General features: G+C 41.7%; 1 protein-coding gene and 1 long non-coding RNA gene across 2 annotated transcripts in view; one reads left to right on the top strand and one right to left on the bottom strand.

The window, feature by feature from the left end:
* Nucleotides 1-16,590: 16,590 nt before the first annotated feature.
* Nucleotides 16,591-91,816, bottom strand: LOC124586124 (F-box/LRR-repeat protein fbxl-1-like). Its single transcript, XM_047131411.1, has 6 exons — nucleotides 90,618-91,816; nucleotides 63,899-64,206; nucleotides 50,116-50,301; nucleotides 31,673-31,852; nucleotides 21,463-21,693; nucleotides 16,591-16,892 (listed from the first exon to the last, which is right to left on the bottom strand). The coding sequence occupies exons 1-6, from the start codon at nucleotides 90,744-90,746 to the stop codon at nucleotides 16,718-16,720; spliced, it is 1,209 nt and encodes a 402-aa protein (XP_046987367.1). The 5' UTR covers nucleotides 90,747-91,816; the 3' UTR covers nucleotides 16,591-16,717.
* A 48,163-nt stretch (nucleotides 91,817-139,979) lies between these two features.
* Nucleotides 139,980-144,179, top strand: part of LOC124586122 — a 16,611-nt gene continuing 12,411 nt past the window's right edge. Inside the window, exon 1 of the long non-coding RNA XR_006975041.1 lies at nucleotides 139,980-140,117. This is a non-coding gene — a long non-coding RNA (uncharacterized LOC124586122). The remainder of the gene's footprint in view (nucleotides 140,118-144,179) is intronic.

The raw sequence follows: 144,179 nt of genomic DNA on the forward strand, positions 1-144,179 counted from the left end.
TGAGAGGTTTTACAGTAAATGGGCAGTGGTGCATTGGAAACAAGCTACTGGCCTCCCAGCAGAGTTTCCTTTGGTGAATGTAGCCACGTAAGTCATTTGATAAGAATTCGGGATGAAGGCTGCAGTTTTGAAAATCTATACAATTTCTGTGTCGTCCGTCAATGTGAGGGTGTGAAGGATACAGTAAACGGGAGTGGCAAAACAGAAACAAGCAACTGGCAACCCAGGAGAGGTTTCATGCAGTGATTATAGAAGCGTTAGTCGCTCGGAGAGAAGTCGGCATGGTGCCTGTAGTTTTCAATCGAGACAGAAATTCGGTGTCGCATTGTCAATGTGATGGTGAGAGGTTTTACAGTAAATGGGCAGTGGTGCATTGGAAACAAGCTACTGGCCTCCCAGCAGAGTTTCCTTTTGGTGAATGTAGCCACGTAAGTCATTTGATAAGAATTCAGGATTAAGGCTGCAGTTTTGAAAATCGATACAATTTCTGTGTCGACCGTCAATGTGACGGTGTGAAGGATACAGTAAACGGGAGTGGAAAAACAGAAACAAGCAACTGGCACCCCAGGAGAGGTTCCATGCAGTGATTATAGAAGCGTTAGTCGCTCGGAGAGAAGTCGGCATGGTGCCTGTAGTTTTCAATCGAGACAGATATTAGGTGTCGCATTGTCAATGTGATGGTGAGAGGTTTTACAGTAAATGGGCAGTGGTGCATTGGAAACAAGCTACTGGCCTCCCAGCAGAGTTTCCTTTTGGTGAATGTAGCCACGTAAGTAATTTGATAAGAATTCGGGATTAAGGCTGCAGTTTTGAAAATCGATACAATTTCTGTGTCGTCCGTCAATGTGAGGGTGTGAAGGATACAGTAAACGGGAGTGGCAAAACAGACACAAGCAACTGCCATTCCAGGAGAGGTTCTATGCAGTGATTATAGAAGCGTTAGTCGCTCGGAGAGAAGTCGGCATGGTGCCTGTAGTTTTCAATCGAGACAGAAATTCGGTGTCGCATTGTCAATGTGATGGTGAGAGGTTATACAGTAAATGGGCAGTGGTGCATTGGAAACAAGCTACTGGCCTCCCAGCAGAGTTTCCTTTTGGTGAATGTAGCCACGTAAGTAATCTACATCTACATCTACATCTATACTCCGCGAGCCACCTTACGGTGTGTGGCGGAGGGTACTTATTGTACCACTATCTGATCCCCCCTTCCCTGTTCCATTCACGAATTGTGCGTGGAAAGAACGACTGCTTGTAAGTATCCGTATTTGCTCTAATTTCTCGGATCTTTTCGTTGTGATCATTACGCGAGATATATGTGGGCGGTAGTAATATGTTGCCCATCTCTTCCCGGAATGTGCTCTCTCGTAATTTCGATAATAAACCTCTCCGTATTGCGTAACGCCTTTCTTGAAGTGTCCGCCACTGGAGCTTGTTCAGCATCTCCGTAACGCTCTCGCGCTGACTAAATGTCCCTATGACGAATCGCGCTGCTTTTCGCTGGATCATGTCTATCTCTTCTATTAATCCAACCTGGTAAGGGTCCCATACTGATGAGCAATACTCAAGAATCGGACGAACAAGCGTTTTGTAAGCTACTTCTTTCGTCGATGAGTCACATTTTCTTAGAATTCTTCCTATGAATCTCAACCTGGCGCCTGCTTTTCCCACTATTTGTTTTATGTGATCATTCCACTTCAGATCGCTCCGGATAGTAACTCCTAAGTATTTTACGGTCGTTACCGCTTCCAATGATTTACCACCTATGGCATAATCGTAATTTGATAAGAATTCGGGATTAAGGCTGCAGTTTTGAAAATCGATACAATTTCTGTGTCGTCCGTCAATGTGAGGGTGTGAAGGATACAGTAAACGGGAGTGGCAAAACAGAAACAAGCAACTGCCATTCCAGGAGAGGTTCTATGCAGTGATTATAGAAGCGTTAGTCGCTCGGAGAGAAGTCGGCATGGTGCCTGTAGTTTTCAATCGAGACAGAAATTCGGTGTCGCATTGTCAATGTGATGGTGAGAGGTTTTACAGTAAATGGGCAGTGGTGCATTGGAAACAAGCTACTGGCCTCCCAGAAGAGTTTCCTTTTGGTGAATGTAGCCACGAAAGTCATTTGATAAGAATTCGGGATGAAGGCTGCAGTTTTGAAAATCGATACAATTTCTGTGTCGTCCGTCAATTTGAGGGTGTGAAGGATACAGTAAACGGGACTTGCCAAACAGAAACAAGCAACTGGCACCCCAGGAGAAGTTCCATGCAGTGATTATAGAAGCGTTAGTCGCTCGGAGAGAAATCGGCATGGTGCCTGTAGTTTTCAATCGAGACAGAAATTCGGTGTCGCATTGTCAATGTGATGGTGAGAGGTTATACAGTAAATGGGCAGTGGTGCATCGGAAACAAGCTACTGGGCTCCCAGGAGAGGTTTCATTTGGTGAATGTAGCCACGTAACTCATTTGATGAGAATTCGGGATGAAGGCTGCAGTTTTGAAAATCGATACAATTTCTGTGTCGTCCGTCAATGTGAGGGTGTGAAGGATACAGTAAACGGGAGTGGAAAAACAGAAACAAGCAACTGGCACCCCAGGAGAGGTTCCATGCAGTGATTATAGAAGCGTTAGTCGCTCGGAGAGAAGTCGGCATGGTGCCTGTAGTTTTCAATCGAGACAGAAATTCGGTGTCGCATTGTCAATTTGATGGTATGAGGTTTTACAGTAAATGGGCAGTGGGGCATCGGAAACAAGCTACTGGCCTCCCAGGAGAGGTTCTATTTGGTGAATGAAGCCACGTGAGTCATTTGATAAGACTTCAGGATGAAGGCTGCAGTTTTGAAAATCGATACAATTTCTGTGTCGTCCGTCAATGTGAGGGTGCGAAGGATACAGTAAACGGGAGTGGCAAAACAGAAACAAGCAACTGGCACCCCAGGAGAGGTTCCATGCGGTTATTATAGAAGCGTTAGTCGCGCGGAGGGACGTCGGCATGGTGCCTGTAGTTTTCAATCGAGACAGAAATTCGGTGCCGCATTGTCAATGTGATGGTGAGAGGTTATACAGTAAATGGGCAGTGGTGCATCGGAAACAAGCTACTGGGCTCCCAGGAGAGGTTTCATTTGGTGAATGTAGCCACGTAACTCATTTGATGAGAATTCGGGATGAAGGCTGCAGTTTTGAAAATCGATACAATTTCTGTGTCGTCCGTCAATGTGAGGGTGTGAAGGATACAGTAAACGGGAGTGGCAAAACAGAAACAAGCAACTGGCACCCCAGGAGAGGTTTCATGCAGTGATTATAGAAGCGTTAGTCGCTCGGAGAGAAATCGGCATGGTGCCTGTAGTTTTCAATCGAGACAGAAATTCGGTGCCGCATTGTCAATGTGATGGTGAGAGGTTTTACAGTAAATGGGCAGTGGTACATCGGAAACAACCTACTGGCCTCCCAGCAGAGTTTCCTTTTTTTTGTAAATGTAGCCACGTAAGCCATTTGATAAGAATTCGGGATGAAGGCTGCAGTTTTGAAAATCGATACAATTTCTGTGTCGTCCGTCAATGTGAGGGTGTGAAGGATACAGTAAACGGGAGTGGCAAAACAGAAACAAGCAACTGGCACCCCAGGAGAGGTTCCATGCAGTGATTATAGAAGCGTTAGTCGCTCGGAGAGAAGTCGGCATGGTGCCTGTAGTTTTCAATCGAGACAGAAATTCGGTGTCGCATTGTCAATGTGATGGTGAGAGGTTTTACAGTAAATGGGCAGTGGAGCATCGATAAAAAGCTACTATCCTCCCAGGATAAGTTCCTTGTGGTGAACGTGGTGGCATTAGTCGCTCCGAGAGAAGCCGGCATGGAGCCTGTAGTATTCAATCGCGACGCTATTTCTGTGTTGCATCGTCAATGTGATACTCCGAGGGTTACAGTAAATGGACAGTGGTGCACCAGAAACAAACCGCTGGGCTCCCAGGAGAGGTTCCTTTTGTTGACCGTAGTAACGTAAGTCACATGAAGATAAGTCGTCATCAAGCCTGTAGTATTCATCGCGACGCAATTTCTGTGTCGCATCGTCAATGTGAGGGTCACAGTAAACAGACAGTAGGGCATTTGAAACAACCTACTGGTCTCCCAGGAAAGGTCCCATGCAGTGACTGTGGCCGTGTTAGACGCTCGGAGAGAAGTCAGCGTGGAGTCTGTAGTATTCAATCGTGATGGCATATCTGCGTCACATTGTCAATATGAGGGTGCGAGGGTTACAATAAACGGGCAGTGGTGCATCAGAAACAGATTATTCGCTTCACTTGAAGAGAAGTCAGGATGGAACCTGCAGTACTCAATCGCATTGCAGTTTCTGCGTCGCATCATCAATATGAGGGTGCGTGGGTAACAGTAAATGGGCAGTGGTGCACCGGAGACAAGCTACTGACTCGGAAGGGAGATTCCATGCGGTGACCGTAGCCGTATTAGTCACTTGGACAGAAGTCGGCATGGAGCCTGTAGCATTCATTTGTGACAGAAATTCTGTGTTGCATCATCGATGTGAAGGTGCGAGGGTAACAACAAATGGGAAGTTGAGCATAGGAAAAAGGCTGCTGGCCTCCCATGAGAGATTCCATGTGCTGAAGGTATCCACGTTAGTAGCTTGGAGAGCAGTCGACATGGAGCCCGTAGTATTCAAACGAGACGCAATTTCTGTGACGCATCGTCAGTGTGCCGGTGTGAAGGGTTAATGTGCATGATCTGTGGTCTGTCGGAAACAAGCTACTGGACTCCGAAGAGAGGTTTCAAGCGGTGAACGTAGCTGCCTTAGTTGCTTGGAGAGAAGTCAACATTGTTCCTGTAGTAATGAAACGCGATTCTTCTCCTTACACGAGGCATCACAACAACATTTCACCAGGCAACGCCGGCCAGCTGCTGTTTGTGTATGAGAAATCGGTTGGAAACTTTCCTCATGTCAGCACATTGTAGGTGTCGCCACCGGCGCCAACTTGTGTGAATGCTCTGAAAAGCTAATCATTTACATATCACAGCATCTTCTTCCTGTCGCTTAAATTTCGCGTCTGTAGCACGTCATCTTCGTGGTGTAGCAATTTTAATGGCCAGTACTGTAGTTCGCGCACGAGAAATTTGCTTTGTGCAGGACCCTGGATTCTTGTTTTGACAAATTTTAAAAGGATAGTATGATCTCCTTCACATCATAGTCCAAAGGTGGTAGGTACATTATTTATAAATTCATTTGATGTTGACTTAGTGCCATCAAAGGCCTGAGGGATCAACTGTAACGCATCGCTTATTGAAATACTGCTCTCAGTATCGGCAGAGTTAGGGGTCGTCATGACTCGCTGTGTTTGTGATGCGAAGTGCTGAGTAGAGGCAAGCTGGCGCTGCTCCATTGTGGCACGTGCAGATGCTGCCCTTGGAGCCGAGTTGCTACCACCTGTCCAGAGCTGCGCTATCTCGGGCCGGGCGTGGTGTCGTGTAGCCCGCTGCCGCTGGAGCCGCTGGAGTCGCCTGCTGACGCCCAGGCGGTCCTCCCAGGACCGTGATACGGATTTAGGGCAGTGGTTGCCGGAAGGGCCTACCACTTTAAGCAGATTGAAGGTTACGTTGGACTTCAGGGATGGGATCATTCTGGCAGAGTTTACAGGTGGAGGAGTCAGGTAACTGGCAGAGACCTTCCACCTTCTATTAACTGTGATTCATAACAGTGGTGGAAGAACCTTTGTCTGCAGATCTACATCTACATCTACATTTATAGACTGCAAGCCACCCAACGGTGTGTGGCGGAGGGCACTTTACGTGCCACTGTCATTACCTCCCTTTCCTGTTCCCGTCGCGTATGGTTCGCGGGAAGAACGACTGCCGGAAAGCCTCCGTGCACGCTCGACTCTCTCTAATTTTACATTCGTGATCTCCTCGGGAGGTATAAGCAGGGGGGAAGCAATATATTCGATACCTCATCCAGAAACGCACCCTCTCGAAACCTGGACAGCAAGCTACATCGCGATGCAGAGCGCCTCTCTTGCAGTGTCTGGCACTCGAGTTTGCTAAACGTCTCCGTAACGCTATCACGCTTACCAAATAACCCCGTGACGAAACGCGCCGCTCTTCTTCGGATCTTCTCTATCTCCTCTGTCAACCCGACCTGGTACGGATCCCACACTGATGAGCAATACTCAAGCATAGGTCGAACGAGTGTTTTGTAAGCCACCTCCTTTGTTGATAGACTACATTTTCTAAGGACTCTCCCAATGAATCTCAACCTGGCACCCGGCTTCCAACAATTAATTTCATATGATCATTCCACTTCAAATCGTTCCGCACGCATACTCCCAGATATTTTACAGAAGTAACTGCTACCAGTGTTTGTTCCGCTATCACATAATCATACAATAAAGGATCCTTCTTTCTATGTATTCGCAATACATTACATTTGTCTATGTTAAGGGTCAGTTGGCACTCCCTGCACCAAGTGCCTATCCGCTGCAGATCTTCCTGCATTTCGCAGGAATTTCCTAATGCTGCAACTTCTCTGTATACTACAGCATCATCCGCGAAAAGCCGCATGGAACTTCCGACACTATCTACTAGGTCATATATATATTGTGAAAGCAATGGTCCCAAAACACTCCCCTCTGGCACGCCAGAGGTTACTTTAACGTCTGTAGACGTCTGTCCATTGAGAACAACATCCTGTGTTCTGTTTGCTAAAAGCTCTTCAATCCAGCCACACAGCTGGTCTGATATTCCGTAGGCTCTTACTTCGTTTATCAGGCGACAGTGCGGAACTGTATCGAACGCCTTCCGGAAGTCAAGGAAAATGGCATCTACCTGGGAGCCTGTATCTAATATTTCTGGGTCTCATGAACAAATAAAGCGTGTTGGGTCCCACACGATCGCTGTTTCCGGAATCCATGTTGATTCCTACAGAGTAGATTCTGGGGTTCCAGAAATGACATGATACGCGAGCAAAAAACATGTTCTAAAATTCTACAACAGATCGTTGTCAGAGATATAGGTCTATAGTTTTGCGCATCTGCCGACGACCCTTCTTGAAGACTGGGACTACCTGTGCTCTTTTCCAATCATTTGGAACCTTCCGTTCCTCTAGAGACTTGCGGTACACGGCTGTTAGAAGGGGGGCAAGTTCTTTCGCGTACTCTGTGTAGAATCGAATTGGTATCCCGTCAGGTTCAGTGGACTTTCCTCTCTTGAGTGATTTCAGTTGCTTTTCTATTCCTTGGACACTTATTTCGATGTCAGCCATTTTTTCGTTTGTGCGAGGATTTAGAGAAGGAACTGTAGTGCGGTCTTCCTCTGTGAAACAGCTTTGGAAAAAGGTGTTTAGTATTTCAGCTTTACGCGTGTCTTCCTCTGTTTCAATGCCATTATCGTCCCAGAGGGTCTGGATATGCTGTTTCGATCCACTTACTGATTTAACGTAAGACCAGAACTTCCTAGGATTTTCTGTCAAGTTGGTCATTCTTCGAATTCACTGAACGCTTCACGCATAGCCCTCCTTTCGCTAACTTTGACATCGTTTAGCTTCTGTTTGTGTGAGAGGTTTTGGCTGCATTTAAACTTACAGTGAAACCCTCTTTGCTTTCGCAGTAGTTTCCTAACTTTGTTGTTGAACCACGGTGGGTTTTTCCCGTTCCTCACAGTTTTACTCGGCACGATGATTAGGTCAGGATTTGTTTTGAGGCTGTGTACGGCTGTACTTGCTGTCGTGTCCTGACACAGTTGGCAGAGGAAGGAAAGGGGTTGCTGGTCAGTCTGCGCTCCCGAGCAGTACACAGCAGAAGGCAGAAGGACAACTCACAGTGAAGGCATTTGAATGCTTCCATCTATCTGAGCCGGCACTGGTGCAGGCGTTTACTAGAAGAGCAGGCGGTGAGACTCGGTAGGGAACTCGTTGTGGAGACTCTCGGACAAACAGGGGTTTGAAATAGTTGTTTATTGCAGAGAGGACTAACTAATACACTGGAGGCTAGGGTTAGAAAAAGCACGAATAACATTGTTACAACAGAAGCCAGTGCACAAGTCCCAGGAGTGGATGCTAACCACAGTAGCAAACACTAGCACCATCTTAAGGCAACAACTTACTTGCGAAACAAAACATACTGAATGTGACACTGTTCACTGAGGCACTCCAAGTGAGAGAGAGCAGACTTACGCGGAGCTGGACCGAGGCTGGAGTCGACGGACGCGGATTCGGCGCCCAGATCGTCTGACTGAGAACTCCGCCAAGATGCGGAATCTAGGAGTTTTACAGAGTCGCGTGGGGGCACTGTTTTTCCCACTTAAAGCCACCCAGCCAAACCCGCAGGTCTCTTGCAGGCGCCTGCCAATCGCGGTTTAGTTAGGTCCCCTCTACTGCTCCTCAGGCAGGGATGATAATGCAGTTGCACTAAGTCCGTATTTGGTATCAACATTGTTCAGCTGAAAGCTAAACGTAACTGCTCTGCCAAATAAGACTTGCAACATTATCGTCACACGTCATTTAGCCCCACCCTTCGGGCTCCCCGGAGTGGGGACTGCTGGGTCAACAGCTTTTTGGCGTTGTCGCTCTCTTCCTAAGCCTTGTGAGCCCACTGACGCTGCTGGCCTCAGGGCTGGTATCAATCTGGCTTTATACACTATTACATGCCCGTAGGTTACAAAGCTCTACGGTGGCAACCTAGCACACCGTTTAGACGACATATGAAGTTACGTGTGAATTCCCCGAAGAGTAACTAGCGCCCTGGGGCCGTCTGCATTTTCGCAAGGCTTTACCCTTACGGTTTACTTCCTGTAGTAACAGCATCTCTCCCAGTTTTGTCTGCCCCCAGCATCGTCTCTGCTTCCGCACCTTGGTGGGCCTGTCCTCCTTTCTCACAGCTTCAATATAACACTGCAGTAGCAAGGAAAAATCTATATACACTACTGGCCATTAAAATTGCTGCACCACGAAGATGACGTGCTACAGACGCGAAATTTAACCGACAGGAAGAAGATGCTGTTATATGCAAATGATTAGCTTTTCAGAGCATTCACACAAGGTTGGCGCCGGTGGCGACACCTACAACGTGCTGACATGAGGAAAGTTTCCGACCGATTTCTCATACACAAACAGCAGTTGGCCGGCGTTTCCTGGTGAAACGTTGTTGTGATGCCTCGTGTAAGGAGGAGGAATGCGTACCATCACGTTTCCGACTTTGATAAAAGTCGGATTGGAGCCAATCGCGATTGCGGTTTATCGCATCGCGACATTGCTGCTCGCGTTGGTCCACATCCAATGACTGTTAGCTCAATATAGAAGCGCCTGCGATGCTGTACTCAACGACGAACGTGGGTGCACGAATGGCAAAACGTCATTTTTTCGGATGAATCCGGGTTCTGTTTACAGCATCATGATGGTCGCATCCGTGTTTGGCGACATAGCGGAGAAAGCACATTGGAAACGTGTATTCGTCATCGCCATACTGGCGTATCACCTGGCGTGATGGTATGGGGTGCCATTGGTTACACGTCTCGGTCACCTCTTGTTCACATTGACGGTACTTTGAACAGTGAACGTTACGTTTCAGATGTGTTACGACCCGTGGCTCTACCCTTCATTCGATCCCTGCGAAACCCTACATTTCAGCAGGATAATGCACTACCGCATGTTGCAGGACCTGTACGAGACTTTCTGGATACAGAAAATGTTCGACTTCTGCCCTGGCCAGCACATTCTCCAGATCTCTCACCAATTGAAAACGTCTGGTCAATGGTGGCCAAGCAACTGGCTCGTCACAATACGCTAGTCACTACTCTCGATGAACTGTGGTATTGTGTTGAAGCTGCATAGGTAGCTGTACCTGTACACGCCATCCAAGCTCTGTTTGACTCAATGCCAAGGCGTATCGAGGCCGTTACTAAGGCTAGACGTGGTTGTTCTGGGTACTGATTTCTCAGGATCTATGCACCCAACTTGCGTGAAAATGTAATCACATGTCAGTTGTCAGTTGTAGTATAATATATTTGTCCAATCAGTACCCGTTTATCATCTGCATTTCTTCTTGGTGTAGCAATTTTAATGGCCCGTAGTGTATTACATTGCTTCTGCTGAAAGGCTGGTGTTCTGAGGAAGGGACAGGTCAAGCTGGAGGTAAGGAATTCCTGGATCGTGACTAGTGGCTGGTTAGGTGGAGGGTGAGGATCATGGTTGGACAGTGCTATGAACTAGGAGAGACAGGGATCAGTGTTGGGATTACGTTGGCTCTGGTTGGAGATACTGGTGGCAAAAGACGTGTTTCCATTTCATGAATCAGGAGAAGGAGAGTAGGTCTTTGACACATCATCAAGGTCAAGCTCGGGTGTCGGGCGGAAGGTGAGGCCTCTACCTACGACCGAAACTTCTGTGGGGCTGAGGGTTTTGGAGGAAAGGTTAACAACAGTGTTAGGGGAATGTTCTGGCTCTGGATTTGGTGCAGTGTTACCAGGGAGTTTTTGGGATGTGGCAAGTTGAAAAGATCAGCTAGGCAGGGTTTGGAGCGCTGTGGGGAGGATAGGGACTGGATACTGGTTCACTGAGGTGGCAGTAGCATGTCAGCAGGTTGGATGACTTATGAAAGCGGTGCTCATAATGCCGTTCCAGGTGCTGGACAGTGTGGATTAGATTAGATTAGATTAGATTAATACTAGTTCCATGGATCATGAATACGATATTTCGTAATGATGTGGAACGAGTCGAATTTTCCAATGCATGACATAATTAGGTTAATTTAACAACATACTTAAGTTAATATAACAACTTTATTTTTTGTGTTTTTTTGTTTTTCTTTATTTTTTATTTTTATTTTTTATTTTATTTTTTATTTTTTTAATATTTTTGTTTTTTTTTCCTTAATTTATATCTAAAAATTCCTCTATGGAGTAGAAGGAGTTGTCATTCAGAAATTCTTTTAATTTCTTCTTAAATACTTGTTGGTTATCTGTCAGACTTTTGATACTATTTGGTAAGTGACCAAAGACTTTAGTGCCAGTATAATTCACCCCTTTCTGTGCCAAAGTTAGATTTAATCTTGAATAGTGAAGATCGTCCTTTCTCCTAGTATTGTAGTTATGCACACTGCTATTACTTTTGAATTGGGTTTGGTTGTTAATAACAAATTTCATAAGAGAGTATATATACTGAGAAACTACTGTGAATATCCCTAGATCCTTAAATAAATGTCTGCAGGAAGATCTTGGGTGGACTCCAGCTATTATTCTGATTACACGCTTTTGTGCAATAAATACTTTATTCCTCAGTGATGAATTACCCCAAAATATTATGCCATATGAAAGCAATGAGTGAAAATAGGCGTAGTAAGCTAATTTACTAAGATGTTTATCACCAAAATTTGCAATGACCCTTATTGCATAAGTAGCTGAACTCAAACGTTTCAGCAGATCATCAATGTGTTTCTTCCAATTTAATCTCTCATCAATGGACATACCTAAAAATTTGGAATATTCTACCTTAGCTATATGCTTCTGATTAAGGTCTATATTTATTAATGGCGTCATACCATTCACTGTACGGAACTGTATGTACTGTGTCTTATCAAAATTCAGAGAGAGTCCGTTTACAAGGAACCACTTAGTAATTTTCTGAAAGACAGTATTGGCTATTTCATCAGTTAATTCTTGTTTCTCAGGTGTGATTACTATACTTGTATCATCAGCGAAGAGAACTAACTTTGCCTCTTCATGAATATAGAATGGCAAGTCATTAATATATAATAAGAACAACAAAGGACCCAAGACTGACCCTTGTGGAACCCCATTCTTGATAGTCCCCCAGTTTGAGGAATGTGCTGATCTTTGCATGTTACGAGAACTACTTATTTCAACTTTCTGCACTCTTCCAGTTAGGTACGAATTAAACCATTTGTGCACTGTCCCACTCATGCCACAATACTTGAGCTTGTCTAGCAGAATTTCATGATTTACACAATCAAAAGCCTTTGAGAGATCACAAAAAATCCCAATGGGTGGTGTTCGGTTATTCAGATCATTCAAAATTTGACTGGTCAAAGCATATATGGCATTTTCTGTTGAAAAACCTTTCTGGAAACCAAACTGACATTTTGTTAGTACTTCATTTTTACAGATATGTGAAGCTACTCTTGAATACATTACTTTCTCAAAAATTTTGGATAAAGCTGTTAGAAGGGAGATTGGACGGTAATTGTTGACATCAGATCTATCCCCCTTTTTATGCAAAGGTATAACAATAGCATATTTCAGTCTATCAGGGAAAATGCCCTGTTCCAGAGAGCTATTACACAGGTGGCTGAGAATCTTACTTATCTGTTGAGAACAAGCTTTTAGTATTTTGCTGGAAATGCCATCAATTCCATGTGAGTTTTTGCTTTTAAGCAAGTTTATTATTTTCCTAATTTCAGAGGGAGAAGTGGGTGAGATTTCAATTGTATCAAATTGCATAGGTATGGCCTCTTCCATTAACAGCCTAGCATCTTCTAATGAACACCTGGATCCTACTATATCTACAACATTTAGAAAATGATTATTAAAAATATTTTCAACTTCTAACTTTTTGTTCATAAAGTTTTCATTCAATTTGATGGTAATACTGTCTTCCTCTGCTCTTGGTTGACCTGTTTCTCTTTTAATAATATTCCAAATTGTTTTAATTTTATTATCAGAGTTGCTTATTTCAGACATGATACACATATTCCTGGATTTTTTAATAACTTTTCTTAATATAACACAGTAGTTTTTATAATTTTTGATAGTTTCTGGGTCACTACTCTTTCTTGCTGTCAGATACATTTCCCTTTTCCGGTTACAAGATATTTTTATACCCTTAGTAAGCCATGGTTTGTTACAAGGTTTCTTACGAGTATATTTAACTATTTTCTTGGGGAAGCAGTTTTCAAATGCATTTACAAAAATGTCATGAAATAAATTATATTTTAAATTGGCATCAGGTTCACGGTACACCTCATCCCAGTCTAGCTGCTGTAGGCTTTCCCTGAAATTTGCAATTGTTAAATTGTTGACTGAACGTACTACTTTGGAGGACTGTTTAGTATTGCTGAATGGAGCTATGTCATGTATTGTAACTAGCTGTGCACCATGATCGGAAAGACCATTCTCAACAGGCTGAGCATTTATCTGGTTAAACTTATCTTGGTCTATAAAGAAGTTATCTATCAGTGAGCCGCTATCCTTTACCACCCGAGTAGGAAAATCAATAACGGGTGTCAAATTGAAAGAACCGAGTAGTACTTCAAGGTCATTTTTCTTATTACCCTCTTTCAGAGAATCTACATTGGGGATTCAGTTTCAGAGACACGATGTATACAGCTTGTCTTGGAGGGTTGCTGAGGTAGTTCTGGCATGCCTGTGCCGTACAGATGTGTATTTGCAGTACCAGTTTAGTGAGGACCAGGGACCAGCGGAACCTGAGAAGATGCTCATTATGAAAGCAGGGGTGGGATCCAGAGAAAGGAATTTTTGCAGTTAGACCATTGTATGGGTGGGGTGTGTACTGTGGTTTAGGCAGCGTTTAAGAAACAGGATGTGGGACTGGGTTTTAGCCAGGGAAAGGGATACTCTTCTCAACTGGTGCAGAAAGATGGAGCGGGTACATTGTGGTAGGGACACTGTAGGTAAAACGGGAAGGACACGGAAATGGGCAAATGAAGGAGTTAGATTGTCGTGAGGGGAGCTCAATAACAGAAAAGAGGAGTAAAAAAATACGACACGCAAAAACATGCACAGATACGTTAAAAATGTACAGAAACACGCGAAAAAAGGAACTGACGAGGAACGGGATATGCGTGCGTAAGGGAAAAGTGGGGGACGGGGGATCGGTTAGACTGAGGATCAAAGTTCGTGTGGCACAGGTAGGTGTGGAGAATAAAATGTAAAAATAAGTGAGGATGAGGGATAAAATGGGATCAATAGGAATAATTATCATTTGCAGTGGGAAGAACTTGGAGCATCAGATGCTGCACCGACACCCCGTGCAGTCACGAAGCCACATTTTTAGTGGAAGAAATCGTTCGTACAGAGTTGCTCGGAAGTGTGTGCAGTTTGAAAGGCGGTGAATAAACACTGGAAAGAAGAGAGAAAATGTACAGAGAGAAGAATAATACTATAGAGAATAGTAACAAAGGAAAACATTGCAGAGTTGTGCGATTGTAGAAAACCCGTTAGGGAAAAATCAAACAATGGAAACTCCAGGTTCGAATTTCAACAGTATAAGGAAAAGATAGATCTACTAACTGTAAAGATGACACATTGGCTTGCTGACAGGCACAATGAAAAGATGCTTACACATTTAGCTTCCAGTCAAAGCCTTCAGAAAGTGAAACACACACACATTCACTCACACGAGCAACCACACCACACACACACACACACGACCACCATCTCTGACAGGTGGGACTGGGATGTCGCTGTAATGTGGGATGGAAACAACAATCTCTAGAGGAGGGGGGGTGGGGGACAGCAGCAAATGGGTGGGGGGGGGGGGGGGAGAGAGAGAGGAACGCTGACTGGCGGACTGTGTAGGACCAGACTGCCGAAAGGCGCAGTGTCAGCAGGTTGTGGGGTTGGGAGGTGAGGGGAAAAGGACAGGAGTGGGGAAGGGGGAAGACGGGGGGACGCATTGGCAGAGTGTGGCACACAAAGAGGGTGAGCGGGCGAGAACGGGAAGGAGGTGATGGGACAGAGGGTGCGAAAACTGTCGGACGGAGGGTGTGGGGACTGTAGGTTGACGGGAATGGAGAAACCGAAATGATGCTATTTGAAGCTAAATCGTTAAAAGGTAACATACGATGATTAGGATGTCATAGAAGCAAAACGTATGACGTTTTTACACCTTAAATCTCCAAAAATATCTAAACTGGAAGGCACACATTGACTACTTAACAGCTTAGTATTTTCAATTTGTATTTTGGCAGGTGCGAGAAACACAGACTAGAAAGGTAGTCTATAACTTCTACTTTGAGTCAGTTATTCATTATGGCATAATCTTATGGGGAAATTCAACAAATGAGACTCCTAGTATTACAGAATAAAATACTTAGGAACATAAATGTTACCAAACAACAGGTGTCCTGTCAACTATTGTTAAAAGATTTCAATACACTATCTGTACCCTCCCTTTACATATATGAGGTGATGTTATTCTTATATAAAAGTCAGCATACAGTAAACTCTGTTTCGTCCACAACTAAAATACTCACCACAGAGAGAATTTTAAACTCTTGAAACACTACTGAAAACTTTTTACCCAAACACCAGGGTAGAAGGGACTTAAAATTTACAATAAAATAAAAGGCAGTAATGTATTTAACATGGAGTTTGGTTCATTTAAAAGATTAGTTTTTACCATTCTAGTGGAAAAGTGTTATTAGTCTATTGACGAATTCAATGGGGACAGTTTCAGAGTTTTAAGATGGTAACTATGCATTTTATTTTTGTATACTGGAAACTGCAGTATGCATTTGTGTAGCAGTATCTCAGTAGTATACATAAAATAATGTAAACTATTGCATTTCTCTTTAAAAATGTTTCTTATTTTAAATCCTGACATGTCTCCCACAAATTGTGTATTACGAGACAAATAAGAATGACGACAAGGCGCGACGGTGAGTGCGTGTTTCCACCTGCTGTGGAGGGTCGCTTATGCTTTAGACTCACAGCTTTGCAGGTCTGTCAGCAAGCAAAATCGAGAATGGTGACCACAAGATATTTATAATGTGTAAGTTGGCACACACATCAGCAGGGTGACAGATCATTCATGGAGTGGATCACCAAACCCACACTTGTGCCACTCCACAATGTGTGCTGAAACCACAACAAATGAAATAAAATGACAAAAATTGTTTTCCTAATGAGCCCTCCAATTGTGATGTTGTTAATGTTTATGTTTTATAACTTCTAATTATATGTAAATCGTGAAATATAGATTAGAAATACTGAACAACGGAATGGCAGTGAAGTGTGACTTCTGGTGACACTGACTGTGCAGCAATGTGTTTCAGAACCTCTAGAATATGAAAACTGGTCAGATCTGACAGTTGAGCTCTGGATCAGTGCAACATGGAAAGCATGTAATGTATGTATGACTGACACTTTATTAACAACATTATGAGAAGGAAAGTTGCTACTCAACATATAGCGGAAATGCTGAGTCCGTCCTGGATTTTCCATTATTTGACACTTTATTAATTTATTTCCATTTCGTCCCAAATAAAAATCGTTGTGTCCTTTCGTTAGTGTATTACTATCTGCAGGTGACATCAAAATAGTGCACATATGAAATAACTGAAAAGTGTGAAACAGGCATCTGAAAGACATTCAGGACACATGGAGGTAGGATTGCCTGCCCATTCAGATTTAAAGGACAATTTCATCAACACAAGGATATGGCAATAAAAGGTATGAATATGACATTCACTATGGTGCCAAAAATTCCCATTTGTGTAATGATAATTGTGACAATGAGCTTCAATATAGAGGGAAATAAAATCAGTTTCAGTGGCTGACATAATGAATTCTTTTGTGAAATAAAATTTTTTTAAACACGAAAAATTGCATTTTTATTTCGGCCAACACTTTCTTGGCTCTTATACAATAATTTCATAAATCCATATTTTGTCTTTTACTTGCTTTTCAAACAGTTCACTCATCCAGGGGCTCCAATGTTACATTCTGCAGTCTGAAAACCAAAATTATTTCTCAGTACCCTATGTCGGTGTCATCATCATCATCCGTTTCGTAATCTGTTAGGAAGTCATTCTCTGTCCATCGGAAAGTATTAATTATCCTGAGCCGAGGCATTTGACTCTGCATCTCAGCAAAAACATTTTTGTAGAAAACCTCATCCTCTTCCTCATACGTCACATGTAGTTCTCTGGAAGAAGAAAGAGAAAAGTAACTGCAACATTTGTATTTCTGTATTTTATTACACCCTATTTCTTGTAATACTACAAACCATAAACATTGATGAACTGTGTCATAAATGAAGTGCAAAGGAAATTTATCAGAATTTTTAAACTTAGGAGATACAAATTCTAGTTAATACCTATCTTCATATTAAACAGGTTTTAACTGTGGAAATATGTGGGTAGCATATGGTGTTTTGACTGATATCTCAATAAAGGACTTGGAGAAATGAAGAACCTACAAAAACAGTGAAAACTGGTCTCAACATGCAGCTGAGGTAAGTACTAAATGATTTCTATTGTGTTTTTCATTCTAATTATTTCTCGAATACATCAAATCCAATGAAATTTGGAATAATGCACTATTTTGCGACTGATGATTTTAAAGAAAGTGTTTTTTTCCTCTGTGCCTTAAATACCTGAGGACCATCCTACAAGATATTTTCAAAATTTTTCCTTTTTTCCAGTCAGTCTTCTGACTGGTTCAATACAACCCACCACAAAGTCCTCCCGTGAGCCAATCTCTTGATTTCAGTTGCATCTTGTGTCCTCAATTATTTGTTGGATGTATTACACTCTCCTTCTACACTTTTTACTCCTCACAAGTCCTCCTAGTACCACGGAAGTCATTGCTCAATGTCCTAACACATATCCTATCATCCTGTTTCTCTCCTATCATCCTATCCCTCTTCTTGTCAGTGTTCTCCACACTGATTCTGCACATAACCCATCTCTCATTTCTTATAACAGCCCACCTAACTTTCAACACTCTTCTATCAATTTTCTTCTCTTCTCTTCCAGTTTTCTCATAGTCTGTGCCTCGCTTTCATACAATGCTGTACTCCAAACGTACATTCTCAGAAATTTCTTCTTCTAATTAAGGTTGATGTTTGATACCAGCAGACTTCTCCTGGCCAGAAATGCCCTCTATGCCTGTGCTAATTTGCTTTATACGTATTGTTTGGTTATAATTAAAGTTCAGCCACTTACACAGGTCCAGTGTGGGCTGAATTATCATATGGCAGTGAATCTTGGTAGGTATGCTAATGTGTTAATGCAGGACCAATTTATGCTGGAAAAACAATTACTTCCAACTACAGCCACTACGAGAAAATCTGGCACAGTACACCGTTTGTACGACATCCACACTATCGTTCGACAAGCTGTAACGTGAGTGAACCGTAGTGATAATTGAGGAGAAAGACTGTGTGCTGTTAGTGAAACAGTTTCATGTGAACGGCAGCAATTCCAATGCTGCACTGACAGAGGGGCCGGATGTCATTAAATGCTTTAAAGAAAATGACGATGAAATTCAAAAACGTGGGTGGGCTTGGTGTGGCACCTGGAAGAGGAATGCATCCTACCGCAGTGGAACTTATTGACACAGTTATTATTGCTGCAACTCAGTATGCAGCACGTGTCCCGGCTAATGCTAGTGTTTGTGCCCTTCCACGAGAATTGTCCATCCTGTGGTCAATGGTGTGGACAGTTTTTGTGTGGTGTCACCGCCAGACACCACACTTGCTAGGTGGTAGCCTTTAAATCGGCCACGGTCCGTTAGTATACGTCGGGCCCGCGTGTCGCCACTGTCAGTGATTGCAGACCGAGCGCCGCCACACGGCAGGTCTAGTCTAGAGAGACTCCCTAGCACTCGCCGCAGTTGTACAGCCGACTCTGCTAGCGATGGTTCACTTACTACAGACACTCTCATCTGCAGAGACAACAGTTTAGCATAGCCTTCAGCTACGTCATTTGCTACGACCTAGCAAGGCGCCATATTCAGTTACTGTAACTAATTACTTCAAGAACAAATAATATTGTGAATCATGTACCGTCAAGAGCGACGTTCATCATCAATGGATTAAAGTTAAGTATGAAAGTAATTACGTCCGCTTTCTGAATTCTCATTCCCTGTCATGTTCCAGACCTCACGTCAGCATAGTCCTTCCCTCCTCACGCCAGCCTGCGTGAGCTAAAACGCGTGCATTTAGACTGGTGCCCCTACAAGATCCGGACGGTGCAGCAACCAAATCGTCATATCTGCAGCAACGTACTGAATTAGCTCTTCAGTTTTCGGACAGATAGAAGTCGATGACATGCGACCAGGCAATTTTCTATGGAGTGAAGAGGCACATTCTACACTACAGGGTACAGTAAATACACAGAACTGCCAAATTTAAGGGTACTGTTAAACTGCATGTTGTGCACCAAGAACCACTGCAGTTGCTGTATATGACTGCTTGGTGTGGAGTCACAAGCATCTTTATTCTTGGTCCGTTCTCTGAAGAGGATACATCCGTAGAGCCTGTCGGGGGTGGGGGGGGGGGGGGGGGGGCCCTCTGTGATGCCTTTACGTTATGGAGACCTCCCTGTACAGCACGTGATTCCTGCTTTGGAAGAGCACAACTGTGTGGAAACCATTCTTTTCATGTAAGATGGGCCAACATTGCACGTCACTCACCCAGTGAAAGATCTGCTTAGTGCAACCTTCCTTAAAACATATTATATCGAGAGGTTTTCAGATGCATTGCCTGCAAGATGACCTGATCTGAATTCATATGACTCTCGACTCTGGGAATACCTAAAAGAATACCTTTACCAGAGGCACATTAGGTCTCTACCTGATCTGAAGGCCAGTACGCAGGAACACATGGCTTAAATTCCACCGGAACTACTGTGAGCAAGTGTTGATCACATCGTTTTACAGAAGTAGCATCTCATTCGACATCTCCAGTGCTCGTACAGAATGAATTAACCCTTTAGTGACCAAATTATTTCCGGAAGTTGTAGATTTTTTATGAACACTTTATTGGGCTAAGAAACCGTTCATAAAATCATAGTTTAAATCTTGAAATGAGAGTTTAGCCTATGAGTGTAAAAAAATTAGTGGGAACTATTGGAACTGTGGAGTAACTTGACTTGCTAATTTAAAACAAATGTATTTCCTTTATTTTTTAGTACAAAAACATGTTAAACATTACATTTATATTTGTATTAGTTCATACTGTCCTTTGAGTTCACTAAGGTGATGTACTATGGAACTTAGAGAAGCATGGTGCTACATACAAAGGTACACGACAGTTGCTACTCATTACTTTTGTTCGCTTTTCTTTGTTCTTGGTGCTACATTGGCGGCATCTTCTGTTTGTTGTACCTTTTGTAGGGAAATGAGTTCCAACTTTCTCCAGACGAACTTCATCTGGTACTCCAGACACACCTCTTATTGGTGTTTGACCTTCCTCTTCTCTTACGACTTGAGAAGCCAGAGATAAGCTGCCTTGCCAAGTGCAATCTAAATGTTAGCTGCTCTGCTTTTGTCTTCTGTAGCTTCCACATAACGTAGGAACTGACAACTGCCAAATGCACAAGAAAGGAAAACAGTTTGTGCCACCACTTCCACGAACGACGGCCTACAGCATACCGTTGACGCAGCTGATCAAATCTATCGACTCCTCCCATTATTTTATTATACTCTGCCACAGCCAATGGGCAGAATACTTCAGTTCTGCTTCCACTAACTTACCTTGTAATATTTATGTAATTTTCAGTCAAATGCAGCAAATATCCACGAATACTATCTCCCTCATAAATACAAAAATAGATAAATACAACACAAGTCACTTCACACGCAAAAGGAAAGCACACTATCCAAAAAACGCTGTAGCGGTCGAAACAGTGGCTCGTTTTCACACGGGAACTGCGCTTCTGCAATGATTGACTCACAAGGTAGAAAAACAACAGCTTTAGCCTAACTGTTGACAATCTATACATAGTTAGCACACTCTAACAGAGATGGTAGCATAAGTTAGAAGTGGGAACACGGATTACCACTGAACTTACAGAGAAAACAAATAAGTGGGAACTATTTGCATTCGCAGCACCAGATTCGCACCTGGTCGCCAAAATTGAAACTAATTTTTCTCCAGCGTAAAACTGTTCTGTGTTAACGCATTAGAATACAAATCGAGTTTCGCTTCCATATGATAATTACAGCCCACACTGGACCTCTGCGAGTATCTGCACTTTAATTACAGCCATTTGGTATGTCATCATTGCTTCATGCATCGTGTGTTACTTTATTTCAAATGTATCAGAACTGCATCACTTCTTCATGGACACCAGTTTTGATGTTAAATCCATAACTAATCTGATATAGCTAATGCTCATTAATTTCATCTTTCCTGGTTTCTTTCTCAATCTGTAGTGTGTTCTCATTAGACTGTTCCTTCCATTCAACAGGTTCTGAAATTCTTCCTCCCTTTCGCAAGCCAATAGGAGTATCATCAGTGAATGATATTATTAATATCCATTCTCCCTGAATTTTAATCCACTCTTCCATCTTTCTTTTATTTCTTTCACTGCTTCTTTGATATATAAACTGGAAAGTTGGGATTGAAAGTTTACATCCCTGCCTTACACTCTCTCTAATACTAGCACTCCGTTCCCAGTCTCGTGGAAGTCATCGAGGTCATACGGTAGAAACGCAAAGTCATCGGAACCGGGCTCGGACGGTGAACAGAAGCAGCAGGAGCAACCTACCTGAGGTTCACGAGCCTCACAGAAAATTCTTCAAATGGCACAGCTCTGATGTGGCCGCTGTACAGGATATCGAGGCAGCGCAGTTGCTTCAAGTCCAGGACGTGCCGTAGGCTCGGCTGCAGGTCTGTCAGGTCGTCAATGTACTGGAGCAGCAGCGTGCGGAGGGCCGGCAGCTGCGCCACGTGCGCCACGGCAGATCCACCCAGCCCACTGCATCCGGAAAGATCCAGTCTAGAAGAACAAACAGAAAAATAATGTAACACTTTAAGATGTTGGTGACAACATGAAATTTGCTGTGTAATACACAGTACGACAAAAAAGAAAGGCAATGAATTATCCAAATGGGACAGAAATCAGTACATGTACAGACAAACAAATGGTTACATGTTGTATACATAGTTCCGTGTAGTCAGCGCGTACACAACTTTCCCACTAGAGCGCGCCCCGTTAAGCACAACAGCGCAGGCGCAGCGCTCGTCCGTCTCCGCACTACGAGATGGCGCTGCCTTAGAGACGGACCAAATTCTGCTTCCGCCGATCTGCGTATTAATATGAAACGCAGCCAATGAGATTGCTGCTAACGTAGAACCTTTTCTCCTCGCGGATCACACTCGCGCAGTGATACCTGAACGCGCGAGGTATTATAACGAGTGTACAGACCTCCAATTAGTCAGTCTGCATTAGTCTGTACCAGTCTATAGTCAAGTTTCAGTGTGCGCCTAATAAGATTATCATATTCCTGTACATAGCCACGAAGATAAATGTATAGACACTTTGTCAAGTATCAGAGATATGTGAGAATAAGATTAACGTACCAAGACCAAAGGAACTTCAGATTGTCAATTGTAAATAGCATCCAGAATCAAGTTACGTAATGTTTATGCTTGTTATCATTTTAATAAATGTGTGCGAAAATTAATCAAGTTCTGTTTGAAGTCGGTCACCGTCAACCTGCTACTCTAAGCGTGCAAGTGGCATATCTACCGTCCGACCTAACGTAGAAGATAAACACGCCACAATAAGACCACGAGACATATTGCTGACACTCGCCTACTTCGTTAGATCGACAAGTCAAATAATCTGATGGTGTGTGTACCGAATGTCTTACAGTACGCACATCACATTACAATTTCAGAAAAAACTGGACGATTCATTCAGGAGAGAGAGCTCCACAAATTGAGCAAATCAATAGCGCATTGGTCCATCTCTGGCACCTGTGCAAGCTTGGCACTGATGACAGAGTTGTCGAGTGTCCTCCTGAGGAATATCGGGCCAAATTCTGTCCTATTGATCCATCAGATCGTCATAATTCTGAGACTGTTGGAGGACCCTACCCATAACGCTCCAAATGCTCTCAATTGGGAAGACATCCGGCAAACTTTTTGACCGCGGTAGGGTTTGCGAAGCACCAAGAAAAGCAGTAGAAACTCTCGCCCTGTGGAGGCAGGCATTATCTTGCCGAAACGTAAGCCAAGGACAGCTCGCCACGAACGGCGACAAAACGGGGCGTTGAGTAGCATCGACTTACTGTCGTGCCGCAAGTGTTCCGAGGACGACAACCGAAGAAGTGCTGAAAACAAATGGCACCTCAAACCGTCACTTCCGGTTGTCGCACCGTATGGCGGGTGACAGACACGTTGATATCCCTCTGCTATCCGGGGTACCTCCAGACGCGTCTTCAGTCTGGAATAAAATTGTCTTCAGTGATGAGCTCTGCTTGAAATTGAGCCACAGTGACCAGCAAAGACCTGCCTGGGGACACCCCGGAATGTAGTGGGGTACCAACCGACAGCAAAACAACCGGAACTGATAGTCTGGAGTGCCACTTGTTTTCGTAGCAGGTCACTTTCGGTTGTTATCCTCGGAAAACTTGTGGCATAGCAGTAAGTCGACACTATTTGGTTGCCATCCACAGCACCCTTACAGCACAGTGATACGTCAACGATATTCTACGCCCCTTTTGATTGCCCTTCCTGCTCTTACATTTCAGCAAGATAATGCCCGCCCGCACACTGCGGGAGTTGCTATTGCTCGTCTTCACGCTCGCCAAACTCTACCTCGGCCAGCGAGGTTGCCGGATCTCTCCCCAACTGAGAGCATTTGGAGCATTACAGGCAGGGCTTTAATGATGTCAGGATTTCGATGACAGAATTGGGCACCCAATATCCGTCAGGACGACATCCGACAACTCTGTCGTTCGAAGCCGAGCCGAATAACTGCTTGCGTACAGGCCAGAGGTAGACCGACGCGTAGTCGAATTGCTCAATTTCTGAAGCTCTTTCTCTCGAATAAATCATCCAACTTTTCTGAAATTTTAATGATTTGTTTGTCTGTGCACGTACATCACATCTGCCAGTTTCCATCCCTCTGGACAATTCCTTCGTGGTGTGACGTTTTCTTGACTTAGAGCGGCATTTACACGTGAGTAATTTCCTGTGCACACTAAGTGCAGCAGCTGTTGCAAGTACATGCACGGGAACAGACTTTCACTCAGCTCTGTCCCGTGGCACAATCTTCTGGGCCTTTGCAGCTAAGGGGAAAAAGTACAGGGTCTTCATTAATGAGTGGTGCATTTTCATATATTTATTGATTTATATGGGCACATTTTACATCATAATTTTACATCACTACATGACTACGGAGAGCACAGGCTCGCTGTGTCGTTGGGACCGGAACACGGGTCCGGGAACTGCGACGGACGAGCCCGGACGCGGTCGGGGTCGGGGTAGTATCTGGAGCTCAGCGGGAACGTGACACGCACACCGACAGTGGCCCCAATGCCCGATGCGACGACAGTGGGCCCGGGAGCTGTGACGGGCAGTCGGCCGACGAGACGGGAGGAGACGTCTGGCGAACTGAAGACGAGATCACAGCCAGTGAAGTGGCCTGCCGGGGACAGTGTGTTAATAGCAGATGGCAGGCAGGGTGCAAGCTGGCCGTGTCGTGTGGTGTGACGTCATTACGGTGCGGCACGGGCATTCGAAATGGACGCGGCGGCCAGCTCGCGTGACGCAGTCTGCCGGCTGCCGGAGTGCCCGTTTGGAGCACGGTCTCGGGGGCTGCCCGGCCAGGTCGGGGACGGGACGAGGTGGGTGTGGCTGCTCACTGGCAGCTGGCGGTACCCGTGCAGCGTTGACGGCTAGGGGAGTGGGCTCTGCCTAACAGGTCGCACGGGGAGTGTCGTCCGTGGACAAATCCTCCACTGAAACTTCCTAGCAGATTAAAACTGTGTGCCGGACCGAGACTCGAAGTGATAGGAAGTTTCATATCAGCGCACACTCCGCTGCAGAGTGAAAATCTCATTCTGGGAACATCCTCCAGGCTGTGGCTGAGCCATGTCTCCGCAATATCCTTTCTTTCAGGAGTGCTAGTTCTGCAAGTTTCGCAGGAGAGCTTCTGTAAAGTTTGGAAGGTAGGAGACGAGATACTGGCAGAAGTAAAGCTGTGAGGACGGGGCGTGAATTGTGCTTGGGTAGCTCAGGGGTAGAGCACTTGCCCACGAAAGGCAAAGGTCCCGAGTTCGAATCTCGGTGCGGCACACAGTTTTAATCTGCTAGGAAGTTTCATATCAGCGCACACTCCGCTGCAGAGTGAAAATCTCATTCTGGGAACATCCTCCTGGCTGTGGCTAAGCCATGTCTCCGCAATATCCTTTCTTTCAGGAGTGCTAATTCTGCAAGTTTCGCAGGAGAGCTTCTGTAAAGTTTGGAAGGTAGGAGACGAGATATTGGCAGAAGTAAAGCTGTGAGGACGGGGCGTGAATTGTGCTTGGGTAGCTCAGGGGTAGAGCACTTGCCCACGAAAGGCAAAGGTCCCGAGTTCGAATCTCGGTGCGGCACACAGTTTTAATCTGCTAGGAAGTTTCATATCAGCGCACACTCCGCTGCAGAGTGAAAATCTCATTCTGGGAACATCCTCCAGGCTGTGGCTGAGCCATGTCTCCGCAATATCCTTTCTTTCAGGAGTGCTAGTTCTGCAAGTTTCGCAGGAGAGCTTCTGTAAAGTTTGGAAGGTAGGAGACGAGATACTGGCAGAAGTAAAGCTGTGAGGACGGGGCGTGAATTGTGCTTGGGTAGCTCAGGGGTAGAGCACTTGCCCACGAAAGGCAAAGGTCCCGAGTTCGAATCTCGGTGCGGCACACAGTTTTAATCTGCTAGGAAGTTTCATATCAGCGCACACTCCGCTGCAGAGTGAAAATCTCATTCTGGGAACATCCTCCAGGCTGTGGCTGAGCCATGTCTCCGCAATATCCTTTCTTTCAGGAGTGCTAGTTCTGCAAGTTTCGCAGGAGAGCTTCTGTAAAGTTTGGAAGGTAGGAGACGAGATACTGGCAGAAGTAAAGCTGTGAGGACGGGGCGTGAATTGTGCTTGGGTAGCTCAGGGGTAGAGCACTTGCCCACGAAAGGCAAAGGTCCCGAGTTCGAATCTCGGTGCGGCACACAGTTTTAATCTGCTAGGAAGTTTCATATCAGCGCACACTCCGCTGCAGAGTGAAAATCTCATTCTGGGAACATCCTCCAGGCTGTGGCTGAGCCATGTCTCCGCAATATCCTTTCTTTCAGGAGTGCTAGTTCTGCAAGTTTCGCAGGAGAGCTTCTGTAAAGTTTGGAAGGTAGGAGACGAGATACTGGCAGAAGTAAAGCTGTGAGGACGGGGCGTGAATTGTGCTTGGGTAGCTCAGGGGTAGAGCACTTGCCCACGAAAGGCAAAGGTCCCGAGTTCGAATCTCGGTGCGGCACACAGTTTTAATCTGCTAGGAAGTTTCATATCAGCGCACACTCCGCTGCAGAGTGAAAATCTCATTCTGGGAACATCCTCCAGGCTGTGGCTGAGCCATGTCTCCGCAATATCCTTTCTTTCAGGAGTGCTAGTTCTGCAAGTTTCGCAGGAGAGCTTCTGTAAAGTTTGGAAGGTAGGAGACGAGATACTGGCAGAAGTAAAGCTGTGAGGACGGGGCGTGAATTGTGCTTGGGTAGCTCAGGGGTAGAGCACTTGCCCACGAAAGGCAAAGGTCCCGAGTTCGAATCTCGGTGCGGCACACAGTTTTAATCTGCTAGGAAGTTTCATATCAGCGCACACTCCGCTGCAGAGTGAAAATCTCATTCTGGGAACATCCTCCTGGCTGTGGCTAAGCCATGTCTCCGCAATATCCTTTCTTTCAGGAGTGCTAATTCTGCAAGTTTCGCAGGAGAGCTTCTGTAAAGTTTGGAAGGTAGGAGACGAGATCCTGGCAGAAGTAAAGCTGTGAGGACGGGGCGTGAATTGTGCTTGGGTAGCTCAGGGGTAGAGCACTTGCCCACGAAAGGCAAAGGTCCCGAGTTCGAATCTCGGTGCGGCACACAGTTTTAATCTGCTAGGAAGTTTCATATCAGCGCACACTCCGCTGCAGAGTGAAAATCTCATTCTGGGAACATCCTCCTGGCTGTGGCTAAGCCATGTCTCCGCAATATCCTTTCTTTCAGGAGTGCTAGTTCTACAAGTTTCGCAGGAGAGCTTCTGTAAAGTTTGGAAGGTAGGAGACGAGATACTGGCAGAAGTAAAGCTGTGAGGACGGGGCGTGAGTCGTGCTTGGGTAGCTCAGGGGTAGAGCACTTGCCCAAGAAACGCAAAGGTCCCGAGTTCGAATCTCGGTGCGGCACACAGTTTTAATCTGCTAGGAAGTTTCATATCAGCGCACACTCCACTGCAGAGTGAAAATCGCATTCAAGTCCTCCACTGGTTTGAAGAACTGAACGAGAATCGGAGTAGTTGAGGTGAAAGCTGTCTCAATTCTGTCCACGGAGACTTTAGTCGGCTCGCCATTACATTTGAGCTGCAAAATGTTCTCGTCACGGTGATCGTGCGGTGCACTCTATGGCAGCGTAAGTGGTGGCCGTGCCACGTCTACGCATAATACCGGGTCAAAAGTATTTAATGCGACAAACTCCTGGAGGTTGTAGGGGACGTCAAAACAAATATTTTCCCCTAATGTCATTTTTACCTATGAGGATTATTTAAACTGGTGGAGGCTGTATTATGCTCGTCAGTTGTTAGACGCCGTATTGCGATCTTGAGATGTTAGAGGGTTTATTACGCTCTTCAGTTGTGGGCAACTGCTGTCCACCAGTGTAGTAGTGCATTGTCTCTGTTTACTAGTAGAGCGATACACCTGGAGTGAGTACACTGACACGGTTTGTGCGTACTACGTAGCGCACCACAACGGACGAGCTGCACAGCGGGTTTAGCAACAGCAATATCCTAATCGCCGTATCCCGCATCATACGACCTTTGCTGCTGTGTACCAACGTCTGCGTGAGACCGGGTCATTTAGCACATTACCTGGACAGGGACGCCGTCGCACGGTAAGAACACTGCAGTTTGAGGAAGCTGTCTTGTAGCATGTGGAGCCGGGTGCTTCAGTCAGCACTCGTGCAATTGCACGTGACATTGGGACTAATCAGACGAATGTAAGAACAGTCCTTCGAGAGCAATTGTTACGTCCATTTCACTTATAGCGTGTCCACAACCTGGAACCAGTTGATTATCCACCCAGAGCACAGTTTTCGCAGTGGTACCTGGAACAGTGTGAAATGCATCCTACATTTCCATCCTCTGTGTTGTTTAGCGATGAAGCAACGTTCGGGCGTGATGGAGTCTTCAACATGCACAATTCGCATGTTTGGAGTGAGGATGACCTACATGCCACAGTTACTAGCGCTCATCAAGTGCGGTTCTTCGTTAATGTGTGGGTCGGTGTTGTTGGGGACTGTTTAATTGGGCCGTATCTGCTACCTAGGCCATTAAATGGCAGGCACTATTACAGTTTTCTCGCCAGAGCATTGCCAGAATTGCTGGAAGACGTCCCGCTCCCTACAAGACAACGCACGTGGTGCCAACATGACGGGCCGCCGGCACATTTCAGTCTTCGTGTGCGTCGATTCCTGGACCGACGGTTCCCAGAAACGTGGATTGGCAGAGGTGGTCCTGTACCGTGGCCGGCTCGATCCCCAGATATGTCCCCTCTGGACTTTTTTGTGTGGGGAGAGATGCGCAACCTTGTTTACGCACCTCCTGTTGCATCAGAAGAGGATCTGGTTGCCCGGATAGTAGCAGCAGGAGCAAGAACAATTCAGGATACTGCTGGGGTTTTGCCCGTGTCAGACATAACATGATCCGACGGTGTAACCTTTGTTTACGTGGGTCAATGGAGGCATTTCTGAAAATCTACTGTAATTGAAATTGGGTTGTGTTAATGTGTTGTCTCTTGGTCATAAAAAAATGGAAAAGTGTTTCTTGGTTTAATTAATTTGCCGCCAGAGAAATCTTCCTCTACCGGTTTAAATACTCCTCATAGGAAAAAATGACATTAGGGAAAAATATTTGTTTTGATGTCCCCTACAACCTCCCAGAGTTTGTCGGTATAAATATTTTTCACCCTGTATAATGTGGAACAGTGTAAATCGGCTCGAGCAAATACCCACCGGTACTGTGCCGTGTCGGCGCGTGCAGTCGGAGGTCGGCTGTACGACTGCGCAGATGTTCTGCCGGTGTCGGGCACCGAGGCAGCGTGTGACGGTAGTACCTCCTCCACTAATTCACCGGGAATGGCGAGCGAGTGAGCACAGGCGAGGTGTACAGGTGGAATACCGATGTCGTCCTTGGGATTATTCGCAGGCCGAGAAGTACGAGCCGAAGTGCGTCCGTCCGGGTGATGCCGTGACACGTCAGGGATGCTTCCGGTATACAGTGGAGCCGTTCCGGGTGGCTACGCACACGTCACGTGCACGACGACGAGTCCGCAACTGTGTCGGACTGCCGTCGCGTGCCGCCCAATGTGCAAACTACGTCTCATCTCACTGGCTCAAATGGCTCTGAGCACTATGGGACTTAACTTCTGTGGTCATCAGTCCCCTAGAACTTAGAACTACTTAAACCTAACTAACCTAAGGACACCACACACATCCATGCCCGAGGCAGGATTCGAACCTGCGACCGTAGCAGTCCCGCGGTTCCGGACTGCGCGCCTAGAACCGCTAGACCACCGCGGCCGGCTCATCTCACTGGCACCGTTTGATTCGTGGACACGACAGGACGAAGCAAACAGTCGGCACTCGTTCAAATCCGTCAAGGTGTCAGTGGGGGGCCACGCATTGTACTCGATCCGCGTGGTCCGTGGCTGACAGAATCGGAAATAGGCGTAACTGCCCACGAGGCGTGGAGATCTAGCTCACACTGGCTTTTGCTTCGCTGGGTGCTCCACCGTCGTCACAGGTTGGCCCGGCCATTAAATCTCCTCCCACAGGTAAACGCTGACGTGCTGCTACCCACGTGATTCTCTGGGATGCCTGCCACAAGTTTGGCATAAGCTACGTTTAATATTTTTTGTGGGATCTGAAATTTAAAAACCTCTCTCACACCGGCCCGATTGAGCTTCACAGATCAGGATAGTAAAAAACACGCGAATATTTAGGGAATTTTCATTCACAAAGCAGGCTTATCACATTCACACAGTTCAATGCTGTCCTATCCTGATTAAATTGAGCTTAACTTAAATTCCATAAGGCAGTGAAGCAATTTCGAAGTCTCGGTGCGACGAAAATTGTCAGTCGATCTTCTGAAAACATTTGTAATAATTATTAACTTTCGGTGACCACACGGGGAAGACCGGAGATGTGCTGGTAAGACCGTGTTAGCCCATTTATTTGAAGTAACTGGATATCTTGAGCATACAGAACGGCAGGTTCGTCCAGTGTAAATCAGACGTTCCCCACTGATCCCGTGCAGCACAGCGTAGTAAGCAGACACTGTCAATAATAATCAGTTAAATAATACGCGAACACACTTACTTTAGTTTAGTTCATGTCTTAAATTCCTTCTCATGCAGAATCTCATCAAGATGGCGACTAGCTCAACAATACATACATATACATCTTCGTTCTTTCACGGCTAATCGGCAAGATCTCCTTCATTCTTTTCATAAGAGAAAACATAGATAGCAGAGAAGGTATTCCATGGAGTAAATGCACGCTCCAAGGAATAATAGGGCTTGAAACTACTTTGCATTGATAAAAGATAAGAAGAGATATTTCGAGATATGTACTGAGTTACATATTTTTATAATATATAATATTCTTTTCATAAGAGAAAACATAGATAGCAGAGAAGGTATTCCATGGAGTAAATGCACGCTCCAAGGAATAATAGGGCTTGAAACTACTTTGCATTGATAAAAGATAAGAAGAGATATTTCGAGATATGTACTGAGTTATATATTTTTATAATATTTCTGAAAATATCGCGTAGAGACCGCCGCAAGAGACATTACATACGGTAGTGCTCAGGTGATCATTAGTGACAACGTCGGATTTCAAACAGAGTCCACAAAGTGGGTACCCCATCTTCTCACCACAGACGACAAATTTCATCATCTTGAGGCGTACAAACAGCTACTGGTACGCTACCAAATTGAAGGGGAACATTTTGTGCACCGGATTTTGATCTGTGATGAAACGTGGGTACACTGTTACGCACGGGAATCGAGAAAAGCAGCCCAAAATGGCACAAAAAAGACCAATCTACACCCACTGACGACTCTACACCCACGGAGTGCCTAAAATTGTCTCTGTGTGGGGAAGGTTATTGCGACAGTCTTTTCTTATATTAAGGAAGTTCTCATCAGTTTTGTCCAAGAATGCTGTACTGTGAGCGCCGTATACTACTGCCATTTTTTGCATAGATCGGAAAGCGAATATCGTCAGAAAATACCAAATCTGGGGCGTGACTAGGCCGCGTGACAGTGCTCGGCCCCACACGGCAGCCCGGACTCGACAAAAAGTTCGGGAGCTGTCGTGTGCCACACTAGGACATCCTCCCTACACTCCGCACTTATTGTCCTGTCATTTTCATTTGTTTGGACCACTAAAAGAAGCAGTCGGACGACACAGATCTAACAACAATTGCGCTGTCAAAGTGTTTGTGTGAACCCTGCTGTTACAGCCACATTCATTTTGTGAAAACGGGGTTGAGAAAACTACCTATCCCCTGGGAAAAATGTATTTCCCATTCAGAAGACTATACACAGATTAAATAACTTGTGTGTATGAGTTTTTCTGAAGTGAACTTTTCTGAAGTGAACTTATAAACAAAAAATTCAAATTAATATTTGAATTTCCTTTGTACGTGAGCATAAAACATGTTCAAAAACTGCGCAACAGCGACGTCAGGTACTTACATCTGTAAGTGTTTAAGACGGTGGATCTCGGCAAGTGCTCCGTCTGTGAGACTCGTCGCAAAAGTCAGGCTCAGGTGGCGCAGTGACGGGCACCCCCGAGAAATGGTGACCACCGCGTCACCCGGGAGGTCGGTGGCGTGCGGCAGGTCCAACTTCTGCAGCAGTGGTAGGCAGCCGGGCCTGCAGTTGTTCAAAACAACACCTGTTGTGAATGTAAATCTAAGCCGCACAGGTGAAATATTAGTCAGACCCTCAAAAGAGTACCGTATTTACTCGAATCTAGCAAGGGGAAGGCCTCAGACACGGCCAACCGATTCGGCTCAAATTTGGCAGGTCGCTTGTGTACAACCCAAAACGAAGGAATCTAAGATATTTTGGGTCAACACCCCCTCGTTTTTGAGAAAATCACCCCTAAAGGTTATGGCGAGCAATCAACTCAAAATTGGCGGGATCGATAGATAACTGTAATTACATTTTTCATCATCAGGTATGAGGTCCGAAAACGCATACTTTTCCAGAAATGGGGGTAAGAAACTTTTACAACTGCCGCTTCTGTACCGACATGCAAAACGCTTTCCGCCGGCAGCGCCGATAGCACAAAGGTAACTGGCTCGGAATGGGAGAACCCGGGTTCGAATCTCGAAGAAACCTAGCGGATGTTATTATTTTCATTTGTATTTTTCCATATCTCAATTGATAAGGATAGGACGGTTAATCCCCCCCATGAACCATGGACCTTGCCGTTGGTGGGGAGGCTTGCGTGCCTCAGCGATACAGATAGCCGTACCGTAGGTGCAACCACAACGGAGGGGTATCTGTTGAGAGGCCAGACAAACGTGTGGTTCCTGAAGAGGGGCAGCAGCCTTTTCAGTAGTTGCAAGGGCAACAGTCTGGATGATTGACTGATCTGGCCTTGTAACAATAACCAAAACGGCCTTGCTGTGCTGGTACTGCGAACGGCTGAAAGCAAGGGGAAACTACAGCCGTAATTTTTCCCGAGGGCATGCAGCTTTACTGTATGATTACATGATGATGGCGTCCTCTTGGGTAAAATATTCCGGAGGTAAAATAGTCCCCCATTCGGATCTCCGGGCGGGGACTACTCAAGAGGATGTCGTTATCAGGAGAAAGAAAACTGGCGTTCTACGGATCGGAGCGTGGAATGTCAGATCCCTTAATCGGGCAGGTAGGTTAGAAAATTTAAAAAGGGAAATGGATAGGTTGAAGTTAGATATAGTGGGAATTAGTGAAGTTCGGTGGCGGGAGGAACAAGACTTCTGGTCAGGTGACTACAGGGTTATAAACACAAAATCAAATAGGGGTAATGCAGGAGTAGGTTTAATAATGAATAGGAAAATAGGAATGCGGGTAAGCTACTACAAACAGCATAGTGAACGCATTATTGTGGCCAAGATAGATACGAAGCCCACGCCTACTACAGTAGTACAAGTTTATATGCCAACTAGCTCTGCAGATGACGAAGAAATTGAAGAAATGTATGATGAAATAAAAGAAATTATTCAGATTGTGAAGGGAGACGAAAATTTAATAGTCATGGGTGACTGGAATTCGAGTGTAGGAAAAGGGAGAGAAGGAAACATAGTAGGTGAATATGGACTGGGGGACAGAAATGAAAGAGGAAGCCGCCTGGTCGAATTTTGCACAGAGCACAACATAATCATAACTAACACTTGGTTTAAGAATCATGAAAGAAGGTTGTATACATGGAAGAACCCTGGAGATACTAAAAGGTATCAGATAGATTATATAATGGTAAGACAGAGATTTAGGAACCAGGTTTTAAATTGTAAGACATTTCCAGGGGCAGATGTGGACTCTGACCACAATCTATTGGTTATGACCTGTAGATTAAAACTGAAGAAACTGCAAAAAGGTGGGAATTTAAGGAGATGGGACCTGGATAAACTAAAAGAACCAGAGGTTGTACAGAGATTCAGGGAGAGCATAAGGGAGCAATTGACAGGAATGGGGGAAATAAATACAGTAGAAGAAGAATGGGTAGCTTTGAGGGACGAAGTAGTGAAGGCAGCAGAGGATCAAGTAGGTAAAAAGACGAGGGCTAGTAGAAATCCTTGGGTAACAGAAGAAATATTGAATTTAATTGATGAAAGGAGAAAATATAAAAATGCAGTAAGTGAAACAGGCAAAAAGGAATACAAACGTCTCAAAAATGAGATCGACAGGAAGTGCAAAATGGCTAAGCAGGGATGGCTAGAGGACAAATGTAAGGATGTAGAGGCCTGTCTCACTAGGGGTAAGATAGATACCGCCTACAGGAAAATTAAAGAGTCCTTTGGAGATAAGAGAACGACTTGTATGAATATCAAGAGCTCAGATGGAAACCCAGTTCTAAGCAAAGAAGGGAAAGCAGAAAGGTGGAAGGAGTATATAGAGGATATATACAAGGGCGATGTTCTTGAGGACAATATTATAGAAATGGAAGAGAGTGTAGAAGAAGATGAAATAGGAGATATGATACTGCGTGAAGAGTTTGACAGAGCACTGAAAGACCTGTGTCGAAACAAGGCCCCGGGAGTGGACAACATTCCATTAAAATTACTGACAGCCTTGGGAGAGCCAGTCCTGACAAAACTCTACTATCTGGTGAGCAAGATATATGAGATAGGCGAAATACCCTCAGACTTCAAGAAGAATATAATAATTCCAATCCCAAAGAAAGCAGGTGTTGACATATGTGAAAATTACCGAACAATCAGTTTAATAAGTCACGGCTGCAAAATACTAACGCGAATTCTTTACAGACGAATGGAAAAACTAGTAGAAGCCGACCTCGGGGAGGATCAGTTTGGATTCCGTAGAAATATTGGAACACGTGAGGCAATACTGACCCTACGACTTATCTTAGAAGCTAGATTAAGGAACGTCAAACCTACGTTTCTAGCATTTGTAGACTTAGAGAAAGCTTTGGACAATGTTGACTGGAATACTCTCTTTCAAATTCTGAAGGTGGCAGGGGTAAAATACAGGGAGCGAATGGCTATTTACAATTTGTACAGAAACCAGATGGCAGTTATAGGAGTTGAGAGACACGAAAGGGAAGCAGTGGTTGGGAAGGGAGTGAGACAGGATTGTAGCCTCTCCCCAATGTTATTCTATCTGTATATTGAGCAAACAGTGAAGGAAACAAAAGAAAAATTCGGAGTAGGTATTAAAATCCATGGAGAAGAAATAAAAATTTTGAGATTCGCCGATGACATTGTAATTCTGTCAGAGACAGCAAAGGACTTGGAAGAGCAGTTGAACGGAATGGATAGTGTCTTGAAAGGAGGATATAAGATGAACATCAACAAAAGCAAAACGAGGATAGTGGAATGTAGTCGAATTAAGTCGGGTGATGCTGAGGGACTTAGATTAGGAAATGAGACACTTAAAGTAGTAAAGCAGTTTTGCTATTTGGGAAGCAAAATAACTGATGATGGTCGCAGTAGAGAAGATATAAAATGTAAACTGGCAATGGCAAGGAAAGCGTGTCTGAAGCAGAGAAATTTGTTAACATCGAGTATAGATTTGAGTGTCAGGAAGTCGTTTCTGAAAGTATTTGTATGGAGTGTAGCCATGTATGGAAGTGAAACATGGACGATAAATAGTTTGGCCAAGAAGAGAATAGAAGCTTTCGAAATGTGGTGCTACAGAAGAATGGTGAAGATTAGGTGGGTAGATCACATAACTAATGAGGAGGTATTGAATAGGATTGGGGAGAAGAGAAATTTGTGCCACAACTCGACTAGAAGAAGGGATCGGTTGGTAGGACATGTTCTGAGACATCAAGGGATCACCAATTTAGTATTGGAGGGCAGCGTGGAGGGTAAAAATCGTAGAGGGAGACCAAGAGATGAATACAGTAAGCAGATTCAGAAGGATGTAGGTTGCAGTAGTTACTGGGAGATGGAGCAGCTTGTACGGGATAGAGCAGCATGGAGAGCTGCATCAAACCAGTCTCAGGACTGAAGACCACAACAAGAACAACAACATCAACGGTACACAGATCGCTCTGGAGCGCTGCACACGTGTGGAACTGGTAGTGAGCGGTCACGAGGCGGTGCAGTAAGGCGTGCTGAGCAGGAGACGTGGCAGAGTGGCGCAGAGGAGGTGTCTCGTCTGCAGGTGCCCGTGGCCACACCGTCAGTGAAGTTGCCGCATTTATTGGGGTATCGACACAGAGCGTCTGCTGTGCCTACAGAGGCTACTGCACAACTCACAGCATAATAGAACAGAGGTCCTAACGAGATTCTAACTGACAGGGAGACGAGTGTCGCGCCTTTTCGACAATAATTTCGTACCTGACAAGAACTGCTGCATTTTCGAGATGAACATTGTAAAGAGAACTGCACGTAACGAACGTACGATGTTTGGTGCCTCACAGAAGGCTATCATTCAGAGCTGCACGTAAAGCTCAAAGTTGCAGCTCGAGTTACGCACTGTAATTGAGTCGACAACTTCACGAGCGGTCCGTCATCCGAGTATTATTCTTGATGACTTTTACCTCGATTCTCACACAGTTGCCTTTCTCAAATTTTCTCGGTGCACAGGACCTGCTACACAATGCCAAATATTGCAGTCTAACTTCTTCTCCGTCTACAAAATACCGAGGGCGGGAAGAGAGCTTTGTAGTATTTACACTACTAAATGATGTAACAACTCTTTGAAGAACCATTATGTTTTCGGTTGTTCTTTCTAACAATTACAACACAGTGTGAGGGTAGTGGTGTGTAGTATCTGTAAGTGGTTGTTCTTTGGTGGGCGACAATGCCCAGTGGCGCAGAGAGTCGCTAAGTAGAGGCAGTTGTTGAGAGGTTGTGGACAGTGTAGGCTGCGTGAGCCGAAGGCGGTTACATAGCGAAGGATTTACCTCTGTGTTTAATAGTAGTGGCACAGTTTGATTAATAGTGTGTTTATGTTTGTGCAGTGTGATAAGGGAAAAAAATTAAATTTTACCAGTTCTTAATGCGTCTCCATCAGTTAGTACCACACCACTGCATGTAACAATGAACGAAATCTCGATATACACGGTCAACTAAAACAAGAGGAATGTAACATAATAATCATTAGTTAAGCCATATAATCTCCAAGGAGACGGGAGCTTATAATTGCATCTCTTGTTAATCAGAAAAACATATCCAAAAGGAATCTCAGAACAGATCAGAAGAGAATGACACCTTTCTTCAGCTCCTTTCAACCGTCCGTCTGGACGTCGTCATTCTGGGTGGCCCGTCTCATTCTCTGCCTTCTGAGACACAGCCGAGCCACGACGCAAAGCACGAGTGACGCCTACACTACAGGTGGCGACACCTGACCGCTATCGCACCCTGGTGACATTCTGTGCTAGCTTGGCTCGCTCCGACTCTGCACACTCGTGAAACCGGCACGAACACAGTGGAAAATTCTCTGCAGCCCAACCACCTAAGCAATAGTTTTACACTGACACCTTCCATCTCACCGTGAGGAAGAGGTGGAGCAACCACGAGCTGCACACATTCGACGAGCCAAATGACACGGACTGGACAGTACCCAGTTGGAGTTGTACGGTTTGGTCCAGTGGGTCGTGATACTGCTCATTTTTGTACGACATCGAGTGTACTGGTGACCCAATGAAGTGTTTAATCTGCAGTATGTACCGTGACTTGAGCACTTTTGTTGAGGTTACTGTGAACATTAACAGTGTTTATTTCCACATTCTCAGTAACCAAACGTTTTCCTTCTGTGTATGTTCCTGATCAGTATGCTGTGGACACTCCTGTCATTTGAGATGACAACAGCCATGTTCACAGGGCTGTAAGCATACATACCCAGTTTCATGAACATTCAATAGCCCTGCCACACCTTGACTTCTCCTCTATACCAGCCAGTATAAATCCCATTGGAGAATATGTGGGACTCATACAATGTAGGCTTTCACAGCCGGTGTTGTCTTCAGTTGAAACTTCCTGGCAGAGAGGCCGTGGTCGATGTATAAAATTTCCACCTGACGTTTCGTCTCCATCTACGAGAGACATCTTCTAAGGTCGACCGGCTACTGCCACTGAGGCACCATGTACTCTCGCATTTATAGAGGGCACCACCGTTCGTCACGTGATGCCGACGGTATGCCTATCTTTGGAAGGCATCTTTTTGGTGGGTCTGAAGATTGTTTCGAACCCATACTTGGCCAGAACTTTCTAGATACGGTCCGTGACCCACCATGAAGTTTAAGGAATATTTAAGAACTGCAAAAGACGCCCGACATCCCCTATCAACACCTGGTGTATACAAAATTCCATGCAGTTGTGGACAAGTATATATTTCAACAACGAAAAGAAGTGTAAAAACCCGCTTAGCCGAACATAGAAGTAACTGTCGCTTAGGACACATCGAAAAATCGGCCGTAGCTGAGCATGTTTTTCGAGATGGGAATCACAAAATTAAATTTAATGAGACAAGCGTTCTAGCACGAACATCCCATTATCATGCTCGCATGTGTAGAGAAGCAATAGAAATTCACAAACACCATAACAACTTTAATAGAAAAGAGGAAGTTTTAAAGTTGGACAAAATATGGATGTCGACGTTGCGCCAGCAGAATGACAATCAATTACTCTTAATCGAGAATGATGACGCCTCCCAAAGATAGGCATACCGTCGGCATCACGTGACGAATGGTGGTGCCCTCTATGCGCTCTATAAATGCGAGAGTACATGGTGCCTCAGTGGCAGTAGCCGGTCGACCTCAGAAGACGTCTCCCGCAGATGGAGACGAAACGTCAGGTGGAAATTTTATACATCGACCACGGCCTCTCAGCCCAGAAGTTTCAACTGAAAAATATGTAGGACTATCTCAAATAGTGGTGGGAAGTAGCAATCGATATCCCCACATTTTTTGTAGCTCTTTGTTTTTTTTTTTCTTTTCTTTCTTTTTTTTTTTTTCTTTTCTTTCTTTTTTTTTTTTTTTTTTTTTTAATCTCATTTTGTTCGTTGCATTTGCTCGGGGCGGACGTCGTAAGACGTCCATTGAAGTTCGTTGTTGATCGATTAACTCAGTTTTTTATTACAGAGGGCAGCTAACCCTCTGGCCGAACACGCTGAGCTACCGTGCCGGCGTAGCTCTAGATGATCTGAGCATTGACGAGTGGCTCCGGCTGGGTTTGGCATACCTGAAACAGCGTCTGGACTCTCAGCCACTGTGAAGGTGTTAATGTGATGTCTTTATGGGGTGAGTAACTTTGTGTACGGTGCACTTAGAATGGCACTCTCTGCTGGCACACGCAAATGTTCACTTAGGTCGTATCAAAGCCAATCACAAACTTGTGAAACTTGAATTTCTGCTGATGTATAAGATATTCAAACAACTTGAGGGAGCACAGTCAGGAGATGTTTTAGGCAACCAATGACACGTAGCCAGGTGAACAGCCCTTCATTTTCGCAGCACAAATGCAATAGGGCAGCATTGTGTGAGGAAGTTTAAAACCTCAATATGCAGGTCACATTCAGACAAACACTGTGATGATAGATGTCAAAAGTTATCAATAGCAAATACTAAATGGTGACGTCTCTAGAAATGGAAGTTTTTGCTTAAATTCCATTTAAAATCCAGCTCTCTCCCTCTCTCTCTCTCCTGAAACAACAGAGAGACAGAGTTAATGTTGCTTCCTCTCCTGCTGATAATTAATATTCACAATCAATAACTTCCGGTGTTCATCATCTTTGGTTGTGCAGTGGAGCTAGTATTTACTCTCTCTCTCTCTCTCTCTCTCTCTCTCTCTCTCTCTCTCTCTCTGTGTGTGTGTGTGTGTGTGTGTGTGTGTGTGTGTGTGTGTGTCCTTTTCGACCAGCATACCGAGGTTTTAAACTTCCTTGCACAGCACACTCTCATCTCTCATTGCATATGTGGCTCTCAAACGGTGGGGTGTGTGCCTATCGAAATATTGGCGGTTGTCAAACACGTCACCAGCTGTGTTCTAATAAGACATTTGAACAAGTACACTCTCGAATAGTACCAAATACGAGAGTCGAGGAAAAAAATATTTGGTTTTTGGTTCTCCAGCACTTTTCATTGAAGATAATTGAAGAAAACTTATTTTACAACATATTTTGGTAGCTGAGCTACTTTTCTATGTAGCTGCCACTCAAATTTAAATACCTGTCACAGACTCATTTGCCTTCAAGTTGTTGAGCCAGTCACTACTGACCTCTTTCAGTTTGTTGTCATTACCATTGTGCTCTCAGCTCAAAAAGTTCTTCATTTTGTGAAAAATATCATAATCATTTCATGACCAGATCTGGGCTATGACGTCGCTGTTCAAAAGCTTTCCACATAAACTGCCATGGCGACGCAGCAGAATGCGGCTGAACATTATCGTGAAGAACCACAGTGCTGCCGGAAAACAACCCATGCATCAGTTTTGAATTGCCTGGCACAGTCTCCGAAGGGTCTGACGGCAGGCTGCAGCATTTTTGGTCTCTCCTTTAACCCTACAGCCAACGAGCAGGATGCCCATTCAATCCCTAAACACTGTGGCTGTAGCCTTTCTGGTGATCAGAATTTGTTGATTTTTTTTTGTTTTGATGTAAATCACGAATGGTGCCATTTGAATGACACGCACTTTGTTTCTGTACTTTTACATGGAACCCACGTCTTGCAACCAGTGACAATGCGGTTACAAAAACCCCCACCATACTTGTTATGCTGTGTGAGAAATGTTGCTGCCAAATGTCAAGAATACCACCTGGTACACACTTTCTATAGCCGAAATCACCAGAATCAGTTTGATAAAATCCATGTGGTACACACTTTCTATAGCCCAAATCACCAGAATCATTTTGAAAAAACTGATCATGAAATTTCAGGAAAGTACAAGTTCAGTCCATCAAAAGTGGAACGTTTATGGCATCGAATTTTTTTCCTGCGTTTGTCAGTAGCAACTGCCAGTCTGGCGGATTGTTCTTCATCATAAATTTTCCTCTGTCTGCCACTAAATGTGATGCACAATTTTTGAACTAAAACTTCATTCAACACACTTCCATAATGTTTTGTTATGTGTTTCTAAATTTCAATACAGCAGACTTTTTGGCATTCAGAAACCACATTATGCTAAGAACCTCACACTTCATGATCATTACAAGGTGCTGTGACTATTGCCTACTTGCTGACACCATTTTCCATAGGTCAACTGCTTCCTGCGCTGGAATCTTCCTCTTTTGACTTCATCCTACATTTTTATTCTACTCCTTCCCACTTTCTTCTGTGCTCTCACTGAACCTTCAAGAGCTGTTGTCAGAAATCCTTTTACTCATTTTATGTGTTCCGCTAAATCTGTTCCCCTTTTCTTAATGAAGTTTAGGAGATTTCTTTGCTTCTTTATGCTTTTCACTACCCCATTACTCCTCACTTTACCCACTCATGTTGTTTTCTCCATTCTTCTTTCAACCTCACATCTCAAATTCTTTAAATCTCCCTCACACACACACACACACACACACACACACACACACACACACACACTCTCTCTCTCTCTCTCTACATCTAGATCTACATCCACATAGATATTCTGCAAGTCGTCATATGGTGTGTGGCAGGGGGTGTTCTGTACCAATACTTGTCATTTCTGTTTCAACTCTATTCGCAAATAGAGCAAGGGAAAAATGATTATCTACATGCCTCCATATGAGCCCTAATTTCTCTATCTTATCTTCACGGCCCTTCACACAGAGTATATTACTGACAGTAGAATCGTTTGGCACCCTGCTTCAAATGTGGGTTCTCTACATCTTCTCAATAGTGTTTCTCGAAAATAGCTTCACATTTCCTCCAGAGATTCCCCTTTGAGTTCCTGAAACATCTCCATAACATTCACGTACAGTTCGAACCTACTGGTAACGAACCTAGCAGCCCACCTCTAAACTGCTTCGACGTCTTCCTTCAATCCGGCCTGATACAGATCCCAAACACTCGAGTAGTACTAGCTTCCTATATGCAGTCTCCTTTACAGGTGAACCACTCTTCCCTAAAATTCTCCCAATAAACTGAAGTCCACCATTCAGCTTCCCTGCCACAGTGATCACACACTCGTTCCATCGCGTATCGCTTTGCAACGTTAATCCCAGATATTTAAATGACTTGACTGTGTCAAACACGACACTAGTAATACTGTATCTGAACATTACAGGTTTGATCTTCCTACTCATCCAGATTAACTTACATTTTTCCACATTTTGGGCTAGCTGCTATTCATCACACCAACTAAATTTTGTCTAAGTCATCTTGCATCTTCATACAGTCACTGAACTTTGACACCTGCAAACAACTGCAGATTGCCACCCACCCTGTCCACAAAATCATTTACGTATACAGAGAACAACAGCGCTACTGTCACACTTCACTGGGGCACTCCTGGAGAAACACTTGTCTCTGACAAACACTCACCGTCGAGGACAACATACTAGGTTCTATTATTTAAGAAGTCTTCGAGCCACTCACATATCTGTGAACTCATTCCATATGCTCGTACTTTTGTTAACAGCCTGCAAGGGGGTAGCGTGTCAAATTCTTTCTGGAAATCTGCATGTTGCCCACCATCCATAATTCTCAGTATGTCACGTGGGAAAAGGGCAAGCTGACTCACACAAGCGAAACTGTGCTGATCCGTGTACATAAGCTTCTCATTCTCAAGAAAGTTAATTATATTCTTCTTAAATTTATTATATTCTGTCTCTCTCGCCTTCAATTCCCAGCTTTCACAGCCATACAGAAAAACACTCTACACTCTCACTTGGTGGGATCATTAATTTTGTCACACGTTTAAAAATCATACAAATAAACAGTAAATGACACATGCTGTTTGTGTCATACTGGCACTGAAGACAATGAAGGTGTAAGACACAGTGGCGGGATTGCGGGTAGAATTGTGCAGCTCTCAGATCAAAACATTCTTTACTTTTTTTTGAAAGACCCTCTATTTCCCTGGATAAACTGAAAGAACCAGAGGATGTAGAGAGCTTCAGGGAAAGTATAAGGGAACAATTGACAAGAATGGGGGAAAGAAATACAGTAGAATAAGAATGGGTAGGTTTGAGAGATGAAATAGTGAAGGTAGCAGAGGATCAAGTAGGTAAAAAGACGAGGGCTAGTAGAAATCCTTGGGTAACAGAAGAGATATTAAATTTAATTGATGAAAGGAGAAAATATAAATATGCAGTAAATGATGCAGGCAAAAAGGAATAGAAACGTCTCAAAAATGAGATCGACAGAAAGTGCAAAATGGCTAAGCAGGGATGGCTAGTGGACAAATGTAAGGATGTAGAGGTGCATATCACTAACGGTAAGATAGATACTGTCTACACGAAAATTAAAGACACCTTTCGAGAAAAGGGAAGCACTTGCATGAATATCAAGAGCTCAGATGGAAACGCAGTTCTAAGCAAAGAAGGGAAAGCATAAAGGTGGAAAGAGTATATAGAGGATATATACAAGGGCAATGTTCTTGAGGACTATATTATAGAAATGGAAGAGAATGTAGATGAAGATGAAATAGGAGATACGATAATGCGTGAAGAGTTTGACAGAGCACTGAAAGACCTCAGTCGAAATAAGGTCCCAGGAATAGACAACATTCCATTAGAAATACTGACAGCCTTGGGAGAGCCAGGCCACATAAAACTCTACCATCTAGTGAGCATGATCTATGAGACAGGCGAAATACCCTCAGACTTCAAGAAGAATATAATAATTCCAATCCCATAGAAAGCAGGTGTTGACAGATGTGAAAATTACTGAACTATACGCTTAAGGAGCCCCGGCTGCAAAATACTAACATGAATTCTTTACAGACGAATGGAAAAACTGGTAGAAGCCAACCTTGGGGAAGATCAGTTTGGATTCCATAGAAATGTTGGAACACGTGAGGCAATACTGACCCTGTGACTTATCTTAGAAAACAGATTAACAAAAGGCAAACCTACATTTCTAGCATTTGTAGACTAAGAGAGAGCTTTTGACAACGTTGACTGGAATACTCTCTTTCAAGTTCTGAAGGTGGCAGGGGTAAAATATAGGGAGCGAAAGGCTATTTACAATTTGTATAGAAACCAAATGGCAGTTATAAGAGTTGAGGGGCATGAAAGGGGAGCAGTGGTTGGGAAGGGAGTGAGACAGGATTGTAGCCTCTCCCCAATGTTATTCAATCTGTATATTGAGCAAGCAGTGAAGGAAACAAAAGAAAAATTCGGAGTAGGTATTAAAATCCATGGAGAAGAAATAAAAACTTTGAGGTTCGCCAATAACACTGTAATTCTGCCAGAGACAGCAAGGGACCTGGAAGAGCAGTTGAACGGAATGGACAGTGTCTTGAAAGCAGGATATAAGATGAACACCAACAAAAGCAAAACGAGGATAATGGAATGTAGTCGAATTAAATCGGGTGATGCTGTGGGAATGAGATTAGGAAATGAGACACTTAAAGTAGCAAATGAGTTACTGATGATGGTTGAAGTAGAGAGGATATAAAATGTAGACTGGCAATGGCAAGGAAAGCGTTTCTGAAGAAGAGGAATTTGTTAACATCGAGTACAGATTTAAGCGACAGGAAGTAGTTTCTGCAAGTATTTGTACGGAGTGTAGCCTTGTATGGAAGTGAAATGTGGACGATAAATAGTTTCGACAAGAAGAGAATAGAAGCTTTCAAAATGTGGTGCTACAGAAGTATGCTGAAGATTAGATGAGTAGATCGCATAACTAATGAGGAGGTGTTGAATAGGATTGGAGATAACAGGAGTCTGTGGCACAACTTGACTAGAAGAAGGGATCGGTTGGTAGGGCATATTCTGAGACATCAAGGGATCACCAATTTAGTACTGGAGGGCAGCGTGGAGGGTAAAAATTGTAGAGGGAGACCAAGAGATGAATATACTAAGCAGATTCAGAAGGATGTAGGTTGCAGTAAGTACTGGGAGATGAAGAAGGTTGCACAGGATAGAGTAGCATGGAGAGCTGCATAAAACCAGTCTCTGGACTGAAGAGCACAACAACAACAGTAAAGTGGAAAAGTGAAGGGACACATACAGCACAAAAGCGTACAGGCTGACCTCGTCTGTTGACTGACAAAGACTGCTGACAGTTGAAGAGGGTCGTAATGTGTAATAGGCAGATATCTATCCAAATCATCACACAGGAATTCCCAACTGCATTATGATCCACTGCAAGTACTATGACAGTTAGGCAGGAGGTGAGAAAACTTGGAATTCATGGTGATAAGCCGCACATCACACCGGTAAATGGCAAACAACGCCTTGCTCGGTGTAAGGAGCATAAACATACAATGGACGATTGAACAGTGGAAAAACATTGTGTGGAGTGACAAATCACGGTATGCAATGTGGCGATCCGATGGCAGGGTGTGGGTATGGCGAATGCCCAGTGAATGTCATCTACCAGCGTGTGTAGTGGCAACAGTAAAATTTATAGCTCGTGGTGTTATAGTGTGGACGTGTTTTTCATGGAATGGACTTGCACCCCTTGTTGTTTTGAGTGGCACTATCACAGTACAGGCCTACATTGACGTTTTAAGCACCTTCTTGCTTCCCACTGTTGAAGAGCAATTCAAGGATGGCGATTGTATCTTTCGACATGATCGAGCACCTGTTCATAATGCACCGCCTATGGTGGAGTGGTTACATGACAATAACATCCCTGTAATGGACTGGCCTGCACAGAGTCCTGACCTGAATCCTATAGAACACCTATGGGATGTTTTGGAGCACTGACTTCATGCCAGGCCTTACTACTGCCATTGATACCTCTTCTCAGTGCAGTGCTCTGTGGTGAAGAATGGGCTGTCATTCCCCAAGAAACCTTCCAGCACCTGATTGGACGTTTGCCTGCAAGAGTGGATGGTGTCATCAAGACTAAGGGTGGGCCAACAACAAAGTGAATGCCAAAATTACCGATGGAGGGTTCCACAAACTTGTAAGTCATTTTTAGTCAGGTGTCCAGATACATTTGATCACATAGTCTATCTTACAACCTGCCTCATAACTGCTTGACAGAAAGTCACCTCAATTTTCTGCTTGGTCTATGTGACTAAATAATCTTAATCGGGGGCCAGTAAGCTCTATCTCACACAGCAATCCACACCTTTTATTTCTTCGCTTATGCTGTTATTATCAATTATCGGCACTTCTGAGCACTAGACTATCTCTCATCTCTCACAGTTGGTCCCGTTCAACTCGATGTATTTCTCTTTAACAGCAGCATTTCTCCTGGAAGAAAAGAAGTACTGAGTTTTGATGTCGTCTACTCAAATGCTCAACTCTTATGCTTTCTTTTCTAGTCTGCCAAATACTTGTTCCAGTTCTTTCAATTTTCTGGACAACATGCAATCATCATAGGGATATGCTCGGTTTTGGTTCACATGGTTAAACAGAGTACCACATGGGTTATTGATCTTTCCACTTATCATCACTTTCTCCAACACTATGTTGAAAGGTAGTGCAGATAGTAGATCCCCCTGTCGTAACTCTTGGTTAACTTCAAATTTTTAGAAGAATTTCTTTCTATTTGCACTTGGCATTTCATGCTGGTGAGGACCAATTGTACCAATCTCATTAGTTTATAATGAAATTTCATACCCATTACAATCTGATATAGCTTCTTCCTTTTAAAGCTATTGTAAGCCTTTTTGAAACCTACAATGAGCTGATGTACATCCACATTATGTTCATAGTGCTTCTCCATTATTTGCCTTATAGTAAATATACAGTCAGTCACTGATCTGCCCTGTCAGAAATCACACTGATGGTCTCCAAGTATCTCTTCTGCAAATGGAATGAGTCTCACAGGAATGACTTTGGCTATGACTTTGTACACAACATCAAATAAGGCGATACCACAGTAATTTTCACAATCTGCTTTCTCCTTCTTCTTATAAATCGGGCAAATAATGGCCAAGTTCCACTGGTCTGACATCACTTCTTTTTCTCATATTTCAAAGATCAGCTGGTGGACAGGGTGTGACAGATGTTCACCACCACCTTCAGTCATCTCTGCTGAAATGTTATTGATCTCCGAGACCCCATTATTCTTCAGGCTTTTAACTGGCAACCTAATTTTCTCTACTATTGTTGTGGGTGCAAATATTTCATCCTAGCTACCACTGTGCATGGCCGACCGTGCCCTGTTTCATTTTCTTCCAGTATTACTACAGTGAAATCTCTCTATGATATTTTTTTTCAAGGGACCACGAATTCTCAACACTGCATCGAGGTAAACACTGTAAAGGTGAAGACTTCTAATTGATGATTATAAAAGTTGAGTCAAATTTTACTGAGGTTATACTACGTAAGAAGACAGTAAATAGTAAAAATTAAAAAAGAATTAGCTACAAATAATTACTTTAATAATGAACTTGTAAAATACAACTTGTCAGACTTTCGCAAAAATCTATGAACTGACACAAATTGAACATCCTGTACCCAGGGTTCTTTGAAGTAATCAAGCAAACATGTTTGCTTCCTATTTCCTCTGGGGTGTATTAGAACCATTTCTTGCTCCAAATGAGAAAGTTGTGCTATTGTTGTACCCGAGGGGTCATCATAAATCTTCTGAATGTTTTGAATGTTTCAAATCCTTCAGCCACCTTTGTATAAATGGATCTTCAGGCCCCAGATTCCTTCTTCCCATCCAGGGTGAACCCAAAAACGTTTGTTTTTTTCATCACAGTCATTGACATCATCATCCTGCCCTCATCCTAATGGTTACAGGCACTGCCAGGGAAATATTCGAAAAACGGCTACGTCTACCGTGTGTAAATTTATGGCCTGTGTGGTTGTGTGTACTACTGCTGGAAGAAGAGTAAATGCTCAAAAGCTAGGATGAATGTTGTTGCTTTTAAGTGTTTCTATGTTCCACATACCAATCTGTTAGACCGTAGGTAATTGCCTTTCCCTTATTTTACGTATTGCTCCATCCTGGAATTTCCATTATTGTTATAAATTTAGATAAAGTGTCCTTGAGCAAACAACCATTATAATACAAAACAGTTGGGTCATAATTCAGAACAGTAATAAAATAATTTTGTGCTAGCTACGTAACAGAACAACAATTACTTTAAAAAATAGGAACCTCAAGGTCACACCTGTCAGAAATTTTTAATTCAAATGAATTATGTTACGAAAAATCACTAATTCTCCTTCCATTTTCACATTTTATTCCATCTAGTGTAAACACGCAGATTCGTGCCAGGGATACCCTGTGTGTACTGTGTAATTGGTTGACGTGAACCAATCTGCAGTTCCAAACACGTATGCCTGCAGTGCACCTCAGGTGTATAGTGTAATTGAGGTGGAGTGTTAAACACACCGTACAGCTGTTCACCGTTTGCTCACACGAAAAACAAAAAAACAGTGCCGACGAGACAAACGACAAGCACAATGTGTGTCACATCTCACATCACGCGGGCACTGACGCTGACGTGTGACTCACGCCCAGTGTGACCTTTCAGAGCTTGTGCAAATACACAGGACGGGAAATGAAGCACCTCCACCAAAGGCTTAAATGCTATGAGGAGAGAAATAATTGGTTAGGGTTCCAAAAATATGAATGTTACATGGAGGAAAGTGTTGTACAGAGTAAACATACTAAAGAGGAAACTTTAGCAGTGGGCAAACGGGCTTTTCGTCGGGACTGGAAAAGAAAGACAGAACATGGGGGAAACATTATCTGAGGGAAAGTTATAAAGAGGTTTCCGTATATCTCTGATCAGCAGTTTACTAAAATATTCAGCCCACCATTCCAGAATCTGTTCTTCTCCTCCTATAAAATTTCCTTCTTTAGCACTGCAGAATACAGTACTCGAATAAAAGCCTTTATTTAGTTCACGAACCCTTTCATAGAATTTTCTTACTTCTTCGCCGTTACATTTTTATTCTAGCTCCATAATTCGTGTCTTCTCTGATTTTCATTTCTTGCTTCTGTTGATTCTGTTTACTTCCTCCCTTTCCTTTGTGAAATCTTCCGTATTAGATTTTGTTGCCCTGTTTATCATTTTCTTTCTTGCCTCATTTCCCTCTGTCATTTTCTTTTTACAGTCTTCTTCAAACCATCCTGACACTTAACAGAGTTGGTACGAGGGTGAATCAAATACAAATGGGATTTTTGTTCCTGAGCACCAACAGTTGGTAGGACCGGACCTGTGCTGCTAGTATTGTCGGGTGGTTCCGTGAGGAGCAGGGAGAGCCGGCTATCGCATACCTCCGACAGCTCCGTCCGTAATGCGCAAGATATCTGAGTGACAGGTCTACCTCTCCACTGCACGATGCATAATTATTACAAAAATTCTTGCTCGTGAAAGAGTTAGAGTGATAGAAATCTTCCAGAGACTGATTGCACAGTTCGGTGATCAAATACTGTCAAGGATGCGTGTGTTTGCTGGCATAAAGATTTTGAGGAAGAATGGGAACGTGTGGAAAATCAGCAATACGATCATCATCCTCGGACCAGTATTACAAACTGAGACATTTGTGCAGTTCGATACATTCTCGAAGGCGACCGATAGGTGAGAGTATCAGAAATAAGTTACGGGAGCTTTCGAGTGATCGTCACAAATTACCTACAACTCCGGAAAGTTTGTTCCACATGGGTACCTCGCCTTTTGATCAAAAATCAGAAGCTGACACATTCGGAGGTCTGTCAAAGTCTTACAGCAAGGTTTGAGGAATAAAGTGATGCACTTTTGAGTCGGATCGTCAGCTGTGACCTGTGTGTCGGTCCACCACTGCACTCGCACATCCAGACGGGCCAGTAAGGAGTGTTGGAGGAAGGGGGAGGAAGTCTCAGGGAAAGACAGGGCTCAGCTGTCAGCTGGCGTGGTTCTTTCCACCATTTTTCATTTTTACCGGTAAGCCATTTTGCTCACTGCATTTTTACACGAGCAATGCACAATCGGTGCTGCACGCTACTGTGAGCTGCCGAAGAAGGTGAGGGCTGCGTATCGCCTCAAAAGACGAGGTCGACCGCTTTGACAGGTCGTCGTCCTCTGTGACAGTGCTGGACCCGATACTGCAGCTCTGGTGATCTCCAAATTACAGAAAATGCACTGGACTTAACTTAGTCGTCCTCCTTACAGCCCGCACCTATCACAATGTGATTTCAATTTATTTGGACAGCTTGAAAAAAGCTCTAGGAGAGCACCAATTTGAAGATGACGGGGGTGTGGAGGAATCCGTGTGCAGTTGGCTTCTGACGTGACCAGCTGCATTCTATAATGCTGCAATAAAGAAACCTTCCTTCTCCCTGGGAAAAATGTACTTCTGAAGCAGGGAATTATGTGGAAAAATAAATTGTAACTGCCTTTTTTTCAATAAATGAATTTTTTAAAAATAAAATCTGATTTATATCGACTCAGCCTCGTACCTATAAATAGTGAGGAATGACTTACTGGAAGGCGAGAGAGATGAGGCGAGGCCGGTGCGGGCAGAGCTGGTTGCAGTGCAGTTCACGCAGGTTGTGCAGCTCTCCGAGATCTGCAAACGTCGCGGCCTCCTCATCGGGTGCCACGTCAAAGAGGTGCAGCTGCAGTTTCTCGAGAGAGCTGGCGGCCTCTTTCAGCACGGGAACCACACATCTGTCGGCAAGTGACACACTTTAAGCTTTTTAAAAATTTTTATTATACAGGATGTACAGAAATACCAAAATTTCCAATACCGGCTGTATTAGAGCGGAAAACATATTTTAGGTATTTATTAAGTGGACAACCTTACACTGTGTGTGCCCTAATTTTACGTCTGTGCAGATGAACTGTAAATAATGTCAGCTCCAGACATCAGCAAGGCACGACGGTGAATAAAACACTCCACCTGCCGTGGCAGAGCGCTTTTTCTTTGGGACGTCGCAGCTCAGTGGTGGCTTGAAGGACGAGGAGTGAAAAGAAGTGTGCAAGAAAGTCAACAGAGAAATCAAATGATGAAAGTTGTTAGAACTGTCACTCAGTCATTGGCTAATATCAAAGCAAGACTTACGTATGTTGAGACTTCCTGAGATCTGTTCACCTAGAGTGTCACTGAAGTTGTACACAGAGAAGTAGTGAACATATAATACAGAAGATTTAACGATACACTGTTTACATCTTTGTGTAAATAGTTGACGTACATCTGCACTCTCTTACAGACTGAGTAATTTTTCCACCTATCTATGTAATTATGTAGTTATGTAGTTCTCAATTCGTTCAAGCAATCAGTCATTCATAATAGGAAACACAATCATATCTCAGTCACTCAAATGATTCAGAAATTTTACTTGTTAGAATGAAATCAGGCGATGATTCTTCTTCTCTGCAGGCTCGTGCTTTGTGGCAGTCTGCTAATCTGTACAAATAAAATGCCTCGTAATTTTGGGAGCGTTGTATAATCAGTCGGGAAACCTCAGATTATGCGGATATTTGGCTTTGATGAAGTTTAACCTTCTGAAGAAGTAATGGAGCTCTTGGATTATTAAATGCAGGTTCGTATCCAGTCTTTCGGAAGATCCCTTCTGATTAACAACTACGCAATATATTGATGGATATCATTAATTCTCAAATGTCAAATACACACCTTTTGTATAAAGGAGCAAAAAAAAAAAAAAAAAAAAAAATATATATATATATATATATATATATATATATATATATATATATATTTCCCTTTTAATCGTACAATTTCGTATCAGTTATCTTTTGTCATAAATTTCAATATTCAGATTACAATTCTTCAAACAAAGCTCAGGCTAATCGGCACGAAGACAATCTCGGAAGCTTTTTCTGACAACCACCAGAGAGAGTACTACAAAGAATAATTATGTGCTCATGGCATAGTTATTGTATGAAACTACTTTGAGCATGGATTCTGGAAGTATGAAGATAGAAAGTTAGTAAACATCATTCAAGGGTAGAATTGTATCAGAATAATTCATCGAATATAAAGAGGTATTACAACCTCGACCTTCTGCAGGAGGAGTCGAAGTCACACGGCCAGAAGTAGTGGCACTGTGCAGCATTTCCACAGCGTCGAGAGAGCTACGAGAAGGCAAGCGTCGGGCTCAAATGAGACAAAGGTGATCGCGTGAAGCATCAGAATGACAGACAGAACTATAAACAAGGACTCGGTTACTACCGACAACCGGAGACCATTTTATTTCACTTCAGAACATGAAACTAACATGACGCTTGAGAATTATAGAGTTTTGGGAAGGGAGAAACAAAATTAAAAGACATTCCTAAAATAAACACATTCTTGAGCAAAGTATTATGGAATGATCAATGTACAGTTGAAATGTTAGTGTGGTTGGGCACTGGTGAAGTCAATGAATGTGAATGGAAGAAAATGATCACAGTACACAAGGATCTGTAGTGTAGCTATAAGCCTAGGCTACTTTGGAATGTCACAGTTTGGTTGCAAGATGGTGAAGCCAACAAATGTGAATCAAAGAAAACTCACTGTGATGACAAACACATATGTAGCATAGCCTGAAGTTTATGTTAATGTGGAATGTTTAATTAATTGTCAGTTGGGGAAGCCATCAAATGTGAATGGAAGAAAACTGGCTGCCGCGGCAGACTGATCTGTAGTGTAGCCCAAAGTCTAAGTCACATCTGAATGTGGGAGTTTAAATAATAATCTCAAAAACGTAGTGTGGTTTTTGTTTTGTTTTGGAATACTCCATTTTCCAAGGTCGTGATTTCACAGAAGCCTAAAAGAACAGCTTAAATATTACACAGCATTAAATTTCATATGTCAGCATTCTGCACACCTATATTTCATTATACCGCCCTGTATTTTCAGTTACTCACCATGATTACATTTATCATACGCTTTTGTCTCACTGGTTCCCATATTTGATCTATTTCTCTTGAAAGATACTTTTCAGTGCACTGCTTAGCAATTTTGGTGATTTATATAAAATGACGTACTTCTTACAATATAGCAGAGATGCTGAGTTGCAGATAGGCACAACAAAAAGACTGTCACAAAATAAGGCCTTTGTAAAAATAGACAGACACAGACACACACACACACACACACACACACACACACACACACACACACACACGCACATGCACGTGTCCACAGTCTCTTCAGCTTCCTGGATTTTTCATTGTTCGATGTACTTCTTACCTACATGTCAGTGCCTAAAATCTGATTTTGATATATGACAATCTCTTTTAATTGGATACAGATATATTCTTAAGTTTTATCACACTGTCCCTCTCTCTCTCTCTCTCTCTCTCTCTCTCTCTCTCACACACACACACACACACACATCTTTCCCTGCTAATGAAGTTTGTGTGTGTGTGTGTGTGTGTGTGTGTGCGTGCGCACGTGCGCAAGCGTGCGCGTGTGAAGGGGGATTTTGCTTGGTAAGTACATTTTTAATTTTTTGCATTTTAAGAAGAATGTCGTGGATTTATTTGATATAGCAGAATGTGATTCAGTTGTATACCTAAATATATGAGTGTCAGGGCCAGTGAATGCTGTGTGTCTGATGCTCATAGGTTGGCAATGTGTCAGTTATGCATGTACATCAAGTGATGTTTTCAGTAACAGTTTTTGCAGCATGTTTTGCTTTCTTGGTACTGAGGACAGAATTCTAGTTATATAGGTCAAGTGGAGATTTCAGTGCCAATTTTTGTAGCAAGTTTCGCTTTCTTAGTATCGTGGACTTCTTTCTAGCTATGTGGTCAATTGAAGTTTCCAATACGAGAATTTGTAGTGAGGTTTGGATTTTTGGTTAGACTTTTTTGATACATTTTCTTACAGATTTACTCATTAATTGGTATTATAAAGCTCGGTTTACCTAAACAGGTTAATAAAAAATGACAATACCAAATTGTGTGGGTTTTTGTGGCCTTCATGCAATGTAGATGTTATTGATTCCTGTGTATTATTTTGCTTGGGTATGTGAGTTAACACAGAAAGTCATTTGTTTTGTTTATCACTACCCAAAATCCCCTAATTCCTACGTGTTTCCTGTTACTTTCATGTTATTCTTTAAATTACTATAATCAAATTTTGTATTTATTTGTTTTGTTAATTTACTGAGTTTGTCAATGTGGTGGACAGAGGTAATATGGCTAAGTATGCTATATTCGTGACTTCTTGGATCAAAGGTGACAGCCAGTAATGTCTCGACATTTCCACTGTCCACATTTATCGTAAATTTTAACGACTATAACTCTGAAAGTAAGTTTCATGAAATTAGTAATTTTTGTCCCAGGTTGCTTTATGGAAATACTGTTTTGTATGCTTATTGCTTCTGCACTTAAAGGGAATTAGTAATACTTTTAGCTTAACAAATCCAGAAATTAAAAGAGAATCAGCAGACTTATTTTAAAGTTATTTGTTGCTGTTTAGTAAAACATTGCACCCGCCACAACGGAGCCTCACTGTGAAGGCTGTTCTCAAACATGGGATGAGATAGATGGAAATTGCCAAACTATTGTCAAACAATTGGAAACTGCTTTGAATATGTGTGTTGGGAGAGCTCCCCAGAGTTTTGTACCAGAGGTAACAAAGTTACCTCCAGCACTATCCTCTCCTGTCTCCTCTACAGAAGACTATTCATCCACTCGGCTGTGGGTGATGTGTCAGTGGGAGGGCTAGGCAACATTTCCAGGGGAGACAGGAACCAGGGAGAACTCCGTGTGTTAGACCCATCTCAATAACAGACAAGTTCAAAATGCTGACTTCCCCTGAAACTACACTCAGCCAGTGAGACTCACTTTCACTGTCGGAAACCTGTTCTGTCTCAGGTCAAGAGAAGGGAAATGTGAAAGTGTACAGTCTATCACTAATTTGTAGTTCAAATGTATGGCAAATAATGGTACCTGTTAGGGAAATGTCAGCTAGGGATGTAAAGGAAGATCAGATTCACCTGCCTGGGGGGTCTCATTCAGCATACCGAAGAGGCTAGTCTGGCAGCCGTTGACAAAATGAGGTACAACCGAGAACCGGTTGTGGTGGGTGTTGGAACAAATGATGCCTGTCATCTTGGCTCCGAGGTCATATTCAAATTATCCCAAGCAGATGGCAGGAAAGGCTGAGGAGACCATCCTTGTTCAAAGGTCACGGTTTACAGCACTGACCACAGCAAGATAACGCCGAGAACTGTACGGTCCCCCTAAATGGGTAAGAAATGCACTACATATCAGAGGCTGCTACCCAGGTAGCTGAATGTGTATTGAGTGCACCCAAGGGCTTTTTAGATTAGGTAACCCAATATTCACTCTAGACAATGACAGATGTAGGGGACGCAGAAGTGTCCGTATAAGATTCAAAGAAATGCCTCGTACAGGTGAGAGTCTTAAAATCCTACTGATTAATTGCAGCAGGATTCAGATGAGAGTGACTCACATAATGCTAGGTGCAGAAATCCGGTTAAAACCGGAAACTGATGGCAGTGAGATTTTTGTGAAAACTTTAAATGCGTATTGAAAGAGTAGGCTAATGGTAAATGGATGTGGTGTATTTCTCATAGTAGATGAGAAGAATACAGTTTTGTAAGTGGTGGGCATGGCAGGGTACCCTGCAAAACATTATTAAACCACCTACTTCATACTGTCTGGAAGACCAGTCACGATAGAAATATATTGGATATAACAATAATAAATAAACCTGAGCTCTTTGAGGATTTACACATAGGCCGGTATCAGTGACTGAGGCAGCTGTAGTAACGATGATTATCAAAATACAAAAAGCACCAAAATGAGTAGAAACATTCACAAATTCAGTAAACTAGATAGAGATGACGTAGTGCCATATCTCAGTAAGGAACTCAAAACATTGAGCTCTAGTGAGAATACTGCAGACAAACTGTGGCTTAGGTTTAAAAAAATAATTGCCCATAAATTTGACAGATATGTACCTAGTAGAGCAGTTCATTTTCTTAAAACATTGGGCTACGAACAGAGAGGCGCTACAAATTTGGCTGTCAAGAGAGTAATGACTACCGTCACAGAAATTTATCGAAGACCTGTCGAGAAACCAAAAGAAATTCAGATCGCGAGTAAAGGCTGTTGCTGGTATGTCTCCAGACACTCGTGGGCACGACAGGGACTGAGACTGAGAGTAGCAAAGCAAAAGCAGAAATGCTTAACTTGATTTTCAAATGTTCTTTTACAAAGGAAAATCTACGGGTGCTGACTCAATTTAATTCTTGCACCACTGCAAAGATAAGCAATATAGATTTTAGTGTCAGTGGTGTTGAAAAATAACTGAAATCACTAGAACTGAACAAATCTACAGGGCCTAACGGAATCTCCATCAAATTCCATACCAGACCTGTGGCTAATTTACAATAATCTATCGCAGTTCACTCAAACAAAAACCTGTGCCCTTAGTTGGGAGAAAGCACAGGACACACACTTCCACAAGAAGGATGGCAGAAGTGATCTACAAAACTACCATCCAATATATTTAGCATCCATCTGCTGCAGAATCTTAGAATATATTCTGAGTACAAATGTAATGCTGTATGTTGAACAGAATGACCTCCTCCATCCCAACCAGCACGGATTTTGAAATCATTGATCGTGTGGATCCCAACTCATACTTTTCTCACAGGAAATCTTAAAAGCCACAGATCGAGGCAGTCACGGAGATGCAACATTTCTCAATTTCCGAAAAGCGTCTGACTCAGTACCATAGCTATCCTTATTACTGAAAGGAACATTGTATGGGCTGTGAAGTGAAAGTTGTGAGCAGGCTGAGGAATTCTTGGGAGGGAGGACACAGAGTGCTATCTTGATGGAGAGTCACTGTCAGGTGTTGCAGTAACTCAGGGTGTGCCCCACAGAAGTGTGTCCAGACACTTCTGTTCATGTTGTATATTAATGACCTTGAAGACAATATTAACTGTAATCTCAGACTTTTTGCAAGTGATGCAGTTATCTATAATGAAATACTATCTGAAAGAAGCTGCATAAATAATCAGTAAGCTCTTGACAAAATTTCAAAGTGGTACAAAGATTGGCAACTTGCTCTAAATGTTCAGAAATGTAAAATAGTGGACTTCGAAAAATAGAAAAAATGTAGTATCCTATGACGAAAATATCAATGAGTCACTGTTGGAATCGGCCAAATCATACAAATACCTGGGTGTAACACTTTATAGGGATACGAAATTGAATGATCACATAGGCTCAGTAATGAGTAAAGAAAGCAGGCAGTAGAGTTCAGTTTATTGGTAGATTAGTGGGGAAGTGCAATCAGTCTATAAAGGAGATTGCTTACAAATCATTCGTGCGACCTATTCTAGAATATCGCTCAAGTGTGTGGGACCTGTACTATGTAGGATTAACACGAGACACTGAATGTATACGGAGAAGGGCAGAATGAATGGTCACAGGTTTGTTCGAGCCGTAGCAAGAGACTGTCACAGAGATGTTGAAAGAAGTGAACTGGCAGGCTCTTGAAGTGAGACATAAACCATACCAGGAAAGTCTACTGAAGTTCTAAGAACTGGCTTTAAATGCTGACTCTAAGAATATACTACAATGCCTTACATATCACTCACACAGGAACATTTTCACTGTACAGTGGAGTGTGCGCTGATATGAAGCTTCCTGGCAGATTAAAACGGTGTGCCAGACCGAGACTCAAACTCGGGACCTTTGCCTTTTGCGGGCAAATGCTCTACCAACTGAGCTACCCAAGCACGACTCACGCCCCGTCCTCACAGCTTTACTTCTGCCAGTACCTTGTCTCCTACCTTCCAAACTTTACAGAAGCTCTCCTGCAAACCATGCAGAACTAGCATGGAGTGTGTGCTGATATGAGACTTCCTGGCAGATTACAATGGTGTGCTGGACCGAGACTCGAACTCAGGACCTTTGCCTTTCGCAGGCAAATGCTCTACCAACTGAGCTACCCAAGCACGACTCACGCCCTGTCCTCACAGCTTTACTTCTGCCAATACCTCGTCTCCTACCTTCCAAACTTTACAGAAGCTCTCCGCTGCAGAGTGAAAATCTCATTCTGGAAACATCCCCCAGGCTGTGGCTAAGCCATGTCTCCGTAATATCCTTTCTTTCAGGAGTGCTAGTTCTGCATGGTTCGCAGGAGAGCTTCTGTAAAGTTTGGAAGGTAGGAGATGAGGTACTGGCAGAAGTAAAGCTGTGAGGATGGGGCGTGAGTCGTGCTTGGGTAGCTCAGTTGGTAGAGCACTTGCCTGCAAAAGGCAAAGGTCCCGAGTTTGAGTCTCGGTCTGGCACACCATTTTAACCTGCCAGGAAGTTGCAAGATCAGAATAATTACAGCATGCACAGAGGCATTAACAATCATTCTTCCTGCACTCTGTACAAGAGTGGAACAGGAAGAAACCCTAATAACAGGTACAGTGGGAGGTACCCTCTGCCAAGCACCTCACAGTGATTAGTGAAATCTTGATTAGATGTAGATGTAGATGTACGTTAGTGATGCTAAAAGTGCTGGGCACTATCTGGATTCTGACTGCCTCTGAACTGAGAATTTAAATTCAAAACGGTTGTGTGTGTGTGCGCAAACTACTGCAAGACCGCCTTACATTGATTTCGAGTCTGGACAATGGCTAGATTGCAGAGATGAAATTAGCTTCCACACTGCCACAGAGAGGAGAGGGACAGATATAGAAGAGATAAAAGGTTTCACACTTTATGCAACACCATCCATAACTTATCAAGCACCTCTCGTCAAGCTTGTAGTCGACACTGGAATGTATGTGCCAGCCAGCTAACTAATGGGCTGCTTCAAGTACAGACTACACAAACCTGCAAAGCTCAGATCCAGCAAAAATGTCTATTGGCACAGCTTTACCTTTCTTAGTAGATATGACACAGCTGATGAGGTAAGCTCTGTTGCCTCATCTCTGAGACAACTACATGCTCTCATTAATACAAGGGTTGCCCAGAAAATAATGCAAAGCATTTTATTTTTTCAGCCAGAAACAATGCTACAAATGCAAAACATTACATACGTATTATTTGAAGTCTCCCGAGAGAGTGTGCCAAGTTTCAGTCACTTCCGACGGATAGCGTAGCTTCGGGACAGTTTCAGAATGGCGTCTGTAGGTGACAGACGTTACGAGTGATGTGCCGTCATCGAATGACTCGCTGCAGGAAAAGAAATTGTGGGGAATACTCAAAAACTCTTGTCCAGAGTTTAAGGAGCACCTGCTGTTGACAGAAGTACAGTCAGTTGTTGGACACTGAGGGTGAAGTGACACGAAGGCAGTTCGGCAGAGCTCCACGATTTTCAGCGGTCGGGGAGACCGTTGACAGCTCTCGCACCTGACCTAGCCCCCTCGCACTTCCACTTGTTTGGGCCATTAAAGGATGCAATTCGTGGAAGACATTTTGAGGGCAATGAGGAGACGATTCAGACAGTGAAGCACTGGCTCTGGCCCCAGAACAAGGATCGGTACCGACAGGGCACACACGCCCTCATCTCGTGCCGGAGGAAGGCTGTAGAACAGGATGGAGATTACATAGAAAAATAGGGTGTGTAGATTAAGGAAAGGCAAACCTACGTTTCTAGCATTTGTAGACTTACAGAAAGCTTTTGACAATGTTGACTGGAATACTCTCTTTCAAATTCTGAAGGTGGCAGGGGTAAAATATAGGGAGTGAAAGGCTATTTACAATTTGTATAGAAACCAAATGGCAGTTATAAGAGTTGAGGGGCATGAAAGGGAAGCAGTGGTTGGGAAGGGAGTGAGACAGGGTTGTAGCCTCTCCCCGATGTTATTCAATCTGTATATTGAGCAAGCAGTGAAGGAAACAAAAGAAAAATTCGGAGTAGGTATTAAAATCCATGGAGAAGAAATAAAACGTTTGAGGTTCGCCGATGACATTGTAATTCTGTGAGAGACAGCAAGGGACTTGGAAGAGCAGTTGAACGGAATGGACAGTGTCTTGAAAGGAGGATATAAGATGAACATCAACAAAAGTAAAACGAGGATAATGGAATGTAGTTGAATTAAGTTGTGTGATGCTGAGGGAATTAGATTAGGAACTGAGACACTTAAAGTAGTAAAGGAGTTTTGGTATTTGGGGAGCAAAATAACTGATGATGGTCGAAGTACAGGGGATATAAAATGTAGACTGGCAATGGTAAGGAAAGCATTTCTCAAGAAGAGAAATTTGTTAACATCGAGTATAGATTTAAGTGTCAGGAAGTCGTTTCTGAAAGTATTCGTATGGAGTGTAGCCATGTATAGAAGTGAAACATGGATGATAACTAGTTTGGACAAGAAGAGAATAGAAGCTTTCGAAATGTGGTGCTACAGAAGAATGCTGAAGATTAGATGGGTAGATCACATAACTGTTGAGGAGGTATTGAATAGGATTGGGGAGAAGAGAAATTTGTGGCACAACTTGACCAGAAGAAGGGATCGGTTGGTAGGACATGTTCTGAGGCATCAAGGGATCACCAATTTAGTATTGGAGGGAAGCGTGGAGGGTAAAAATCGTAGAGGGAGACCAAGAGATGAATACACTAAGCAGATTCAGAAGGATGTAGGCTGCAGTAGGTACTGGGAGATGAAGAAGCTCGCACAGGATAGAGTAGCATGGAGAGCTGCATCAAACCAGTCTCAGGACTGAAGACCACAACAACAGCAACAGATGAAACACCATTATTTTGTGTGTGTAATTCTCATTACGTTCAATAAAGAGTTGTTGAAGAAAAAAAAATGTGGTGCATTACTTTCTGGGCAACCCTTGTAAGTCGACGTGGGAGGAATCGTGCAATAGAAGGCAGGACCCGACCTAAAAATAGTACAAATCAATGTAGTCCAACCAGTTTTATTCCAAATACCTTAGTATGGGGGTATGCTGGAATGGTAGAGTGGTGATTCTGAAGCTTAACGATGTTGCTTACTTAGCCTCATAATTGTGTGACACACTACTGATCCTCGTGTTAGCACATTGACGAGATATCTCTGAGGAAGACGGAGGTGAAAAATTGGCTCAGTCAGTCACCCAACACTCCCTATTCCAGTGCTGTCACCCTATCAGGGGCCAGGCCTTCTGTGAAAGCAGCCACGCCATTTACCAGCTCTGTTGCAACCACTCCACAGCTTTTCATATCAGTACGACTACCAGCCAGCTGTCCACCGGGAGGAACGGCCACTGCCAAACTGTGGCCGACAGTGAAGTGGACCGCCCTGGGGCACGGCGTGCAGCTGAACATAATTTGCTCGATTTCGACGCCTGCATCGTTACCTGGGGCATCTGGGTCCTCCCATTCACTACCAGCCTTTCCGAACTGTGCTCCTGTAACTATCCTAAACTCAACCTACAGTAACATACTGTTCCTGCACTCTGTATCCGACAATTTCCACTCCCCTACATTCTGTTATCTCCTCTCCATTCCCATCTCCCACCCTCCTTGTTTGCTATTCTCTGCCATTACACCTGCGCATGTTTCCTCGCTCCTCTCCTCGTTTGCTCCTTGTTTTCGCTACCTACCTGTCCCACGACCTCCTAACGCCGCACTCGTCAGCATTTGAGTCCCCACTCACTCCGCTAGGCAGCGTTCGTCTCTCTCTGCACTCGTACACTACCGCCCCTTCCACTTCCTTGCCCCTCCAGATTGTCGCTCGTATCCCACATCGCAGTCGCATTCCGGCCCGAGAAACTGAAGTCGGTGGTCGTGTCTGCGTGAGGTATGCTTTCTTGTACGTACGAATGGCACGTGTCTCTCTTTTACTGATGATGGCTGTGGCTGAAAGCTTTATATAAATGTCTTTAAACTGTGCTCGTCTGTAACTTAATATGTCTTCTTTACGGTAAGTAGCAATCTGTCTTTTCCTACATTGTCGATATTCCTACCCGGAGTTTCCATTACAACAAATCTTCTCGAGAGAGAAAAGCTCGTATCCAAAAATCGATAGGGATCTAGATATCACCATTCCGGTGAAACTCGGCTCGTCCTCTTCTCACACGATGTCCTGCAAACTGTAAATCGAGGGCAACAGGCAGACTGCAAATTCCTAGATCTGCAGGAAGCATTCGACACGGTGCCAAACAGCAGACCGTTAATGAAGGTTCGAGCTCGTAGAATAGGTTCTCAGATAAGTAAGCGTCTCTAAGAGTGTTTACGTAATAGAAAAGTTAGTTAGTTCATTTCGTGTTCCACGGATCATTTTTGCACGATAAATCGTAATCGTCAAACGAGTCTTATTTGATGTTCGCACTGCAAATTAATTTGTAAATATGGCTATATGCTGAACATTTATAAGTTTTTTTTATTATGTATTAAATATACAGATGTGAGTTAGTAATTCTTACTCACAACATTTTACATGTTACAATAATGGAAATTCTTGTACAGAACAGGAGTTGTCAAGTAGAAAGTTTTTTAATTTGTTTTCAAATTTTACTTGGGTGCCTGTCAGACATTTTATGTCCTTGTGTAAGTGATCAAAAATGTTAGTTGCAGCACTGTGCACCCCTTTTTGTGCAAAAGACAACCTTAATGTGGAGTGATGAATGTCATTTCTCCTTCTCCTATTGTAATTTTGTACATCATTGCTCCTTTCGAACTGTAGTGGATTATTTACAACAAACTTCATGAGGGGATAAATACACTGGGAAGCAGTAGTCAGAACTCCTTAAACAGATGTCTACAAGTTGATCACAGGTGAGCAACACATATTATTCTTACAGCCCTTTTTGAGTTATGAAGACTTTCTTTTTTAAAGATGAGTTATCCCAGAAAATTATTTCATATGACGTTATAGAATTAAAATATACAAAATGTCAGCTTACTGTTTTGTCTTTATGTGGGATTTTCAATGTTTCTAAGCGCAAATGTGGGTGAACTAAGTTGTTTCAGGAATTCCAAAATTTGTTTTTTCCAATTTAAATCCTCATCAATGAGGACAGTGAATGTTCCTCACAGAGAAAGTAACCATCAGGATTTCCCCAGGGAAGTGTGCTAGGACCACTCTTGTCCTCTGTACATCTATATACACAAATGACCAGACAGATAGGGTGAACAGCAACAATTTTCTGACAATCTCAGTCGGTCCGTTGCAATTAGGGGACATCGGCTAGTATGTACTTTTCAATGTCAATAAACCTTACCGACAGCTGTACACTTTAAGATATTTTATTTTATTTTGAAAGCAACCAGTTTCGGCAATTCGTGTTCGTGTTGCCATCTTCAGGCCCCGTACGCTATACAATAAGTTCTGCATGGTTCACAGAAGAGTTTCTGTGAAGTCTGGAAGGTAGGAGACGAGGTAATGGCAGAACTGAGGCTGTGAGGATGGCTCATGAGTCGTGCTCGGGTAGCTCAGACGGTAGAGCACTTGCCCGAGTTCGTGTCTCTGTCTGGCACACAGTTTTAATCTGCCAGGAAGTTTCATACAATAAGTTCATTGACACTGAAAATTTTCTGATGCTGTAGTTTATGGAAAGTGTCATCTTTGAGTGATTGTAGGAAGATTCAGGACGTCTTAGACAGAGTTTCTATTTTATGAGATGGATGGCGGCTTGCTCTAAATGTGGGGAAATGTAAGTTAATAAAAATGACTACGAAAAACAATTCTGTAATGTCTGAATACAGTATTAGTGGTGTGTGACCTGACAGAACATCTAGGCATAATGTAGCAAAGTGATAGGAAATGGAATGAGTGTGTAAAGAGAAGGCAAGTGGTTGACTTTAGTTTTTTGGGAGAATTTTATGGAAATTTAGCTTAGCTATAAAGAAGTCTGCAAATAGAATACTTGTGTTTTGAATGCTGCTCAAGTGTTTGGAATCCGTACCAGATTGGATTAAAGGAATACATGCAATTATTTCAGATTTGAAATCTGTTACAGGTTTGATCAACGCGTATTGCAGAAATACTCTGAGAACTGAAATCCGAATGCCTGTAGGGAAGAAAATATCATTTTTGTGAAGCACTATTGAGAATATTTAGATAACTGGCATTTGTGACAGACTGCAGAATGATTCTACAGCAAGCGACATACGTATCACATAATGACCACAAAGGTAAGGTAAGAGAAATCGGCACTGGTACAGAGGAGAACAGATAGCCACTTTTCAGCTTGCTCCATTTACAAGTGTAGCAGGAAAGATAGTGACTAGAGGTGGTAAAAGGTATCCTCCGCCACGCACCGTACACTGGCTCGTGGAGTATTTTACGTCTGTGTGAATTTAGGTGACGTACCAGAACGCGGAGAAAGATGCCGACAGGCTCACCTCTTCCCCGCCATGGTCCAGCGCACGGTGGCAGAAGTGAGTGTGTCCCTCTTGGCCTTCACGAAGTACTCGACGTCCTCCAGCGGGTGGTAGTCACAGCTGAGGTTTATCTCCCGCAACTTCGAGCAGGTGTCTGCCAGGAAGCGCAGCAGCACGGGCCCCGCACCTCTCCGATTCTCGAACACTTCCAGGCTCTGCAAGTGTTCCAGGCGCGACACCAACTCCGCGTACTGTCGGTCGGCCAGTAAGTTGTTGGCGATTATCAGCTTCTCTATCTTCGGACACTTCTCAAATATGTACTTCAGGAGCTGCAGGGAGAACAAATTGCAGTGTATTTGTTAGTACATCAGTATTTTCCATAGATTACATCTCATTATGGGATGTAACTATTCATTTACTATTGTCATATTTCATACACTGAAACCAACCTTCTCAATACCAGTATTGCTATTAATATTCTCTACGAATTTATACAGCTGCATTCTCGTTAATGTGAAAATGAGTGTAAGAACACCATCTACATCCACACTCAGCAAACCGCAGAGAAGTTGGAGCATGCCGGGACATGTATCATGTATTAGTGCCACTTAAAGTTCATGTCACAACTGGATGAACCGGTTTTGAAACATTTCCTCACCCAGTAGATAGTGCGCAGTGTTCTCGACCTACCTTGCTTTGCTTATTCAATATTGTCTTCCCGGTAGCTGCGTCTGTCTCACCTAAATCACACTGAAATTAAGAAGCCAGGATCCTAGGTTAAGTTTTCCAAAATCAAAAGTCAAGATCGTATTCACTGTTGAACATTTATGTCAACCACAGTGCGATTTATTTGTTATCACTCGCAAACACAATATTCATGTGACCAGGCCTCTTACACTTAATTGTCAAGTTAATATATCATACTTTATAATTTCCCAGGGTTAAAATGATCCTTTCTAATTGGTTTTGAAGTTAACTATAGGGTTTTATTACTTAAATAACATGAGTGAGCTGTATCAATTTAAATACAGGGAACTAACTAATGCATCCGCCGTGGGAATTCCCGACTTATAACCATGGCACCTCTTGAACAATAATTTTTACATATTCAAATTTACTTAATTCTTAATTAATGCACTTACAAAGTTGAGACTGGAGTCATTTTACGAAGAAAATATAGGTAGCAAAAGTATCAAAACAGATCTCGGAATTATACAGTAGTTTGGTCCCAATTGGCACTTAAAGTCATACAGGCTGCAGATTTCAAGTCTTAATATCTATTTAATTAATAGACTTTAGGTTAATTTAAAAACTTTGCTGGAATCAGTAAAATTTAGGCTTTCTTTTGGATGCAGTCTTCTAGCTGAATTCGATCTATTAGCTCACTCGAATTTTATTTAATATGTATTGCACAATATATGTCATTGTTCATAACTGTTAATATGATGCATTTCCAATAAAACTAATTAGCTCATTACTTTCAGAATGGACATTAGAATGTACTGAAATAATAGATTTTACAAGGGGAATTTTATTTAAACTATTTCTGAATTCTGTACGATGAGGCTGAACGTCACAGAATCTGTAGTCGGAATCTGAGTAGTGAAAATGAAAAAAAATACAAGTTCATTGCTTAACTAAGTTACTAAAGCAGTGTAAAACCAAAACAGGATATCAGTGGGCAACCCTGCTTCATTACAAAGTGAGTGGAAGAGGGGATGACCCACTGTGTCATCTATTAGGGTTTCTTTCCATTCCGTTCATGTACGGAGCAGAGGAAGAATGATTGTTTGAATGCCCCTCTGCATGCTGTAAATAACCTACTCTTGTTCTCACAATCCTTATGTGAGCAATATATATAAGGGGATGTAGTATATTTATAGAATTATCATTACAAGCATGTTCTTGAAGCTTTTAACAGGCTTTCTCAAGATATATGTAAACTATACGAGTTGGTCGACGTTCAGAAGCAGTCGGAAATTACCACGACTACTGACAAACGATTGACAGCTGCTGCGAATTGGTGTGTCGGAAGAACTCCCGAGAGTCGTGTACCTGTGATACCTCTACCAGAGGTACCTCTTCTCCTGTGGATCCTGCCTCCTCTGCAGAAAGTACAGGATCTGTCATTACCTGTCCAACTGACTTTGCGTGGCTTGTACAGGGCGGACGGTGACCGAGGAGGACTCAGACTGTCGTACCAATCCCCCTAACCGACAAGTTTGAAGTGCCGTCTTTCACTGAAACTGAGCCAGTGGGACCCACTACACCTGTTGTGGGGAAACCTGTTTTGTCCAGTGTCGGGAGGAAGCAAACGCAAAAGGGTAGGGGTCAATTAATCGTCAGCACTTTGAATGTACGGTGAATGGTGGTACCCCTCAGGGAAATGGCAGCAAGGGACGGGAAAGAACATCAGGTGCACTCAGTGCCTGGGGGGGGGGGCCTCATTCAACATGTTGAACGGGCTGTTCCAGGAGTCATTGAAAGAATAAGTTGCAGCCAACTACAGACTGTGGCACACATTGGAACAAATGATGTCTGTCGTCTGGGCTCTGAAATCATTCTTGTGTCATTCCGACAACTGGCAGAGAAGGTTGAGAGGACCAGCATTGTGCGTGGAGTTTCAATGAAGCTCACAATTTGCAGCATTGTCCCCGGAAGTGATGGTGGCCCTTTGGTTATGAGTAGAGTGGAAGGACTGAACCAGAGAATTCAAAAGTTGTGTGACAAACTAGGCTAAAACTTCCTGGACTTGCACCATAGGGTTGAGAACTTTAGGGACTCCCTAAGTAGGTCAGGCATGCACTACACATCAGAGGTAACTCACTGTGTGTGGGATTCACACAAGGGTTTCTCAGGTTAGGCGACTCTCCATCCAATCCAGATAACAATAGATGTAGGAAACCCAGAAGTATCAGTGTAAGATCGAAAGGAATGTCTCCCACAGGTGAGAGTATTGAAATCCTAATGGTTAACTGTACAATACAAGAAGAATGGGCAGCTTTGAGAGATGAAATAGTGGAGGCAGCAGAGGATCAAGTAGGTAAAAATATGAGGGCTAGCAGAAATCCTTGGGTAACTCAGCAGTTATTGAATTTAACTGATGAAAGAAGAAAATATAAAAATGCCATAAATGAAGCAGGCAAAAAGAAATACGAACATCTAAAAAATGAGATCGACAGGGAGGGCAAAATGCTTATACAGGGATGGCTAGAGGTCAACTGTAAAGATGAGCGCAGATGGAAAACCAGCCCTAAGCAAAGAAGGAAATGCAGAAAGGTGGAAGGAGTATATTGAGGGTCTATACAAGGGTAATGTACTTGAGGGTAATATTATGGAAATGCAAGATGACGTAGATGAAAATGAAATGGGAGATATGATACGGCTGAAGAATTTGACAGAGCATTGAAAGACCTAAGTCAAAACAAGGCCTGGGAAGTAGACAACACTCCACAACACTCAGCCATGTGAGAGCCTGTCATGGCAAAACTCTTCCATCTGGTGAGAAAGATGTACGAGACAGGTGAAATACCCTTAGACTTCAAGAAGAATACAATAATTTCAATCCCAAAGAAAGCAGGTGTTGATAGATGTGAAAATTACCAAACTATCGGTTTAATACGTCACGGTTGCAAAATACTAACACGAATTTTTTGCAGACGAATGGAAGAACTGGTAGAAGCCGAGTCACCGAAGATCAATTTGGATTCTGTAGAAATGTTGAAAAATGTGAGGCAATACTGGCCCTACAACTTGGAAGATGGGTTAAGGAAAGGCAAACCTATGTTTCTAGCATTTGTAAACTCAGAAAAAGCTTTTGACAATGTTGACTGGAATAATCTTGTTCAAATACTGAAGGTAGCAGGTGTTATTTACAGGGAGCGTAAAACTATTTACAACTTGTACAGAAACCAGATTGCAATTATAAGAGTCAAAGGGCATGAAAGGGAAGCAGCAGTTGAGAAGGGAGTGAGACAGGGTTGTAGCCTATCCCTGATATTATTCAATCTGTATATTGAGCAAGCAGTAAAGGAAACAAAAGAAAATTTGGAGAAAGAATTAAAATTTATGGAGAAGAAATAAAACCTTTGAGGTTTGCCGATGACATTGTAATTCTCTCGAAGACAGCAAAGGACCTGGAAGAGCAGCTGAACAGAATGGACAATGTCTTGAAAGAAGGAAATGAGATTAATGTTGTAAGGGATCTGTGATCCCACGAACACAGATACTAGTATCCGACGCCCAGGTCAATAGTAGACAGGAGTCGATTGTCGAGCGCTGCAGGAGGCAGTGAGAGGAGTGTCGAGTGAGTGGCAGTACTGAGAAGATGGGCAAGAAGGGTGGTCGAGCCGAGTATGGTGTCAATGGCGGATGTGCCGAATGAGGAGTAAATTGTAAATTCACGGAAGTGTAACAAATGAGCGCGTCCCCATTATCGTTGTGGGGTTGACCCTCATCAATACCGATTTGTGAGTGATATAAAACCGAAAGTGACAAGTGCCGAATTTTGTGTTTCACATGAACCGCGTCTGCCAGTAACGACCGTCGATTGCAGTGAGGATTGTTGTGAATGTTAACCATCATCATTGTGTGTGACAAAGTACTTAAAAATCAGCAACCAATAACAGATATAACCGTAATTAAGCATGTAAGGCGAAGGTAGCCACTGCCTCAGAATTTGCACGCAGGTTGCAGACTGAGCTGTCTATTTGTAGCATCGTACCCAGGGTCGATCGTGGTCCTCCGGTTTGGAGCAGAGTGGAAGATCTAAACCAGAGGCTCAGACGACTCTGTGGCAGTATCGGATGCAAATTTCACGACCTCCGCTATCGGGTGCAGAATTTTAAGGTTCCCATTAATAGGTCAGGCGTGCACTAAAGTGCGCGTCATTTACAACGGCGGGCAAGTTTAGGTTCTTTCTGCGCATCTGACGTCACAAAACACAGTCAGCCGATGAACAGAGAATGACGTTGCCAGAACTCGACTGCAGTGCAGAGCACGGATGAGTGTCTTAAGTTTTAGAAACGTTCAGTCATAAATAAAGTAATCAAACAAAAGCAAAGTCTTGATAGCAGACTTTTTTTTATAGAAAGTTTGGAAAAAGCATTCTTTATACCAACTGCTTCATATTCTATTAATTAATTAAGCCAAACAAGCAATAAGCCTCCTAATTCAGGTGATAGCAAGGAAAGGTGTTTGTATCATTCTCACGAACCGCTTTTTTGCAATAAAGAAAAGCGGTAATTGTTTATTTCCTATTGTACTTAGATGAAACGTGAGCAATTCGTAGTCATACCAACAGTGTTTGTCGGTATTTTGCTTGGTATTTTTAATTAATTAAGCCAAACAAGCAATAAGCCTCCTAATTCAGGTGATAGCAAGGAAAGGTGTTTGTATCATTCTCACGAACCGCTTTTTTGCAATAATGAAAAGCGGTAATTGTTTATTTCCTATTGTACTTAGATGAAACGTGAGCAATTCGTAGTCATACCAACAGTGTTTGTCGGTATTTTGCTTGATATTTTAGAGTACTCCAGGACTTTTGTTAAACGGAATGCGGGGAGCACGTCTCTTAGCAGCGAAAGGGTTAGTGCGGCCGTGGTGGCTTTACTTCATAAACTGCGCGCTCCCGCCTAAACGTAAGTTGGCGCTGCTTCTCTTGGCGTGTACGTCGTTTGCAACTGGCAACGCAGCAATCTCCCGCATCTGGGCGGGCATGCGCAAGCCGCCAAGATAAAAGAATTGAACTATAAATGCAGGATGCGGCTACTAGAGTAGTGGAGTACGTGTGGTGTGCACACGGAGCTGTTTCAGGTTAGAGAACTCCTCCCTTGGGAGCAAAGATGATTTGCATGTCAAATCAACCACAGCAACCATGGAGATTCTTGGTCCTCGCAGATCAGAGATAGAAAGATTAATATGATTTTAGTAAACTGCAGGAGCATCCCAGGAAAGGTCCAAGAATTAGTATCGCTTACTGAAGGTGGCATTGCACAGTTAGTATTGGGAACAGAAAGCTGGTTGAAACCAGACATCAGTGACAATGAAATCCTAAGTTCAGACTGGAATGTTTATCCTAGGGATAGGTTAGTCGCCAATGGTGGCAGCGTGCATATTGCAGTAAAAAATTTGATAATATCTAGTGAGGTTACCACGGACTCCGAATGTGAATTAATCTGGGTGAAATTGAGTGTCAAATAATGGTCAACAATGGTTATCCAATGCTTTCATAGACCACCTGGGTCAGGATCTGTAGTTGTAGAATGCTTCGGACAGAACTTGCACAATATCATTAGTAATTTTCCTGATTGTGCCGCTGTAATAGGGGGTGACTTCCACTTGCCAGGTATAGATTGGAAGTGTTATGCCATCAAAAGTGGTGCCAGAGACAGAGAATCATGAGCCATTGTCCTGGAAGTCTTGCCCTAAAATTACTTTGAGTAGATAGTTAGAGAACCAACTTGAGAGGATAACGTTTTAGACCTCCTGGCAACAAACATACCTGAACTTATAAAATCAGTTAACACAGAGAAAGGTATCAGTAATCACAAGGCTGTGACAGAATGTATGATGACGGGTCCTACAAGGAATGTTAAGAAAGGTAGGAAGACATATTTGCTCAGCAAGGGTGACAGGATAAAAATTTCAGAATATCTCAGCAGTTAGTATCAAATATTCGGTGATGAGGACAAAGATGTGGAGAACAAATGGAAAAAATTCAAAGGCATCGTTCAATATGCCCTACACAAGTATGTTATGAGTAATGTTTTAAGAGATGGAAAAGATCCACCATGGTGTAATAATCATGTTAGAAAAGCACTACATAAACAAAGAGCACTTCAACTCAGATTCAAGAGAAGTAAAAACCTAGGTGACAAACAAAAGCTGAACAAAGTGAAAATGAGTGTAAGGAGAGCAATGAGAGAAGCGTTCAATGATTTTGAAAGTAAGACATTGTCAACAAATCTGAGAAAAAACCCTAAGAGAGGCTGTGTCGCCTGGCCACCAAGAGCTGTTACACAATGATTTGAATCACGGATCCAGTTATATGGCTCCCTCCGTGTATAGCAATTTTACGACTATGACGTGTGGGGCCTGAAGATGGCATCAATGTAATGCCGAAACTGATAGCACATAGAATTTCATAAAATAAAATAAATTTCTACAATACATACGGCTGTTGGTAAATTATCGCATCAGGAAGTTCATGCCAGCGTCCATAATGGATCAACGAAGACTACGAGATTTTGGTTGTATGTAAAATCAGTAAGTGGGTCAAAATCATTTATTCATTCTCTTGGTGACCACACTGGCACCAAAATGGAAGATAACAAAGAGAAGGCCAAAATACTGAATTCGGTCTTCTGAAGTTGCTTCACCGTGGACTTTCAATCATCGTACGACCATCGAAGTGGCAGATATTGAGATAACTGATCACGGAACTGAAAAGCAGCTACAATAGCTTAATAGTGGAAAGGTTTGAGACCCAGATGAGATACCTATAAGATTCTATAAAGATTATGCAAAAGAACTTGTTCCCCTTCTAGCAGTAATTTATTGCAGATCGCTTGAGCAATGAAAAATACCTAACAACTGGAAAAAAGGCAGGTCATTCCCGTTTTTAAGAAAGGCCGTAAGACAGATCCACACAGTTAAAGACGTATATCATTGATGTCAATCTGTTGTAGAATTATGGAACATGTTTTATGCTCAAGAATTATGACATTTTTGGAAAATGAACATCTCCTTTATAAAAATCAACATGGATTCCACAAATAGGAATCCTGTGAAACTCAGCCCACTCTATTCCTCCATGAGATCCACAGCACTGTGGACAATGGTGCTCAGGTTGACGCCATGTTCCTTGATTTCAGTAAGGCATTTGACACTGTCCCTCATTGCCATTTAATGAAAAAAATATGTGGTTACGGAGTATCACAGCAGACCTGCAATTGGATTCAAGACATTCTTGCAGACAGAACTCAACATGTTGCTCTTAATGGAACTAAATCGACAGGTGTAAAGGTAATATTCGGAGTACCACAGGGAAGTGTGATAGGACCGTTGCTGTTAACAATATACATAAATGATTTAGAAGAAAGCATCGGATGCTCTTTAAGGCTATTCGCAGATGACACAGTTGTCTATACCAAAGTAGCAACATCAGAAGATAATAAGAATTTGCAGAACAACCTGTAGAGAATTGATGAATGGAACAGACTCTGGCAGTTGACCCTGAACATAAATAAATGTAACATATTGCGCATACATAGAAAAAGAAATCCACTACTGTACAGCTACACTATTGATGACAAACACATTGAGACAGTGTCTGCCATAAAATATCCAAGTGTGACTATCCAGAGTGACCTTAAGTGGAATGACCATATAAAACAGATACTGGGAAAAGCAGACACAAGACTCAGATTCATCGGAAGAATCTTAAGGAAATATAACTCAGTGGCTTATAAGGCATTTGTTCATCTGATTCTTGAGTATTGTTCATCTATCTGGGATCCCTATCAGGTAGAACTGGTAGAGAAGATAAAGAAGATCCAACAAAGAGCAGCACATTTCATCACGGGATCTTTTAGCTGGCGAGAGAGCATTACAGAGATGTTATACAAACTCCACTGGTAGATGTTACAACAGAGGCATTGTGCATCATGGAGAGATTTCCTATTGAAATTTCAGGACAGCACTTTTCAGGAAGAGTCCGACAACATATTACTTCGCCCCGACATACATCCCGTGTATTAACCACGAGGAGAAAATTCAAGAAATTAGAGCCAATACAGAGACTTACCGACAATCAATCTTCCCACACACTATTCAGGAGTGGAACAGGGTTGCAGGGTCAAAAAGTGGTAGTGAAAGTACCCTCCACCACACATCATTAGGTGGCTTGCAGAGTATGATGTAGATGTAGATGAAAGGGTGAAATGCTTAACTCAATTTTCAAATGTTCCTTTACAAAGGAAAACCCAGGAGAATTGCTCCAATTTAATCCTCAAACCACTGGAAAGATGAATTAAATAAGTGTTAGTGTCAATGGTTCTGAGAAACAGCTGAAATTGTTAAAACTAAACAAAGCTCCAGGGCCCAATGGAGTTCCTGTCAGATTCTCTGCTGAATTTGCAGCCAAGTTAACCCCTCTCCTCACTACAATCTATCGTAGATCCTCGAACAAAAAGCCGTGCCGAATTTTTGAAAAAATGGCACAGGTCACACTCATCTACAAGAAGCGTTGTAGAAGTGATGCACGGTTTTTTAAAAAATTGATCATGTGAAAATCCCAATTTGCACTTTTCTCACATGTCATACTGAAAGCTTTGGATCAAGGCAACCAGGTAGACGCAGTGTTTCTCGATTTCCAAAAAGCATTTGTCTTAGTACTGCAATGTCAAAAGTATGATCATATGGGTATCAAATGAAATTTGTGACTGGGTTGAGGACTTTTTGGTAGGGAGAGTGCAGCCTGTTATCTCGGATGGAGAGCCATCATCAGATGTAGAAGTAACTTTGGCTGTGCACCAGGGACCATTGCTGTTCATGTTGTATATTAATGACTTGTAGGCAATATTAATAGTAAAACCAGTCTTTTTGCAGATGATTCAGCTATCTATAATGAAGTACTAATTGAGAGAAACCGCATAAATATTCAGTCAGATCTTGATAAGATTTCAACATGATGCAGAGTATGGCAACTGGCTCTAAATGTTCAGAAATGTAAAATTTTGCACTTCACAAAATGAAAAAAATGTAGTAACCTATGACCAAAATACCAATGAGTCACTGCTGGAATCAGCCATCTCTACAACCAGGTGCTTGTATATGCTTTGTAGGTACATGAAATGGAATAATCACATAGGTTCAGTCATGGATAAAGCACGTAGTAGACTTCAGTTTATTGGTAGAATACTAGGGAAGTGCTATCAGTTTATAACAGAGATTGTTTACAAATCACTCGTGTGACCTATCCTAAAATATTGCTCCAGTGGGTAGGAGCCGTACCAGATAGGACTGACAGGGGATATTAATGTATACAGAGAAGGGGAACACTAATGGTCACAGGTTTTTTAATCTGTGGGAGACTGTCATAAAGATACTGAAGGAACTGAACCAGAAGACTCTTGGAGATAAATGTAAACTATCCCAACAAACTCTGTTAATGATCCCTCAAGAGCTGGCTTTAGATAATTACTCTAGGAATGTACTACAACTCCCTACGTATTGCTCACAGAGGTGGCGCGATGGTACGATTAGAATAATTACTGCACACACAGAGGCATTTAAACAATCATTCTTCCCATGCTCCATACACGAATGTCACAGGAAGAAACCCCAGTAACTGGTAAAACGGGACATACTCTCCGCCGTGTAGCTCACCGTGGTTTGCAGAGTATAGATGCAGATGTAGATGTAGATGAGTCTGTCAATTCAGTATCCGCAGTATATCTGTGACACTCTCTCACGGGTCAGACAAGCCTGTGATCATTTGGGCTGCCTTTCTTTCTATCCTCTGAATATTCCCTATCAGTCTTGTCTGGTATGGGTCTCACACACCTGAGCATTATTCTAGAATGGATTGCAGAAGTGTTTTGCAAGCAATCTCTTTTGTGCACTCATTCTATTTTCTTAGTGTTCTACCAATGAACCAAAGTCTGCCACCTGTTTACCTATGGCAAAGGCTACAAAACAGTTCAGTTCAATTTCCCTACAAATTCTTACATCCAGAGATTTGTATGAGTTGCCTAGTTTGATGCAGCTGTCTGCCTCTTCATCTCTGAATAACCACTCAGCCTACACTTGTTTGAATGTCTTTCCTTCTTTCCTGTAATTAAGTTCTGGTCTGCCTCTAAAATATGTAGACTTACTAACATTCCCTGCCCAAATGACATCAGGCAAACATTCATAATTTTATACTTCACAGCATTTACGTTAGCTTCATCTCAATACATTTGGCAGTGGCTTTGCCATAGTGGTAACATCTGTTCCCACCAGATTACCGAAGTTAAGCACTGTCGGGCCGGGCTAGCACTCGGACAGGTCACCATCCGATCTGCCGACCGCTGTCGGCAAACGGGGTGCACTCGGCCCTCGCGAGGCAAACTGAGGAGCTACTCAATCGAGAAGTGGCAGCTCCGGCCTCTTAAACGTACGTACGGCCGGGAGAGCAGTGTGCTGACCACGTCCCCCTCTGTATCCGGTGACACCTGTGGGCTGAGGACGGCACGGCAGCCGGTTGGTACTGTTGTGCCTTTACGGCCTGTTCGGGCGTAGTTTAGTTTAGTTTCTTTTCGATACATTTACTCAAATGTTTTCTCATTCTCCATTTCATGTGGAGTTTACAATACTGACAGTGTGGTATCATCTTTCTCATCTGATGCAACACCAGGCACCACGATTTTTTAGCTGACAGTCAGCAAAGGTGAGAACACGGCAGCTGTGTAGTCAATAAAAAAAAGGTGACGGCTCTGTAACTGTACCGTGTAATTTATATTAAGTAAATGTTCAGTTATTGCCTATTGGCAGTAGAATTATTTTCCACCTGTTCATCATAGGAAATGATTTGTGAATGTATAATGTAGATTCATAGTGAGTAGTGAGAGGAATTATCACAATTATCACAATTCACAATATCACATTATCTGTAGTGAGAGGAATTATTCACAATTTAAAAAAAATTGCAACTGGGTATTTTTATTTATTTTGCACAGAGTTTGGGAAGTTATATGGAAAAGAAGCATTAAAGACCCATTTAGCCCAAATGGAAGATTGCAATTAGAAACTCAGAGAATGTAATAAGCCTTTTATTACAGCAATGAGTGGTAGTTGTCTTTGACTTAACAATAAGAACAAATTATTTTACTAAATCCAAGAAAACTTATCTACTAATAGTTTTCTACACTGAGGTGGGTAAACAAAAGAAGGAAGTATTACAACAAAACTATTATATTATTGCGATGAAATGGAGATTTATTATGGTGTACAGAGTTTCCTCATATTCCTTCAAAGTCCGCTTCATATAGCAGGCACCAGTAACTGAAAAGTATTTTGAACTTCAGTCCAAGTAAAGCATTATAATCAAATATACTTCCCTTCACCACCAAATTAATTACTCCTCAATGCCGCAGATTGTGCTGTATCGAGCTACTCCTTCCTTTAGCCATATTGTGCCAGGGAGTTATTTTCCCCCAATTTATTTATTTATTTATTTATTATCATCCCAATGATCACACTTGTGATATAGGATTTGTCAGGATACATTTCAACAACTATATAATATCTTAACAAAATGTTTTTCTATGCTGAATTCATATGAATCTATCTTGTGTTTAATACAATATACAACTAATAAGTGTTTTTATAACATAATTTCTTATGTGCTTAACAGACCTATTCCTTGATGTTGTGATTTCATTTGTCACATTTATGATATCATATATTCTTATACAGTTGAGCAGAGCTATTCACTTATCCTGTAGTGACATTTGTCAAGCATGTGGTTCTTTATATTCTAATACAGTTGAGCCTAGAAATTCACTTACACTGTATCAACATTTGTCAAGCATGTGACTCTTTATAACAGTTTTAAATTTATCCTCATTTTCCAGCTCTTTGATATGTTTTGGTAGTGCATTAAAAAAGTTTGATGCCTTGATTACAAACATGTTTCTGACTTCGGGTCCTTGTTACAGCTTGTAAGGGGAGATCTTTACATTGCCGTGTATCGTAATTATGATAGTCTGTATTGGTTTTAATTTTGTCCTGATTTCTTTTGATCATCAACAGAAATTTCAGAATGTATAATTATGGAATTGTTAAAATTTTCAATGCTTTGAAAAGGGGCCTACCATGTGTTTGAGGTGGGCTCTGGCTCATTATCTGAATAGCGCATTTTTGCAATTTGAAAGTCTCATTTAGACGACAATTTATTTTTTCCCAGAATACTATCCCATAGGACACAATGGACTGAAAATAGCCAAAATATACTAATCTGGTACAGTCATTACTACAAACTCTTGAAATTATTCTAAGTACAAAACATGCTGAATTTAGTTTTAGTGCTAAGCTCACCAAATGGTCCTTCCAGTTTATCTTCTCATCACTGTGCATACCGAGGAATTTTGCACACTGTACTCAAGTTGTTTGTCCTCCATGGTGGCATTTAGGTCATCATGTTCACTTATTTTTCCATATTGCACATAATTAGTTTTTTTTTTTTTTTTTCATTCACTGTTAGCTTGTTTGCGCTAAACCATTTTTGTATATCTTGTAGGTCATGGTCCACAGCACTGTGCAATGACTGCTTCATATCACTAACTATTAAACTAGTATCATCAGCAAATAACACGATTCTAGCTTTTCTCTCTGACACCCAGATATCACTAATGTAAATGAGGAATAGCAAAGGGCCTAATACACTTCCTTGGGGTACTCCTACAGTGACCTCCCTTGGACCTGACCTTAGTTTAATTTTTTGGTTAATATTTGGTGCTGTAATTTCAACTACCTGCATCCTCTTTTCCAGATACGACTCAAACCACTTTTTTACCGGTCCTCTAATACCTATAGCTTCACGTTTTTCCAAAAGTATGCTGTGGTCAACAGTGTCAAAAGTTTTTGACAGATCTAGATTTAATCCAACTACACTTTTTCCCTCTCTCAATTTACTGATTATTTCTTTTGTGTATTCCAGTACAGCTGTTTCGGTACTTCTCCCAGCTTGAAAACTGTGCTCATTACTGTTTACCAGATTGTGGATATTAAGATTAAGGTTTTACAGATACAAATGAAATATAGAGTCACACATTGAGAAAGTTGGGAGAAGTGAGACAGGTCTGTAGTTTTCTATTTTAAGCTTAATTCTCTTTTTCAACAGGGGGATGACTTTAGAAATTTTCAGTTTCTGTGGAAACACTCCCTCAGCCATTGACACGTTTGCTACGTGCACCAATGGTTTCGCTATTTGATTAGCTGTTTTCTTTGCTATTATTATTGACACCTCAACTACTCCAGCTGACATCTTGGACTTGAGACTTTTAATCATTTTTAAAACTTCCTTTTCGTATGTTGGGACTGCCATCATACTGCTGGGTGCCTTGGGTGCTGCTCTCCTCATCTGCTCCCCAAAATACCTGCTTAATGTCTGGGGTATATTTAAAAAGTAATTATTTATATAACTGGGCATGGCATATTTATCTAACATTTTATTCTCCTCATCTTTTAGAATAATTTCCTTATCTTTGATAGGTACCCCAGTTTCTTTTCTCACAATTTCCCATGCTATTTTAGTTTTATTTCTGGACTGTTTTATTTCCATGTCATTACTTATTAACTTTGCATTTGCAATTACTCTGCAGCATATTTTCCTATACGTTTTGACATATTCTATAAAATCAGTATCTGCACACTCCCTCAACTCTGAATTGAGTTTTTTCATTTTTTCACACGATTTATTAATGCCAAGAGTCATCCGAGAACCTGACTTTATGTGTCCATTAGACTTGATTCTGGTCAGTTTCTTTGGGAAACACATATCAAAGTTCATCAGATAATTTGATGAAAATACACTATATGCCTCATCTGTACTTGTTTGTTTCATAACATCTAACCAGTTTTTCTTTTCTAAAATACTTATGAACAGATGACAGCTGTCCACAGAGAAGTTTCTTTTGTAAATATTATTTATACCTTTATCATCGTTTGACCTTAAAGGGATTTCAATGGTGAGAGCATTGTCGTCAGACAATCCTAAATCTATGTTACCTCTATTTCACAGAGTACCTCTTTGTCAGTTACTCATCTAACCTTCAGCTTTCTTCTGTAGCACCATATTTCAAAAGGATCTGTTTTACTGTTGTCTGAATTGCTTATCAATCACGTCCCAATTACATACAAGTGTAGACTCCACACAAGTACTTTCAGGAAAGGTCTCCTAACATAAACGTAAACACCGCTCACAGATTAGGCCTCAGGCCTGTTCTGGCTGGCCAACTGCTGCCTAAAAGGCACTACGAGGAGCGGTCTACGACGGTGGAACGTGTGATCGGCATGCTGACAATTGCTCCAGCCATTGTAGCCACCAGATGAATCCTGATGATGCTGTTGCTTCTTAATTTGACCTCACAAGGGCTGAGTGAATACCGTACCGTATCTCCCTATCTCAAAAGATATCTGAAGAGGTACCAGGAATTGAACCTGCGACCTCCACACTGAAGGCAGCAACATTAATCGTTTGGTTGCAGAGGTGGACTTTCTGACACTTAAGTTTGAATTTGATGTTAAAAGAGTCCTCTTTTTCAGAAATGCTTTTCTTGTTATTGATAACCTGGATTTTACATCCTCTCTAATTCAGCAATTATGTTATTTTGCTACTCAGATAACATAACTCCTCCACTACTTTTAGTGTCCAATTTCCCAATCTAATTCTCTCGCCACAGCCCGTTTTAATTCGACTATATTCTGCTACCCTGTCTTGCTTTTGTCGACGTTCGTCTAATATCCTCCTTTCGAGACATTATCCGTTCTGTTCACCTACTCTTCCGAGCCCTCTCCCGACACTAACAGAAATTACAGAGTCATCAGGAAACCTCAAGCTTTTAATTTCTTCTTCCTGAACTTTAATTCCATTTTCAAATTTATTCCCAGTTTCCTTTACTGCTCGCTCAGTGAACAGACTGAACAACACCTGGTTTAGGCTACAACCCCATCTTCCTCGCTTTGCAGCACTGCTTCCCTTTCGTCGGATCCGCACGTGGCGGGTGTCATGGAATAGCGGGTACTTAGACAGAGAGCAGATATGATTAGAAGTACGCACAATCACAGTGGCACTGCTGTTTACGTAAATTCGTACAGCATGTCCAAGAGATTCCATTAGACAGAGCCTAATCATTATAAATGATCAAAATACAGAAATGCCACTATAACCTTCATTCATAGACTACTAGTTGGCTCATTGCAGTGTCTTCTTATCCAGTTCAGCAGTGGTGCTACATACGTGTACGACCAGAGATGTGGCTTCAAGACGGCAGCGTATGCGTTCTGCCTGGCACGGTATCGATACTGTACAGCACTGCAACTTTCGTGCCCTTAAACTCTTACATCTGCAGTCTACTTTCTGTACGTGCCATAAATATCCTTTCACTCCCCGTATTTTATGCCAGCTAACTTCAGGGGCAGTATTGCCCTGTGTGTTTCTACATTTCTCTGGAACCCAAACTGACCTTCCTCGAGGCCAGCTTCTACTAGTTTTCCCGTACCTCTGTAGGCGTGATGGCGTGTCAATAAATAAGTTGCAAAACAGGCTAGAGGCAATAAAAATCGAAGTAACTTCCTGAAATTTGTTTCACTTTGCTACATATTCACACTGTACATTCAGACACTTATCCCACCTTTTTACAAGCCTTCAATAACTGGCAGCAAAGAAGTCTTCCGAGGGTAAGTTGGGACCGTACGGCAACTGTTCAAAGCATTCCCAATTAAATATTGGTAACAGGTCCCGTATTTGTCTTTCTGTACGAGGGCAGGCACTGTCATCTAGAGGAATCACTACATTTGTGGTGAATGGTGTGTCAAGAGTTCCCACACACTGGTGCAGTATGACACGGCATTCGGTGCCTCACCGTGAGGACAGAATTTCACCAGTACAGCCCTCACGTGTCCCAAAACATGGTGAGCAGAATCTTACAGGCTGACGGAATGGCCTTCAGTGTTTTTATTGTCGAGGAGGTACAATGCTTCCGTTCCGTGGATGGTCATTTGGTCTCTGGTTGAAAGTGGTGAACCCAAAACTTGACCCCTCCAACAATTTGTGCCACTAAATCCTCTCCTTCCCTCCTTCCTTCCCCAGAGTATCGAATGAGGTGCTGTTGAGAAAAGCCCATTATATTCATTTTGTGCTCCTCAGTCACCATGCTAGGCAACCACTGTGCACAAACTTTATGAAACTTCAGCTGCTCACCCATTATAGTGTAAGCTGTTTGACACGAACAGCCTACAGCACGTGCTACGTCACTGATCGCCACATACCACTCGTTACGAATTATCTGCTCCACACACTGCTTCTCGGTTTCAGTTGCAACCACTGCAGGACAGCAAGCACGCTCCCAATCTCTGACGCTTTGCCTTCCCTTTATAAACTCCTGATCCGAGTGAACACAGATTTCTGTGATAAACAGTTGTCAACATACACGGGACCCATTTCACGATACACTTCCCCTGTGAACAGCCCTTCCACCCACAAGAAATGCACGACCACATACTATTCTACTCGTGTACACTTCCCTGCAGCCTCTAAATGTGTACACATGCCACTATCTGCTGGCAAAGTATGTATGCACGATTTAAACACAGTATAAGGTAAACTGATATTTGTGACTTATTCATTGACTTGTCCTCACGGTGTCAGTATTTTGCAACAATGGTTTAGTAAACCGTTGGTCCAGTAGAATACACACCTGTAAGTACAGCAACTGCCTTCTCTGGAATTGGAATCGTGACACCCTCCTTGAACTCGGAGAGTATTTTGCCTGTTTCATACACCTTACGAGGTCTGTTCAAATAATTCTAGAACTTTGTCCAAAAAATTTGTCTATGCTTACCTTCTATTTCTACACGCTCTCTTTCGAAATACTCTCCACCACAATTGATAACACCGCTCGCAATGTCGTTTCTACATGTGGAAGCAGTCCTGGTACGCCTCTAGACGGATTACGCAAAACGCTGTTTTAAAATCTTCTTTTACGTCGTCTATCATTGCAGATCTTCGTCCTTTCAAAAGGGATTTCAACTTCGAAAATAAAAAAAGTCCACAGAGGCCAGGTCTGGAGAGTACGGAGCATCAGGCAGCACAGTGATTTCATTTTTTGTGCTACAGTCGTGCAGCAACAGGGAGAGATGTGTGGACGCGTTATCGCGAAGCGAGAGCCGTGAACTGTCTCGCCACTCTTCAGGCTGTTTCCTTCTCACATTTTATTGGGCTTCGTAACACGTCCCAATCCTACCATTGGTTAACAGTTTGTCCCTGTGGAACAAATTCGTGATGAAGATGAACTAATCATTCAAAGTCAAAGAAAACTGTCTGCGTCGCTTTGACATTTGATCTGACCTGATGAGCTAGTTTTGGTGTCGGAGAATCCTTCCTGATCCATTGTGAAGATTGAACCTGAGTCTCAACATCATAACTGTAGACCCACATCTCATCACCCGTTATGATACTCTTAAGGACCATCTCATTCTCATTTGTGCGATGCGATAGCCCTTCACAGGTTGCACGGCGACGATCTTTCTGGTCTCAACTCACGAGCTGTGGGACGAATTTGCTGGCAACACATAGCACTCCAATATGCTGTGTCAAGATTTCATGACACGGTCCAATTGAAATGTTACATTCTTCCGAAATCTCTCGGACAGTCAGTCTGTGACTGGATCGCACAATTTTGTCGATGTTACCGACACGAGTGTCGGTGGTAGACGTCGGAGGGTGTCCCGAATGAGGGTCATCTCTAACTTCTGTCCAGCCATTTTTAAACTGTGTCAGCCATTTGTAACACAGAGTACGACTTAATCACTCATCACCGTAGGCTTCCTGCATCGTTTGGAGTGTCTCTGCAGATTTTCTTGAGTTTCGTGCACAATTTAATGCAGATGCATTGCTCCTCTAGCTCTTCCATCTCGAAATTCACAAACTGTGCAACACAACATTCTATTAAATGCAGCACTCAACAATAACTAACAGAAATACAACAATGAAACACATTAAACACAAGCATACGCGGATGCCAACCACATTTCACTCTAAATTACAAATGTTCTGGAATATTTTGAACAGACCTTGTACACACACAATGGAATAGTTCTGTCATGGCTGACTCTCCCAAGGATCTCAATAATTCTGAGGGAATGTCATTTTCTCCAGGGGCCTTATTTCAACCTTCAGTGCTCCAACAAATGCTTCTCGCACAATAAGATCCCCCATCTCATTTTCATTTACGTCATCATCCCTTTGCTTTCAAGTTGATTTCCATTGTAAAGTCCTTCTACACACTCCTTCCACCGTTCAGCTTTCTATTCTTTGTGTAGTACTGGCGAGCCACTTGAGCTCTTTATATTTGTACAGCTGTTTCTCTTTTCTCCGAAAGTCATTTTAATGCTCCTCTACATGGCATCTATCTTTCCCCACAGTAATGCGTGCTCCTGTAGCATTGCATTCATCCATTAGCCATTCCTACTTAGCAATTTTGCACTTTCTGTACAACTGACACACACACACACACACACACACACACACACACACACACACACACACACACACACACACGCACTAAGAACCACAAGGGCCTCAAGCAAACCATCATCAAACCGAATATCAGAGAAGCCAGTGAGATAGCTTTTCGTGACTGTTCATACATACAATGTGGATCTAGAGCACAGACAAACGTGACACAGCCTAAGATTGATGGATGTCAGAAGCATAAATAAATGCTACAGTCTCAATCAATGATGATACGCTTTGGCCTCTTATGGTTCTCAGTGGCTCATATAATTTATGGTTGTATAATTTTATCAAGCAGTGTAATATAATTAACACAAATTTCCTTATGTCTCTCAGTAATTCACATACATTTGTAAATTGATTAAACATGTCCTATTTTTTATGTGTAATTTATGCAGTATACTCCTGATTACATGTTCACATGCAAAATTAAATAATTAAATACAAGTACATTCTAAATTATTGAAAATTAGATAAAAATTAAAGAATTTTTTAAATTAAGGAACTTAGTACTGTAGAGCAGTACAGGTCATTGTCCTAGGAAGTATTATTATTGATGCTGAAATTTATTGACTGCACGGTACTATGAAATATCAAAAATCAGGTTGTTCTGCAAAATAAAATTTTGTCACAAACACTGACTATCTATCCTAGCATTTACCCCATCATAAGGCACTACTATTTAACATGATTTGGCAGATTTTGTTTTTATTTTAAATTTGAGGCCAGATAACCTTCCTGGTGCCACAGTCACCAGTTAACGTCAGGGAGGAGAGCTGTGGCTGCCACACGACTATGGATCGTGTAAACTTTGTCCTTTGTGTAACCGTATATTACAGATATTTGTACCGAGTGGAGATTGGGGACCAGCCCAGCATTTCCCTACATGAGTGCAGGAAACCACCTAAAAGCCACACTCGGGCTGACCGAAGTACCAGACCACCGGTTCCCAACCCCTCACGGGACTCGCCACTCTTCGTCGGGTCCGTGCTCGGCTACCGTGAGGCCGCTGCCTTTGCAGCACAGTTTCCCTTCGGTGCTGCACGTATATCCTCACACTGTTCTATTTCTTCTCCCTCGGGGAACGTGTCCAGAATGTTTCTGGAAAGGTGTTTTGCATTTTCAGTGGCCAATATCAGAACAGTCTCTGCACTGTTTTTCATTTCTTTTTTCTTTCCTTGTTCCCCTTCTCCTATCCTTCCTCCGTTTCGGCGTTCGAGGTCCTCCTTTTTTCTTCTTCCTCCCCATGCACCGCCTATGCCTCTGACACATAACACGTGAACGGGTAACGTGTAAAACCCAGCCCCGAGTCGACAGGTAGAGTTCGCACGTACCCCCTCGTAGAGGCCGGGCCTGAGGAGAGATGATTGCCCGAGCTGCTAGCTTCTCAAATTGCCAATTGGAACGTCTGTTAGGTGTTCGTGAGGTGCAATCTGAAGTGTGAACAATCGTCTGAGGCAAGTGTGCCCCCTTCTGATGTGTGCCCCCCCGTAGTAAGGAGCACGCCGTCGGAGATGCCGAAAATCGTGGGGGATTTTCTCGCAACGAGCCAATCGTCTTCACCTTCAACGTCTACAAAACATAAACGGAATGAGGCCAATGATTCAAAAGACCCTCCCAGCTGCACCACGGTTCCACGTGGTTTCACATATTGAAGACGGTCAGTCACTACGCTAAATCCGTATATTACCTGGAAAGGTGTCGATGCAACTGCTGGCCCTGTGAACTCCTGCTCTCATTTACACAATGTCACTTTGCTTTCGAAGGCTACTTCTGACTCTCAGGCGCGACACTGTTCGCAGCTCCGCTCCTCCGCGGCTATCCCGTTGGTGTCGAGGCCCGCCGAATGCGGAATTCTTCCTGCGGTGTTATTTACACTACACCGCTCGACGGTCTGACTGAGGCAGAAATTCGAATGTACCTCTCCGATCGGAGTGCCATCGCAGTCTATCGTGTGATGAAAAAGGTAGATGCCTCCTCAGTGCCCACACGCACTCTGTTTCTCACTTTTGACAGAGTGGTTCTTCCGTCAAAGATCAAAGCAGGTGATGAAGTTATCACAGTCAGACTGTATATTCCAAACCCGACGCACTGCTACCGGTGTCACCGTTACGACCACACCTGAGAGTCCTGTCGACTCCCGGCCAGATGTGTAACCTGCGGTAGTGACGCTCACGAGGGCGAGTGCCCACCTCCTTCTCCCCGCTGCAGCGACAGCGCTGACGACCGTGCCAAATCCTCCTGCGATTATCCCGCATATCTCGACGAGTTGGCTGTCCGGGAGATATGAGTGAAGGAAAAACTGCATTACCCGGCTGCTCGTAAGTTGTCGGCTACTCGTAAACCCCACGTCCTACCGCCTGGCACCTACAGTATCGTTCTCGCTCTACGGAGGACCCGGCCGTGCAGACGTCCGACCTAATATTTAGCACCGCGATTGTGAAATTGCTCGGTGTCCCGGTAGCATCCCCGTCTCCTCCTCCAGCTGTGCGACAAACTTTCGCCTCCCAGAGTTAAGCCACCTGCTACACAACCGGCAGGCATAAAGGACAGAAGGAACACTCCTACAAAGACTTTGTACATCCCTCCAGCCAGCCGACATCAGAGTCTTCCTCTGCCAACCGGAAAGGCTCCGAGAAGTGGAACGGAGGCGGCCGGTCTCCCCTGCGACGCTGTCGCCACGTGATACCCTCACCTGGCGGAACTCTGTGTCGCCGGTGTGCACTCTCGGCTGTTTTTCTGCCCTGGAATACGCAGGCCGACAGACAGAGAATGCCGACACTCCTGTAGACTTCACGGAGTGGGATGTTCCCGCTTCCGTGTCCCGTAGTGACAGGTATACGTAGGCCGGCACTCGGCAGCCGCCGAGGTGACACCCCTCCGTGTTTTCCTCGTCGTGACTCTCCTCCGGTGGAACGTTTGCGTTCTTCGATCCGACGACGACAATTTATGGGTGCTCTTAGAATCACAGTGTCCACTCGTCCTCTGCCTCCGGGAAAACAATATTGCATCCTCACGACCACTTTGAGCTCTCGCATTTCTTTCCAGTCTGTTTTGACCTCCTCCCCCTCGTGGAGGAGCCTTGTAGCTCATACGGGATGATGTTTACAGTCGATCCACCTCTCCGATTACCCATCTCCGAGCTGTTGCAGTTTGCCTTTTCTTTCCTCACTTGACCTTTTCCTTCTGTACCATTTATGTCCCTCCGTCATTTGTTATCGCCGGGGCAGACATTCTAGAGTTTATTGGGCAGCTACCTCACCCCATTCTGCTGCTCAGTGACTTTAATGTGCATCAGCCCCTTTGGGGTTCTACCAGAATGTGTCGGAGAGGTGACCTCTCGGCTGACCTTCTCAATCAAATTAACCTCCTCTGCCTTAATGTAGGAGCACCCATGTTCCTTTCAGACTTCACGCACACCTATTCCCATTTGGAGCTATCCTTCTGCACTGACCAGCTCGCCCACTGTCTGAGGCGTACGTTCTCTGACATGTAATCGAGTGACCGTTTTTCCCGTGTAATATCCGTTTGCTGACTCCTATCCCATCTACGTGCACACCCAAATGGCAGCTTACTAAGTCTGACTGGAGGCTCTACTCCTCTCTGGTGACCTTCGACAAACATTGTGCTGACCAGGTAGAGTATCTTACAGATGTTATCATTACTGTGACACAACATTCCATTCCTCACACTTTCTCTTCACCACGCTGCGCCCCCCGGTCCCTCGGTGGACCGAGGCGTGCCGCGATGCAATTTGTGTGTGGACACGTGCTCTCTGCATTTTTAACCGTAATCCTACAATGGCAAACTGCATTCATTGTAAACAGTTGTGTGCACAGTGTCATCACCTTCTTCAGGACAGCAAACAATCTAGTTCGGTTTCATTCATTAGCTCTTTTAACATTCCACTCCCTCGCCCACCATGTGGGCCAATCTCTGACAGATCTCTGGGATTTTCAGGCCTGACAGTAGCAGACAATGTCACAGTGGACCCTACTGCTATCTCCGACACCTTGGGCTGCCATTTTCCTGCCTTCTCATCCATCGGAAATGAGTGGAGGAGGCTCGGGCAGGGCAAGCACTTTCTGCTTAACATGTACGACCGCATCTGGGCAGAGGGCACATTTCCCACAACGGCTCTCGATCTTCCACCATAATCGAGTCCGTCAACACGAGGTGGCGAAGATGAGGTAGCCGAGGAGGTGGAAACGTGGGTTCAACTATGCCAAGACTGCTCGGTAGCTACAACAGGAAAACACAATTAATTAGCAGGAGTACAAAATAAGAAAGAAGTTATTACTTAACTTTGCTGCAGTCCACGATCAGTTGGTCATCAATTATAGAAGGTGCGACTAGACTAAGCGTCTGTAGAATGACATAATATACATGTCAAAGATCGTGCAGTGATGACTTAATGTCTCGTAATCTCAAATGTCGAATCCGGTGAATTTGAAGACTAACTTGAAATGAAGCAACAAAGACTCGATGGCAGCAATACTGAGCTGCAGATGATGACTAACGTCGGCACTGGCTGACCACTGAGCGCGGCTACGAACTGTAGACTGGCACAACTGCATTACTCTCCTGCTGCACACGAAATGGCCCAGCAGTGCCTCGTGGCAGCGTAAGTACTGTGACTGGCTGTGTACTCTTTGGCTAACACAGCCATTCTTCTGTTCCATTTATTGAGAGAATCACATCCGGCGGATTGGTGTCTCAGGCGGTGGTGTGGTCGTATGACTGATGACATCACATCCCAGATTCTGGCATGAAGCCACTGTCATACCCATATCTAAGGCCGGTAAGGACCTTCCTTCTAGCTACTGCCCCATTTCTCTCACCAGCTGTGTTTGCAAGGTGACGGAACATATGATTCTCGCAATTTACTAAGCATTGCACACTGTGGATTTAGTTGCAGTCGACCATCTCTTCATTTCGTCCACCCGTGTCACAAACGGTTTGCTGCGGAACTCCCAGATTGTGGCCATGTTTTTCGATTTGGAGAAAGCCTACGACAACTGCTGGAGGACTGGTATCCTCTGTCCTCTCTACAGGTGGGGCTTCGGTAGCCGCATATCCCGTTTCCTTCAGGAATTTTTAAAAGACCGAGTTTTCAAAGTACGTGAGGGTTCTGCCTTGTCAGACACCTTTATCCGGGAAACAGTGTGCCTCGAGGTTCCATCCCAAGTGTCGTCCTCTTCGCTATCGCCATTAGTCCCATAATGGCCTGACTCCCACTGGACATCTTTGGCTCCCTTTTTTTCGACGATTTTGCATCTATTCCAGTTCTCCACTGACTCGGCTCATCGAGCAGCATCTTCAGCGATGTCTCGATCGTCTCTACTTGTAGAGCACGGACAGTGGCTTTTGTTCTTCTGTTGACAAAACTGTTTGTACATATTTCTTGTGGCGCAACGGGTTTCTTCCGCCATCTTTGCACCTCAGCCCTGTACCTCTTCAGTTTGTTGAAACTATGAAATTCTTGGGTCTCACGCTCGATAGGAAACTTTCTCGGTCCTCTCACGTGTCTTACCTAACAGCCCACTGTATGCAGTCCCTCAATGTTGTACGTGTCCTCAGTGGTACTTCCTGGGGAGCAGATCGAACCACCCTCCACTGTTTGTACCGGTCCCTTTTCCATTCAAAACTAGACTAGGGGTGTTTCGTTTTTGCATCTGCACATCTGTCCCTCTTATCCTGTTTCAATACTATTCACCATTGTGGCATCTGTTTGGTCACTGGCACCTATTCACTGGACCGGCTGAGAGTCTGTATGCTGAAGCTGGCAAACTACCGCTATCCTACTTTCTCCTCAGCAGGTAAGCACACCGTTTGTCTGCCGTGCAGGCCACCCACCCTATGCCTCCTTCTTCAATGACTCCTTTGATCGCCAGCATGGGGCACGTCCCTTTTCTCTGTTACCTCCCGGAGTTCACTTTCAGCTCTTCCTCCGACAGCTTAACTTCACAATACCTGCCACTTTCCTGATGCGTGTGAATCCTTCACCAGCTCGACTTCACGCAGCGGCCCGTGTTCGCCTCAGCCTCCATTCGCTTCCTAAAGTCACTACCTCCAGCCTCGCTCTATCGCCTTCAGTTTCACGACCTTCACACGGAAATTCACAATAGTACCTTTGCATATACTGACAGCTCTCGAACTGACCGTGATGTCAGGGGTGCCTTCGTCATTGGCACCGACATTCTACATTTCTGACACGGGTGCGTACGACCCTGCACCCTAAAACAAAAACAGAAGACCTGGTCATTAATCTGCTGCACAGAGCTGATCCGGGTCTGGTTTCCCTCACTGTCATCCAAGGTAGCACGCTGCAGCTAAGCTGTACGAGAAGCTGCTTCCTCGACAAGACTAATTACACTCTACCGTAATGATAAAAAATTACAGCTGAGAACATGACATCTGTCTTCAGAGTGAGACTCCAGATGAGGAGAGAAGCCAGTATCAAGTAGTATCTGTCCCAGACAGCAACAGGCATCACACAACAGAGCTTGGCACAGGCTCCTCCATCATCTGGGGTCTGAAGTCGGTTTAATGACTGAAACCAATTACTGACACCAGATATAAAACAAATTTGTGATCCCGGTTGCTACTTTTTATTATTCTATTAACCGTGATTGCCGAGTTTGGTCATTGCATCAAAAATTCTCACACTACAGAAATAAGCAAACTGTCAATTGCATCTTAATCAATTTCACCCAAATTTGGAAGACATGCTGGTTGCCGTATCACATTCAGCACTATGGCAGTTAGAACTTTCTAGCTTCCACAGGAGTGGTTATATGGGCACAAAAGGGTTTCCTACCACTGACATGTAGGCTGCCCTGCATGACTGGCATGTCATGTGAGTAGTATCTGCACAACTTGCAATGGCACAGCTGAGCAAGGTGGGGTGGGGGCGCAGGAGAGACTGACGGTGAGAAAGGGAGGAGGAGGAAGCTGAGAGAGAAAAGGGGAGGAAGAGATGGGCAGAGAGAGAGAGTAGGGAAGAGGTGGGAGTAGGGAAGAGGTGGGAGGATGAGGGAGACAGGGAGAGGAAGAAGTGGACACAGCGAGCGAGAGGAGGACGTGTGTGTAATATATGTGTCAAAAGTGTATGTGACCGAAGCCACTGGGAAAAGGCTAGTTAACGATAATACGAGAAATGTAACCTACAATATAATTTTAACAGGTAACTGTAGTTCAAAAATAAATTAAAAAATGAAAAAAAAGAAACATACCATGTATGAACTCTAAGAGTGATCTCAAAGCAAGATGAGAGGTCCCACATTGCTACATTTTGAATCACGTGCACTTTCTGTTTCTCAGAAGCACACGTATCTTTTAACCCGTCCAATCCCTCACTATAAAGTACAGAAAACAGGAATTGTCCATCTGGTTAAAAACAGTACTCGCACAAGTGGGCCCTCATTTATATCTCACACTATAGCTGAAGGTTCAACTTACCGAGTAGTTCATCTTCTGACAGCCGTGAAGCTGCAAAGTTGTGAGATTCGGACAGTTCCTGCAGATCTTACGTAAGATGCGAGCTCTGGTACCGCGCATCATCGTAAGTGTCCGGAGTTGTGGCATCATACCGGCTGTCCGTAAGACCTCTCTGTCCGTCTTCTCACACCTGCAGTGGGCGCACTCGGAGCAGGTGACACCGCAGCAGCTCCTCCCATTCTGTGCCCTGCAGTGTGAGAGGCGCACAATGAGAAACACATAATGATCGAATTCTTATACTTTGACGTAAGTTTCATGCGTAAAACTACTCTCGTTAACTGTGTAGTCCATTTATAGTGAATTAATCCACAAGATCTTGAAGGCAGCAAATACTGGTGCCCAGGTTGACGTTCCTCGACTTTTGGAAGATGTCTGACAGGGTTCCACACTGTAGCTTAATAAACAAAAGATGAGCGTACGGAATATTGGACCAGTTTTGTGACTGAACAGAAGAGCTCCTAACAAATGGAACATAGTATGCCATTCTTAGTAAAGAGAAACCTTCAGACATATTAGTAACCTCTGAAATATCCCAAGGGAGTTCTTAAAAGATGTCATTTTCACTTTTAGCTGTAACTGTTTTTATTGTGCTATTGCAATTTTGGATTATAAGCCACTGTCTTGTAACAAGAACCGACACGACCTCACTGTGCCAGTACTGCAAACAGTTAAATGCGGCAGGAAAATACAGCTGTTAGTTTTCCTGGGGGCATGCTGCCTCTACTGTGTAGTTAAACGATGATGGCATTCTCTTGGGTAAAATATTCTGGAGGTAAAATAGTTCCCCATTCGGGTCTCCACGTGGGTCCGATAAGGAGGATGTCGTCATCGTGAAAAACCAAACATACAATCTACAGGTGAGGTCATAGACTGCTAGATCCCTTAATTGGGCAGGTAGGTTAGAAAATTTAAAAAGGGAACTGGATGATTTGAAGTTGGATATTGTGGGAATTAGTGAAGTTCTGTGGCAAGTGGAAAAGGAGTTTCAGTCAGGTGAGTACAGGACCATAAATACAAATCAAATAGGGTAGTGCAAGAGTAGGTTTAATAATGCATACAAAATAGGAGTCCATGCAGGCCAAAAACGGATATAAAGCCAACATTCACCACAGTAGTACAGGTTTATATACCAACTAGCTCCACAGATGATGAAATAAAAGAAATTGTTCAGACACATAGTTAAGGTACAGAAAAATTTAGTTGTGACAGGGTAATAATTCCTGCTGTCGATGTGCACTAAGGTCGTAAGCTGAAGCGAAGACTTGTTATTTTTCATATATCACACACACACACACACACACACACACACACACACACACACACATGTATATATATATACCATGCACACATGACCACCAATCCAGCATCTTGGGCTGGAATGCACATCACATTGATCACATTGGTTGCAGCAGCTATTTGGAGACGTAGGGGCTTGCACAGGAAAGAGTGGCAGGGGGAAGTGCATCACACGAATCTTTGGAATGAAAATCAGAACAATAACAACAATACGGCACTGAATCTTAAGTGTGACAAAGGCATGTAAGCCAAAATTGCAATAGCATTATAACAAAGGAAGTTGATACCCCAAAGGAGTGCTGTAGGACCGTAACTATCCACAGAGTGTATAAATGACCTTGTGGAGAACATCAAGAGGCCCGTCAGTCAGTTTGCAGATGATGACTGCAGTGGACTGACACTTGGTGCAGTGACTGTTAGTTGACCCCCAAAGTAAACAAATTAACATATTGCGCATAAATAAACAGAAAGACCCATTACTGGACAATTACACAATTGCCAAACAATCCCTGGAAGCAGCCATATTTATTATGTTGGAATATGTGCACAGAGCATTTTAAAATAGAATATCCTTGTAAAACTAAGTGTAGGAAAACGTTGATGCCACACTGAGATTAGCTGACCACCCACAAAGGAGCTAGTCCAAAAGTCCTCGTTCAGCCAATACAGTGGAACCTCACTTAATAAGCACCTCCCACATTGTGCAATTCACATAATGAGCTAAACAAATTATTAAAAACAGACACGCTTAACAAGCACGAGTCACGACGATTTAGTGCAACATCACCAGCCGTATGCACGCGGTGGGGGAAACGGTTGCCAATATGATCAACTTTCATTGTCAGCAGCAGCATATCAATAATGTCTTTAGTACATACCACAGTCCGGGCTTAGCGCTCTTTCTGTTACCCACCTTACTGCAGCTTGCAATCACACATTTTTTCTAAAATAGTGCTCCCACAGTGTTTTTTATGCACAAATTTTAATAAGCTTCTTAAAAATGTCCCAGAAGCTAAAGCTGCAAGAATATGACCGTAAGAGTAAGAAAATGACCTTAGAAATGAAACGTAAAATAATTGAAAAAATGCAGACGTGGTGTGAGCATTGCTGATTTAGCATCACCTATTTGCACTATCCTCAAGAACCGGGACAAGATTAAGGAGATAGAGGCTGCAAAGCGAGTGACATGAACATCCAAACAATGGTTTCGTATTCTGGACGATACTGACAGGTTGTTCCTTATACAGATAAAATGGATAAATGAAAAGCAATTGCAAAACACTATTAATGAGAACATAATTTGTGAAAAGGTGAGAATGATTCACTGAAGTGTTTAAGGGAAGCGGTGGGTGGTCCGAGAAGTTTAAGAGAAGAACTAGCGTCCACTGCATGGCGGACACAGAGGCAGCAGAGAGCTTTCATCAGAAACTTCAAAATGCTCATAGATTCTGAGTGTTATCTGCCACAGCAGGTTTTTAATTGTGATGAGACAGGTCTGTTCTGGAAAAATATACTGAAGCATACCTTTGTAAGAGCAGAGGAGAATGCATTACCCAGGTGTGAGACAACCAAAGCCGATCTCACACTGCTATTCTGTGCCAATGCGAGAGATTATTTGAAAATTAAACCTCTCCCTGTTTACCATTCAGAAACTCTTCAAGCCTTCAAAAAGTGTAAAGGGCACAAGAGCAGGTTAAATGTGATGTGGAGATCCGACAACAAGGCTCGGGTGACACACGATCTTTTTTGTGATCAGATCGACGAAGTGTTCGGTCCTTCGATGAAAAAATATTCTCTCGAGATTAATCTACCACTCTGTATCTTGCTCATTATGGACAACGCTCCTGCCTATTCTCCAATCCTCCAGGCCTACAAGACCACTTCCTTGAAGAATTTCAATTCATCAAAATCCGTTACTCCAGCCTATGGACCAGTAAATTATTTCTAATTTTAAGAAGCCCTACACTAAGGCACTCTTCAGGCATTTCTTTGAGTCGACTGAAGTTACCAATCTCACTCTTGGAGAGTTTTGGAAATATCACTTACACACGATTACCTGTGTCGAGATCACCAAAAAGGTGTGGGATGGGATTACCGAGAGAACTCCCACTTCTACTCAGAAGAAACTTTGGCCAGAGTGCACTGTCGAATGTGACTCGGAGGCAATAGAGTCAGTACCTGTGGAGCCTGTAGTCAATGAGATTGTGTCTTTGTTAAGAGCACGGGACTAAAAGTGGACAACAGTGATATCAATCAGCTTGTGGAAGATTACAGCCAAGAAATGAGCACCGAAGAGCTTATAGAGTTGCAGTGTGTTTCACGGCAGGGAGTTGTGGAGAGGAGTTCTTCAAAGGAGGAGGAAGAGGAGAAAGAGGAGGCGGCAGTAACAGCAAAGCAGCAATCTTCTGGTCCAATACGAGAAATGCTGAAAGTGTGGGAATTGGTTGCATCGTCCACTGAAAATCATCACCCCAAAAAAAGTCAGTCCATAAGTTTAAGTAAACCTAGTCAACAATACAACATAAGAATCAGCTTAATTTTTCAAGGAACTCCACAACAGAATACAAGAAGTGACCCGTGAGGAAACTCTTCAGTTTCGATTTGAAAGTGCGTGGATTACTGCTAAGATTTTTGAATTCTTGTGGTAGCTTATTGAAAATGGATGCAGCAGTATACTGCACACCTTTTTGCCTACGAGTCAAGGAAGTACGATACAAAGGCAGGTTGGATTTATGCCGAGGATTAACTGAGTGAAAGCTGCTTATTCTTGCGAATAAGCTGATATTGCTAACAAGAAACGGCAGTAAAGAATATATATATTGAGAGGCCAATGTCAAAATACCCAGACTAGTGAACAGGGGCAGACAAGAGTTTCGCGAACTTACACCACTTATTGCCCGAACCACCCATTTCTGAGCCAAAAATATCCTTTTAGAATGAGAAGAGTTACCCCAAAATATAATACCGTATGACATAAGTGAATTGAAATAAGCAAAGTAGACTAATTTTCATGTCGAACCATCAGTTACTTCAGATACCATTCGAATAGTACAAATGGCAGCATTAAGTCTTTGAATTAGATCCTGAACGTGGGCTTTTCCAAGTCAGTTTACTATCTATCTGAACACCCAGAAATTTGAACTGTTCAGTTTCACTAATCATAAGCCCATTCTGTGAAATTAAAATGTCAGGTTTTGTTGAATTACGTGTAGAAACTCTAAAAATGAGTCTTACTGTGATTTAGTGTTAATTTATTTCCCAGAAGCCATGAACTTGGGTCATGAACTGCACTATTTGAAACCAAGCCATTGTTGCACACAACATCCCTTATTACCAAGCTAGTGTCGTCAGCAAACAGAAATATTTTAGAATTACCCATAATACTAGAGGGCATATCATTTACATAAATAAGGAACAGGAGCGGCCCCAACACTGATCCCTCGGGCAACCCCCCATTTGACAGTACCCCACTCAGATCCCACATCACAGACATTCTCAACATTGTGAGTAATGACCTTTTGCTATCTGTTTCTAAAGTAAGAGATGAACCAATTGAGCTACTCTCACTATTCTGTAATGGACCAACTTATGGAGCTATAGTCGGTGATCAAAACAATCAAACATCTTAGTTAAATCAAAAAATATGCCTAGCATTCAAACCCTTTTGTTTAACCCATCCAGTACCTCACAGAGAAAAGAGAATATAGCATTTTCAGCTGTTAAATGATTTCTAAAGCCGAACTGTACATTTGATAGCAAATCGTGTGACATAAAATGATCAATTATCCTTACATAAGCAGCCTTTTCAATAACTTTAGCAAACACTGATGGCATAGAAATAGGTCTAAAACTGTCTACATTATCCCTTTCTATAAAGCAGCTTTACTTCTGACAAGGGAACCTCCCCACCACACTCCCCTCAGATTTAGTTAAAAGTTGGCACAGTGGATAGGCCTTGAAAAGCTGAACACAGATCAATCGAGAAAAGAGGAAGAAGTTGTGTGAAACTATGAAAAAAATAAGCAAAATATACAAACTGAGTAGTCCATGTGCAATATAGGCAACATCAAGGATAGTGTGACCTCAGGAGTGCCGTGGTCCCGTGGTTAGCGTGAGCAGCTGCGGAACGAGAGGTCCTTGGTGCAAGTCTTCCCTCCAGTGTAAAGTTTAATTTTTTATTTTCAGACAATTATCAAAGTTCAGGCACTTACACATAACCAACTTCGCTCTCCAAAATTCCAGAACATGTTCAGATTTGCTTGGACATATGCAGGATTTGACAGTCTGCACACGGAAAAATTTGAAAATGTTAAAAACATATGTTTTGACAGAGCACAGGAAAACAGTGTGACTGTGAAACCGTTGCATTCATTTGTTGCAGTTTATGAGACAAACTCTTATGTTTTCATCACTTTTTTGGGAGTGATTATCACATCCACAAGAAAACCTAAATCGGGCAAGGTAGAATCTTTTTACCCATTCGCCAAGTGCACAAGTTAGGTGGATCGACAACATACTCTTGTCATGTGATGCACATGGCGTCACCAGTGTCATATAGAATATATCAGACGTGTTTTCCTGTGGAGGAATTGGTTGACCTATGACCTTGCGATCAAATGTTTTCGGTTCCAATTGGAGAGACACATCCTTTCGTCTACTAATCGCACGGTTTTGCAGTGCGGTCGCAAAACACAGACACTAAACTTATTACAGTGAACAGAGACGTCAATGAACGAATGGACAGATCATAACTTTGCGAAAATAAAGAAAAAAAACTTTTCACTCGAGGGAAGAACTGAACCAAGGACCTCTTGTTCCACAGCTGCTCACGCTAACCACGGGACCACGGCGCTCCTGAGCTCACACTAGCCTTGATGTTGCATATCTTCCACATGGACTACCCAGTTTGTATATTTTGCTTATTTTTTTGATAGTTCCACACAACTTCTTCCTGTTTTCTCAATTGTTTTGTGTTCAGTTTTTCATGGCCTATCCACTGCGCCAACTTATAACTAAATCTCAGGGGAGTGCGATGTGGAGGTTCCCTTGTGAGTATTTTAATTGTTCAGGAAACTGACCATACCTAAAGGAAAAATTACAAATATGGCTAAGTACAGGGCTTACATGTGCATCACTGTACTTTAATACTCTGCAAGGAACTCCATCATATCCATGAGAATCCTTAGTCTTCAGTGATTTAATTATTGACTAAATCTCCCCCTTGTCAGTATCACAGAGGAGTATTTCAGACATCAGCCTTGGAAAGGCATTTTCTAAGAGAATTATATGATTCCCTGTAGAAATTAAATTTTTATTTAATTCACCAGCAATGCTCAGACAATGATTGTTAAATACTGTACATATATCTGATTTAATAGTAACAGAAATATTTTTACTACGAACTGACTTTATATTGTCAACCTTCAGACACTTCCTTCACAACTGACCATATGGTCTTAATTTTATCCTGTGAATTAGCTATTCTATTTGCGCACCACATACTCTTGCCTTCCTAGTAATATTTTTAAGCACCATACAATACAGCTTGCAATGGGCAACTGTAGCTTGTTTGTGACTACTTCTAACATTTTGATATAATTCCCACTTTGTTCTACATGATATCCTTACCCCAGTAGTCAGCCACCCAGGCTGCCTTTTACTGCTAGTACTCCATGTAGAACGTTCTAATGGAAAGCAGCTCTGAAAGAGCAGGAGCAATGTGTTAAGGAAAGCGTTATATTCATCATCTATGTTATCGGCACTATAAACATCCTGACACTCTCGTTCCTTGACGAGTTTTAAAAAACTCTCAATTGCCCTTGTATTAACTTTTCTACACAGTTTGTAATTATATGTGACATTCGTTTGAGTACACAAGCCTTTTAGAGCTAAAATTTGTGCATCATGGTCTGAAAGGACATTCACCCTTTTACTAACAGAATGCCCATCTGGTAATGAAGAATGAATAAAAATATTGTCTATGGCTGTGCTACTGTTCCCCTGCACCCTAGTAGGAAAAAACACAGTCTGTATCAGATCACACGAATTTAGGAGATCTACCAACACCATTTTTCTTGCACAATCATATACAAAATTAACACTGAAGTCACCATGTATAACTAATTTCTGGTACTTATTATAAAGTGAATCGAGAAACCTCACTAGCTTGAGCAGAAATGCTCTGAAGTCGGAGTTGGGGGACCTATAAGCAAGAAAAAATACAAGTTTAGTTTCATTAAATTCAACTGCCCCTGCACAACATTCAAATATCTGTTCAGTGCAGTGCCGTGATACGTCTATGGACTCGAATGGAATACTATTTTTTACGTACATAGCCACTCCCCCATCCTGCAAGGAACTGCTTGAAAAACAGCCAGCTAATCTGTATCCTGGTAAAAGAAGCCTCTGAATTGTCAAATTATTTATGTGGTGCTCTCATATATCAATAATTTCAGAGTCAACATCTATAAGCAGTTCACTAACTTTATCTCTAATACCTCTTACATTTTGATGAAATACGCTAATTCCTTCCCTACTCGGGAACATGACGTCCTCTGACGGTGATTCCTTAGTTAGAGGGGCTTCCTTTAAGCAGGTATACCTATCAGCTGACTTCAATCTAAAAAAGGTGCAGCTCTAACACCAACTACTACAGGAATTTTTCCACGAGTGATCCCACCACCCCCTCCCACTACACTGTCACCTATAAGCTTTGCCAGCCTCCCCTCCCTATATCTTTTGAGGTGCAGGCCATGCCTAGTGAAACCTGATCTACTGATAAGACTGTACTGGCACAATTGCAATGTGACCCATCCCCTCTGCCACCAGTGCCTTCTCCAGCACCATGTTAACATGCCTAACAGCCACATTAAGATGAGGCCAATTGTGATGCTGAAACGCTGCACAAAATGCACATAGTGTTATGTTTGGGTAGCTATCTTTACCAGGTCACCACCTACTTCACATTCCCTGTCCCTATCACGTACGTAATACTGTATGCATAATTTTCTTTGAACAAATGGCACAAGGAAGATAAAACTTTTAGTACTTTTTCTGCACGGAACGCATTATCGTATTTTACATCACTTTATACGGGATAAATTATTTCCCTTAAAGAGTGTTTTGCACTACGAGTAAGATTCCGGAACGAATTGTGCTCACTGTGCGAGGTTTCACTGTATTTGAATACTGCTCGTGAGTCTGGGATCTGTAACAAATAGGACTGATAGAAGAAACAGACAATACCCAAAAGTAGAGCAGAACATTTTGTCATATAATAATAAAGATTCTATTGTCTTTAGGCCATTACAGCAATTGACAACGTCAAATGAAGTTACAATTTATAATACAGTGTGATAAGGTATTGACTACTGAAATATTTTAGCTTATATTACAATAAATGTACAGTGGGTCATCTGTTGGATTACTGCATTTTACAGTTGAAGAATTCATTGATATCATAGAACGCGTGGGCAATAAACCATTCATGCAGTCTTTCTTTGAATGTATGTTCAGGAAGATCCTGTATAGCATGTGGGAGCCTATTAAATAGTTTGTGCCCTGTGACTTCATAGCTATTTATTGATTTTGATAGTCTGTGGTAAGGCGTGTATATGTGTTTGATGCTTCTTGTGTTGCAACAATGTACATTTTTTCTACGTTTCACATCTTGTAGGTTCTTCTTCGTAAAGGTTCATTTAGTAAGTGCGAAAGCATCGACGAGATGTCCAGTCAACTCAAATGGTAAACACTGCGAGAGGAGTGTCGTGTACCACAGAATAGCTTACTTTTAAAATTACGAGTGCGTACGTTCCCAGAAGTCAACCTCCCGAAAGTCCACCAGTATATCGATCCTTCCTTCGTACAGCATATCCCAACAGGAACAGTCAATATTCGGAGGTACGACAGGAATGATCAATTGAAGCAAAAAAATTTGTAGGAATGGGCTGTAAAATGTGCCTGTGGTCATACCTTAAAAGCTATGACCACTGGTTCATCTTTGCTATTTTGAAAAACATCTCTTCTACTGAATAAATGTTTGTAGCTCTTAAGCTATGCACTTAAGAGCCCCTGCTTACTGGAAATTTTTTCTTTGTTTTGATCCATACCACCACCTCTCAAAATGCGGAAAGCAGAGAGCTTGCAGTACAAGGGACTTGTTACACAATATACAGGGTGTATTCATAGCTCTTATGGTATGTACTTTAGAGCCCATTCTTATGTGACGTTTTTTGTTTACAATGATCGTTTCTGTCACGTTCCCAAATCCTGGGACACTCTGTAGATGCAGATGTGGATATAGGATAATGCTAGAATATTGCACACTTTTTACTTGCTTTCGGTCGGTACAACATTGAAGGTTTTTTCTTACCTCAAAAATAAGATGTGTACTGAAATTACTTAATTCTATTATTAGATACTGTGTGAATGTCACCCTAAATAGTTTATAACACTGGTTTGGTGCAAGTGGATTACAACTGAACAGGAAAAGAACTAAATACTACAGTTTAAAAAACCAAAATCAACGGACTTCCAAATTATCCATAAAAACGAGGAACTTGGAGAAGCAGAATCTGTCAAATTCCTTGGGGTATTTTTAGAAAAAAAAATTATCCCGGTCTTCTCATATAAGCCTATCTCAATGACAATACTGTTCTATGCAAGTGACACGGACACTAGGAAAGTTCTCCGAATGACATTTTCACTATGCAGCGGAGTGTGCGCTGATATGAAACTTCCTGGAAGATTAAAACTGTGTGCTGAACCGAGACTCGAACTCGGGACCTTTGCCTTTTGCGGGCAAGTGCTCTACCAACTGAGCTACCCAAGCACGACTCATGTCCCATCCCCACAGCTTCAATTCTGCCAGTACCTCATTTCCTCTCTTCTAAACTTCACAGAAAAGCTTCTGTGAAGTTTGAGTCTCGGTCTGGCACACAGTTTTAATCTGCTAGGAAGTTTCACTAGGAATGTTGTTTACCACAACTCTTTTGAATCTATTATAAGATATAGTATAATCTTTTGGGAGGGGGGGGGGGAAAGTAGTGTAAATAGAATATTATTAGTTTGAAAAAGTATTAGCATAAATATATGAACTATTGATCCTATAGCGTCATGCCGACCTTTATTCAAAGGTCTAAAAATTTTAACTACTTCATGTATTTACATTTATGAACTGTTTGTCTTTGCCCATATCAATCCAGAATTATTTATGGGAAAGCATTTTCAATTTATATATGGCACAAGAAACGAAGATAATTTTCTGTTGCTATATCATAGGCTAAATCTCTACTCCCAGGCTCCTCAATAAACAGCTATAAAAATTTATGATAAATTAAAAATGAAAAACTTTCTCAGTATGGAACTAGGTTCACTGAAGATAAAATTATGCACCATCCTAGTGCAAAAATGTTATTGTTCATGCATGGAATTTCTGAATGACGGGGAAGATTCCTTTTGTAGAATAATGAAACAAATTTGTAATGATTTTTATAGATTAGGTTTCTTTCTACATTGTATGTACCTCTGGTACATTATTTACAATTACAAGCATCCTCTACTTTAAATCAATTATGTATGTCATGAGACAATAAAATTGTGATTCTGACACACACACACACACACACACACACACACACACACACACACACACACAGACAGACATACACTTTCAGTGACTAGTCTCCTTTAATCTAAAAAGAGTTTAAATTCTATCAAAACTTTGCTAGAATATTATAAACAGCTTGATTCATGCAAGGCACACCCCTTCAGCTTCAAGATACTGACACGAGGTTTTCAGCAATTGGTAGTAAGCACAGGGGCATCTAAATTTGTTATGGAGTGAGCACAGTTAACCCTTTTCCCAATCATAATTTGTTTTAATGGAACAGCATACATTTTAATGGCAATCAAAACCTCTTTTTCTTAAATGGCAATCAAAATATCTCAAAAAGACGAGTATGGCGTTATACCACTCATAAATACTGGTGTTGAAATTTTTCATAAAAATATCTGTCAAATATGCTGGAGTGGAGAGGCAAGGTGGACAGATACTGATACTGGGATGTAAACACAGTCAAATTGGGCTCTTGTGCAAGGGAGTGTATTGTGTGCAGTGAGAAGAAGGACTGAGGCTGATAAAATGAAACATATTTCCTCTTCGTTTTGGCACTACAGGTCTCGGTGGACCTCGAGCTCCTCAATACTCTTCCTCCATACGTATCTGTTCTCTGTTTTTCTCCTCCATCAGATCTCTATCTCAGTAAGGTCAGTGGATACAGTATCCTGCCATCTAGCTCTCGGTCAGCCCTTCCATCTGGTGGAACACAACCTGTCTTTCATTATTCATTTGGGCATCTTGTCATCTGCATCTTCCCCACAAATCCCAACCAGAGTATGCTTTCAGAGTTAACAATATTAGGGAAGGAAAGTTGCTACTCACTATATAGCAGAGATGCTGAGTTGTGATAGGTACAACAAAAAGATTCACACAATTATAGCTTTCGGCCATTAAGGCCTTTGTCAGCAATAGACATGTGTACGCATACGCATACGCATACGCATACCCACACACACACACACACACACACACACACACACACACACACAAATGCAACTTGCACTCACATCTGGCGTCTCAGACAAATGAAATCATACTGTGGCACCTACTGCACCTAATATGAAAGACATACGTTTCTAGGGGTGTCTGTATACTTTTGATCACAGTGTATGTTCAATTCAAAATCAAAATGAAAAACCTAAGCAAGTGAATTCTTATGAAATGGAGTAAACGAATTTCAGTTTACAATTTAATTGTGCCAACCATGTTGAAGAATAATTCAACTGTTTCACTTTAACAGCAAGCTTTCCAATTAAAAGAAAATAATGTAAATAAGTTATGTTGATAATAAAGTAGTACTATGCTGTCTACTTAATGACACACTCATTTCATTAATTTACACAGCAATTGTGAATCACAACATAAAACTTGTCACAGCAAAGCACAGCAAAACAAAGAGAGCTCTGGCACCAGCTGCCGATTAAAAACTGTACATCTCGACACGACTATCACTTGTCGGTTCAGAAGCATGACGAAGAGGAACTTCTTACTTACTTCGCTACACAGTATTTTGCACTCGGGCATTAGGCGGTGTGAGAGAGAAACAACCAAAGCATGCAAAGTATAAAAGCAGTACATTCAGAAGTTCATAACTGTATACTATCAGAATTGTGGCCCAAACTTTAGTGCAGGCTCGATTGCTGAGCAACTACAATTTGTGACCACACTGAGGACTTCTCAGTGAGGAGAATGCAGCATTTTATCTAAGATGGAGTGCCGTTGGCAGGTGTAGAAGTAACTTCAAGTGTGACTGAGGGAAGTGCGTTAATGAACTGGCACACAATAGTAACAGTAGCCTGTAATGGGCTTAACACTACACAGAAGTGAGACATATCCCTACGTCGTCTTACCAACAAATGATACTATAAATGAAAGTAATTTATAATAACAGAACATACAATAATACACTGAGGCCACGAAAGTCATAGGATACCCTTTAAATTGCTGACGGACCTCCTTTTACCCGGCACAGTGCAGCAAGTTGACATGCACTCGACAAGTCACTGGAGTCCTCTACATCTACATCTACATCTACATCTACATCTACATCTACATCTACATCCATACTCCGCAAGCCACCTGACGTTGTGTGGTGGAGGGTACCCTGAGTACCTCTATTGGTTCTCCCTTCTATTCCAGTCTCGTATTGTTCGTGGAAAGAAGGAGTGTCAGTATGCCTTTGTGTGGGCTCTAATTTTATTCTCAGGGGCTCTTTGCATGATAAACGTAGGAGGGAGCAATATACTGCTTGACTCCTCAGTTAAGGTATGTACTCGAAACTTCAACAACAGCCCCTACCGAGCTACTGAGCGTCTCACCTGCAGAGTCTTCCACTCGAGTTTATCTATCATCTCCGTAATCCTTTCGCGATTACTAAATGATCCTGTAACGAAGCGCGCTGCTCTCTGTTGGATCTTCTCTATCTCTTCTATCAACCCTAACTGATACGGATCCCACACTGCTGAGCAGTATTCAAGCAATGGGCAAACAAGCATACTGTAACCTACTTCCTTTGCTTTCGGATTGCATTTCCTTAGGATTCTTCCAATGAATCTCAGTCTGGCATCTGCTTTACCGACGATCAACTTTATATGATCATTCCATTTTAAATCACTCCTAATGCGTACTCCCAGATAATTTATGGAATTAACTGCTTCCAGTTGCTGACCTGCTATTTTGTAGCTAAATGATAAGGGATCTATCTTTCTATGTATTCGCAGCACATTACACTTGTCTACATTGAGATTCAATTGCAATTCCCTGCACCGTGCGTCAATTCGCTGCAGATCCTCCTGCATTTCAGTACAATTTTCCGTTGTTACAACCTCTCGATACACCACAGCATCATCCGCAAAAAGCCTCAGTGGACTTCCGATGTCACCCACAAGGTCATTTACGTACATTTCCTCTGCGGAAGTACTGAGCCGCGCTGCCTCTGTAGCTGTTTACGCAGTAGTTGCAAAAGCGTTGCCACAGCACAGTACTGTGCACAGCCCGACCTGTCGATTACGTCCCACAAATGTTCAACGAGATTTGCATTTCAGGCATTCCGGGTGGCCGAATTGTTCACTCGAGTTGTCCGGAATGCGGTCCAGTGATATGGTACATTGCCATCCATAAAAATTCCATCACTGTTTGCAAAAAAGAAGTCAATCAATGGCTGTAAATTGTCTCCTAGTAGCCAAACAGAACTGCTCCAATGGACCAGTTTGGTTCCGTGTGAAGACAGCCCACACCATTGTGGAGCCACCACCAGCTCGCACAACACACTGTTGACAACTCGGGTCCGCAACTACATGGGCTACGTGCCACACTCAGACCCTACCGTCAGCTCTTACCGACTTAAATCGGGACTCGTCTGGCCGGGCCACAGTTTTCAAATAATCTAACATTCGACCGATATGCTCACGAGCCCAGGAGAGGCACTGCAGACAGTCTTGTACTGTTAGCAAAGGCACCCGCATCGGTCGTCTGCTGCCGTGGCCCCTTAACGCCAAATTTCCCTAACGGACACGTCTGTCGTATGTCCCCGATTCATTTCTCCAGTTATTTCACGAAGTGTCGCTCGTGAGTAAGCAATGACAACTCTGAGCAAATGCCACTGCTCTCAGTCATTAAGTGAAGGCTATCGGACACTGTGTTGTCCACGGTGAGAGTTAATGCCCTAAATCCGGTATTCTCGCCACACTCCAGACACTACCAATCTCAGAATTTTGAATTCCCTAACGATTTCTGAAACGGAATGTCCGACGTGTCTAGCTCCAACTACTGTTCCACATTAAAAGTCCGTTAACTTCTGTCGTACGGCCATAATCACGTCGGAAACCTTTCGGCAGGAATCAGCTGAGTATTAATGACAACTCACCGATGCACTGCCCTTTTATACCCCACCTGTATACGTGCACATTGCTATTCCGTGAGTTTTGTCACCTCAGTGTAAGTCTAATATAAACAGGCACATATTGTGTGCTGGTTTTATTTTTATTGCACATTTGGTGGGCCATATCTACATCTATGTCTACACAGATATTCCACAAGCCACTGTACAGTATGTGGTGGAGGGCACTGTGTACCACTACTTGTCATTTCCTTTCCTGCTCCACTCACAAATAGGGCGAGGGAAAAATGACTGTCGATACCCCTCCTCGTGAGCTCTAATTTCTTCTATCTTATCTTCGTGGTCCTTACGCACAGTGTATGTTGGCGGCAGTACAATCGTTTGGCAGTTAGTTTCAAATGCAGGTTCTCTAAATTTCCTCAATAGTGTTTCTCAAAAATGACATTGGCTTTCCTCCAGGAATTCCCATTTGAGTTCCCAAAGCACCTCCATAACACTCGCACATTGTCTGAACCTACTGGCAACAAATCTAGCGGCCCACCTCTGAATTGCTCCAACGTCTTCCTTCGGTCCGACCCGGTACGGATCTCGACCACTAGAGCAGCACTCGAGATGAGGTCGCACCGGTGTCCTATATGCAGTCTCCTTTACGTTCGAACCACTCTTTCCTAAAATTCTCCCAATGAATCAAAGTTAGCCATTCACCTTCCTTACCACAGTTCTCACACGCTCGTTCCAGCTCGTACCGGTATGCGATGTCACGCCCAGATATTTAAATGACTCGACTGTGACGACCAGGACACTAGTAATACTGTATCCGAACACTACGGGTTCGATCTTTCTACTCTGTTCTCTGCCAGATCTCTCGCTAAAGTATCACGTCGGTAGTTGTTGTATGCTTCGCGTGTAGATCTCACAGACACACGAATCTCTACTGACCTTCACTTGTCGTCAATTATGCACTCGCTTTTGAACCGAGAGTGCAACAGCCTCTACTTCCACAGCATCCGACGAATTTTGTTATTAAACCGTGGTGGGTCTTTTCCATTGTTTTCTGCTTACTAGTTATGTAACTCTCCAGACCACGATTTACAATAGGCTTATACTTTGGCCATAATTCCTCAACATCCATGGTACTGGAAGTAAATGATGCCAATAAACAGTCTAAGTGAGATGTTAATAACTGCCCATATGCTCTATCGAGCAGAAACTCTCTCCTAGCCTTCTTGACTGAATTAATAACTTTCGTACTCATAATTGCTACAATGACATCACGATCGCTAATCCTTGTTTCTGTACTGTCTCTGTCAATAAGGTCAAGACCGTTTATTGCTACAAGGTCTAAGATATTTCCACTGCATGCGGGCTGCCGAGCTAGCTGCTCGAGACAATTTTCAGAAAACATGTTCACAAGTGTTTCGCATGACTGTATGTCTGTATATTCCCACAATGAATCGACAGACATCCCAGTCTATTCTCGGTAGGTTAAAATCACCTTCAGTTAGTACTACACAATCTGAGTATTTATGCATGAAGGTACATTTTCTTCTAATGACTCTTAGAAGTGTCACAGCAGAATTGGGTGGACAGTAAAAACATCCAACAATTAACTTGGTTTCACCTACACCTGTTATATGTGACTTCTTTGTCACACCCACTTCGACCTCAAAGACAACATTTTTGTCAACTGCAACGAATACTTCCCCTCCTATGGCCTCTAATCTGTCTTTCCAATATACACTCCACAGTTAGCTAAATATCTCTTAACTTTACTCTTCACGTTTCAGCTACCTCTCAGCCCAAGAATAATTTGAGCGTGAGAACTTTCCTGGAGGGCAGTACATTCAGGTACGTTATTACGAAGACTTCGACAGTTTACTCATAAAATTGACAGGCAAAATGTCTTTATTCTGAACGCCGTTTGACTCCCCTCGATGCTTATTGAATGGTGAGTGTCCGTCAGAGCACCTCAAACTGCTGCCTAGCCAAAAAAATCCCATGTGCACTCCAGAATTACTCTGCTACCTTAGTAGCTGTTTCCTTGTGTGGTGCAAATTGTGTAGTGGATACTGAGAGATGACATGCATCTTCGGCATGGGACTGCAGTTGCAGCAACTTAGTGAGAGGAAACAGCTGCTCGGACATGGCAGTAAGCATTTCGTGGGTCGCCATCCTGCCCTGGAGATGTGCAATGTTCTCAAGAACTGTTATATCGACAATAAAAATGGTGAACTGGAAGGGAGATACATTTCTGAATTTGATATCAATCTTTTATGAGCAACGATAAAAACATTTGAATAGTACAAGTTATCAATGTACATAAAGTATAGGAATATATATCGCATCTTCAGTTGCAAATTGTGTGAAAAGTTTAAAATTTAAAAAATGTTATCTGTTCTACATCACATTTTACAATTAAAGTAATTATTACAATATCACTGATGAAGTATGGGAGATTAACATGGGAAGTACAAGGACGAACTAATGCTATGCAGGTGTAATTGAGAAGTTCATAATAGTTTTTAAAAAAATTTTACCTTGCACTGATACTGAATGGTGGCCATTTTTATTTGTAATCACATGGTGGTTTTTCAATTTGGAGACCAGGAAGTAACAGCTACATCAAGAATCTCAGACTTTTTGCAGATTACGCAGTCATCGAATTGAGTGCTATCCAAAAACATATCCAGTCAGATACCTATATACGATTTCAAATTGTTGCACAAATTGGCAGCTTACTTTAGGGCCAGTCCTAATGAAGTGATCCAATAAAAATTAAGTCAGTTGCTTGACCATTTTTAAATATTTTGATTTTTTATGGGTGATTACCCTGTAATTGAAAAGTTCAAAATAGTTTTTGAAACAAATTTTACCTTGCACCGTTACCGAATGGCAGCCATTTTTGTTTGTAAGCACATGGTGGTTTTTCAATTTGGAGACATTAGGTTAATTTTAATATCACTGCACTGTGTTAAGTTACAACACTGCAACTGACATGATTGTTTTTAGAAAAGTCTCCTCTACAACATTGTTTATTACCCAAAAAATCCTAAATTCAAAAATAACCAGTCAAAATAACCTCCAAAGTTTGGTATTGAAAATTTAGAAAACCCACTTTTTAGGCTCATAAATGACAACCAAGAAACAATTTTTTTTCTAGTTAGACATCATAAACTACTAGCCTTATATAGAGCCTTATACAGAACAAGAACACTGACAAATGTTTCCTTAATTTTTATAAATATTTGAAATTTGAAAATCTTAATTTTTTGTAAAGTGTGGGACTAGTTATCCTTGGTGGGACTGATTGATTTTTGCACATTTTGTGCACCTATATGATAGCAAAGTACTGTAAAAAACTCAACATTGACATTTGACTGTGGACATAGATACGAATTTTTGAAAATGAGGAAATAATTCCCATCACATTACAATTGATCTTATGGCTGTTGCCTAATTCATGTGTGATATTGGCTAGACGTAATCAAATTGAAGTTAAGGTACTGAATTATATGCATAAACTCTGAAGTACGTTAACTGAAAATATTTATTTAAAATTTTTCAACATAATACAAATGTTGAGTTCAGTAATTTTTCAAGATGTGGTGCTTCTGAATCCTAGTAGTTTCTGTTAAGACCACTTATTTCTTCAGACAGCTTGAGGGATATAGAATACGACCTCCCAGTTGTTGTGGCAAGTTCAAGAACTGAAATCATCATGATCATCATCATCATCATTTAAGACTGATTATGCCTTTCAGCGTTCAGTCTGGAGCATAGTCCCCTTTATAAAATTCCTCCATGATCCCCTATTCCATGCTAACATTGGTGCCTCTTCTGATGTTAAGCCTATTACTTCAAAATCATTCGTAACCGAATCCAGGTACCTTCTCCTCAGTCTTCCCCGACTCCTCCTACCCTCTACGGCTGAATCCACGAGTCTCTTGGGTAACCTTGCTTCTCCCATGCGTGTAACATGACCCCACCATCTAAGCCTGTTCGTAACCTCAACCTTGTGATATGGTAACCTGAATCCACCCAGCTTTCGCTCCCATACAGCAAAGTCGGTCGAAAGATTGAACGGTGCACAGATAACTTAGTCTCAGTACTGACTTCCTTCTTGCAGAAGAGAGTAGATCGAAGCTGAGCGCTCACTGCATTAGCTTTGCTACACCTCACTTCCAGTTCTTTCACTGTGTTGCCATCCTGTGAAAATATGCATCCCAAGTACTTGAAACTGTCCACCTGCTCTAACTTTGTTCCTCCTATTTGGCACTCAATCCGTTTATATCTCTTTCCCACTGACATTACTTTCATTTCGGAGATGCTAATCTTCATACCATAGTCCTTACATTTCTGATCTAGCTCTGAAATATTACTTTGCAAACTTTCAATCGAATCTGCCATCACAACTAAGTCATCCGCATATGCAAGACTGCTTATTTTGTGTTCACACATCTTAATCTCACCCAGCCAGTCTATTGTTTTCAACATATGATCCATATATAATACGAACAACAGTGGAGACAGGTTGCAGCCTTGTCTTACCCCTGAAACTACTCTGAACCGTGAACTCAATTTACCGTCAACTCTAACTGCTGCCTGACTATCCATGTAAAGACCTTTAATTGCTTGCAAAAGTTTGCCTCCTATTCCATAATCTCGTAGAACAGACAATAACTTCCTCCTAGGAACCCGGTCATATGCCTTTTCTAGATCTATAAAGCATAGATACAATTCCCTGTTCCACTCATAACACTTCTCCATTATTTGCCGTAAGCTAAAGATCTGGTCCTGACAACCTCTAAGAGGCCTAAACCCACACTGATTTCCATCCAATTGGTCCTCAACTAATAGTCGCACTTTCCTTTCAACAATACCTGAGAAGATTTTACCCACAATGCTGATTAAAGAGATACCTCTGTAGTTGCTACAATCTTTTCTGTTTCCATGTTTAAAGATTGGTGTGATTACTGCTTTTGTCCAGTCTGATGGAACCTGTCCCAACTCCCAGGCCATTTCAATTATCCTGTGTAGCCATTTAAGACCTGACATTCCACTGAATTTGACGAGTTCCGACTTAATTTCATCCACCCCAGCTGCTTTATTGCACTGCAATCTATTGACCATTTTCACCACTTCCTGAAATGTGATCCTATTTCCATCATCATTCCTATCCCATTGTACATCGAAATCTGAAACATTACTGATTGTATTTTCACCTACATTGAGAAACTCTCCAAAATATTTCCTCCATCTGCCCAAGGAATCCACAGGATTCACAAGCAGTTTTCCTGACCTGTCCAAAATACTTGTCATTTCCTTCTTACCTCCCTTTCGAAGACTGATAATTACACTCCAGAATGGTTTTCCAGCAGCTTGACCCAAAGTCTCCAACCTGTTTCCAAAGTCTTCCCAAGATTTCTTCTTGGATGCTGCAATTATCTGTTTGCCTTTGTTTCTTTCTTCAACATAACTTTCTCTGTCTACCTGAGTTCTAGTATGTAGCCATTTTTGATACGCCTTCTTTTTCCTTTTACAGGCTGCCTTGACTGTGTCGTTCCACCAAGCTGTTTGCTTCATCCTACCTTTACACACTACTGTTCCAAGACATTCTTTAGCCGCTTCTAGTACTGTGTCCCTGTACCTTGTCCATTCCTTTTCCAATGACTGTAATTGACTACATTCAACTAACTGGTACCTTTCTGAGATCGCTGTTATGTACTTGTGCCTGATTTCCTTATCCTGAAGTTTCTCCACTCTTATCCTCCTACATATGGACCTGACCTCCTGCACTTTCGGCCTCGCAATCCCAATTTCACTGCAGATTAAATAATGATCAGTGTCGTCAAGGAATCCCCTGAATACACGTGTGTCCCTCACAGCCTTCCTGCCTTCCTGAAGTCCTTAAAAACTTTGTCACTATTCAATTTCTTGAATGGTGTTATTGGGCCAGCAGGGCGGTAAAAATGCACAGAAACATAATTATTTTCCAAACTTATGACTTTCAACCTCTGCATGCCACCATTGTCTATCACACACACATTCTCCTGTGTCATTCAGTGTTAAAGACAGAGAAGTACTTTTACTGACACAATGATCCTGGTAAATTTCGGTATCTGATGTTTTGTAACATCGAACTTAGTATTCTGCAATTCCAAGGAATCTAGATTAGATTAGTACTTGTTCCATAGATTGTGAATATGACACTTCGTAATAATGTGGAATGTGTCATAGATATGACATTACATAAAATATTACATGACACTCAATATTTTTAATTTTTTTTAGGGGGGGGGGGGGGGAGGGGGCGGGGGGAGAATGACCCACTTACTATATCCAAAAATTCATCTAATGAGTAGAAGGAGTTGCCATTAAGAAATTCTTTTAATTTCCTTTCAAATGCTATATGGCTATCTGTCAGACTTTTGATGCTATTAGGTAAGTGACCAAAGACTTTTGTGGCAGCATAATTTGCCCCCTTCTGAGCCAAAGTTAGATTTAACCTTGAGTAGTGAAGATCATCCTTCCTCCTAGTGTTGTAGCCATGTACACTGCTATTACTTTTGAATTCATTTGGATTATTAATAACAAATTTCATAAGTGAATATATGTATTGTGAGGCTATAGTGAAGATCCCTAGCTCTTTAAATAAGTGTCTGCAGGATGATCTTGGATCAGCTCCAGCAATTATTCTGATTACACGCTTTTGTGCAATGAACGCTCTTTTACTCAATGATGAGTTACCCCAGAATATGATGTCATACAAAAGCAGAGAATGAAAACAGGTGTGTTAAGCTAATTTACTGAGATGTATATCACCAAAATTTGCAATGACCCTAATAGCATAAGTAGCTGAACTCAAACGTTTCAGCAGATCCTCAGTGTGTTTTTTCCAGTTCAACCCCTCATCAATGCATATACCTAGAAATTTTGAATATTCCACCTTAGCTACCGATTTTTGATTGAAGTCTATATTTATTAATGGTGTCATTCCATTTACTGTGTGGAACTGTATATACTGTGTTTTGTCAAAGTTTAATGAGAGCCCATTTGCAGAGAACCACTTAATGATTTCCTAAAAAACATCAGTTACAATTTCACCAGTTAATTCTTGTCTGTTGGGTGTGATAGCTATACTTGTATCACCGGCAAAACGTACCAGCTTTGCATCTTCGTGAATATAGAATGGCAAGTCATTAATATATATTAGGAACAGCAGAGGACCCAAGACCAAACCTTGCGGCACCCCATTCTTGATTGTTCCCCAGTCTGAGAAATCGCCAGTTTTTTGCATATTATGTGAACTGTTTATTTCAACTTTCTGCACTCTTCCAGTTAGGTATGATTTAAACCATTTGAGCACTGTCCTATTCATACCACAGTACTTGAGCTTATCTAGAAGTATTCCGTGATTTACACAATCAAAAGCCTTTGATAGGTCACAAAAAATCCCAACGGGTGACTTCCAGTTACCCAGCCATTTAATATTTCATTAGTGAAAGTGGAATTGCATTGTTCCTTTAATTGCTATATAGTTTTCAGATCTGATTTGAAGTGTTGTTTCTATATGAAGCACTATCTCTTCTTTCTTGATGGGAAAATAGGTGATATTTTTAATATTATGCTTGGAAAAGGCATACATATCCTCTTCTGTAAGAAATTTGTCTGTGGTCTTTCTTTGTATGCTGGAATTACTCACTTCACATTTTGTTGTACCTCCTACTTCAATGTTCGGTCTCCAACTCAAAATCTACTTTGCGGTTGCAAAGATTTGAAAATTCTTTTTGTTCTTGTATTGACTACCACTTCCATCTCAAAAGTGTATGAGCTTCTCAGCCTTGGACAACTTTTCTTTTATGTAATTTGTTACATACACATGGAAAACCAAAGTGCTGTGCTCCAAGCAGTTACTTAGAATGCAAATTGATGAACTGCAAATTTTGTCCTCATTTTTAAAGTACAGAACAAATGGATGCACTGTCACCTGGTCATTGATCCAGTGGTACCCTTGTATTGCATCATGAACCACAAACGTAAAGTAAAAACTTAGTTTGGTATTTAGAAATATAGTGGTGACTTTGTGATTCTCTAAGTTATCAATTAAAGATTCAAAGTACTCTTCCTGAGATTTAATCACTTAAGCATTTCAGCACTGCAGTTGTGACCCACTGTCTCAAGGTAGCACTGTCGGGCATTTCCTCCTCAGATTCGCTAAACAATTCAAGAGCAGTTTCATTATTATAGCATTTATCATACAAAATCATCATGCAGTCATCATTGTTAGTGTCACAGCCTGTTAAATCTAGTAACTTTTTGTAGATAACATCATTGGGTTTTGCACCCATAGTCACCAGTCTGACGTTTTGATGACATAAACATGGCTCTAAGTCTTTTCTAATATTGTCTGAAATTCATTGTACCTTGCTTTCAATAGCTGCTTTTATTTTTCTGCAACTCAGTTTTCTTATTTTTGAGGCACAAGATATTTCTACATCAGGAAAAACAAAATCCAATTTGCTAATAGCTTTTTCATTAGGAACCAAAATGTCATTTACAAGATTACACAGTTTTGGTCCTGGATTCATCACAAATATTTTTGAATAACAATTTGGGCATGGGGAATTTCCAGGATTTACATTAAGTTTCATTTGGGTAGCTGTTTTACTCTCACTTAGCAAGGACAAATGTTCAAATTTTATTTCCCTCGAACCTTTAGTAACTGGCTTTTTATAAACTTTGAATGGATCAGAGCATTTTTTTTTTTTTTTTTTTTTTTTTTTTTCCAGAAATGTGATTGTATGTCAGAACATATTTTCCCTTAAGATACTCAGAAACTGGTGATACAGAAGACCCTACTTGTTATTTTAGACAAAGTTTGTCTATCTTCGTCAAAGTCACTAACATATTTTACATTTTTTGAAACTGAACCATACACTGTTTTGTGACACACTTAACTTAGAGCACTGTTCATCCATTTTATTGCATTCCAATTAGGCTTTCAAATTTATTTATTATTAAATTTTAAAATTATTTTAGTTGATTTCAAATTACACTAAAAACAAAAGTACATAAAATATTCTATGCTCTCAATGAAGTATGTAGATCCATACTAACAGAGGTTTCTGGCCAGACCGGCTAAAACAATACCATACCCAGCAAATGTAGTGGGGGAACACAGTTTATGTCACCGACTACTGGGCTGCAGTACAGACTTGTAACTCTGGCTACCAAGCCCCTGTACACACTTGTCATGCACAAAATAGTAGACTTACCAACAATAGGGAAATTTTTCATGTTTATTATTTTACTTTTATCATTTTGAACTTGTAATAATGTGCTACTTTTTTTGAGAATAAACCTAGGTGTAAATGGGCAATTTTTTTTAACATAGAACCAAAGCAAAAGCTCCTATTGTTGAATATTTTGTTATTAAAATAAATAATAATAACTAAATATAGGATGACGGTGTTAACTTAATACATTAAACTAAACTCCACCCCGAACAGGCCACGGAGGCCCGAGGGTACTGACCGTGAGCCGTGTCATCCTCAGCTCACAGGCAACGTCATCAGATGCGGATACGGAGGGGCACGCGGTCGGCACACCGCTCTCCTGGCCGAATGTCAGTTTCCGAGACCGGAGCCACTACTTCTCAATCGAGTAGCTCCTCAGTTTGCTTCGCGAGGGCCGAGTGCACCCCACTTGCCGACAGCACTCGGACGAGTGCTAGCTCGGTCCGACAGCATTCGGCAGACCGAAAGGTCACTCGTCCGAGTGCTAGCTCGGTCCGACAGCACTTAACTTTGGTGATCTGATGGGAACCGGTGTTACCACTGTGGCAACTAAATTTTATTACAATGGAACAATAAACCATTTAAACGGGCACAATATCAACTATTTCAACGTATTCAAAAATTCATATCTTTGTTCACAGTCAAATATCAATGTTGAAATTTTTACAGTACTTTGCTATCATATAAGTGTACAATAAGTGAACAAAACAAATTTTTATATTCAGTCTCACCAGAGATAAATAGCTCCAAACCTTACAAAAAAATAATGATTTTCAAATTTCAAAAATTTATAAAAATTTAAGGAAACCTTTGTCAGTGTTCTTGCTCTATTTAAGGCTAGGAGTTTATGATATCTAACTAGAGAAAAAAAATACACTCTGATAATCACTTCTTGGTTGTTATTTTTGGGTCTAAAAAGTGGATTTTCTGAGTTTTCAATACCAAACTTTGGAAGTAATTTTGACTGGTTATTTTTTAATTTAGGATGTTTTGGGTAATAAACGATGTTGCAGAGGACATTTTTCTAAAAACAGTCATGTCAGTTGCAATGTTGTAACTTAGTCTAGTGCAGAGATATTAAAATTAATGCTAGTGTCTCCAAATTGAAAAACCGTTGCGCACTCACAAATAAAAATGGGTGCCATTCAGTAAGGGTGCAAGGTAAATCTTTTTAAAAAACTGTTTTGAACTTTTAAATTAAGGTTAATCACATGAAAAAAAACAACAAAATATTTAAAAATGGTCAAGCAACTCTCATTAGATCTTTTCATATGGACTGATCCTTACAACATAAAACAAAGGTAATGAAGTGCAATCTGATCAAGTCAGGTGATGCTGGAGGGAATTGGATTAAAAAAATTTGTTTCTATATGTTGTAGATACATTTACTATCTGGACTGGAAAGTAATTTAAGTCATCAGAAATAAAGAGGGTATAAAATTAGTACTGCCAAAAGAAGGAAATGTGTCTCTGAAAAAGTGAGTATGTTATCATCTAATCTAAGTATATGTGTTAGCTAGCATTTTGTTATGCATTCGTTTGGAGAGTAGTCTTCCATGGATAATAAATAGTATAGATGAGGCAAAGATAATAGTTTTTGAAATCTGGTTCTACAGGTGAATGATGAAAATGGAATGGGTACATCAGATAATACACTTAAACTAATAAACAAAAATAATCAGTTTTTGAAAATATAACAAAAAAATACACTCTGATAATCACACCGAGGTCACCACTTCGACGCTGTAGAGCACTCTCTGGAACAGGATAGTGCGTGTTGCCGGTGTGCACCCTCTGCCTATGCGTATTCACCTTAACTGATAACTTGGTGGTAGTTGTGCCAATGTAAAAGGCCGAACAGTGTTTAAATAACAGCTGGTGCATGATGTGTGTCATTTCACAGGTGGCTCTCTCTTTGACTGTACATGTTCTGCCAGTTACAGGGCTAGTACAGGTGGTGGTAGGAGGGTGCAAGTCTTACAGTGAAGACAACCACAGGGGTAGGAGAAATAGCATAGGGAGAGAGGTGCAGAAGGAGAATGAGGTCTGAAAGGATATTGCAGAGATTGCGAGGGTGGCAGGCAAAATGTCAGACAGAATGAACCCCATTTCAGGGCACAATTTAGGGAAGTCAAAGCCTTGTCAGAGTAGTTAACTGTATTTAATTGGGACAAACTGACAAAAAGAAGGGACAGGTTGTTAAGACATTCTGAGGCATCAAGGAATGGAGGAAAGTGTGGTGAATGGGTAAAAGTCATACAGAAGACAAAACTTGAATACAATGAGCAAATTCAAATGTACAAGGGTAATCCCAAAAGTAAGGTCTCCTATTTTTTTTGTAAGTACATAGACCTGTTTATTTCTACAATCGTTTACATCAATTTACAGCTTGAACATTTAGCTATTTTTCGACATAATCACCATTTCTGTCAATGCATTTTTGTAGACGCTGTGGCAGTTTTTGTATGCCCACATCATACCAGCTCGCCACCGTGCTGTTCAGATAGTTATGAACCTCTCCTTTCACCTTGTGGTCAGAGCTGGGACCACAGTTAGCACTGACAGGTACTGTGAGACTCTGAAAAAACTTGAATGGGCAATTCAGAACCAGAGAAGAGGAATGTCAAGCAAGGGCGTACACATTCTCCGTGACAATGCTCGCCCACACGTTGCTCGGCAAACCTTTGCTCTCCTGCAACAGTTTCAGTGGAACATAATCACCCACCCACCCTGTGGTCCTGACTTGGCGGCCAGTGACTATCAACTGTTCCCTAGGTTAAAAGAACATTTGGCTGAAAAGTGATTCAGCTCCAATGGTGAGGTGTAAGAAGAGGTTCATAATTTTCTGAAAAGCATGGCAGTGAGCTGGTATGATGTGGGCATACAAAAACTGCCACAGCATCTACAAAAATGCATCGTCAGAAATGGTGATTATGTTGAAAAATAGCTAAATGTTCAAGCTGTAAACTGATGTAAACCATTGTAGAAATAAACAGGTCTATGTACTTATAAAAAAAATAGGAGACCTTACTTTTGGGATTACCCTCGTATGTAGGTTTTTGTGTTTATATAAATGTGAAGAGACTTCTACCTCTACATCTACACTCCACAAAACACCGTGAGTTCATGGCAGAGGGTACATTCCAGTGTACCAGTTATTAGGGTTTCTTCCTGTTCCATTCACATATGGAATGCGGGAAGAATGATTGTTTGAGGGCCTCTGTGCATGCAGTAATTAGTCTAATTTTATCTTCACCATCCCTATGTGAGCGATACATAAGGGGTTGTAGTCTCTTGCTAGAATAATCATTTAAAGCCAGTTCTTGAACTTTGTTAGTAGACTTTCTCGGGATAATTTACGCCTGTCTTAGAGAGTCCGTTAAGTTTTTTCAGTATCTCTGTGACACTCTGCCACTGACCAAACAAACCTGTGACCAGTCATGCTGTTCTTCTCTCTATTCATTCAATATCCTCTGTTAGTCCTATTTGGTATGGGTCCCACACCCTTGAGGAATATTCTAGAATCAGTCACACAAGTGACTTGTAAGCGATCTCCTTTTTAGACAGATTGCACTTCCCCCACTATTCTACCAATAACCCATGAGCTCACAGGAAGAAATTATCAAAATCCTACGGAGCAACATTCACACTTTAAAAGCAGAACTGTCAGTGCAGAAGCAAAAAAAATTGGGACCTGAAAGGGGAAGAAAATGTTTTTGTGAAATAGCTGTGTCAATTGACGAAAATAACATCAAAAACACGCGGACTATTACATCTGTTCAAAACAATGCACCTGCAACACCTACAGAAGAAACTAGCACAGAAATCACAAAAACTCCAATTTAATGTAAATGGGCAAGTGTAACATGCAGAAAAAAGAACTCAAAGCACCTCAGTAATGTAAAACAGAACGAAAACAGTGATTTCCTTGTTATGGGCAATTCTCTGCTCAAAAATGTGGCAGTGCCAAATTCCACAATAGACATTCGCCCAGGTTTCAAGACCCATCAACTGAAGAAACGTTTTAACAACATATATAACTCGAAGGATGGTTCAGCAGAGGCATCTCGGAAGAATTACAAGGGGATATTCATCCACGTAGGTACAAATTCCCTTACAAGCAACACTGAAGAGGAAATTGTAAACAAAACAAAAAATTTAATTTGATCTGACAGATACGTCTACAAGACGTTTAGAATGGTAGTGAGTGGTATTGTCTACAGAAGATCTGTGAGTGATAGTTAAATAGCGAGAATAAATAGTGATATAAATGAAAGCTGTAATGATATGGGAGCCGTGTACGTAAATCCTAATAAGTTCTTAAGCAATAAATGCTTGGGTAAAGATGGTCTTCATTTTAACAGATTAGGATCAAAAATTCACAGCAAATTGTTCACTGATACTTGTAAAATTCTGAATAAAGGGGGAAACTTATAAGGAATGATGGGGATGAGAAACAGTGTTTGGTAACAAAAATGACAAAACCGAAATGATACCCAAGAAAGAAAATACTGCTTGAAACCATAAATAAGAAAGAATGTTCTTACATAATGCACTTGAATATAAATGGTCTAAGTGCTGACTTTCAAAACAAAAGTCATTAAATGGACGAATTACAAATTATTCTTTTGCAGTATAAAAATATCAAAGTTATTTGCCTCAATGAACATTGGCTTACATGTGACAATATCAAAATTCTTAACAAAATCGAAAATTTTGAAGTAGCAAACAGCTCTTGTAGATGTGAGAAATCATGTGGAAGCTCTTGCATACTTACACATTCTGAAATAAAATATGCAATAAGAAATAATTTAAATCATTTGAATGAAGACAGTATATTTGAGAGCTGCTGTATCGAGTTAAGGGACCTAAATATCATAGTAGTTTCTATTTACAGAGTATCAGAGAAAGCTGCAATTGAAACTTTTCTGTCCAAGTTTCAGTGCCTCCTCGAAAATCTAAAAAAAAAAAAAGAAAAAAGGTTGTAACAGCTGCTGACTTCAACAATAATATCCTAGGTGAAAGCAATGATGTGTCCAAATTCACTGACAGTAAAAACTTTTGGCTTCAAAGTAAACTTTAAGCAAGCCACTAGGGTAAATGCACAGTCAGCCATTTGTATTGATAATATCCTAACCAACTGTGTGTTTGAAGATGTCCATAAATTTTGCTTAGATCTAAGGAACTCTGACCACTCTGCATTATTCATTGAATTACCAAAAATTAACAAAGAAATTCCATGCAACAGAAGCTCTATGAAAAGTAACTCCAATGAAAAAAATTAATTGTATTTAGAAATAAGTTAAGACAGGTTGAATGGCTTTATGACAACTGTATTTCAAGTAGTAGTAACTTTGACAAATATTTAAGCAGTTTTCTTGGGGTGTTTAATGAAACTTTTCCACATCTACATCTACATACATACTCTGCAATGCACCATATGGTGCGTGGTGGAGGGTACCTCGCACCAAAACTATCATCTTCTCTCACTGTTCCAGTCCCAAACAAAACGAGGGAAAAATGACTGTCGATATGCCTCTGTACGAGCCCTAATCTCTCTTATCTTAACTTTGTGGTCTTTCTGCGAAATGTAAGTTGGTGGCAGTAAAATTGTACTGCAGTCAGCCTCAAATGCTGGTTCTCTAAATTTCCTCTGTAGTGATTCACAAAAAGAATGCCTCCTTTCCTCCAGAGACTCCCACCCGAGGTCCTGAAGCATTTTCGTAACACTCGTGTGATGATCAAACCTACCAGTAACAAATCTAGCAGCCCGCCTCTGAATTGCTTCTATGTCCTCCCTCAATCTGACCTGATAGGGATCCAAAACACTCGAGCAGTACTCAAGAATAGGTCGTATTAGTGTTTTATAAGCGGTCTCCTTTACAGATGAACCATATCTTCAAAAAATTCTACCAATGAACCGAAGATGACTATACGCCTTCCCCACAACTGCCATTACATGCTTGTCCCACTTCATATCGCTCTGCAACGTTACGCCCAAATATTTAATCGATGTGACTGTGTCAAGCACTACACTACGAATGGAGTATTCAAACATTACAGAATTCTTTTTCCTATTCATCTTCATTAATTTACATGTATCTATATTTAGAGTTAGCTGCCATTCTTTACACCAATCACAAATCCTGTCCAAGTCATCTTGTATCCTCCTACAGTCACTCAACGACGACACCTTCCCGTACACCACAGCATTGCTATGCACTGTATCCAAAAGATCATTTATGTAGATAGAAAACAACCAGCAGACCTACCACACTTCCCTGGGGCACTCCAGATGATACCCTCACCTCCGATGAACACTCACCATCGAGGACAACGTACTGGGTTTTATTACTTAAGAAGTCTTCGAGCCACTCACATATTTGGGAACCAATCCAATACGCTCGTCCTTTAGTTAGGAGTCTGCAGTGGGGCAGCGAGTCAAACACTTTCCGGAAGTCAAGGAATATGGCATCCGTCTGATACCCTTCATCCATGGTTCGCACTTAGAACCACATGTAACAAAATCACTGGTAAAGTTAAATGGATAACTCTGGGTATAAAAATTTCTAGTGTTAGGAAGAGGCAATGAAATGAGATATAAGAAAAACAGGTATTTTACTGAATATGTATGACATTATAAAGCTACGTTCGAAAAAATTGTGAAAGCAGCCAAACAAATTGCAAACAATAAGTTCATTTCACAACATTAAAGTGAAACAAAGGTAGTGTAGCCTGTTGTCAAATCAGAGTTACGTGTTAGAATTAATAGAAATGGAATATCTAGGATTAAAGTAAATGATAGCCTTATTGTAAACCCAGCTCAAATATCGGAGTGTTTAAATGAATTCTTCATAAGTATGACAAAGTCAGATGTTGATACAGTAGAGTATCAGAGCAAAGTAAACCCCTTTGGACTCCATCAAAGAGCTAAGTATCTCACAAATTTTAAAAAAGTCTCAATAAAGCATGTGGAAAATATTATACTATCATTACAAATATTCAGTTGGGTGGGATGGGATACCGACTAAAGTGATAAAAGCAGTGTATCACATAATAGCATCTCCACTAACTAAAATAATTAAGCAATATTTTGAACAGGGATGCTTTCCTGATGTGTTGAAGTATGCTGAAGTCACACCTCTGTTCGAGAAAGGGTCAAGGGAAGAAATGGGAAACTATTGTCCTATTTCTATTCTTCCAATCTTATTGAAAGTGTTTGAGAAAGTAGTTGCAAATCAGATGCAAAATTTTATTGTAAAAAATGATATTATTATAAATAATCAATTTGGATTCCAACCAGGAAAAAACACCCTGGATGCAATAAATAACTTTACTGAAAAGATATGCAAAGCACTGGACCAGAGGAGTAAAGTTGCTGGTATTTTCTGTGATCTTACTAAAACTTTCCACTCTGTAAAACATCCCTTGCACATCTATAAATTAGATAAATATGGAATTACGGGCAATATTCTCAAATGGCTTACATTTTACCTGCAGAACAGAAAACAAAGGGTAACTGTCACTTCAAATGTGGTGAGTTATTTTCCGAAGTGGAATACTGTATCACAAGGTGTGCCTCAAGGCTCCATTTTGTGGCCAATCTTGTTCCTATTTTATGTAAATGACTTCTCCACAAATATCAATTCCCCATCACTTCTGTTTGCAGACAATACTTCTGTTTTAATTGAAGATGGCGATGCAGAAAAAATTCCAAGCCTCATTGTGAGCACACTGGATACTCTAGAAAACTGGTTCCAGTTAAATGGGTTGAAACTGAACATTGCAAAAACCCATATGGTACATTTCCAAACCAAACACTTAAAATGCACAGAGCTTAAAATAACACACAATAATCAACTTACAAAGAAGTTGACACTGTCAAATTCCAAGGACTAAATGTGGACAAGAACTTGAACTGGAACACACATATTGACTCCTTATCAAATAAACTAAGCAGTTTTGCATTTGCAGTGCAGATACTTGCAAATTCTACTGACACATCTACACAAAAAATAGCATACAGTAGTTATTTTGAATCTGTCATTAGGTATGGTATAATTTATTTTTAATATTTCTCATATACTGAAACTTCAGAAAAAGAATATCAGATACATGTGTACCACACAGAAAACAGAATCTTGTCACCCATTATTTCGACAACTGCAAATCCTAACTCTACCCTCCATATACATTTATGAAATTATTATCTTTCTACACAGCAGGCAAAAATTATTTGAGGAAAATCATTTTAACCACACATACAACACAACAAATAAAAATAATTTTATGCTCCCTAAACACAAATTGAAATAATATGAACATGCTCCACAGTATATGAGGATGACAATATATAACAAATTAATGGGCAAAAATATATTTAATGTTAAGCCAGAGATCCTAAAAATAATGCTACATCAGATTCTGGGAGAGAAATGCTACTGTGACTCGATAGAAGGATTTTTAGAGGATGACATGATAATTTGAGTTTGGGCAATTTAGTGTTACATTTTTAGATACTATTTTTATTACTGTTGTCATTATTATCTCTGCCTTTTGTGCATATAAAACAAAATTGTATTATTATTATGATTCTGTATGTAAAGATCAGCTTTCTATGTTTACAGTAAATTTTACCCAACTTTTGATATCTCTCCTGTACCTGGATCAAATGGTTATGCATGTTATGAAACTAATAAACCACAATTCTATCAACTGCTTTACCTGTCACTGAAGCTATGTCAGCATTCCATTTCATATCCCTACAAAGTGTTACACTCAGGTATTTTTACGAGTTGGCCAATTCCGACAGTGACTTACTGATATTATAGTCATAGCATACTACATTTTTCGTTTTGTGAAGTGCACAATTTTACATATCTGAATATTTAGAGCAAGTTCCCAGTCTCTGCACCACACTGAAATCTTATCGAGATCTGATTGAATATTTATGTAGCTTTTATCGGATAGTACTTCATTACAGATAACTGCATCATCTTCAAAAAGCCTGATTTTTACTATTAATATTATCTGCAAGGACATTAATGTAGAGCATCAAGAGCAAGGGTCCCAACACACTTCCCTGGGCAGACCCGAAGTTACTTCTACATCTGATGAAGCCTCTCCGTCTAAAATAACATGTTGTGTGCTACCTACCAAAAAGTCCTCAATCCATTCACAAATTTCACTCGATACCCCATACGATCATCCTTTTGGCAATAAGTGTAGGTGTGGTACGAGTCAAATGCATTGTGGAAACTGAGAAATACTGCACCTACCTGGTTGCCTCGATCCAAAGTTTTCAGTATGTCACGTGAGAAAAGTGCGAGTTGCGTTTCTCACGATCAGTGTGTTGAAATCTGTGCTAGCTGGCATCGAGGATGTCATTCCGTTCAAGATACCTCACTTTCGAGGGATCTATGATAGATTACAGTTAAAAGAGGGGCTAACTCAGCTGCAAAATCAGTATAGAATCTGACAGCGATTTCATCGGACCCTGGAGCTTTGTTTAATTTTGGCAATTGCAGCTGTTTCTCAACATCACTGACACCAATAATATTTCATTCACATTTTCAGCGGTATGAGGATTAAACTGTGGCAATCCTCCTATGTTTTCCTTTGTAAAGGAACATTTGAAAACGGAGTTAAGCACAGGATAGGTTAGCAACCGAGCTACCTGAAGCCACTCTTTGGACTGATGACTCTATCAGCAACAACAGAACATTAACAATAACTGCTTACCTTCCTCTGATGATATACTTTTTGTCACGCACACACACATTTTGCAAGATGTCTATAAGCTCATTAAAACTGAAGAATGAAAATACATCTAGTATTATTTCATCTGGGAGATCATCAATATTCTTCCCCTGACCATCTCCTGCAACCATTCTCAGAGCTGTCCTACTACTGTCGAAGGTGAGCTCCGGCACAGCGGCGTGTATCGGACCGGCAGTCTCTCTCCGACTCGCCGCGGCAGCCTCCGGTAATGCGGTCGGTCTGCAGCCTCGCCGTGCCGCGTGGCCGGTGCGAACCTCTGCTCCGCCTCTGCAGCCGCAGTGGTGTGTCGCCACCTGTCAGCGGCGACTACTTCCGGCTGCTGAAACAAAAATTTTCTACTCTGCCTGATCACAAATTTCTCATTAGCAGCAATTATTTCTGACTGATGAGTAATCACTCCAGTTGATAAAAAGTTCTACATTTTACTCGAGGACTGGTTTTGGGTTTATACTGAACTCATTTTGTAATGGAACCAGAAAATTGTGCTACGTTGAAGGGAAGTCATATGATTTTGAGTTTGCTTCAATGTAGCGCAATTTTCAAACTTGATTTTACTTCACCACAATACAGTTTTCAGATTCTACTAGAAAACCCACACACACACACACACACACACACACACACACACACGCGCGCCCGAGGGAGGACTCGAACCTCCGCCGATACCAGCCGCACTGTCCATGACTGCAGCACCCTAGACCGCTCGGCTAATCCCATGTGGCTAAGAGCCAAAGTTGGTCATGAAGTAAACGTAAGTACTTTTTAGCAACTGGAGCAGTTACTTGTCAATTCAGTCGACATTTTCAGAGCAGCAGCACTATCCAGTTGTGCAGAAACTAGTAGTTATTCTGTTAACCGTATGGTCAAACACAGGACATTATTATACACTATGTTAGAGATACATTAATGTGACCACCTGTCTGACACCTGAGTAACCATCTTTTATGACACAAATCACTGTGAGATGTGCAGAAAGAGAGTCAGTAAGGTTTCTGACGGTACCGATGGGGGTGTGGAACTGTGCCGATTCACGTGCTGTGGTCAGCTACGCTGGGTTTCTCAGCAGGAATAACCCGACTGACGTGGTCCCACAGATTCTCGATCGGGTTTAAATTCGGGTAGTACGGCGGTCAACCGAGTACAGCAAATTCATCCTGGGGCTCTTCGAACCACAATGAGATGTCGCATTGTCCTGCCGGTAGATGTCATTGTGCCCAGAATATTGTTGTTGTGGTCTACAGTCCTGAGACTGGTTTGATGCAGCTCTCCATGCTTCTCTATCCTGTGCAAGCTTCTTCATCTCCCAGTACCTACTGCAACCTACATCCTTCTGAATCTGCTTAGTGTATTCATCTCTTGGTCTCCCTCTACGATTTTTACCCTCCACGCTGCCCTCCAGTACTAAATTGGTGATCCCTTGATGCCTCAGAACATGTCCTACCAACCAATCCCTTCTTCTAGTCAAGTTGTGCCACAAACTTCTCTTCTCCCCAATCCTATTCAATACCTCCTCATTAGTTATGTGATCTACGCACCTAATCTTCAGCATTCTTCTGTAGCACCACATTTCAAAAGCTTCTATTCTCTTCTTGTCTAAACTATTTATCGTACATGTTTCACTTCCATACATGACTACACTCCCTACAAATACCTTCAGAAACAACTTCCTGACACTTAAATCTATACTCGATGTTAATAAATTTCTCTTCTTCAGAAACGCTTTCCTTGCCATTGCCACTCTACATTTTATATCCTCTCTACTTCGACCATCATCAGTTATCTTGCTCCCCAAATAGCAAAACTGCTTTACTACTTTAAGTGTCTCATTTCCTAATCTAATTCCCTCAGCATCACCCGACTTAATTCGACTACATTCCATTATCGTCGTTTTGCTTTTGTTGATGTTCATCTTATACCCTCCTTTCAAGACACTGTCCATTCCGTTCAGCTGCTCTTCCAGGTCCTTTGCTGTCTGACAGAATTACAATGTCATTGCAAAACCTCAAAGTTTTTATTTCTTCTCCATGGATTTTAATTCCTACTCCAAATTTTTCTTTTGTTTCCTTCACTACTTGCTCAATATGCAGATTGAATAACATCGGGGAGAGGCTATAACCCTGTCTCCCTCCCTTCCCAACTGCTGCTTCCCTCTCATGCCCCTCGGCTGTTATAATTGCCATCTGGTTTCTGTACAAATTGTAAATACCCTTTCGCTCCCTGTATTTTACCCCTGCCACCTTTAGAATTTGAAACAGAGTATTCCAATCAACATTGTCAAAAGCTTTCTCTAAGTCTACAAATGCTAGAAATGTAGGTTTGCCTTTCCTTAATCTAGCTTCTAAGACAATTCATAGGGTCAGCATTGCCTCACATGTTCCAACATTTCTACGGAATCCAAACTGATCTTCCCTGAGGTCGGCTTCTGCCAGTTTTTCCATTCGTCTGTAAAGAGTTCGTGTTAGTATTTTGCAGCTGTGGCTTATTAAACTGATAGTTTGGTAATTTTCACATCTGTCAACACCTGCTTTCTTTGTGATTGGAATTATTATATTCTTCTTGAAGTCTGAGGGTATTTTGCCTGTCTCACACATCTTGCTCACCAGATGGTTGAGTTTTGTCAGGACTGGCTCTCCCAAGGCCATCAGTAGTTCTAATGGAATGTTGTCGACTTCGGGGGCCTTGTTTCAACTCAGGTCCTTCAGTGCTCTGTCAAACTCTTCATGCAGTATCATATCTACCAGAGTAAATGAGCTGTATATACGGTTAAACACGGGCCCGAGGATAGGTGCACAATTCTGTCGATTCACTGTGGCTTCCACGACAATACCGCCCTGGGAATGACGCAAAAACATTCCACAAGACCGTAATGCTTTCTCCTCATTTGCTTTCACACTTATAAAACTGTACACGAAGGCCACCTGACGTCACCCGGTGAACATCCAGTTGCGGTATTGGTGTGCAAATTCCAGCCTTCATCCAATGAACAGCAGTCAGCATAGATGCACGAACCAGGCACCTGCTGTGGAGCCCCATACACACCAACTTTTGCTGAACGATCGCCGAGGAGACACCGGTGGTAGCCCGTGGGTTCATCCGGGTGGTCATTTGCTCGACACTTGCATGTTTATTCACCTGTACACATCTCCGCAGCTATTTTTCACCCCTGTCACCTACGGCAACCTGTGGTGCAACACAGTTGCCTTGGCGCCACTTCTGGTTAGTGCCATTTTGCCGCACATGGTATACTTTAATCGCGGTAGCATACAAACAGTTTACACACTTATCTGTTTCAAAAATGCTTCCACCCTCGGCTCAAAAGCCTATGATCGTGCACTTCTGGATGCCAGATAGATCACTCCATTTCTGCATTACGATAATGAATACACAATTTTTCGTATCACCCCAACATTTTATGTGTGTGTACATAGTTCCGCGTAGTCAGCGTGTACACAGCTTTCCCACTAGAGCGCTCCCCGCTAAGCACAACAGCGCAGGCGCAGTGCTCGTCCGTCTCCGCACTACGAGATGGCGCTGCCTTAGAGACGGACCAAATTCTGCTTCCACCGATCCGCGTATTAATATGTAATGCAGCCAGTGAGATTGCTGCTAACGTAGAACCTTTTCTCCTCGCGGATCACACTCGCACAGTGATTACCTGAACGCGTGAGGTATTATAACGAGTGTACAGACCTCTGATTAGTCAATCTGCATTTGTCTGCACCAGTCTGTACCAGTCTACATTAGTCTGTACCAGTCTATAGTCAAGTTTCAGTCTGCGCCTGTACATAGCCGTGAATATAAATGTATAGACACTTTGTCAAGTATCAGAGATATGTGAGAATAAGATTAACATACTCAGACCAAAGGAACTTCAGATTGTCAATTGTAAATAGCATCCAGAATCAAGTTACATAATGTTTATGTTTGTTCTTATTTTAATAAATGTGTGTGAAAATTAATCAAGTTCTGTTTAAAGTTGGTCACCGTCAATCTGCTACTCTAAGCGTGCAAGTGGCATTTCTATCGTCTGACCTAACGGCAGAAGATAAACACACCACGATAAGACCACGAGACATATTGCTGACACTCGCCTACTTCGTTAGAGCGACAAGCCAAATAATCTGATGGTGTGTGTACTGAAGGTCTTACAGTACGCACACCACAACATGCCGTCCTCGAGTGCTTATTGCGTGTCAATGTCGAATGTGGGTAGTGGTCAGATTAACGTCAGTAGACTGTGTATAAAGAAAGCAATACTAATGGAAAACAGAGAAAACATAGATTGCAAATATATTTTCATAGAGAATGCACTCAAACTATAATAACAAAATTTCAAAGTTTGTCTACTTGACTCATATCATATACACTGATGAAAGCTACATTGCAGCTGAAGTCTAGATCTGCAAGAATGTACAGACTGAATTGTGGCTGACTGCTGACTTACTTCCTGTGCAAACAATGTTTATCAATGCATGCTTTTGCAGAATAAGTACTTTTTCACATTAGACATTAGGTGCCTTGTCCCAGAAGATCATATCATAAAACCATATTGAAAGTACAAGACCACTGTAAAACAGATGTAAAGTGAAGTATAGTGCTATAGCTAGAGAGACGCATTTGGCTCTCGAGACAGCAATGTGTGACGCCTTCAATGACTCCTGTCACAGAATACTTTCAAATGATCTTTTACACAACCCAAAGAAATTCCGGTGTTATGCAAATGAGACAGGGACTGAAATTGAGGGTAGCAAAGCAAAAGTTGAAAAGACTAACTCCATTTCCAAACATTCCTTTACAAAGGAAAACCAAGGAGAATTGCTCCAATTTAATCCTCAAGCCATTGAGAAGAGTCAGTGAAATAAGTATTAGTGACAGTGGTGTTGACACACAGCTGAAATTGTTAAAACTGAACACAGCTCCAGGGCCCAATGGAGTCCCTGTAGATTCTATACTGAATTTGCAGCTGAGTTAGCCCCTCTTCTAACCGCAATCTATAGTAGATCCCTTGACCAAAAAACCATGCCCAGTTCTTGGAAAAAGGCATAGGTCACACCCATGTAACAAGAAGGGTAGTAGAAGTGATCCACGAAACTACTGTCCAATATCCGTGACATCGATTTTTGTAGAAACGTACAACATATTCTGAGCTCAAACATTATGACCTCCTCAATGCCAAAAAGCATGAAAACATCAATCATGTGAAACCAAACTCACACTTTTCTCACATGATGTAGTAAAAGCTTTGTATCAAGCAATCAGGTAGATGCATTATTCTTGATTTCTCAAAAACATTTGATCAGTACCACACCCAGGCTTATTGTCAAAAGTACGGTCAAATAGGATATCGAGTGAAATTTTTTATCTGGGCGGAGGGCATTTTGGTAGTGGGAATGCAGCATGTTATCTTGGATGGAGAGTCATTGTCAGATGTAGAAGTCCGCCGCTCGTGGTCTCGCGGTTGCGTTCTCGCTTCCCGAGCACGGGGTCCCGGGTTCGATTCCCGGCGGGGTCAGGAATTTTCACCTGCCTCGAGATGACTGGGTGTTTGTGTTGTCCTCATCCTTTCATCATCATCCAGGAAAGTGGCGAAATTGGGCTGAGCACAGGTTGGGAAATTGTACGGGCGCTGATAACCGCGCCGTTGAGCGCCCTACAAACCAAACATCATCATCATCATCAGATGTAGAAGTAACTTCAACTTTGGGTGTGACCCAGGGAAGTGTGTTGGGACACTTGCTGTTCACAGTGTATATTAGTGACCTTGCAGATAATATTAACAGTAAAATCAGTCTTTTCACAGTTGATGCAGTTATCTATAACAAAGCACTATCTGAGAAAAGTTGCATAAATACTGAGTCAGATCTTGATAAGATTTCAATGTAGTGCACAGATTGGGAACTTGTTCTAAATGTTCAGAAATGTAAAATTGTGCACTTCACTAAACAAAAAGGTATAGTATCCTATGACTATAACATCAATGAGTCACTGTTGGAATCAGACAACTCATACAAATACCTGGGAATGATCACATAGGTTCAGCTGTGGGTATAGCAGAGGGTAAACTTTGGTTTATTGCTAGAATACTGGGGAAGCGCTATTAGTCTCTGAAGAAGATACCTTACAAATTGCTTGTGCGACCACTTCTAGAATATTGCACAAGTGCGCGGGACTCATATCAAATAGGACTAACAGGGGATATTGATCATATACAGAGAAGGGCAGCATGAACAATCACAGGTGTGTTTAATCCGGGGGAGAGTGTCACAGAGATACTGAAGTAACTGAACCGGAAGACTCTTTAAGATAGAAGTAAACTATCCCGAGAAAGTCTATTAACAATGTTTCAAGAGCTAGCTTTAGATAATTATTATAGGAATATACTACAACACCCTATGTATTGCTCACAGAGGTGGCCTGAGGGTATGATAAGAACAATTACTGCACACACACAGAGGCACTCTTCCCGTGCTCCGTACGTGAATGGAACAGGAAGATACCCTAAGAACTGGTAGAATGGGACGTACCCCTGCTATGCACCTCATGGTGATTTGCGGATTATAGATGTAGATATGTAAGTCATTCTCAGAATAATCCAGGTAGTAGCGGGCTTTTCAGTTAGCAAATCCACCTCTGTTGTTATCCATCTCGATTCCTTGGAATTTCACACCTCACACTTCCACCTTCAACCAGTGTACAGCCACTGATCTATACGCACAGTCCCTGTAAGTCAGTTTTATAATGGAACAGTGTAATATCAGTTTTTGTACTGTTGGCTGTGAAACAGTTATTCTCTTTGCTGTGTCTGGTACTTTATCAATATGCTTGTGTCATCACGAGACACTAAAGTTTTTGAAGATTCCTACAGTATCCCGCATAAATCATTTGCGTGGATCGAGAATAGAAAGTGTTCGAGCACTGATCCTTGTGGCACACTATATTTAATGTTTCCCTGAATGATTCATTCCATGATTCCTTATTCTTGTTGTATCATTTGGAAATGTAACCTTCTGTTTTCTATTGTTAGGGTAAGACTCCATGCATGCAACAGGAAGGCCTTTAACACCATACAATTTTAGTTTTCCTAGTAGAGTTTTCTGATAAAACACAAGCAAAAATTGCCACAAGATCACAGAAAATTTCAAAAGTGTAATTTTTGTTGTTTACTTAGACCAGAATTGAGTTTTGAGTATCATATAATGCTTTCTCAGTAGACAACCCATTATGAAAGCCAAACTCAGCTGTTATTGAGAGGTTAATCTTAAAAAGAAGGTTAAACATTCTCTTGTTAGCCATTTTCTCAAAAAAATTGTAAGAACACAGAAATGAGGAAGAGGGATCAACAATTAAAGGTTAGATACTTATCTCCATGATTGTAAATGGGTATTACTACTGAATACTCCAGGGATTTCAGGTGATTCATTTTCAATCATTGACTGGTTACAAAGATAAATCAAGGACGGCACTGCCAAGTTTTTAATAATTTTCCTGAGCAATTGAAATAGCCAGAAGAGTTACTACTTTAAGTGACTTAATGATTTCTGTGGTCCTTCTAACAGGTGATTTACAAATGCCTGGCTAAGTAAATCTGAGGGTGTGCAATTGAGGGATCATTTTCTCACTCTTGTGTTTTCAGCTGCTGTTAGGAAGAATTCACTGAATTCAGTAGCCAATGATTCAAGTTTTATATCATTTGCTTGGCCTTACCCTGTTTCTACAGTTTTGAACTTCTTTTTTCTGCACAGTATGTGGGTTTTGCATTTTTTATGATAAAGTGAGAACAATTGACAGGAATGGGGGAAAGAAATACAGTAGAAGACGAATGGGTAGCTTTGAGGGACGAAATAGTGAAGGCAGCAGAGGATCAAATAGGTAAAAAGACGAGGACCAGTAGAAACCCTTGGGTAACAGAAGAAATATTGAATTTAATTGATGAAAGGAGAAAATATAAAAATGCAGTGAATGAAGCAGGCAAAAAGGAATACAAACATCTCAAAAATGATATCGACAGGAAGTGCAAAATGGCTAAGCAGGAATGGCTAGGAGACAAATGTAAGGGTGTAGAGACTTATCTCACTAGGGGTAAGATAGATACAGCCTACAGGAAAATTAAAGAAACCTTTGAAGAAAGGAGAACCACTTGCAGGAATATCAAGAGCTTTGATGGAAACCCAGTTTTAAGCAAAGAAGGGAAAGCAGAAAGGTGGAAGTAGTATATAGAGGGTCTGTACAGGGGCAATGTACTTGAGGACAATATTATGGAAGTGGAAGAGGATGTAGATGAAGATGAAATGGGAGATATGATACTGAGTGAAGAGATTGACAGAGCACTGAAAGACATAAACCGAAGCAAGGCCCTCGGAGTAGACAACATTCCATTAGAGCCTTGGGAGAGCCAGTCCTGACAAAATTCTACCATCTGGTGAGCAAGATGTGTGAGACAGGCGAAATACCCTCAGACTTCAAGAAGAATATAATAATTCCAATCCCACAGAAAGCAGGTGTTGACAGATGTGAAAATTACTGAACTATCAGTTTAATAAGTCACAGCTGCAAAATACAGACGAATGGAAAAACTGATAGAAGCCAACCTTGGGGAAGATCAGTTTGGATTCTGTAGAAATGTTGGAACATGTGAGTGACCCTAAGACTTATCTCAGAAGAAAGATTAAGGAAAGCCAAACCTATGTTTCTAGCATTTGTAGACTTAGAGAAAGCTTTTGACAATGTTGATTGGAATACTCTCTTTCAAATTCTGAGGGTGGCAGGGGTAAAATACAGGGAGCGAATGGCTATTTACAATTTGTACAGAAAGCAGATGGTAGTTATAAGAGTCGAGGGGTATGAAAGGGAAGCAGTGGTTGGGAAGGGAGTGAGACAGGGTTGTAGCCTATCTCCAATGTTATTCAATCTGTATGTTGAGCAAGCAATAAAGGAAACAAAAGAGAAGTTCGGAGTAGGTATTAAAATCCATGGAGAAGAAATAAAAACTTGGAGGTTTGCCGAATACATTGTAATTCAGTCAGAGACAGCAAAGGACTTGGAAGAGCAGTTGAACGGAATGGACAGTGTCTTGAAAGGAGGGTATAAGATGAACATCAACAAAAGCAAAACGAGGATAATGGAATGTAGTCAAATGAAGTCGGGTGATGCTGAGGGAATTAGATTAGGAAATGAGACACTTAAAGTAGTAAATGATTAATGGAAAATCTCATATAAGATGTGAAACAAATACTAACAAAGAGATAGAGGGGCTGGCCAGTACTTACCTCAGCTCAGTACAGCCGATAGATACACATAAAACAGAACTGAAAATTTACATTCCTACCTTTCGGAGCTTTGTTCCTTCATCAGGGAGGAGAGAGGGGAAAAAAGGGAAGAAGGGAAAGTGGATTCAGTTACTCACAACCCAGGTTATGAAGCAACAGGGAAAGGTAAACAGGGAGGGTAGCAAGGATGGAGGCATGGTTGTCAGACCCTCTGACAACCATGCCTCCATCCTTGCTACCCTCCCTGTTTACCTTTCCCTGTTGCTTGATAACCTGGGTTGTGAGTAACTGAATCCACTTTCCCTTCTTCCCTTTTTTCCCCTCTCTCCTCCCTGATGAAGGAACAAAGCTCCGAAAGCTAGGAATGTAAATTTTCAGTTCTGTTTTATGTGTATCTATCGGCTGTACTGAGCTGAGGTAAGTACTGGCCAGCCCCTCTATCTCTTTGTACTTAAAGTAGTAAAGCAGTTTTGCTATTTGGGGAGCAAAATAACTGATGATGGTCGAAGTAGAGAGGATTTAAAATGTAGACTGGCAATGGCAAGAAATGCGTTTCTGAAGAAGTTAAATTTTTTTAACATCAAGTATAGATTTAAGTGTCAGGAAGTCGTTTCTGAAAGTATTTGTATGGAGTGTAGTCATGTATGGAAGTGAAACATGGACAATAAATAGTTTGCACAGGAAGAGAATAGAAGCTTTCAAAATGTGGTGCTACAGAAGAATGCTGAAGATTAGATGAGTAGATCACATAACTAATGAGGAGGAATTGAATAGAATTGGGGAGAAGAGGAGTTTGTGGCACAACTTGACAAGAAGATGGGACCAGTTGGTAGGACATGTTCTGAGGCATCAAGGGATCACAAATTTAGCATTGGAGGGCAGAGTGGAGGGTAAAAATCGTAGAGAGAGACCAAGAGATGAATACACTAAGCAGATTCAGAAGGATGTAGGCTGCAGTAGGTACTGGGAGATGAACAAGCTTGCACAGGATAGAGTAGCATGGAGAGCTGCATCAAACCAGTCTCAGGGCTGAAGACCACAACAACAACATGATAAAGTGAAGAATTTTTCAATACTTCTTGTAATACATTTTAAAGTCTTTATTAGAGCTAGTCCTTTGCATTAAATAAAGCTATATCTTCATACTGGAGGATATTTTGATCCCAAATGTAGGCCCGCCTTTCTCTGGGCTTCAAACGTATGTTTCCCCGACTCAGTGTACACGATTATTGGATTCATAAAGATGTAGGCATATTTCTAGAAAACAAATTTCTCATATAATGTGTGTTCATAGTAAACTTCTCCCCATTTCTCATCACACGAATTCTCTATTAGTACTGTGAGTTGACATTTACATACATATCTATGAAATTTTACTTTCCCCTTTTTATTCAAACTGGACTAATGCTTTATTGCTGCTATTTGATTAAGGTTACCAGACAAACCACTTCCTGCCCTATTCTCATTTTATATTATCCTATTTTGTTAATATTTTATCTGTATACAGGGTGATTATTATTAACATTTTAAAACCCTCAAAGTGACGTAGATGACACAGAGACAAGTAATTTGATACAACACGTGTGTCCTCGCAAATGTTGAGAAATACTCCAAAATTGGAATGGCAAATGTTGAACATGTGACATCACCAGACGACACACCCTCGCCCATAGGGGGCATTGCTATACATCACTCCGCCAGACTACTCTGTTTTTGTAAATGTAAAATGATTAATCATCATATTGGATTACCACTACTGCAAGTACTACTGTGTCACATTGGTAATGTGAGAATGAATACAGAGTACACTAGCGGAGTAGTGTGTAACAGAGCCATTGGACCAACAAGTGTAGAACCAACAAGCCCAATGACTGCACAAGTGGTTAGTTACGTTACCTGGACACATCACATGGCTGCCATCCACTTTTGGGGTATCTCCCGACATTTGCAACTCTGTGCGTCTTATATCAAATGAATTGTCTCAGTGTCATCTACGTCGCTTCAGAAGTTTTCAAATGTTAATAAGAATCACCCTGTATATTATTTCTGTAATGTTTCTGACATGTCTGATACTATTGCACTAAGTGGTTGACGGGGGAATAAGTAAATAATGAGGCTTATATATATTTCACAAAATACAGTTGCCTTAAGAAATAAATTATCAATGCTATCACACTATGTCCGTCTGTTCTTGTTGGGAATATTACTGAGGGTGTCAAGGCAAAGCTGGACATCATTAATTCTGTGTGTCCTCAGTACAAAATATATGTGATGAAACTGATATTGAAGTCCCCACATACAATCATTTCCCTGTTATTAATACTATCTTTAGCAGCCCCTCTAATTGTTTAATGAAGTTTAAAACATTTGCTGTTGGGGAGCCACTACATATACAGCCAGGACTGGTATCTTGTATGTTTCCAAGGTTAAGCACAGCTTTCAAACAGCTGTTCAGTGCAGTACTTAGTGAGTTCACTGGCCTGGGAGTATATTCCACTTTTCGTGTATATGGCCATTCCTCCTTTCCTCATATTACACCTACAGTAAAGTGATACTAACTTGTTAGAAATTTGGGCAATAACAAAAGGGTGGCAGGAATTACCCTACATCTTTCTAAGACCTTTGATAAAGTAAACCACCAAATTATCCTTGACAAACTGGAGACAATACACATCAGATGAACTGGGAGGAAATTGATTTAATCCAGTCTCTAGGCAGAAGTCAGGTTGTGGAACTCCTCTCATCTCAAAACAGGCACAAAATAAAGTGCATCTCACATGCTAAGAAAGTGGAAGCAGGAGTCCAGGGTAGCGTTCTTGGCCTCCTATCATTCTTGATCCATACAGATGACATTGAAAGCCCCAACAGTTCACTTGGCCCCCTATTATTCTCGATCTATATAAATAACATTAAAAGCCCCAACACTTCGACCAAAATTATACTATTTGATAATGATACAAGCATAATTATAAGTAATGATAGGCAATCCTTATCCACTACAGCTGAAAATGTTCTGAAGTGTGTGCAGCAGTGGTTTCGTGCTAACAAGTTAACACTTCATTTAAATAAAACAATCTGCATACAGTACAGTGAAATAAAAGAGGATGACCTCTGTTTATTATTGAGTGACCAAGAGACAGAGAAAGGATTGTCTACAAAATTTTTGGGCATGTGCATTGATAATTACTTGAGCTGGAAAGACCATGTCATATACACACCTCAAAAATTCCATTCTGGAAGTTTTGCATTGAGAATAATTTGTGCAGTCTGTAGCACGGAGTGTGTAAGATCGGTATATTTTGCTCATTTCCATTCTATTGTATCTTGTGGAATAATGTTCTGGGGTGTAACAAAATCTCATCTGTAAAACATTTTTAAATTACAGAAAAGAGCCATTTGAATTATTACACGCAGCTCTCCACAAACACTGCTGGTCCAAATTGAGAAACCAGTAGTTAAAAATACCTACAGTACCATGTTTTTACATATTCAAAAGTGTACTGTTTACAAGAACACATATGAGTAGTTTACATACAAATTCTGATTTTCATAATTACAATACACATATCAGTAAGAATCTGCTTGTAGAAAGACAATGCCCCTCCAGTTTGCATCAAGGGAATGGAAGATGACAGAAAATTTAAAAGTGAATTCAAAAATTGCCTTTTAAATAAATGTGTTTAACCCTAAATTACTGGCAAATACTTGTATCTTCTTCATTGTCATATGAATCATTCTGTTCTCATTGTAAATTTTATACTTTGTTTTTATACTCTTTTAATTTCAAATGGTGTGATAAATGTGTTTCTCAAAGTGTACTGCATGCATTTCAAACCATTATTTACTTGAAACTCCCTCGCAGATTAAAACTGTGTGCCAGACCGAGACTCGAACTCGGGACCTTTGCCTTTCCGAGGCAAGTGTTCTACCCACAAGCTTGGGTAGCTCATTGGGTAGAGCACTTGCCTCAGAAAGGCAAAGGTCCCGAGTTTGAGTCTCGGTCTGGCACACAGTTTTAATCTGCGAGGGAGTTTCATATCAGCGCACACTCCGCTGCAGAGTGAAAATGTCATTCTGGAAGCATTATTTACTTATTCAGAAAGCATCTAGAAGACCAATGCATTAGTTCACTGTATCACATTTTTTAATGGATTGTAAAATGTTAATTTTATATTTATTATATTAGTTTGTAAAATTGGGCTGTGCATATACAATATATCGTATTATGGTAATTCCTTTATCATGTAAGTTCTGCAAAGGTTGATAACAAACTAAACTATCAATTTAGAGACCTCTGTTCATGCTCTGCGAGTTCCACATGGTGTTCGTTATGCATAGCACATCTGTAGAAATATCTTTACTGTACTGGTAGGAGCAGCACATCTTTTATATCTAACATGTGTCTTATATTTTAATGTAAAATTCCAAATTTATTATGGTAGCCACCATTTCTGCTGTCCAAGCTGCAGTTCTTTTCCTAGTGATTGTTACAACTGTGTCTGTCGTTATTTGGTATCTCTGTCTTTCAGAAATATTTGCCCTAAGATAGACCCTGTGAAAATATTCACATCGAAGGGATTGAAATTATTTGTGCAAGTAACATCTAATTGGAAACATTGAAACATAGCTCTTACCATCTTCATATCTGAGCAAGGGCCATACCTGGCATGACAATGAAATGCCATATTGTTTTTCACACCCAAGCCTGAAAATGTTAGTCTTGCACAATACACATGGCTGAACACTCAAAGATATGTGAACCACTTGGGTGCTACTCTTCATAATGCCCTACCAACATACATAAAGAGATTGGAGACAGAAACTGCTTTTAGATCAGAGTTAAAATTATTTCTTGCTGAGAAGTGTTTCTACATTGTAAATGAATATGTTAGTGTATAGGATTCCTAGGCCCTCATTCATTGTTGGGTTCTTTTGATCGTGTTAATGATATACCATCTATATTGTGTTTTTCTTTGCAAGGATGTTTCTGCTGTTGGTTTTCTGTTTCAGATGCTGTGTAATACACCTCTGCTGAGGAGAGATATGGTACTAACCTAATTGTGATGATTATAATGGCAGGTTTTCGAGTGTTCATGCATTACATCTTTTAGCAGTGTTACATAATGTGCTCAATTTTTTGAGCATTGTTTTGAATAGAAGTTTAATGATTTACCTACATCATTGATTGCAGAAAAATGCAAAATACACAATACGTCATTCTTTCATATAATTTGGTCATTTATTTTCAATTTTTTGATGGTGTTTTTATTTTCAACATTTCGTGTTCATTGATTCACTTTTTGTAGCTGTTGCAGTCACAATATACGCGATGTATTTTATGATTACCCTTATTGTACGGGACTGACATTCAAAACATTGGGATTTGTTTCTCATCGGGCCATACTGACTTGTGTTTTCATCTTTCCCCTTGTTGCTAACATGAATGCTGGGATGCTTCCTTTGATCAGGTCCTGGCCGACTTTATGCAGTATCGTATTTTGTTAATGCCTTATGTAGAGTATATTATTTCTGTTATGTTTTCGACAGGTTCTATACTATTGTACTAAATAATCCATGGGTGAATAAATAATTATGAAATAAGTCTACTATCTGAAAAATAATCCCATGTTCTGTCACATCTTAATAAGATTTCGAAGTGGTGCAAGGATTGGCAACACGCCTTAAAAACTCAAAAATTTAAAACTTCCCAAATATTTTTGTTTGTAAGGAAGAAATAATCTCCTGCTACGAGAATCGTTTTCGTTATTACAGTTACAAAGTTATGCATGTTACAGGAACATGTTGTTGACCATTTTCAGTACATCAGCAGCACCGCAATTTGAGCGAGTACTATATTTGTTATAGTTGCAGAAATAGCGAGGTTCAACAAATAACGTACAAGATAATTTGTTATGCACACCACATCCCGCAACTGTGAGTTGCCTTAGTAGTTAGTAAACACAGCTTGACAGTAACGAATAGTATATACAATATTATCGGAGAAACAGAGCGAGAGTTAGAAAGTGAAACACCGCTTTGCAAACCTTTCTTTTTGAAAAAAGTTCTGTAAAGCATGTCAACTACGCACACAATAATTCAATTAATCGGTATTCAAACATGAGTTGCTAAGCAATTTATATAGAAATATCGTATAGTACATACATCATGTGTGTTCATTTATCGTGTTGGCAATGCTAGTATTCAAATGTTTTCTCACACTCCATTGTCAGGACAATAATGCTGAAAGCATTTGAAATTTATCAATTTTCACTCTAGCAGAAGGTAGTTTCGGACTTTGCCGATTATTACAAATGAGGCCTTATCACTGAAGTTTGTAACATCCGATATCAGCGGATAACTGCCATTGTGAGCATTATCATGTTACATACCCTTTACATAAAATATATTAGTAATTCTTAAATTTAGTTACAGACCATATATTGACCTTAACCATGCATAACAAGAAGTAATATGTTCAGAAGTATTCTCACCTGAAAAGCTATCAATCATGTACTGCAGAGTGAATCAGCCAGTCTACTCATTTTTATTTCCGCTTACTGGCAGTTATTCCCCCTCCTGCACAGGGCTAGTGATGACATCGCGTTCCTTTAACTGTCGCCCGTCGTTAAGCCATCCACAAGCAAAGTGAAGGCAAAAAATCTTGCATTCGCATATTGTTGCACAGTGCTAGGAGGTAGTGTGTTGAACACAAAAAATCGTGGCCGGTGCGGTGTGAGCGTTGGGGTGGATGTGGATTTATTTATTTATTTCGTGTTCCATAGATCCATATGGGAACATATCCCTGGATATAGAACGAGTCAACGTTTTTACAGATTATTGTTTTGTGCACATATACATTGATCTTATCATTAGATTAAAGAAACTGTGAAGTTTACCGTATACCCTTAATATTAGTTAAGATACAAGACATCTGAAAGAATATACAGTCATACATAAATTTGGGTATTGTTCTTAAGTTATACAGGCGTCATATACAGACATACATAAATTTGGGTATTGTATTAAGTTACACTGTACTTACAGAGTATGATTAATCAATTGTAAAGGTCACACAGTAAGTTTTAAGCACAAACAAGAGATTTTGCTAAGAAATTCATCAATACTGTAACAAGACTCATCTAAAAGGAACTGCTTCAGATTTTCTTTAAACGTTGGGGTGCCACTGTATAAAACCCCCTTCTGGACCATGTTTTTCGTTTTTAGCTCATAGTGGATATCCAGTTTTCTTTGGGTGTTATAACTGTGGTATGATTTTGAATAAGATGCTATTTTTTGAAACAAAGCACATCAGGGAAAAAATATATTGGGCAGGTGTTGTAAGGATTTGTAGAGCTCTAAACAGATCCCTGCACGAGTGCCTAGGGTGTACTCCACACATAATTCTGATTGCTCGCTTCTGTGCATGGAACATTTTTTTGCTATTGGTTGATTTTCCCAAAATATTATACCATAGGCCATAAGTTGGTGAAAATAGCTAAAATATGCGGTTTTTATTGTGCTCATTTCCCTAGTGTCTGAAATTATTTTTAAGGCAAATGTTGCTGAGCTTAGCCTTTTGCACAGATCTTGAATATGGTGGTGCCACTTTGCTATCTATATGCAGATCCAAGAATTTGGAGGACTCAACCTTCAAAATCTCGTGCTCACCCATTTTTAGGTTCATTTCATTAGTAACATTTGTGTTAGAAGAGAAGTGAATGTAATTTGTCATTTTTAGGTTGACTGTAAGGCCACTGGTTTCAAACCAGTTTGTCAAATCTGCAAAAGCTTTATTTGCAGCCTCATTTGACATATTCCCTGAGAGATTATTAACTGATAACATGGTGTCGTCAGCAAACATGAGTATATTCCCATATTCTGTACATAGTGCTAAGTTATTTATAAATATTAGAACGAGCAGTGGGCCCAGTACTGAGCCTTGAGGTACTCCTGCAGTAATGGAGCCCCATTCTGAAGATACCTGGCCACCATGCAGTCCTTCCACGATTACTTTCTGCTTTCTACCACACAGATAGGATTCAAGCCACGTGCCTACGGTTCCACCCATTCCTAGGGTCTTGGCTTTACTCAAGAGAATATGGTGACTTAAACTGTCAAAAGCTTTTGACAGGTCACAAAATATTCCAACCGTCATCATATTATTATTTATGGCTTCCATAACATTGTCAACAAAGGCATGTATTGCATCCACGGTTGATACCCCTTTCCAAAAGCCAAACTGGCTACTGCTGAGGATATTATATTTACTAAGATGCTCAACCATTCTGCTAAGCATCAATTTCTCTAGTACCTTGGAGAAAACTGAGAGTAATGAAATTGGTTGATAGTTTGTAGCCTCAGTCTTTTCTCCCTTTTTATAAATTGGTCTTATAAGCCCATATTTTAGCCTGTTGGGAAAAACACCTTCTTCCAATGATGTATTACTAATATGGCAGAGGACTGTACTTATTTCTTTACAACAATATTTCAGTAACTTGCTGGAAGTGTTGTCAACTCCAGCAGAATTTTTACATTTTAAAGACAATCATTTTTTCTAATTCTATCACTGTAGTTTTTCGAAGATGCTTCTCATCTATTTTGTTAGTTAAGGTGTTATGCAAGTATTCTGTAGCATTCTTTACAGAACCCTGGCATCCCATTTGGTTGGTGACTGTTAGGAAATGATTGTTAAAGATATTAGCCACCATTTCGGGAGCATCCACCGAAAGGCTCCCAGTTCTTAAGCTAATCACTTCTTTGGCAGACAGGCTTTTCCCTGTCTCGCTTTTAACATATTTCCATATGGTTTTCATTTTGTTATTTGATTTGTCAATTTCCTTTTTTTAGATACATACTTTTAGATTTCCAGATCACCTTCCTTCATATTCATTACCTGTGTGTTACTTTTTCTCCAACGAATCGAAAACCTCGGCTTCTGGCGAAATTGTTCTCCAGTGCAAAATTACACTACATTCAATTTCCTACAAAAAGGGTCTGTACTTTTCTTCCTCTTGGACCAATAATTTGGAACGGGTTAAAAACAACTATTAAATTGTGTACCATATCTAACTGCAGTAGAGGCATACTAATGGATAAATTGTGTTCCAGGGGTGAAACAGGCTGGGCTGTGGGAGGTGTGTGGAGTAGAGTGTGAGTGAAGGTAGATCACTGCACTGTGTTTGTGCACTTCCCACCTCCATAGGTCTACAGATCTGAAGGTGGAGCTGGTGATTCTCCACTCTATCTCGTCCACTGCGTCACAAGAAGCAACTACAGAGTATATCACAAACTTATATGGCCCCTCTGTAGTGCACTATATGAATCACTGCCGACACAGTGCACAGACACGCTCGAGGAGGGTTTAGTTTGCACAACGTGCATTAACACTACATGGAATGCGAATATAAGGTACTAATAACACTAATACAGGTAATGAATATGAACAGAATCTACTTTAATCTCTGCATACTGTGCTACACTGCTACAGGAGAAATTGGTTCTTTATGGTTCTGTTCAGAAGACGTAGTGTTCTTCTAAGAAAGATCACTTCCACCATTGTGAGTACTGCTCACTTCTCTGTTTACAGACAGGCTGTAACTGCCCTGTGTTTCGTGTCCACTTATCTTTTGCTGATAGACAAAATAGCTTTGATGAACTTGTGTTTAATATAATCCATTATGGAGTCGAGGTAGCAGTTTTCGTTATACTGGTTATCACTGTTAACATTCAACCGTGATTCTTATACATATATTTTAACAACGCATTTCAAGATATGATGATGAGAGCATTGTCTCTTGAAACGCGTTGTTAAAATATATGTATAAGAATCGCGGTTGAATGCTAACAGTGATAACCAGAACTTGTGTTTATATAGTGAAGTTATTTCCTGTTTGGAAAGGGAGTAGGCCTATTTATTTGAAGGTGTTAAGTGAGCTATTATGTTGTCAGTTACTTATGTGGTGTTGGTGGGAAAGGGACTGGACTGTAAAAAGTGGCACCCTGCTGCTGTGTATTGTAAAACCGTGTAATTGTGTTTTAGGCACTTGGTGGTGAATTAATGGATGACTAAAAATGTTACTGCACTTCTCTCCCATTAATTGTGTTACAGGTAGACTGCATAAATATTTTCCATTCATAATTCATGAATTGCTGCATTTGCGAGTGGGCTGCACCGAGTGGAACCACTTAACGCACATCCACAGTACATCTTCCGAGATAGGTGTGGCTATGTCTGATGGAATGTGACTGTTAATATTGAAGTCTATAACAGTTATCTGCTGTAACGCATTGCTTGACTTATGTTGAAATATCTGAACAACTGTTATAGTCTTGGTGACCTACTTTTGTTGCAGTGGATTAAGCCTCTGAGCCTCATCGTATTTTTGGAGAACTGAGGCAGGGTGATGCATTTGATAACCCTCGTGCTGT

The sequence above is a fragment of the Schistocerca americana genome, unplaced genomic scaffold (genome assembly GCF_021461395.2).
Source record: "Schistocerca americana isolate TAMUIC-IGC-003095 unplaced genomic scaffold, iqSchAmer2.1 HiC_scaffold_54, whole genome shotgun sequence".
Taxonomy (NCBI): Eukaryota; Metazoa; Arthropoda; class Insecta; order Orthoptera; family Acrididae; genus Schistocerca; species Schistocerca americana.

Excerpts from the sequence above, each read along its gene's own strand:
- LOC124586124 (XM_047131411.1), bottom strand. The coding sequence starts at position 90,746 with ATGATGCCACAACTCCGGACACTTACGATGATGCGCGGTACCAGAGCT. Across the intron at positions 64,207-90,617 it reads GTCAGAAGATGAACTACTCG|CTCCTGAAGTACATATTTGA; the intron begins GTAAGTTGAACC and ends TTCTCCCTGCAG. Across the intron at positions 16,893-21,462 it reads GTGAGGCTCGTGAACCTCAG|AGAACTACATGTGACGTATG; the intron begins GTAGGTTGCTCC and ends TTCTTCTTCCAG.